At 33.0% G+C, this 137,960-nt stretch overlaps 17 protein-coding genes and 3 long non-coding RNA genes across 29 annotated transcripts; 13 read left to right on the top strand and 7 right to left on the bottom strand.

The window, feature by feature from the left end:
- Positions 1 to 1,106: 1,106 nt before the first annotated feature.
- LOC105647086 (putative protein phosphatase 2C 60) lies at positions 1,107 to 6,256 on the top strand. Its single transcript, XM_012233075.3, has 5 exons — positions 1,107 to 1,500; positions 1,945 to 2,354; positions 2,593 to 2,960; positions 4,552 to 4,788; positions 5,530 to 6,256. The coding sequence occupies exons 2-5, from the start codon at positions 2,036 to 2,038 to the stop codon at positions 5,788 to 5,790; spliced, it is 1,185 nt and encodes a 394-aa protein (XP_012088465.1). The 5' UTR covers positions 1,107 to 1,500; positions 1,945 to 2,035; the 3' UTR covers positions 5,791 to 6,256.
- Positions 6,257 to 11,673: 5,417 nt separating this feature from the next.
- Positions 11,674 to 17,295, top strand: LOC105647085 (protein ALTERED PHOSPHATE STARVATION RESPONSE 1). 3 transcript variants are annotated; one of them, XM_020684484.3, is made up of 5 exons: positions 11,674 to 13,203; positions 13,654 to 13,874; positions 14,017 to 14,240; positions 14,335 to 15,004; positions 16,613 to 17,295. In XM_020684484.3, exons 1-5 carry the CDS (start codon positions 12,276 to 12,278, stop codon positions 16,616 to 16,618), a joined length of 2,049 nt encoding a protein of 682 aa, XP_020540143.1. In that variant the 5' UTR covers positions 11,674 to 12,275; the 3' UTR covers positions 16,619 to 17,295. The 3 variants fall into 3 exon arrangements, with proteins under 3 accessions (XP_020540143.1, XP_012088463.1, XP_012088462.1); XM_012233073.4 differs by lacking the exon at positions 16,613 to 17,295 and having other exon boundaries at positions 14,335 to 14,353; positions 14,468 to 15,449; XM_012233072.4 differs by lacking the exon at positions 16,613 to 17,295 and having other exon boundaries at positions 11,675 to 13,203; positions 14,335 to 15,449.
- LOC105647130 (putative serine/threonine-protein kinase PBL7) lies at positions 15,807 to 18,324 on the bottom strand. Its single transcript, XM_020684485.3, has 7 exons — positions 17,809 to 18,324; positions 17,491 to 17,694; positions 17,321 to 17,389; positions 17,137 to 17,205; positions 16,975 to 17,037; positions 16,563 to 16,885; positions 15,807 to 16,328 (listed from the first exon to the last, which is right to left on the bottom strand). Exons 1-7 carry the CDS (start codon positions 18,035 to 18,037, stop codon positions 15,861 to 15,863), a joined length of 1,425 nt encoding a protein of 474 aa, XP_020540144.1. The 5' UTR covers positions 18,038 to 18,324; the 3' UTR covers positions 15,807 to 15,860.
- Positions 18,325 to 23,044: 4,720 nt separating this feature from the next.
- On the bottom strand, positions 23,045 to 25,609 carry LOC105647083 (NEP1-interacting protein-like 1). The gene is made up of 5 exons (XM_012233069.4): positions 25,035 to 25,609; positions 24,331 to 24,509; positions 23,948 to 24,031; positions 23,686 to 23,853; positions 23,045 to 23,405 (listed from the first exon to the last, which is right to left on the bottom strand). The coding sequence occupies exons 1-5, from the start codon at positions 25,186 to 25,188 to the stop codon at positions 23,283 to 23,285; spliced, it is 708 nt and encodes a 235-aa protein (XP_012088459.1). The 5' UTR covers positions 25,189 to 25,609; the 3' UTR covers positions 23,045 to 23,282.
- A 7,201-nt stretch (positions 25,610 to 32,810) lies between these two features.
- On the bottom strand, positions 32,811 to 35,067 carry LOC149496622 (uncharacterized). Its single transcript, XR_016320337.1, has 2 exons — positions 34,546 to 35,067; positions 32,811 to 34,039 (listed from the first exon to the last, which is right to left on the bottom strand). It is a non-coding gene; the product is annotated as an uncharacterized LOC149496622 (long non-coding RNA).
- A 2,971-nt stretch (positions 35,068 to 38,038) lies between these two features.
- ACO1 (aconitase 1) lies at positions 38,039 to 45,237 on the top strand. Its single transcript, XM_012233068.3, has 20 exons — positions 38,039 to 38,200; positions 38,332 to 38,436; positions 38,813 to 38,973; positions 39,123 to 39,215; positions 39,334 to 39,519; positions 39,687 to 39,848; positions 40,048 to 40,192; positions 40,308 to 40,450; positions 40,523 to 40,579; positions 40,704 to 40,783; positions 40,858 to 40,933; positions 41,591 to 41,776; positions 42,444 to 42,511; positions 42,591 to 42,709; positions 42,969 to 43,090; positions 43,260 to 43,358; positions 43,459 to 43,938; positions 44,246 to 44,344; positions 44,425 to 44,667; positions 44,780 to 45,237. Exons 1-20 carry the CDS (start codon positions 38,197 to 38,199, stop codon positions 44,852 to 44,854), a joined length of 2,703 nt encoding a protein of 900 aa, XP_012088458.1. The 5' UTR covers positions 38,039 to 38,196; the 3' UTR covers positions 44,855 to 45,237.
- Positions 45,238 to 45,763: 526 nt separating this feature from the next.
- Positions 45,764 to 49,345, bottom strand: LOC105647081 (putative prolyl 4-hydroxylase 10). The gene is made up of 7 exons (XM_012233067.4): positions 48,884 to 49,345; positions 48,702 to 48,786; positions 48,150 to 48,247; positions 47,929 to 48,026; positions 46,629 to 46,758; positions 46,351 to 46,538; positions 45,764 to 46,173 (listed from the first exon to the last, which is right to left on the bottom strand). The coding sequence occupies exons 1-7, from the start codon at positions 49,078 to 49,080 to the stop codon at positions 46,100 to 46,102; spliced, it is 870 nt and encodes a 289-aa protein (XP_012088457.1). The 5' UTR covers positions 49,081 to 49,345; the 3' UTR covers positions 45,764 to 46,099.
- Positions 49,346 to 59,507: 10,162 nt separating this feature from the next.
- Positions 59,508 to 61,975, bottom strand: LOC105647080 (Big1). The gene is made up of 3 exons (XM_012233066.4): positions 61,575 to 61,975; positions 60,742 to 60,881; positions 59,508 to 59,873 (listed from the first exon to the last, which is right to left on the bottom strand). The coding sequence occupies exons 1-3, from the start codon at positions 61,812 to 61,814 to the stop codon at positions 59,729 to 59,731; spliced, it is 525 nt and encodes a 174-aa protein (XP_012088456.1). The 5' UTR covers positions 61,815 to 61,975; the 3' UTR covers positions 59,508 to 59,728.
- LOC119369958 (uncharacterized) lies at positions 61,878 to 62,725 on the top strand. The gene is made up of 2 exons (XR_005177504.1): positions 61,878 to 62,011; positions 62,319 to 62,725. It is a non-coding gene; the product is annotated as an uncharacterized LOC119369958 (long non-coding RNA).
- Positions 62,726 to 63,372: 647 nt separating this feature from the next.
- On the bottom strand, positions 63,373 to 64,150 carry LOC105647079 (methionine-S-oxide reductase). Its single transcript, XM_012233065.4, has one exon. It carries the CDS (start codon positions 63,890 to 63,892, stop codon positions 63,512 to 63,514), a length of 381 nt encoding a protein of 126 aa, XP_012088455.1. The 5' UTR covers positions 63,893 to 64,150; the 3' UTR covers positions 63,373 to 63,511.
- Positions 64,151 to 67,347: 3,197 nt separating this feature from the next.
- On the top strand, positions 67,348 to 73,870 carry LOC149496621 (DNA-directed RNA polymerase II subunit RPB1). Of its 2 annotated transcripts, XM_089720542.1 has the most exons (11): positions 67,348 to 67,664; positions 67,864 to 68,127; positions 68,440 to 68,739; positions 68,819 to 68,977; positions 69,143 to 69,304; positions 69,416 to 69,636; positions 69,720 to 69,861; positions 69,949 to 70,284; positions 70,381 to 70,667; positions 70,896 to 71,154; positions 71,235 to 73,870. In XM_089720542.1, exons 1-11 carry the CDS (start codon positions 67,581 to 67,583, stop codon positions 73,803 to 73,805), a joined length of 4,785 nt encoding a protein of 1,594 aa, XP_089576668.1. In that variant the 5' UTR covers positions 67,348 to 67,580; the 3' UTR covers positions 73,806 to 73,870. The 2 variants fall into 2 exon arrangements, with proteins under 2 accessions (XP_089576668.1, XP_089576669.1); XM_089720543.1 differs by lacking the exon at positions 67,348 to 67,664 and having other exon boundaries at positions 67,996 to 68,127; positions 68,444 to 68,739.
- Positions 73,871 to 76,655: 2,785 nt separating this feature from the next.
- Positions 76,656 to 84,377, top strand: LOC105647129 (DNA-directed RNA polymerase II subunit RPB1). The gene is made up of 14 exons (XM_089720335.1): positions 76,656 to 76,955; positions 77,155 to 77,418; positions 77,747 to 78,046; positions 78,126 to 78,284; positions 78,451 to 78,612; positions 78,724 to 78,944; positions 79,028 to 79,169; positions 79,257 to 79,592; positions 79,689 to 79,975; positions 80,204 to 80,462; positions 80,543 to 83,604; positions 83,759 to 83,830; positions 83,928 to 83,978; positions 84,077 to 84,377. Exons 1-14 carry the CDS (start codon positions 76,872 to 76,874, stop codon positions 84,219 to 84,221), a joined length of 5,544 nt encoding a protein of 1,847 aa, XP_089576461.1. The 5' UTR covers positions 76,656 to 76,871; the 3' UTR covers positions 84,222 to 84,377.
- A 390-nt stretch (positions 84,378 to 84,767) lies between these two features.
- LOC105628596 (uncharacterized) lies at positions 84,768 to 86,026 on the top strand. The gene has a single exon (XM_012210045.4). It carries the CDS (start codon positions 85,230 to 85,232, stop codon positions 85,785 to 85,787), a length of 558 nt encoding a protein of 185 aa, XP_012065435.1. The 5' UTR covers positions 84,768 to 85,229; the 3' UTR covers positions 85,788 to 86,026.
- A 2,703-nt stretch (positions 86,027 to 88,729) lies between these two features.
- On the top strand, positions 88,730 to 94,184 carry LOC105628511 (phospholipase D delta). Its single transcript, XM_012209930.4, has 10 exons — positions 88,730 to 90,075; positions 90,956 to 91,072; positions 91,571 to 91,768; positions 92,005 to 92,304; positions 92,394 to 92,462; positions 92,548 to 92,695; positions 92,802 to 92,950; positions 93,029 to 93,181; positions 93,339 to 93,539; positions 93,820 to 94,184. The coding sequence occupies exons 1-10, from the start codon at positions 89,128 to 89,130 to the stop codon at positions 94,114 to 94,116; spliced, it is 2,580 nt and encodes an 859-aa protein (XP_012065320.2). The 5' UTR covers positions 88,730 to 89,127; the 3' UTR covers positions 94,117 to 94,184.
- Positions 94,185 to 96,997: 2,813 nt separating this feature from the next.
- LOC105628512 (phospholipase D delta) lies at positions 96,998 to 103,106 on the top strand. The gene is made up of 10 exons (XM_012209931.4): positions 96,998 to 98,389; positions 98,734 to 98,850; positions 99,123 to 99,317; positions 99,715 to 100,017; positions 100,123 to 100,191; positions 100,333 to 100,480; positions 100,696 to 100,844; positions 101,081 to 101,233; positions 102,208 to 102,408; positions 102,513 to 103,106. The coding sequence occupies exons 1-10, from the start codon at positions 97,430 to 97,432 to the stop codon at positions 102,807 to 102,809; spliced, it is 2,592 nt and encodes an 863-aa protein (XP_012065321.1). The 5' UTR covers positions 96,998 to 97,429; the 3' UTR covers positions 102,810 to 103,106.
- Positions 103,107 to 107,368: 4,262 nt separating this feature from the next.
- On the top strand, positions 107,369 to 110,332 carry LOC105628513 (RNA-binding (RRM/RBD/RNP motifs) family protein). Its single transcript, XM_012209932.4, has 8 exons — positions 107,369 to 107,500; positions 107,602 to 107,621; positions 108,364 to 108,498; positions 108,628 to 108,651; positions 108,804 to 108,903; positions 109,010 to 109,159; positions 109,802 to 109,871; positions 109,975 to 110,332. Exons 1-8 carry the CDS (start codon positions 107,498 to 107,500, stop codon positions 110,154 to 110,156), a joined length of 684 nt encoding a protein of 227 aa, XP_012065322.1. The 5' UTR covers positions 107,369 to 107,497; the 3' UTR covers positions 110,157 to 110,332.
- A 1,486-nt stretch (positions 110,333 to 111,818) lies between these two features.
- Positions 111,819 to 115,829, top strand: AKRP (ankyrin repeat protein). The gene is made up of 7 exons (XM_012209933.4): positions 111,819 to 112,615; positions 112,711 to 112,787; positions 113,088 to 113,186; positions 113,328 to 113,426; positions 114,009 to 114,107; positions 114,197 to 114,295; positions 115,321 to 115,829. The coding sequence occupies exons 1-7, from the start codon at positions 111,895 to 111,897 to the stop codon at positions 115,438 to 115,440; spliced, it is 1,314 nt and encodes a 437-aa protein (XP_012065323.1). The 5' UTR covers positions 111,819 to 111,894; the 3' UTR covers positions 115,441 to 115,829.
- Positions 115,830 to 116,818: 989 nt separating this feature from the next.
- LOC105628516 (Wound-responsive family protein) lies at positions 116,819 to 120,515 on the top strand. Of its 5 annotated transcripts, XR_002283686.3 has the most exons (11): positions 116,820 to 117,282; positions 117,583 to 117,783; positions 117,861 to 117,916; positions 117,993 to 118,049; positions 118,316 to 118,381; positions 118,479 to 118,550; positions 119,172 to 119,278; positions 119,364 to 119,455; positions 119,596 to 119,654; positions 119,814 to 119,918; positions 120,156 to 120,515. XR_002283686.3 is itself a non-coding variant. In XM_012209936.4 (10 exons), the coding sequence occupies exons 1-9, from the start codon at positions 116,970 to 116,972 to the stop codon at positions 119,652 to 119,654; spliced, it is 1,023 nt and encodes a 340-aa protein (XP_012065326.1). In that variant the 5' UTR covers positions 116,819 to 116,969; the 3' UTR covers positions 119,761 to 120,515. The 5 variants fall into 5 exon arrangements, 3 of the variants coding, with proteins under 3 accessions (XP_012065326.1, XP_012065324.1, XP_012065325.1); XR_001046567.4 differs by having other exon boundaries at positions 116,819 to 117,282; positions 119,596 to 119,918; XM_012209936.4 differs by having other exon boundaries at positions 116,819 to 117,282; positions 119,761 to 120,515.
- Positions 120,516 to 120,725: 210 nt separating this feature from the next.
- On the bottom strand, positions 120,726 to 122,968 carry LOC105628517 (ammonium transporter 2 member 3). Its single transcript, XM_012209939.4, has 3 exons — positions 122,348 to 122,968; positions 121,728 to 122,013; positions 120,726 to 121,579 (listed from the first exon to the last, which is right to left on the bottom strand). Exons 1-3 carry the CDS (start codon positions 122,951 to 122,953, stop codon positions 121,053 to 121,055), a joined length of 1,419 nt encoding a protein of 472 aa, XP_012065329.1. The 5' UTR covers positions 122,954 to 122,968; the 3' UTR covers positions 120,726 to 121,052.
- Positions 122,969 to 130,079: 7,111 nt separating this feature from the next.
- LOC110008880 (uncharacterized) lies at positions 130,080 to 136,671 on the top strand. Of its 3 annotated transcripts, none has more exons than XR_016320662.1 (7): positions 130,080 to 130,960; positions 131,136 to 131,252; positions 133,034 to 133,096; positions 134,723 to 135,005; positions 135,165 to 135,439; positions 135,830 to 136,227; positions 136,331 to 136,671. It is a non-coding gene; the product is annotated as an uncharacterized LOC110008880 (long non-coding RNA). The 3 variants fall into 3 exon arrangements; XR_005177400.2 differs by having other exon boundaries at positions 130,081 to 130,960; positions 131,136 to 131,228; XR_016320663.1 differs by lacking the exon at positions 133,034 to 133,096 and having other exon boundaries at positions 130,082 to 130,960; positions 131,136 to 131,228.
- Positions 136,672 to 137,960: the final 1,289 nt, after the last annotated feature.

The following is a 137,960-nucleotide window of genomic DNA, read 5'->3' as shown; positions in this document are numbered from 1 at the left end:
AGAGAGAGAGAGAGAGAGTATCCACCACAAGCTTTGTGTTAGAATAAATAAAATTTTCTTTTCAAGTCTCAATTTGTTGTCCCCATGCAAAAGAAATGAGCAATGGCAATCTCCACTTTACCTAACATTTCACATTTTCCTACTAGCCAATCAATATAGAAGGTGAAGGACAAGTGTTGGTCAATGGGATTTTGATTATAACAATCCACAAAATGCTTGCCACTTGCTATGTGAAAAGATTGACACGTGTCTTTATCTTGCTTTTCATTGACACTTATGCACACATGTCTTGTTGTAGGAGAAATATCTTTAGAAAATTTAAGAAAAAGAAAAATTAAGATTGGCAAATAGAATTTGCTTCTCATAGACCAAAACCCTAACAACATAACAAACCAACATGTCCTTATTCTAAAAAGTGGAGTTCACTAACTTAAACTATTTTTTCTTTTCTTTTTTTTTTTTTTTTATCAAGTAATGATTAACCTTGTACATTATCTATTTAAAATGCTATTGCCATAATAAAAAAAATGTTTTAAAAATAGTCTTTATTATTATATTTTTATTTATAATTATTGAAAGCTTTTATAATTAATTAAAAAACTATTATATGTGAAATTAAAAATTAGCACTTTATATTTTTTATTAGAAATTAGAATTATTGTTGGTGATATTAATATTTTATCTTAAAAAATAATTATATATAATACATAGTAACACATGTAATTTTTGCTAAATCATTTTCGTATATTAAATAATATGATAATATGTAATAATGTGATAATTGCATTCAAAACTTATCATATTATTAATAATATTTTATAAAAAGAAAATATAAAATTAGAGAATTATTTGAATATTAACTACAAAAAATATAAAGAATTAATTAATATAAGAACTATTATAATTATGTTATTTTTCAAATGAAATACTACTATTTATCAAAATCAAGAATTATGGATTTTGGTGTTTGTATTGTATTGTATTTATTTATTTTCTTTATGTATTTGGTTTATGTGTGAGTATGTGGAGCCCATCACTACCCATATGCATTGCTGGCTTTCAGCCGTCGATTTGTTGGTTTTCTTTTATAGGGACTTTTGTCTGCTCACAAACACCCAAAACGCCCAGTTCTTTTCTGTTTTTTTTTCCCGGTTTTCACTTCTCTCAATCCCAACTTATCGACTCAAATCTCCTCTACTCTTTCTTCCCAATTATCACTTTCTTTCTTCTTCTTCTTCTTCTCTCCGTGTTATTCTTAAACTCAACAAAGAAAATAAAGAAAAGAAACCCACTTTTTAAATAAAGTTTAAAGCAAGAGACCAAGTGAAACATAATTTCTCTTTATATGTTTTACAGTTTTGATATGATGGATCTATAGATCTAACCCCTTTGTAGCCACATGTATTTATCTGTTTCCTTTAGATCTCCATCCTTTTCATCTGCTGTAATTCAGTAGCTGACCAGAAACTGCAGACAAGCCTTAAACTTTTTTTCTGTATTGTGAGTTTCTTTTTCTTTTCTTTTCTTTTTTTCTTTTTTCCTGCGGATATGATTGATGATTTGGTCTAAACCCATTAGGCACCAAAAAAACTTAGGATTTTTGTCTATGTTGGACTAGATTTATGTAGTTTACAGCTTTTTGAGGTGTGTAATATGGGCTTGGATTAGAGTCTCTTTGATTCTGTTGTTTAATCTCTTTACTAGTCATATTAATATATTGGTATTGGCTATTTTGCTGTTTCAAAATGGAAATGAATATGGATTTATGATGTCAGGCATAGATTTTCTTGTTCAATTTGTTGACTGAAATTTGGATCAGATTTGAACCCTTATGTTAATGCTTTTCTTCAGTTTGAGAAATTGCCAATGAGTTATAGCATATTTTTACTTCAAAGTTTTGTTCTTTTTATAGCATGTGTTCAATTTTTTTTTTTTCATGTGCAGAGGGAGACTGGTAGGGTTTATCTGAAGGAGTTGTATTGCATCCAATTTTTGGATGTGGAGGAATTGGAGGCTGGTCCCGGTGAGATGAGGGATGTTATCAAGGTTGATAAACTTTTTGAGGGCCTGCTGGCTGCCGTCCTCGGAGCAGTATGCCCACACTGGTGCAGATGCAGCTGGCCGGCAAGATGGGCTCCTTTGGTACAAAGACACTGGACAGCATGTAAATGGTGAATTCTCTATGGCCGTTGTGCAGGCCAATAATTTACTTGAGGATCAGAGCCAGCTTGAGTCTGGCTCCTTGAGCACTCTCGAGTCTGGTCCATATGGAACCTTTGTTGGAGTATATGATGGTCATGGAGGGCCGGAGACATCACGTTATATTAATGATCATCTGTTTCAGCATCTCAAGAGTAAGAAACCAAAAACCTTGCAGTGCTTCCTCATTAGAGTTAATTTCAGTACATGAATTGGTTTTTAATTACATTTTGCTATTTTAGAATTTTGATTGATGTATTGGTAGAATAATCAAAAGCTTCTTCTTCCTTCCTGTAATCTAGTGGCATTTATTTTTCGTGTTTCAGTGGATTGGTTCATCGTTGAGCATCACATTTTGTTTCAAATGAGTGACCTAATGTTGGTATTTTGCAGGGTTCACCTCAGAACATCAATCTATGTCTGTGGATGTGATTAAAAAAGCATTTCAAGCAACTGAAGAGGGATTTCTTTCTCTTGTCACTAAACAATGGGCTATGAAGCCTCAAATTGCAGCAGTTGGATCTTGCTGTCTGGTGGGTGTCATTTGTGGGGGTAACCTCTACATAGCTAACCTTGGTGATTCACGTGCAGTCCTTGGTAGGCTTGTCAAAGCAACTGGAGAGGTTCTTGCCATCCAGTTGTCATCGGAGCATAATGTAGGGATAGAGTCTGTCAGACAAGAGATGCATTCTCTGCATCCAGATGATTCACATATTGTGGTTTTGAAACATAATGTATGGCGTGTGAAGGGCCTGATACAGGTAAAATCTTTGCTTGGACAATTGCAGTAGATGTTTTATCTGACTGGCTCTTTGTATTCATTTTTGCTTGCTATTACGTCGTTTCCATTATCAAATGGAAAACTTATTCATTTGAATGCTGTGAAAGTATTTTGAAGTGTTGTAACTGGATTTTTTTAAACTATCCAGTGGTGCAGTACCTATATTGATGGTAGTTTTCTCAAAGAGCACATGGGGTTAAGCATTTTGTTTTTCTGTTGCTTGTTGCTCATTGGGCCTAATGACAGTTATCCTACAATTGACACAGCAAAGCCCCATTTTGAGTGAGTGAGTTTTTGGCTGTTTGAATTTGCTTGATAAGTAATTACCTGGACACTGAATAGTTCTTTCTGATGTTTATGTTTCATTTAAAAATTTTTGGATATCATATTTTCCTTTTTTATATTATAGGAATGCATCTGGCTTTAACAGTTGATCTGGTGTGATGGATGTATCTATATGTTCACCAGTTACCATTAAACCTCATGATAGTGGAAGGACTTTAAGCTATATTCCTCTGGATTTTAGGGTCTGAGTAATTGGAGAGTGTGTATCTATGTGTTTACACAAAAGAGAGAGGGGGACAGATAGTGTGCGCATAAATATGCGCATGAGAGTGTGCCTCCATGAGAGGGAGAGAGAGATACTTTGGTTTTGTTGCTATATGCATACACCATCATCACTAACAAGGGGATGAGATAAGTAATATGGATATAACCTAGAAATGGGTGATTGAGTAATTTGAAGGACAAGAAGCTAGTTGTCATGATGGCAACCTTAATCAGGAAAACTGTTTGTTGTTTGGTTTTTCAGGGGAAAAAAATCATTATATCATTGTCATGACCAAGGAGGAAGAAGTAGTACTAGTTTCAGAAATGTACTAAAAAGGAAAATCCAGCTGCATTATGCTTTTTTTTTTTGTCATATTTGTCGTTTTGCTAGATGAACTCAAATCACTTCTTTTGGATTCCCATGAGGCATCAGATTCTGCATAAAGGATTGGTGAAGATGTTGCATTCTAAATGTATACTGGAAGAGTATGTAGAGATAACTGAAGACTACTTTGATGCTAGAGTAGCTACCATGTGATGATGCTTTATATACAGAATAAACTGTAACCATCAATCATACTACGCAACTGCAACATGGATATAGTGTTGTAAATCCATGTCCTTTGGTTTCGTAGTGCATTATTTCTGGTATCTTGGGTCTTAGGAGTATTTGGACCTATATGAAGTAAGATATACCATGTTTGATGTGGGAAGTAATGATAAAATGTTGAAGCCATTTTAGTCATGCTTATTACACATTTTTGCTATAGTGATGTTATTAACATTTGCTTGAAGGTTGTATCATAATCATTATTGTGCAACGTGTACATAAATACATGATTGTTATTCAGTTTTGTTATTTCAATGAATTAAGAGTTAATTATAATATTGACTTTAAATTCATAAAGATATTTATTGTATAATATAGGTCTTTCTGCAGACAGCTTATTGTTCACATGCTCATGCACATGCTCATGGACGTGTGATGAGTTTTAATATGTTCAGAAATTTTTGCATCACAGGTTTCCAGATCCATAGGTGATGTATATCTAAAGAAGGCTGAATTTAATAGAGAGCCCTTGTATGCAAAGTTTCGTCTTCGTGAACCTTTTAAGAAGCCAATTTTAAGCTCAGAACCATCAATTTCTATGCTTGAACTACAACCTCATGATCAATTTCTCATTTTTGCTTCTGATGGGCTGTGGGAACACCTTAGCAATCAGGATGCCGTTGATATAGTTCAAAATCACCCACGTAATGTAAGTGCTCAATTACAAGTTTTTTTTTTTAATTCAGATAATATGGATTTGCCCGTGAATTTTTTAGGGTACATATTACTAATGGTGCTTGCCAAATTAATCTCACCCTTTTGTTCAAAGAAATAAAAGGAAAAAAAAAAAAAGAAAGTTACTGTTGAAGATTTCAACATTTGGAACTTTATTTTTTGAACTATGAACACCATTTGCTATTGTGGATCGATATGCATGCCTTTTACAGCCCTCTGATTTCATGGTCAATCTTCAGTTTATTTAGTGTGATTATCAAAGAAAATCTTTTGGTTCTTCAGTTTCACATATCTGTATTCTATTTGTTTGGCCACCATTTTTTATTTGTTTTATCCACTCGTTTTCAGGCAAAATTCTGTTGGTATTTTCTATTGTTTTGATTGCTAGTTTCCCTCTGTTTCTAGAGATTCCAATTTCTGTAAGTTGCTGCATTCAATAAACAATATTATTCTTGACTAAATAGATTGGTTGTGAGCCTGAGGAGGCACAAAAGCATGTGCTTGCTGTTGCAGGCCATGTGCCCTCCTTTATTGTGCTATTATAAACTGGACATTGAGTTCAGAGGGATGCTATTATGGTGGACTATATAATATAAACAACTGCTATTCAGATGCATGGCATTGCTGATCTATTCTACGACTCATATTAAGCTTGTATAAGAGATCATGAGAAAGAAATCCATCTGCCAATAATTTCATATTTCTTTGAATGCAGGGAATTGCTAGGAGGCTTGTGAAAGTTGCCTTGCAAGAAGCTGCTAAAAAGAGAGAAATGAGATACTCAGATTTGAAGAAAATAGATCGTGGTGTCCGCCGTCATTTCCATGATGACATCACGGTCATTGTTGTATTTCTTGACTCGAATCTCGTGAGTAGAGCCAGCTCAGTCAAAGGGCCTTCCACATCTGTGAGAGGGGGTGGAATTAGCCTACCTGCAAAAACCCTAGCTCCCTGTGCCACGCCAACAGAAACTTAGTACAGCTAATGTAGCTGGTATTTGATAATGTTTTCCCATGTGCAGGATCCTTCTTAGAACTCCATGTACAAGCTGGTGGCTACTGCTAAGAGAAGAGCAAGAGAAGAAAAGGTGCCTGCCCTTTGATTAATTTTCTAATGTACAATGTAAAATTTTAACTTGAAATATGTATTTTATTTAGTTCCTGAGTTTAAAGGAAAAGGAAGGGATCAAGGGAAAAAGAGAGCTATAATGCAAAGAAGACATTTAGGTTCTTTCTTTAGGAAAATTTTCTTGATGCATTCATTTAACTCTCTTTCCTGACCTCTCTTGGATTCTCTCTCTCTTTTTTTTTTTCCTTTTTCTTTTTCTTTTCCTGTAAATTATGTGAAACAGATGCCACTTAGAGTCAAAGTTTTTATGTACCTGTTTGCACTTCGTGCTACACATTGTAGAGTGCAGTGGTTATAAAACCTTTCCTTTTCCATTTCTAGAGCCATGGTGTGGTTCAGTGGTTGTGTTCACTTGCTTTCTTTTGTCGGTACATTTACTGTGCAGAAAAGGTGGAATTTTGCATAGAATGTAAAAAATTTGACATGTCATTGTCTACAAAAATTAGGGAAGCATCTAGCTTTTTGACCGTGGTTAAAAAACTCTGTGTTATTAGTTTACAGTTACTGTAATAAGACAGTTAATATTGTCGAATAGGGTGTTAGATTATGTGATGTTGGTTTTGGTTGGAATGCTAGTGAATTCATTGTTATAAGGACAAATGCTTAATAATAAAATTCAGTTCAGTATATGAATTTTTGACTTACCTTTCAATTTTTTTTTTTTTTTCATATTTATGAATAGCAAAATTATGACTGTAACTATACTCTTACTCCTTTTTTTTTCTTTGAAGGAAAAAATATCATGTAAGGGTAAAATATAATTTCAATAATCTTTTTCCATTTTCTTTTCAAATTAAATATAAAATGACTTGAGGGTCTTATAATTTAATGCTTCTCATACTTATTCTCTTCCATTTTTTTTCCAAGAAATGAAGGGAAATAAGTGGATATTCCAGCCTTGTTGATGGCAAATATTTCTTATTCAGGGAGAGAAAATTAGCATGAAACAACAGAATGCTTACTTAAAATCTTGATATGCTAGCCTGCATTAATTGTTTTACAATTGGTATGATTTTCTGCGTATTAAAGCATAAATTTGACCATGTACTTTTAGTGATTGTCTTTGAGCTCCTATTGAGCTTTACAGGGGATTTATTATGATTTTGCACTTTTATATTTTAGTAGTAACTATGTCATTCGCTAAAATAAAATGTGAAAGTACATGATCATGATTGAACTCTCACAGAGTTATTTCATTTGGCGAGGAATATAGTTATTACTGAAATGCGAAAGTATATAGTCGTAATTTAATCATGCAAAGGTCATGATTAAAAGCTAAGGTCATGATTAAAAGCTGCGACTATAAGTAAAATCAGCTGAAATTTAAGGTTAAATTTACACGTTAGGTCGATATTTTCTGCTCCTATCTTTTGTTCAAAGTTGCTCTCTAGTGGGTCAAGAGAACAAAACAAAAAGAAAAAGGGGAAGTTTTCTTCAAGTAATTTTATTGATTCACTCTTTACAATAACCTCATATATTCAAAAATATTATTCCTCAAATGCTCCTAACAAGTGAAAAAAACATGATTAACGAGAATTTCTTGTCTTGCACTTATTAATCAGATGGATATAATATATCTGTTACATAATTATTTTTTTAGTAATTTTTCTTGACATTATATATTAATGTTATGTTGTGTGATAATTCTTTCCTCATTGCATGAATTATATAATTAATATGGGATAATGTGTTTTTTTTTTTTTTTTGTTTCCAAAATTTCAAATTTTACTTCCTAATAGTTGTTCACTACTTTTTTTTTTAGCATGGCAGCTTTTTGTCTTCTTTAATCCTTCAAATGGCATATGTAAAGTTAGCAGCTACTATCAAAAATTAAAAATATGAGAATTATAACTATTTTTAATAATTTTATGCCAATTGTTACCCTTTTCAAGTCTGAGCATAATGCTTAGATTGGGCAAAAGAATTTGTAATTTACTGTACAAATGAGAACAAAGATATATAATTTCTGTCTCATGGCATTTATTTACCCAAATAAAAATAGGCATTTCTGTATTTTATGGTGGAGGAGAGATTTCCAAGACAGCATTTGGCTGCTTTGCTTTTCTTTTCTGAAGTGGCATAGCATTTTCACATTAACCCATGAGAGGCTCAATTCTCCCTTTTCTCATTCTTCTTTATTGGCACAATTCTCAACATAATAATACTACCATCATTTTTCAGTTCCTTCATGTCTGCCATGGCCTAAATTTCAACAAATTATTTCTGCATTCAGGCAGAAGTGGCCACGGTTTCAGAATCCCTTGCTCCGGCTTTAAAACCGATAGTTTTGATTTTAAATAATATAAAATTAAAATTAAATTAAAAATTGACAGTTTCGGCGTCGATTTAGTGCTAGCCGATTACGGTTTTGATTTCAGTTTTTTAACGGTTTTAAAACTGACGCTTCTACGAGGTTTTTTGATCAATTTGCCGGGCAGTTCTCATGATTTTAAAACCAAAAAACTAATTTGCACAAATGCCCTTAACATAACTAGACATTATATAGTGATTTGTAATTATAACGAGGGTTAATTTGGAGATTTTGATGAAAATTTTTGAAAAGATAAAAAAATATGTTGGAATCGGTTCGAACTGCTGGTTCTAACCGGTTGTCAAAATCTTCGCTTCTGGTCAGTTCTCGGAACCGCCATTTCATGGTTCCAAAAAACTTAAAACCAGAACCGAACCGCAACCTCCCAGTTTCGATTTCAGTTTTGGCCAATTCTGGTTCCATATGGTTTTGGTTCCGGTTCCAAATCAGCAAATTTAGTTCCAAAAATTGAAATTTGGCCACTCCTACGTTTAGGTTCATAAATATTACTCTCTTTCTTTGAAAATATAAGTCGTTTAATATTTTTACACTCAGTTGTTAGAATCATGGTTGTTATTTTAATTTTTTTATATCAAGATTTTAGTTAATGATAATATAGTAGTTTAACTATTACAATTTATTGACGAAGAAGCATTTAATAGTAAGGATAAAATAGTAAACTGTAAATGTTATTAACTTCTAAATAAGAAAACAAGACAAGAAAATTTGAGATAAATGAAAAAGAAAAATATGATAAGAATTATGAGACTAAGGGAGTACTTTTTATCTAAAAAAAATGTAAATGAGAAGGTAATTCTAGGAATATAATTTTAGAATTGAAGAAGCATTGTTTAGGAGAATTTATTATTTTCTTGATAACTATAGAAAAATTTTAAACATTACTTCCTCCGTCCCAAAATATAAGTCATTTTGGAGTGATTATTTTGTCTCAAAATATAAGTCATTTTGGGTATTTCAACTAGTAATAAATGATGTTTTTCAATATTACTTTTTTTTTTACACCAGATATAATAAGTACTTTTACAAGATACTCTTAGATTTGAAATAAATGAAATTTAATTCAATTGCTCTTGATTTCGTTGTAATTTAGGAAAATTAACTATTTTCTTAATTTTCGTGTAATATACTCAAGTGATAGATGAGAGTTATTTTAAATTAGATTTTTTTTTCCCTCTTCAACCGTGCTGTTTTGAGTTTGAGTTGAGTTCTAGTTAAATTAACCTAAGCTCAGTTATGGACCCATGAAAATATATTTTTTTATTGCAAATTAACCCTTAATTTAATTTTTGGGTGTAAATACTCTTAACCTTTCATTTTAGAGTGTGGTTGTCACAAAGTTCAAATTAGAGTATAAGTGCAACAAACTCCAAAATTCGGGGTATAAATGTATATTAAGTCAAAAAAAAAGCAAAAATTTTAACTATATTAACTAAATTTTCTCAATCTGTATATAAATCAAATCAGGACAAAAATTATGAGGCGTAGAGAGCAATATTATGGAATGTTAAGGATCATAATCTTAGAGTATAAGATGGTCATATTCTTGACTGCCTTGGCCAACCTATTGAATTATCATTTTGTAAGAGAGTGTAGTTTCTTTCTTCAACTAATTTAAGCTACCGCTCAAGGCTTGATTCAAAAAACAGTTGTTTAATAAATTTAATAAGCTAAATTAATTTATCGAGTTCGTTTGATAAATGAGTTGAGCTCAAGTTCAATTTTAAGCTTGTAAAGAAGAATATAAATTATAAAAGAATTATATAAGCTCGAGTTTACCGATATATTTATCGAATTGAGCTTATTTGAGCTCACACTCAATAATATTTACTCAACTAAACTCGTTTATAATGCTAAATGATAATTTGAAGATATCTATTCAAACAATCTTTGAAGATTATATGTACTTCTAAAATTTAAGGGACAAGCTTTAATCAATCGTCCCTTAAATCATCATTGCTTTGAAAAGGGTGTGAGGATTTTAAACTTTTTTTTTTTTTAATAAAAGTATTTGTGCGAGAGAAAGAAATAATCCTTGACATTTCAAAAAGAAAAAAAAAAATCTTTAATTTATATTTTATGTGGTGTGAGATTATCACCGTGCAAAGTGGTTAAAGTGGACATTCCGTGATTGAGCTATAGCCTCATGATAAGGTTTGATTTTGCATAGGTCATAGAAGGAGTTACAACCTTTTGTCAATTCATGGACCAATGTTGTCTCCTGTACAGTGCTGAAGGTGGGGTCCTCAGCACTACAATTGGCCATGGCTACTCTTCTTTCTTTCTTTCTATATATATATCTTTTTGATCCATTGAAATATTTCGCAAAACAACAATGAATTTATGAATTATGATTACATATTAATTGACCTCTGCCCCACTCAATCTCTAATTAGGTTCATGACAGGCCAGTAATTATGTATCTGCATTATTAGATTATCATATGTAATAAAGAAAAACTCCTAACTCACCGACAAAATTTTATTCCAAAAACCGCGTTTTGCTCAAAGGACATTGTAATTTTTAATTGTATACAAATGCTTTATAAATTTAATTTTTTATTTAATTTTTTATACATCTTATAAAATATTTAGACAATTCTTTATAAATTTCTGTATGCTTGAATTTGTTTAAATTTTATTTTATTATCAAAATTGAATTGAATTTCAAAATAAAAAAATAAAAGCCATTGAGTTTTAACAAAGTTTTGAGTTTTCCAATTGCATAATATATTCTATGGAGTCCACTTTTCTCTGAAACACTCGTGAGATAGACCTTAATTTCATATTTTGGCCTCGTAAAGATATATTTTTATTACTATAAAGTTTTTATATTATAATAATAACAATTGTTTTTTTGCTTTTGAGATATGGTTGGATCTCGAAAAAATGACCTACTCTACCTGTTCATCTTTCGAGAGTATATTTATATATTTGTTCCTGATCATAATTTAAATAGATCGATTTTACTAAAAAATGTAAATTATGTCAATAAATCTAATTTTTTAATTATAAAACGTTTAGTAACTCGAACCTATCAATAAAATCGTTTTTTATTTCTTCTTTCTATTAATATTCTAACCAAAATTCATTTTTTAAATACAATAATAATTTGTATTATCAAATGATATTGGAGAGGTTTGTAGTTGTTATGGAAATTCCATTTTCTATATATTGATTTCATTTTCAGTTTAAGCTGATTAAGAATTTTTTCCAAAATCTTTTAGTTTTAGTTTATCAAATAAAAAATTAATTTTTAATGCCATAAGTAAAAATTGACGCAGTAATAATACTTTGATGGGAAAATCAAGAAATGTTACTGCTAGCTAGGCAATAGCATCTATGACCTAGGTTGAAGTTACTAATATTTTAGTTTCATGGCAACTGTATATAAACAGAACAACAAAGCAAGAAATCCCAATCCTCTCTCCTTCTCTTTCTTTGACATGTTTTGAGCTGATGGTGAATTTCTTGAACCTTTCTTTTTGTTCTTCAACTACTCACTGTCTATAGTCTACTGTAAAGAAAAATCTACAAAAATCTCTCTCCATATAGTAATGAAATAAATGGGATATCCTTTTATAGACGACTAGCTTTTCAACACTGTTACAAACAAGATTCCATTTGAAGAACAGCAATGCTCCTAAATGACCCATGAACAAGCAAAGCACTGGTTTTTGGTACCCAAATTTTGGTTGGTTGTTTGTCTCTTTCTTTCATCTTCTCTGACAATTACCCAGCTGTTCTTTTTCAACCTTACCTGAAACTCAATCGCCCTTCAAGCTAAAATCCAAATGATCAATTACCTCTTCCAGTCCACCACTACTATTCTGTTTGTATCTGTTACTACTATATACTAATAATTGTTATAGTTCTCCCCAGCTTTTTCATGTACTTCACAAGTTTGTGCTATGACTGTCAAAACCCTCCTCCATTTTAGCAAAAACCCCATTAAAGTTTTACCCATAAGACAATAAAAAAAGACACTTTTTTTAGAGAGAGGAAATGGGGTGTGGTTTATCAAAGCAAGATGAAGAAGATGATGTTGTTTCATTGTGTCGAGAAAGAAAAAGGTTGCTTAAGTTAGCTTTACAGAAAAGGTATGCTTTTGCTGATGCTCAGTTTAAGTATAATCAGTCTCTTTATGCAGTAGCAATGGCTTTGAGGTTGTTTGTGGCAAGACATTCTTCTCTTTCTTCTCCTTTTTTAATTACTTTTCCTTCTAATACTGATTCTACTAATCTTGTTGTTGATTCCAACGAGACATTAAACAATAATCCATGTTTTCTTCAACAAAGACCAACTGAGCCTATCCATGAAACTATTGCACGTTCCACTAATTTAGAGACTAAAGTAGAAGGAACCCATGAAGATAAGAATAATGCTAATGGTGATTGTGAGGAACAGGAGGAGGAATCTGAGGAAAGTGAAGATGGAGAAGAGTTCTGTCAGCATTTTTATGGCCAGGAGAATGTGGACCCAGTAGTGTCGTCACTACAGAGGCAATTTGGGTGGGATTTCTTTTACCCATTTGATGAAATGAGATCAGAGGTTTTAAATGAGCTTAGTCAAAGTTCTTATGAAGATTTGAAGGCTGTAAGAGAGAAAGAAGGGATTCCAGATTTAGAAGAGGATGGGGAGAAATTAATAATGAATAAGATTGAAGTTGTGAATGAGAAAAAAAATGGTGATGTTGGTAATAATAAGGAGAATGGAATTGAAGATTTTAAAACTGGAGATAATGCAAGTGTGAGTCAAGAAGAGAGTAAGGGATTGAAAGTGATTGATACGCCCACAAATGGGAGAGAATTGTTGGAAGCATTGAAAGATATTGAAGACCATTTTCTTAGGGCTTATGAATCTGGTTTGGATATTTCAAGGATGCTAGAGGCCAACAGAATTCATTTGCAGTCTGGCTTAGAAGAAATCAAAGGTGAGTTCTTCTTTTATCCTCATTTTCTGCTCTTTGCAATTGGTTGCAAAATTCATTATATATATATATATATATATATATATATATATATGGTTGGGTGAGAAATTGTAACATTGTTTCTATGAATTAAAAATTGACTAATACAGTGAGTCTATGGCATGATTTACTGTAACATTGTAGGCTGTGTAACTGATTGTTGAGTTCTCCATCTCCTGAATTGAGATGAACAGTGATTATCTGTCTAGCCCATTTCATTGAAATAGCATCTTCTTCTATGTAAAAACTGGAAGGAAATGGATAAATGTATAGTTTTCCCTTTTGGCAATTTTTATAATCAGGACTTTTTTTCTCAGGTACTTGAAACTGTTAAAAATTGAAATCCTCATTGTCTTTTGTACAGGGCAAATATAATGAATAACTTAACAGTTCATCCTTGATTTTTGGATGCAGAGAGCTCAACTAAGCTTATCAGATCAATTACATGGAACCGATCCAATTTATCTCGGTCTTCTTCCAGTAGAAGTCTCCTTACATCTAGTTCTGCGAATTCTTCAATGTGGACAGAACTCAAGACTGATCTGTTTGATGACTTTGGAATGGAAGCAGGAAGCCATTCGCTGACTCTTTCGAGGTTATATGCTTGGGAGAAGAAACTCTACCAGGAGGTGAAGGTAAAATATGAATCAATTATGCTGTTACTCTCTCCCTCTCTATGCTGTTCCTTATGCTAGTCATGTTTGATATTAAAAATTTTCTTTTAGTGCTTAAACATATTCACAGTTCCTTTAAACATGTTATAGTCCTTGTCCTCAGGCTGGAGATCAGACTAGGAAAATGTATCAGAGAAAATGCTCTCATTTGAGAGGCCTGAATGGTAAAGGAGAAGACTTTTGTTCCATGGATAAATCTACAGCACAAATAAAAGAATTACACTCCAGGATCTCCGTTACAATAAGAAGTGTGGAATCAATCTCCAACAGAATAGAGAAATTGAGAGATGAAGAGCTGCAGCCGCAACTTCTTGAGCTGCTTCATGGGTAAGAAAAAAGTGTTAGAAATGTATTGCAAGGATTTATGCGTCTGAAGTTAAGATTTAGTTGTTTGATGACTTTGATTCATCCACTTCTGCAGACTAATGAGAAACTGGAAGGTAATGTTGGAATCACATGAAACTCAAAACCGGCTAATGCTTGAAGTGAAAATTTTCAATTGTCCAGCTTATGGGAAGTTCTGTAATGACTCTCACCGTCTTGCCACTCTTCAGCTTGAGGCAGAACTTGACAATTGGCGTGTCTGCTTTGCTATGTATCTATCTTCACAGAAGGCCTATGTTGAATCTCTTAGTGGTTGGCTGTCCAAGTTCGTCGCTCCTGAAGTTGAATTCTACTCCAGGGGAAAGACTTCAATCCCGCCATTTAGAATTAGTGGGCCGCCATTGCTACTAACCTGTCATGGTTGGTTAGCTTGGCTGGACAAACTGCCAGATAATTCTGTGACATATGCAATGAAGAACTTTGAGCGGGATATACATTCCCTATGGAATCAACAAGGCAAAGAGCAAAAGCAGAAGAGGAAAGTTGAGGGCATAGCCAAAGAACTCGACAGGAGGGCTCTGGCATTCCAAAGTGCTGAGAGGAGGATTCTTGGATCCAAGATTTCTGAACAGGAATCAGAGGCTAGTGTGCGTAATCGTATTGAGTACTTGGCAGAAGGGAAAAAGCTATTGGATATGTTCAGGAACCGCCTCAATGAAGAGAAGGGAAAGCACCTTAATACCGTGCAGGAGACTCAACAAATCACTGTAAGTGGATTTCAGACAGGATTTTCTTCGGTTTTTGAGTCGTTGGTCGAGTTTTCTAATGCATCTGTTAAAATGTATGCTGATCTAGTAACATATAGTGCAAATGCCAAGGAAGCAGAGAAAGTTGACGACAATCTATCCTATATGGATGGGATGTTCTCTTAGGTTCTAAGTTTAAGGAAACAAGTGAAAATGGAAAGTAGGTTAAGATTTGAGGATCTTAAGTTTTTCAATCCTTTGGCTTCCCAGATATAAATAGTGTGTACAGAGATTGTCAAAACATTTATAGCATGCTCTTGCTTATATATGCAGCTCTCTGGGGCAGCTATTTGTGTTATAGTGCCAAATTTTTTTGCTTGCCAATGGATTTTCTCCTTGCAAAACAAGAAGGAATTCTTTGTTCAAGTATATTTTTCCTTTATGTGAAAAGTTGAAGTTACAATTTCTTCCTGCTTTATTATGTTTTCTATATCTCACATTATTGATTAATATAGACTATAGAGTTCTTTGTACAGTAAATAATGCTTTGAGCTCTCTCCTCTAGTGGCTAGTTAAATGCGTCTTAAAAGCTTGTCATTATAGCACTTGAAAACTCATATGCAGATTTGGGTTTTTGAGATTGCCTGGAAATAATGTGCTAAGTTTAATGCAGGTATTTGAAACCCACATTTGTTGTAGACTGTAGTTTTTCTTGTCTATAACATGACTTCTTTGTGAGTTTTAAAACCATGATTTTCCATACCTGATTGAGATTAACCAAAATAAAAATTTCTTTTTCCAATTTTAAATGAGCAATGCACCACAAAATCTCATAAAAAATATATAAATATAAAGATATAGAAATAATCACAGGTCTTCATCTGATATCTTTTTTACTTGTTTCCTCGCTGATTCCTGTCAAATTGTTATCAATATCAATGCTGAAACTAGTAGCCTCAAAACACCTCAAGCTTGCACTTTGAAAAGAAAGGTTATCCATCTCTATATGAAATCTTTGCAATCCAACACCATCAATGCTCACAAAGCTCTGAGAATCAGAGTCTGTTGATCTTTGTGGTCTGTGATCTGTCAACCGATAAGATCTGGCAGATGATGCCTTAGAACTCCTTGAAGGTTCTTTTTGATTGAATCTATCAGCTGCATATAAAGTCTCTTCTAGCTCTTGCCACACCTGAGTCATTGTAGGTCTATCTTTGGGATTTTGCACTACACATCTTAGACCAAGTTGCCCCATCTTTAGCATTACTTCCATATTGCATGGCTCTACTAAAAGGTTTGCATCTAATATTTCTGCAACATTGCTCCTCTCCAAGCTAGGCCTTGCCTGCATTTTTACCAACATATATATTATCTCCTACATCCTCTGTCATTGTTGTCAAAACAATTTAGGTTATGTTAAAAAATTTTAATTTAAAAAAAAACCTTCAAATTCATGGATTAATCTCTGTCGATCAAACATAAACCTCCACAACAAGAAAAATCTTGAGCTTGTATTCTTTAACACGGTGATAATACTAGTTTATTAAGGGTTTGTTCGACAATATTAGCTGTAACTTACCCATTCAATTATATGATAGTTGGCTTCATTCCTACTTGAGTCAACTGCAGGCCTAGCAGAAACAAGTTGCAGAAGGATAACTCCGAAGCTGTACACATCACTAAAGGGACTCAAATGAAAGCTGGAACAGTAAGCAGGATCAAGGTATCCTGGTGTCCCTTTAATCTGACTGCTAACATGAGATTGATCTCCAATAGGTCCTAGTTTAACCAGTCCAAAATCTGAAACTTTAGCTTCAAAATCATCTCCTACTAAGATGTTACTCGGCTTTATATCACGATGGATTATGCTAGGCTTGATACCATCATGCAAGTGTGCTATTCCTGAAAATATTTTGCAGAAAATACATCAATTAGTCATTTGCATCAATTGATTTCTGAGAGATTATTACTGCATATGAAAAAGTTCATGCCTTTGGCTGCTCCAATGGCTATGTTTACTCTTTGCCTCCAAGTTAGGCTTCTCCCTCTTCTTCCTACATAGTAATCATCCAAAATGAGAATCAAACATTGCATATCTGCTTCTCTTTCTTATTTTATGAGTTCAACCCATTGAGCTACAGGCAAGAGCTTACCGATAATGTACTCGAGAAGAGAGCCATTTGGAACATACTCATAGACCAGTAGTTTTGACCTTCTGCCTCCTGTTTGAATCACCATTGAACATTGAATCAATTTTCTGTAATTTTATCAGTCACTGAATTCTTTAATTTATGAAATGTTCTCTTGGGTAATGAGTATTAGTAATGTACTATTTACCAGTCTCTTCACAATATCCCACCAAACTTACAAGGTTCTTGTGCTTGACTTCGGAAAGTAACTTCACTTCTGTTTCAAGAAAACACCAAAAAATGGATTACTAAAAACAGTAACTTAAATGTGATTTCTAAAAATAATCACTAATCACTAAAACAGTAACTTTTATCTACCATTTCTAAATTCTTCAACACTTTGGAATGAATCAGCATGTGCTTTCTTTATTGCTAGAGTACCTTCTACTTCAAAGTTCCCTTTGTAGACATTACCAAATGCACCAGAACCCACCAAGCATTCTTCACTGAAACTATTGGTAGCCCTTTCTAACTCCTCTAATTGGAAATTTCTTAATGACAATACTTCATCTTTCAAACTTCCTAATTATAACAAACAAGTTTATTAATGCACATGATTAAGAAAATTAAATGATACCAAATCCTAATCTTTATTATTTCATTTATTATTATTGAATAAGAGCAGTAATAGCTAACCTTTTCGGTTCCGGTAGCTCCTGCGGCTTTGCCGAAAATGTGGAAAGAGCTTTCTCCTAAAAAATAAACATAATGAAGAAGCTACAGAGAATACTACAATGGCAATTATAAGAGCTCCCCATACATGTTTATGCTTTGGAGGAGGAAGAGTGGAACTTGTGGGTGGTAATTGCGATTTTGCCACCATTAATGCTGGTGGATCCGCCGCCAAGTGGTGTAGTTTTCTCATCTTAGCAAAACAAGCATAAATTTGCTTCTCACTAAAAGAAAAAAGATGTCAAACTACTACCTTACTTCCCTATTCTTGCATTTCGTTTATCCATATTCTTGAAAAGAAGAGTGAGAGAATCAAAAAGGGAATGTTAGCAGGAAGAAGATAAGTTTGTGAACAATAAAGATTGAAGTTGAACCATTTGCCGGCAGAGCATTTGTCATAAAATAGTCAAATATATTCTATAGAGTCGCTCTTTTTTGTCATGGAATTGACTCTGTCTTCTCTTTGGACGGCACATATGCCATGGAAGCTTGCATGTATATCTAATATATTAATAATTTTCTATTTTTGTAAGATGATGAGCCAACATATTCATCTCTCTAAAAATATATTATTCTTTTTTTTTTTTGAAAATTCAAATTATTATCTTTAAAATGTAAAGCAAGTGTAATATGATTAGTCTTCTTACTAGTGTGAGGAGTGAGAAGTCTCGATTTTGAACCTTCTCGACTATAAAAATTTTCACCAATTTAATATTTTGTAGCACATCATATTATTTCGACGCGTTTAAACATTCTAACGAATCAAAACAATTTATTATCTTTAGAATAAAGATACAGTTTCTATTTGTTTATATAATATAATATTTTCTCCTTATCAACTATAGAATTTCATTATAGTTGTCTAATTACAACTATTAAAATTCAATTCATCAAGAAAAATTATTATTTATATATTTATATATCATTTAAAGCCAAAACTCTATTGTGAGTCCGTGACTAGATAAACATCATTGTTTTACTATTTTCATGAATGGAAAATAATTATTATTACTATTTTTATGAATGGGGCCACCAGATGATGAAAATATTCTTATTTTATATAATATATACTTCCAAAAGTTTGAATTAATTAATTGTAATTATTTAGAAAATTGACAGTAAATGTATAATAAGAACCCACAATCTATTTAATCATATTCTAATACCTATTGGACCAAGTAAATAGGAAGGATTACATATTAATTTATGATTATGATGTCCATTAGCAGTTGTTCTATCTCTATTAATTAACTTAATCATAAATATTAATTAATGCAATTATCATAATTGTGTATGTAATTTAATTAATGGTCTAACCTCAGTTGTTGTATGAGAGATTCCCATAGAAATAATATATGTATGGTGAAATTTTGCCTTATTGGCAAACTCCAGAAGATAAAATGTAGCCGTTTAATTGAATGTGCAGTGTAATTTAGGCCAAATGACAAAAATAAAATAAAATTTCAACTTTAATATTTTTTTTATTCATTTGAGATGTCCTATAGGTCGAAATACTATGATACGCTATAGAATAGGAATAATACTCCTCTTAGCTCACCGAACACTTTTGTAATCGGAAGTAGTAGAACTCGAGACCTCCCACGTAAACGAACCAGACTAAGGGTGAGCAAACTTTGGAAAGAACCGAAAATAAAATGAAACCAAATTATTTTTGGTTATTTAATTTTCAGTTTTGGTTTCGATTTCCAATCTTCTATTTTCAACCTATATTTTTAGAAATACTAATTTTGTCTTTATATTTTGTGTTATTTATATTGTTATATCCTTCTATCAATTTTTTATATTCTTTTCATCAAATAAAAGGATAAATTAGTTAATATTGCAAGATACGTGGATAAAGTATTAATATATCAATAAAATGTACAGAAAAGCAATGAACATAAAAGAAAAAAATAAAATTTTGTATTTCTAAAAATACAGGGATAATATTATATATTATAGTAAAATACAGTGATAAAATTGTAGATTTTACCTTTTATTAACTCAGAAAGGCCTAAAGTTTGGATTTTTCTTTTCTTTTCTTTTCTGTTCCTCCCTGTCCTTGAAAGTTCTTAATGAAGAATGGAAAATGTTAGGTCATACACACATGTAATGTCATTTTCTAATTTTTTTTTTTCTTTTCCAAGTTAATTAATTAATTAATTAATTAAAGATCATTTGACTTGAACTTTTCATTACTGTTCAACATTGTTGCCCTAAAGGCAAAGGCAAATATATCAAATCATTGAATGGGATGCAACATGTGATGTTTATCACATGAATGTGCTTCTTTTTAGAGAAAGAGAAGCTACAAGGTAGACCTCTAATTATTTTTAAACTTGAAAATATTCTTCAAATTCAAGTTCAAGAACATTTCCCCTCAAAAAAAAAAAAAAAAAAAAAAAAAAAAAGAAAAAAGAAAGTTCAAGAAGCATGAGATTGTGATGCAAATTTAATCCTTGTAGCATTAAATTTTGTATGAATAACAATTTTATAATCTTAATTTTTTAATTTATAAAATTATATTTATTGGATATTTTAATTTACAAACATGTATTTATTAAATATTTAATTTATAAGATTATATTTTATTATATAACAAATAACTTATGTCAAAAGATATATGAAATACCTTACATAAGTGTCTCATATATATAACTAACCTTAAGAGCTTTGTACGATTTTAGATTTTGAAATTTAATACTCAAACGGTATATCTCATCTACCTAAATAATTTTGATTGTACAATTCGTACCCAAAATTTATTTATTTATTTATTTTTTGTACCTGGGTTATTTGTTTGGTCTAAGGTAGTTGAACTTTTGGTTAAATTCAAATTGTAAATGGGCATGTTGAGGCAAATACATTATAATAATAATAAAGTAACTAAATTATTAAATACTAATATATGATAAAACTGAAAATTAAATGCTAAAAATTCAGGATTTTGACAAAAATAATGCTCTTCAAAAAACTATTTTCCAATATAATTTTATTTCAAAACTATTTACCAATCTAATGTTTGTCCTGCTATGGAGAGAGAATGTTACACTAAAATTATCAACTCAATTTGTAGTTTCAGTGCAATTAAAAAAAAATAATTTATACTGACAAACAGTCAGCAAAAAGTAATTATATGAATAAAAAATAAAATTTATTTTGTATTGAGACAATCAAAAGTAAATTAATTATATGACAAGCAATCACCAATTGAATAAAGTTTCTTAAAAAATTAAAAATATTTTAGTATTCTTATATTTCATAATGAATATAACAATTTAAACTTTAATATCAAATTAGTGATCGATTGTATGAATTTTTTATTTTCATTTCGTGTGTTCGATAACTAATTTCACACTCACATCAAAAAGTAATAAAGTATAAGAAATGAAAAAATAAATACTATACACTACATTTTTAACACAAAAAGTCAATAACAAATAATTTTTGTGGCTAAAAATTTTGGACTTTGACTTGATTACTTTCGGTGAGGGCAATTAAGAAGATTGTAGAAAAAAGGGAAATACATAACACATAATACCCTCAAATCACATTTTCCAAGTTGATCACCGACCACGTGTGTCATAATTGAAAATTTTGTCTTTTTTTTTCTGTTTTAGTATAAATAAGAGTATAATTTTCGAGGGTAAAATTTTTTTTATCCTTCTAATAAAGTGCACTTTCCAAGAATGAAAATTTATAATATATCCATTTATTTGCTTTTTTTTTTTTTTGTGCGAGTAGAAATTTTAAGAATAAAGAATCGAATACAAGAGTATTAAACATCAGGGTTTAACAACTAGTTACTCCATCCGTTTCATTTTAATAGTAATATTTGCTCTTTTCACAAAGATTAAGAAAATGATTGGAATTTATTTATTTTTTAAAAATACATAGTAAAATATTTAAATTTTCCTTCTTAAATGTAAATTAAAAATAAATTACATCTAATAAATATAGATAAAATTAAAAAAATTAGTAATCTAAAAATCCTAAATAAACATTTAAAGCATAACAAGATAAAATTTCTTTTTATTGTTATTAAAATAGAATAGAGGAAGTAGGTAAAAATGGATATTAAGTTCTATTTTCATATATGAAAATCTTTTTTGTGAATAATAATAATAAAATAATAGCATTTTGTTCTTATCTTGTTGTGAATATCCCTAGTTTGGGAAATTCAAGAACTAAAATATCTAACCAAATATCTAACCCACCCCATCTGTTCGCGCCAGGTGTACTTATTGCAAGAAACCAAAAATAACAGAAATAGTATCATACTTGCAATATGCTTGTCTTTGCGGTTTCATAAATGAGAGTAATAAATTCAAATGGTTTCATTCAACTAATGGTTTCATTCAACTCTGCCTCACAACCTTAAATGGTTTCAATTACCATTGACTTATTGTTTCATAAATTTAAGCCAACAACTACCGTCCATAAATCATTCACAATTGCTATTATAAAATTAGGGTCCCGACTGCGACTGCTGATTGCCCCTAATTCCGCCGTTGCTTTTAATTAATGTTAAAATTATTATTATTATAAAATAGAAGAAGAAGGTATTTTTTCGTGACAGAAAAATTATTCAACTTGTAATCCGGAGATTATGGTTGATTATAGTGATTATCTAATTTTGAAGAGAAAAAAGTCATATGTGAAAAACTAATTTAACGTTAACCGTGAAATCATTTTCCATTAATTAATTTTCTTAAAAATTTCGAGGTCCTGTCCGTGGATAGTTTTTGAAGTAGTGTTTACTGTTTTGAGTGATCCTTACTAAGTTTTATAAATTTTTTATGGCTTCTATAAAATACTATACACATCATCAATGTCTGCCTTATTTCCCTATGCAGCAATATTTGTTTATACCTTTTTTTATCGTTTTACATTAATCAAATAATTATTTTTGACTTTTAAGCTTTATCTTGACATTATTTTTCTTGACGTTGTAAAAGATGGAGGGTAGTAATTAAGGTGTCATGTGTCTTACAATTCAGAAAGGCAGATGATTCAAATTCTAAAAATATCCCATGGACCAAAAAAGAAACAGAGCCAAAAAGAAAAACAGTGTATGATGCTCTCTTCATTATCCCCAATGGCATGAACTAATCAATCTTGGCATCTCATTCTGCTTGATCTATTCCTTGATTAGTTCTCATTCTTTAAATCTTGAAAAAAAATTTGGAAAGCAAAAAGATTGATGAAAAAGAAAGCAATTAAAAGCTATCATAACTCAAAATTTTTATACATATCACTACTCTATAGTAAAATGTCATGGCAAATACCCAAGCTACCAGGGCAACAGGGTAACTACTCATCTAGTCATCAGAATGAACAAAACAAAGAAAGCCCTGGAAGGTAATGCCAATATACATGACAAAATATAGCCATTTCTCTTCTTGTAATTTACAGGAGAAAGAAAATAACAAAGAAAATCACAGATCCCTTCTGCATAATGGGCAAGATGCATGCCTGAGAAGCCACTTATCTATGCAAGGTAGGTGAAACATGTGATGGCAATGAGGCAAGCTTCTAACTGTCTCTCCAAGCTGAAAGTCCTGTATATATGCAAGAAATGGCAAAATGTCAATTACAGATGTGTCTTTCCTGGTTACAAATCGCACCACCAGAAACCTATGAGGCATGGACTTGGACATGGACATGCTAACATTGTTACTTTGAGAACATGACACACAGGTTGGGCGAGTCTTATCATGCCAGAAAACTGTCTAAAATGAATATACATCTAGAACTAAAGTGCTGGAGCTTCATAACAACTCACTAATTTGAATAAAGCTGTGTATTGTAATTGACAGAAATAATGTTAAGGAATCACACCTGAAGGCAGACGGAACAACCGACTTTCTCCCCTGAAGCGTCTATATTGTTATTGCTACTGATTTTGACTTTAGGGATCTTTTCAACAGAATCTCCAGGCAATCCCTTGGCACCACCAGTGTCAAAGATGTTCTGGACATCTTCAAAGGTTGTTTCAACAGCACCCATCTAATTAAGGACATTGAACATGTAAAGAATTAACACATTTGGATACTGATATTAATCCAGCAATAAAGTTAGCTTGGATAGCAAATTATTTTACCTGGCTCTGTACTGCACTTAACATAGCTGGGCCAATTCGCTCGCGAACAAGTCTCCCACTTAGGAGGCTTGCAATAACATCAATCTGCCACATTAAGGAAGTTTCATTACTTTCATTGCAGAAGTACTAAATTTGATAGTTCATATTGGATCAACATATTTTAAGGTTGAACAGTCAAATTCATAAAATTATCGTCATTATTAATGATAGTGATGCAGCAATTTTTATTTCCCATGACTTGTAGCGGACACCTAACTATATTATTATCACTTTTTGGTTAACTAGGCTCCAAAGGGGCCTCAGACTCTCTAGTACAACCCTGCCAAACCTCACCGGTACATTTAATGGCATTGTAAGTACATAGAAGTTGCTAAATTGCTCACCAAGTAAAGAAGACACCCGATTCCAGATTCATCTGATTGCCAAAGAAGAAGAGAAGATTCAAAGACTTCAATTGAGAAAACAGCTCCTGATATGGCTCCTACTGCAGCCCCTCTAACAAACCCACTTTCAGTTTCTTGGCCTATCAAAGCTCCTGTCATGGCTCCTAGCAAGGTGCCCACTACAAAACAATAATGCAATTCTTTAGCACATGCTCTCAAACATAGCAAAAGCTTAATACTTAGACAAAAGTTATATATATATATGCAGCAAAATGGCTTTTAGAAATGTAAGGCTTTGAAATCTTTAATTCTAAGGAACCAAACAAGATCACTTGTGAAATAATACATGATCCTAAAATCCCTTTTATAGCTTATATGGAAAGCTTTTCTCGTATATTTTGCAACCCTACAAAACAATTTTATCCATATCATTATCACCATAAAGTCCATTTGCCTCCTTAAATAAGCTTGTCAAGATCCTCCATCTAGAATTAATGGTAATTAATGGAACATAATGATACATCAAATCCAAAAACAAAGATCAGGAATTAAAGATTAATCTCAAAGCCAAAGCCCACATAACATACTACAAAACAGATCCGAGCATCAAATTCCATTCAATCAAGAAATGCATAAAATTTTTATTAAAAAGAAGAATTCCAAAGAAATGTAAAGAATACAAGAAAGAGACAAAAAGAACAAACCTAAAGCAAAGAAGAAGGTGAAGATCGCAGAGAATATATTCCCAATAATGGCAGATACTGCAAAATTACAAACTTGTTTAACTTTCTCAACAAAATCTCCACAGAAAGACAATGAAGACATAGAAAACCGAGACGGGTATGGATAAAACTCCATTTTTTTAGCCTTTAGCTTCCAATTGTACAAAACAGAAGATTATGTTTAAGGATACCTTTGATCTACAAAAGTTGGGTTTAAACAAAGACTAATTATATGTATATATATCTCTCGAGGAGAGAAGAGGTGGTGATGGGTTTATTGGTTTTGGGTATGCTTAGGCGTTAAGAGAAAAGAAATGAGAAGAGAGAAGCAAATCTATATTGATTCATCAACTACCTCGCATTTAAAGCTACTTATATTTTCTTGGAGACAACTTTCTCTATCCACCTGTTTGCTTTGAAACAAAAGCTCTTTCCTTTCTTTTTCTTTATTTTATTTTATTTTATTATTTTCCTATCTATTTCTCTTTCTTTGAAAACCAAGAAGATCTTTTTATTTTCTGAGGGAAAGAACGAAGAAAATCTTGAAACTTATATATACAGTATGAAAATCTTGAAACTTAATATAAATAAAAAATTTTTTGCTTTCAAAGACAAAGAACCTTCATTTTTGACTAATAAAGATGAGTGATTGATATATATAATTTACCCAAAATAAATATTATCATAATTCATAATAAAAAAAAAGAAGAAAAGAAGAGAAACATTTGTAAAATTCTTGCATCACTCGTTGTTTTCCACAGCTGGATAAAGAGAGAGTTGGCTGACAATAGTGATAGGCCAAATATGGTACAAGGTGTACGGATTTAGCCTATACAGCCAATTTGCTTTTAGATCCTTTTCCTTTTTTGCCATGTCCTATTCATAGAACCAAAGCACTTCATTTATTTTTTTTCTTTTTCTTTTTTTTCTTTTTTTGTGAGAGCATCATCACTTAATTTGGAAAAGTAAAGTACTTCACATTACACTTTTATTTAATATATATATATATTATATAATTTGTTCATTATTATTGAACTCAAATTCTTCATTTCATTTAATTAGTTCAATTGATTTGATCTATTGATTATTTATAAAATGGTATCATTATATTTTCGTAGTTATAATTGTATTTTTAAATTTATAAATGAGAAATTTGGTAAGAATTATTAAAATAATATAAATTATATAAGAATTTAGAAATATTTGTAAATAGATTCATTTCAATTTTCAATATTTCTAAATTCAAGTATTATGATCCACAAGTCATTACTAAAGGAAGAAAAGAAAAAACAGAAAGTTTCATTTTTTTTTTTAAACATATAAAATTAGTCATAGGACAATTCGTAGCTAAAGGATCCAATTTTAGTAAATTATGACTTTTTCCTTTCTTAAATTTTTTTTTACTTTTGAAACAAAATGGTTTTTTACATTTAAGTTTAACCAATTCTTTCCAAATTTTGGGTAATTTTTTTTTTTTTAACTAATGAATCCAATGAGTATCTTTGATCTCTATTTTTCTAAATGTAATTCTTTTACTTTCTTTATATTTATCTGAATCGAATCGAAATGAAGTCAAATAATTCAATTAGAAAATTACGTACCTAGATTTTTTAAGAAGTGTTCTGATTTTATCTTTTTCTTTTCAAATGTATGGTCAGAAATACCATCGTTTCAATAAGAATTCTTAATTTTATTGGTTTGTCCATCAGTAGAGCTACGGACTCATTTAGATAAGTTGTTCTCATTGGACTAACCTATTTTCTTTTTTTAACACAAGCAAAACATAACCTTACATCAAGAACAATAAAAGGGTAAAAGACGAAGAGAGACCGAGTCCCATACAAAAACACGAGCATAGTTATAGGAAGCTCGAGCTGAGATATGAGGTAACCTTGTAAAGCTTTGAATTATGGTAACATGATTGATGATAGTAATGAGATGGTGCCTGCCTTTATTAACTTTATAAGGACATCAAAATATCTCTAATTGATGAAACCATGAAAAAGAAAATATCAGTTGGGTTATTTATGAGACTGTGAGTCATGAAACCAATTAAATCCTTACCATATAGACCATTATTAAATAAGTTAATGACACTAACACTTCAAGTCTTATTTTCTGTATCTTAATCTTAATGGTTAAGTAATCACAATTATTTATTTATTACTTCCATCATTCTATTTGCACAGAAAAATTTTCTTTTTTAGATGTTTTTTTATATCGAGAAATTTATTTAATTTGGTAATTTTGGAAATGGAAAGCATGCCAAAGCAAATAATTCATATTACCCTCGTGTAATTTATGAGTAAAACTTTCACCGTAGAAAAATATCAAGATAGCGGCGGATAAAAAATTGGATACTCGTTTCATGCACTTATACTATCGTAGAGTATTTGTTAATAATTTCAATCTCTTCTCGATTAGTTAACGTGCATTATTTGGCAATACGTGCACTGATTTGATTAGGATAGCAATTTCAAATGGCTGCAGAAATTTGAATTTAGCAATTTGTCAATCATACCTTTCTTTTCTCCTGTCTGTATCTTGATACTCATATGAGTATACACGTACTGTACTGGATATTGAAAAGATGGAAAATATTCAAATTGTTGCTGCTAACGTGACAAAATGAGATTATCAAAGTGACAAAAATTCAAACAATTAAGCTTTTTTCAATAGACAAATTTCTAATCAACGAAGGAAGAAAATCCAATCCTCAATTCAAATATATCTAAAAGAATTGATTTTTAAGTTGGTACATCAGAGAATTTTGATTCTCTTCTTATTCATGAAGATTTATTTTTTTAAAAAAACGTAAATTAAATATTAAATAAGTCAAAATGCACAAGTCGAGTAGATTACGTATATATATATGCATTCAACAGCTAAAATTGGAGAATTTATTATTAATTTAAAAGTTCCGTAATAACAAAGTTTTTTCTTTAAATAAAATAAAACATATATATTTTCTTCAAAATATAAAAACTATCCACAACTCAAGCAAAATAATCTTTTTTTTCTTAAAAAAAAAATTTGGAGGTAGTCTTTCTGTTGAATTTTCTACTGAGAGATAAGCATAACGTGATTGTCGAAAAATTCAACTCGTGCAAATTCTTTAATGTATGTTTAGGAAAGGTTCAACACAAACGCGTATCAAATGCCTTCAACACGCCATTTCTGGCCAAAGAATGTTAAGTTAGGCACAGAATACTTCAAAGATACACACTCTTTCTTCGACCTCAGTTGCTGCTTCTTCTCTCCTTTTTCAAAGCAAATGACAATTTTCCTTTTAGATATTTTGACATTTCTATTCTCTTTCTGAAATTGATTTCAACACTACTTAGGCTTTTTTTGGGAGGTAGGTATTGGTTACTTGATACCCCATCAAAAATAAATTTTAGGTTAGTTAGCTCAATTCGGTCAAATGATTTAAGTTACTTTGTAAATAATCAAAATTTTTACTAAAACGTAATTTAGCCAAATTAATGAATATTTTTATTACAATTTAAGAGAATTAATTGTTTCTTTAATCATAATGCAACAATTTTAAACGACTTATATTTATGGACGAATGAAGTGTTATTTAATTCTGGTTTGAATAATATCGATGAATTTAGTTATTTGATATATAACTTTACCTTATAGTTAAAATTCACCTATAAATACAATCTATTTTCATGAATTTTCATTGCATCAATTATGTTTTTAATTTTAATCAAAACGTTCCCTCCCGAGTGTTTTAAAGAATTTCATACTTAAGGTTAGAATTCGAGTCATCTGATTAAGAAAGAATGGATCTCTGTCATCTCAGCTCACTTTTTAGGATATTGCATCAATTATATTAGGTTGAAGAGCGGGAGTTAAACACATGATCACATATTAATCTTTATCAATGTTTGTTATTCTAATCTAAAAAGTATATTAAATGTTAGCATATAGCCAATGACATTGCAAATAGGCCAAATGCATACATTAATTCATTTACTTTAAATAAAAAAAAATTATTCTACCATCAACGCTTTGACCAATTGAACATCTCAACTTATAAAAATTTTCACCTATTGAACATTTTAACTTATAAAATTATTTTATTTATCTATTAAATATTTATTAGACAGTTGAAAATTTTGAAAATCATTATTGTAAAATTGTACTAACCGCACATCAAATTAATAATTTACATATAAACATCAAAAATACTAAAAATTTATTACTGGTAGTATTGGGAGGTGCAAAATGTTATTAAAATTTATAATTTCTAGGGCATAATTCATCTTCTTCAAAATGCCATACAATTTTTTTTATGAAGTATACCGATGAATTTATATATTTATCCATAACAATTATTAAGTTAGGTTCATAACATAATTTAACTAAAAATTAAAATTGAAATTCATCTCAATTTTAGCATAGATAGAGAGGTTGAGAAGGCAAATTAATTATTTTTTCTTTTTTTGAATATTGGGAAAGGAGGGATTTGAACTTGAATGTACTATTAAATCGTAGAACATTTACCGTTAAGCTATGTTTTAGTGTCTAACAAAAAAGGCTACGTTAAGTTATTAATACATACAAAAGAAACGTCCACATAATCATAAAAGTATGTATATATAATAATTAATTAATTATTTGCCAATGAAAAATTAAGTATAAGGTCACAATCAATTAGGATTGCTATATTTTTCATAGAAATTGAAGTTGTAACTAAATAGTATTAAAAACTATACCATAAAAGCTTAGGTATAGGTTAATTAATTCTAAACGTAGAAACGATTTGACAATAAATCTACCTCTAATACTAATTAAATTATTAATAAATACAAACGAAACTTGTACATAATAATCATTCTCTCTACGGTCCATAAAGGAAACATGTGAAGAGTAACTAAACTAATAATCATTCTCTCTACCTAATTAAATTATTAGGGTTGCCATATCTTATTTGGAAGTTGAAGTTGTAACTAAACTAATTAAGTTTTCAAAAAATATACATGATAAATGCTCTTAAAGGAGAAATGTATGAAGCTTTTAAGGGAAAAACATTTTTAGTGGAGATTTTATCCATCCACAGAAATGGAACGTTCGGCATCTTATTTAAATGACTTAAGTTAATCTCCATCAATGTCTGATTTATTCATAGTTCCATACACCAAATTAATCAAGAACATGTGTATATATAGTAATTAATTAATTTTGTTCCATGGAAATCAATTATTTTCCACAGAAGTTGAAGTTCTAACTAAGGAGTCTCGAGAACTTCGGTGTACATGCATACTTAAAACATAGGTTAACGGTAAATGCATATATGATTTTATTTTTTTGAGTAACAGGTTTCGAAAAAATCAATTTACAATAAGATAATTGACCTTAAAATAATTTTAATAATTTTTAATCAATATATTATTTGCGTGTTAATCCTACAAATTTTAAAATAATTGACTAACAATTTGAAGTTGTTTCTAATGAATCCTTGTCTGAAGAAGATAAATTTTAAATTCAATATTCTTTTAAATCAGAATTAAGATAAACTAAATAAATTTCTCATTCCACTCAAAATTCAAACTTCATGTTAAATTAGATTTCATGATCTCTTTTTCACTACTTCAGGAAAATAGTATTTGATTTTTTTTTTAATTTTCTATAAATATTCCTATATTTTAAATGATATAATGCTCATTTTATTTCAGATTTTACGATTTTTCTTATCTAAAATTACATTTTCTACGAAAAGAACTATTAATCTTACATAGAAATCTTCCATTGAACTCAAACATACTTTATTACTTAAGCCACACTTTATATATGAATAAATGACTAATATTTATAAGTAACAAAGTAACTTTTCCCCCTAACATGAAATTAAAATCTTGAAATTCAATCTCCTTGTGGTTGCTCCAAAGGATTGAAAAAGAAAAAGAAAAGGTAAAATCCAAATTTACCAACTAAAGATTTTGTGATTTCATAACCAAATTATCCAAAATCCTCTAAGCTAGGCCACTTTTGACATGGTAAAAAAAAAGAAGCAAAGGTGGAGAGTGAAGACACTTACGGTATTTTTACCCTATGACCTTGAAATTGGTGGGTCAGCTAAATAAGGACCCACTATGTCATGATCCACAAGTCTTGTAATATAATTGCAACTTGGTTTCACCTTTTTGGTCAAATCCATGAATCTAAGAGAGACAAAAGTAAACAAATGAAAACACAACAAGATTTTGTAATTCTATGTGCCTCAAACCTGGGATTCATCAGGATTATCATTTGGAAATTTACATTTCTTTATCTTTAAGAATACAATTAAAATATATGATTTTTATTCACATATATTTTTATGTTCGGAATAAAAAAAAAATTAAATAAAATCCTTTCAACGATGTAATATATTATATTACAGAATATTTTGAGATTAAGATATATTACATTAATATTAAGTTTTCTCTTTGAATATATCTCAAAGATATTTTCTTTTATATTGGTTTTATATACACGAGTTCTTAGGGTGCTCTTTAACGATATCGAATTTTGATTAATTATAATGCAAAATTCATATCAACCGAGAGTTGGTTTAAGTGGAAAAGATTTGGAAACTTATAGTATAAACAAAAAAAGCAAACTTCATATATATATCTTTACCAATTGGATTAAATCCTCTTGCTATTTCTCTATTTTAGTACATTTACTCTGTTAATTTCATATTTTATCTATCTCACTTTGAAATTCTTTTTACTATGACTCCCATTTATTTCAAATAAAAATAATAGACAAGGTATTGGTAGGATGGTAAGTGACCTCAACCTTCGTAAGGATAAGAACACAAGTTTGCTTCGTAGCCCAGAATGATTATTTTTTAATTTGTGCATATTAAATCAAAATATCTTTTATTTAAAAAATCAAAGTATTTATTTGTTATTTTTTGGGATAAAAAAAAAAAAAAAGCCATAGAAACAAAAATGAAGATGGAGAGAGAACAGTCATCTAGTTTGATGGTTTTATGAGCTACAAAACAACTGTTAGGAGAGTTACATATTGGTATTTTATCATGATTCACGATGTTCAGGTGTGCCGTGCTATTGTCACATACCTTTTACTTTAGCCACATAACAGCCAAACCAGATTCCTAAATTCTGAATGAAGGCAGGGACCAAGAACAGGACACCTGCCTTAAGTACCACTATTATAATGGGTAAATTACCGTAAATTTAACTGTCTGGAGAAATTATTTCAAAGCCCTCCTATCCAAAAATTAGCTTTTTTTTTTTTTTGCATTTAAATACTCTGTAATTTTTTTTTTTTGAGTGGAAAATACTCTGTAAAATTTAATATTTAGTTTTTCATGTTTAATATAATGCTATTATTTAATCTCTTGGTTAATATAAAGTTACTCTTTAATCTTTTATTTAAAAGTAAAAATGATATTTTTTGAACGGACGGATTAATTAAATAATGTAAGCAACTAAGTCTAAAAATAAAAAAAAAATGATATACTAATAATTAGGATCAAAGCTCACACACTAGGTAATCATTTATTAAAATATAACTTTTGGTATATATATTGGATGCTAATTAAAAAGAAAAAAGACAATTTTTTTGGTAGAGAAATAGCACAAATTGCATTAAGCTAAATCAAATAACACAAAATCAATAATGAAACTGTCACGACCCGTTTCCGTGGGCCGGACCGGCACTAGGACCCAGGTAAGCTTAAGGCCCATTTACGTTAGGATATAAATAATTTCATGCAATCCAGCCCAATCTCAATTATCGAATAAAATTTAATCTGGGCCTAATCATAATAAATCACATTCCCAATATGGGCATACTGATTCAATTGTGTCTAATTATACAATAAATCATTTATAGAGAGACGCATACGGTAAGTTCTAATTTAAAATACACAATCCTATAACTGCGGAGTTCAACAATAATTTAGAAGTAGAGTAGTATATACAACACAGCTTAAATAGCAAAATTATGACTTTACTTTTGTAGCTCTGCAGGAAAGATTGCAGAGTTTCAGTTGAATCAGACGCTTTTCTACTACTTGAGGGGTTGGATAAGGAGGGGGCGTGAGTTTTGCAACTCAGTGAAAAATAATAAATAATACACACTACATACAGTCACGCAAAATGCACCCTAGTATACTGAATGAACACACAACAGTCAATCATATGGCATCATATTAGCACCCACAATTAATATCACCTTCAAATAATCATATCATGTGGAAATTAGTCAGTGGCGTCACCGAACTCCCGATGAGCTGTCCTCCCACATGGCTCATCCACTCACATGTGCACCAGGGAGCCAATCCCTCATTCTGGCAGACCGATCTAATCCTCACATGACCAGTCCTCTCATTGTTTTTCCATTCTCTCTTTTATTTTCCATACGAACAGGAGGCAACCCAGTGGTCTCCATCCAATCTAGATCATCAGATGCTTACAACAGGAGGCCACCCTGCGGGCTACAATCAAATCTAGATTATCAGGTGCGCAACAATAAGAGGTCAACCTGTGGTTTTCCATATCATCCAGATCATAACGGTAGGTGCACACAGGGGCGCCGATCTCCCATTTACCCGGCTAATGGTAAAATTTCAGGATCCATATAATGGTAACGGTCTCACAAACCCATTGTGACCTACTTCATCCCAATTCCACACAAACAAATCACAGCATTATCATAACACAAGTAATCAAATAATTCATTCAACGTAATACATCAAATCCTTCCAATTGTACCATCATGACAATATACTTATATAGTAATAATGACATAATAGATGCATAAAATGCATAATAATATGCCGATGATAAATAAGCATAAAATAATATTAGAGTTTAATATATATATATATACACACGGTATATATAAATATTGTGCAAATGCAATGCTGATATATATTATTTATTATTACTCACTGTGATGGAGAACGAAGCTCTAGCTTTGATTCTATTCGGGAGGAGCACTAGACGGACCCGGGCGATCTAAGAAATTTAAGAATGACACCGAAAAATAATTATATCAGATAAAATATTTATTTATTACTCTAATAGTCTTAATCTATATATTTAATTTCTATTAACAACTTAATTTCTATGAATAATTTAATTTCTATAAATAATTTTATTTTCTACCGAAATTTCGGCAACACTTCCCCTAAAATTTAACTATCCACCAATCAACTCATTCAATTATTTTTCGGGTTCTCACAGCCCATCCGTCGGGCAATCAATCCAATCAATTATTCCCATCCTCCGTATTCTCCATATCAACATTAATTTATAAATTTTTCTTTAATTCCATAAATCATAATTTCCTAATAATTTATTTATTACTAGAATTTAATTTTTTTAATTAACCAAGTAATTTTAATTGATCAATAGATCAACACTAAATTAATTTAACTAATCACAATTGCTAAAATTAAATTAACTAATTAAGATTACTCAAATTAAATCAATTAACTAAAATTACTAAAATTAATTTATACCCCAAAATTTATTAATTTTTGTCGCAGATCGCTAGATCGGGATTTACGCGTGCCGAATCGAACCTACGCGCACTGGGACTGGAAACAGATGACTGGAGTGGGGCTGGAGCAGCTGGACCACCTGAGACCGACGCAGGAGGAGGAGCTGAGCTGCAGCAGTGGCGCTACTGGCGGCTGTGTAGCGGTGGCGTGATCAGCTGGAGGTGGCGCTACGCGATCTGGTCGAGGATGAAGCGATGCTGCTGGCGTGACGCGGTGGCGTGGTGGCGCGACGCAGGCTCACCGGCGCGACGAGGATCCGCTCGATTTGTAGAGGCGCGATCTGCTTCTGCTCCTTCGCCAGCAATGGAGTTGCAGGCGCAGCACAGGCGCAGGGAAGAAAGGAAAAGAAAAAGGAAAGAAGAATAGAGGAGGTGGAGATGATGGTGCTGCGTGTGGTGTGGTGCCGCCTGTGGACTGGAGGCGCAGAAAATGGGTGAGGGAAAATGTGAAGCATGCGCTGGAGATAGAGGGGAGAGGCTTCTAGAAGTGGTTTGGGCTGATTCGGTTCGATTCCGCCCAAATCTTGATTTTAGTTTGATTTTTGATTTTTCAGTTGGTTTTCGATTCGGTTTATCACTGTATGAATTATTAATTTGCATTTAAATAATTAACTGCATTTCCAAGCTGTCAATTTATTAAATTTAATTGGTAAATTTTTGAAAATAAAAATTCGGGTTATTTCAAAAACTGAGAGGGACAGAATCTCACTTTTTAAGCCTAAGCGTAGAATAAACATATATTACAAGTAGATGAACAATCTCGTGCGTTGATTGCTTAATAAAAGTATAGAAAGTTCATTTAACAAAAATTTATGATAAAAAACAACACTATGTTGTGTTCAACAACAGCTTTTTAAAATGCTAAACACTAATTTTTATAGTGTTCGATGACATAACATTTGAATTAACTTTTAAATATTAAGATAATGTTTTATAAAAAGTTAACACATATAATGTTTAGCTTTTAGTATTTTATAAAAAGCTACTCAAACAACTAACAGCTAAACGCTACTAAAACAGTTGTCAGCTATGAAAAAAATAATAATTTTGTCGATTAGACCCTAACTCAATTTGGTGTGCTGACTAGGCACGGCCGGTTCAAAATTTTTAAAATGTTGAACCCAAACCAGCCCTTGAACCACCAGTTCCGGAGAGATTCTGGTTCCGATGCAGTTTCGATGAACCAATGGTTTCGATCACGATTTACGGCGATATATGTTTTTTTTTTTTAAATCAATTTTAGTGTTACATCTTTCTTTCAAAAATATTAATATAAGTTTAAAAAATATTGGTAAATTTTATTTTAAATAAATTTTAGAATGCTCATATTCATATAAGAATAAAATTAATTAATTTTATAAAATAACCAAATAAATTATCACTTTATTTTGTTTAAATATTATTAATTAAACAAATTATAAGAAAATTTTGAAAAATACTTCAAAAGAATGTAATTTTAAACTTAGTAAACAATTTAAAAGGGTAAAGCAAAATATAAGTTTAGACCAAATATTTCTCTTTTTTTTTATCATTTATTTTTTAGATTTTTAACTTTTAAAGTAAAATGTATTTAAAAAAAAAAGAATTTTAAGTAAAGTATATCATGGAGTAAAATATTATTAAGACTTTTAAAGATGTATAGAATAGGCTAAGTGATTATCATTTAAGAAAAAAATAGAAAACTTTTTATTTGAACCGAATTGGAATCTCCGGTTACGGACTGATTCAGATTCAGATTTTAACATCCATACGAATTTTAACCGGTCCTTAAATCACCGGTTCCGATTCAAAATAAACCGGTGGCCATAACTGGTGCTGACTGCCTAAAGCTTGGACTTACATCTATGAATCTGTCTCAATTAACACATTATGGGGAGAGTTGGCTTTGATCCAACTGAGAGCCTCAGCCACCTACTGGTCCTGGGCTCCTCGGTTTTTTGTTTCGCAAGAGTACAAAACATGTCCAAGCTTTGAAAAATTGGTACATGTGTAACATGGTCTACAATTTGGAGAATCTCTCTACATATGTACATAATTTTTTAATCCTTTATATGGCATTTTTTTTTTATTATTTGGTCTTTTTGGATGTACTAAAACGGTAAAACCCCACTGGCGAAGTCAGTATAAATATTTAATTTCTTTTCATCAAAATTTTATATTAGATATACAAATATGAGTGTATCAATTTTGTAATTTCTATTTTTAGTAGACATCCATGGTGTAATTCCTTTTAAGTTTTTTTTTTTTTTTTGCTTTATCAGCGAGTGTATTTTCCAGAAATTGAACTTATTTTCTTACTTTTATAAGAATTAAAATCATTTACCACCCAAAATCAACGCTTTATTGGTAATTTTGTAAATCAATCGTTATTTCATATTTCTTCAAAATCTGATTTTTGGTATCAATATACTAATTGGAATTAAAGCTTTTCCTAATTTTTAACATTATTATTAGAAACAGTTTAAAAAATGCATTATTTGAGTAAATAATTTTTAGAACCCTATTATTTTTACCGTAATCTCCTCTTTGTGTCCTCCAGTTCCATATGAGACATCACATTTCCATGCTCGTTTCCAATTTATTCATAACCTGTGAAATTAGCTATAATAAATGGCAAAATAATTCAACATTTCATATCAGTTATGCACAGTCGTGATATCGTGAAAAAAAAAGAAAAGAAAAAATAGAAAAATATATATACAAGTATATTCCTCTTCAAGAATATTAGATTCTTTAAAGTGAAAAGGAAGATTCAATTCTCAAATAGAATTAAAATAATTCTTCAAAAGAAAAATACATAGCTAATATATATATAATATTAATACAAAATATAAATATATAAATATACCTATAAATGTAAATTTTAATAATTAAGATTAGAAATGGTAAGTAATACGTTGACTAGTATAATAAAATACGTGCTTTTATAACTCAAAAATTATTGGGTTTATAAGAGTTGAAGTTTACTAACTTTATGCAATTAATTACAACCGAATTGAATCAAATCAAATTTATTGAATAATCGATTATTTTAAGGTTGAATTGAATCGAAATTTTATAAATATAAAATTGAATCGAATCAAGGTGATTTTTTCTAAAGGATAAAAATAATAGAAATAGAAAAAAAATAAAAATATAACAAATTAATTAACATAAAATAATATAGTTTTACAATTTCCATTAAGTCAAACTTTTTTCATGCTAAAAATCAAAATGACAAAAATTCCTAAATTTAAAAATTAAATTGCATTGAACAAACTGAAAACCAAGATAAAAAATTAAACTGATCAAGTCCATTTAATTTTTCAATTATTATTAAATTAATAAAGAGAGAAGTTTGGACACAGTGCCACGTGACTATTGCTTATCACAAAATCATAAATGGTGGAACAACTTCGAATATACTGACAAACGACCTCGTCGTTCAATGAACCTTTCCGAAATAAGATAAATATCAATTCTTCAATTTCTCAGAACTCTCCTACCTCTGCTTGATCAAAAATTTAACCTACCTCTCTCTCTCTCTCTCGCTCTCTTTGGATCTCTCTCATTCCAAGCAGTCGATTCGGCTCGTCCTTTTATTATCAATTCTAAATCTCAGATCGTAGCTATGGGTTAGTTAGTTAGTTAGTAGTTCTGTTATACAGTTCCATTTTGATTTTTGATTATAAACTAACTAAATGTGATATTGATATTGATTTTGGTTTTATTCGCGTTTTCTTTTTTGGGTTTTGATTTGTTTCAGTTAATGAAAACCCTTTTACTAGCATATTAAAGACACTTGAGAAACCTGATGGTGGTGAATTTGGCAAGTACTATAGCTTGCCTGCTCTCAATGATCCGAGAATCGGTTAGTGGATTCTTATTCTTAACCCATGTTTTAATTTCTGTTTATTTGCTGAAAAAAGTTAAAGAAAATGGGAAAAAATGGAAATGAAAGTGATAGTGATCGTAAAGTTCGAATCTTCTCGATTACGGTATCGTTGACCTTTAACAAAATATGAAAATATTACAATCTTTATTTTAATTTATCTGATTTTTTTTTTTTAATTTATCGGGTACGTCAAGGATTTGAAAGTTTTAATTTATAGAATAAATTTCACGTTTATAAGCAGAAATGGATCGTTAGGTTGGTTAATGCCGTTAGTTCTTTATTTTTGTCACTATTATAAATATAGTTGATTTTGATTGGGAGATTTGTATGTGTGTATGTCTTTGTGTTGCAGATAAGCTGCCATATTCTATTAAGATCCTTTTAGAGTCTGCTATCCGAAACTGTGATGAGTTTCAGGTTAAGAGCAAGGACGTCGAGAAGATCATTGACTGGGAGAATACTTCTCCTAAACAAGTTGAAATCCCATTCAAGCCTGCCAGAGTCCTCCTTCAGGTCAACGATATTGCTCATTCTATCAGTGAACATTTTTATTATACATAAAATATTGTTATTGTTATTTAAATTGGCTCGTGTTGATTATTCCTGTTGTAATTGTAACTGTTATTATTGAAAGTTGAATAGTTAGCTGATAATGTTCTCAGGATTTTACTGGTGTTCCTGCTGTTGTTGATCTTGCTTGCATGCGAGATGCAATGAACAGTCTTGGAGGTGATTCTAATAAAATTAATCCACTGGTGAGCCAATGAAATATGTTTATTTTCATTTCTTGGAATATTGCTATCTTGTACTTAGGGATGGGTATATCAGTATGCTTTTGTTTGTGGGATTAACATGTCAGATTTGTATATTCAGGTTCCGGTTGATCTCGTTATTGATCACTCAGTTCAGGTTGATGTGGCAAGATCAGAAAATGCAGTGCAGGCTAATATGGAACTTGAGTTTCAAAGAAACAAAGAAAGATTTGCTTTTCTAAAATGGGGTTCAAATGCGTTTCATAACATGCTCGTTGTTCCTCCTGGATCTGGGATAGTCCATCAGGTGAGGAAAGTTGTTGCATCATATTGGTGATGAATAACTTATACTTGGCCTTTGATTTTGTTAAAAAATTGTTGTGTCATTTTCAAAAATAGTATACGCTTTTCTGTTTTCTTATAATGCTATGTTTTCGTCTAAGATGTTTACACTTTTAATATTATGATTTCCAGGTCAATTTAGAGTACCTTGGGAGAGTTGTATTCAACACAAATGGCATCCTTTACCCTGATAGTGTTGTTGGAACAGATTCACACACAACTATGATAGATGGATTAGGTGTTGCTGGCTGGGGAGTTGGTGGGATAGAAGCAGAAGCTGCGATGCTTGGCCAGGTAAAACTATCGGATATTGTATCTGATCTCTATGTTATAGGAAGGTAGATGAAGTGTCAAATTAGTTCATTATTAAGTATTTATTTTTGTTGCTTGCATTGAATTACTCCATTAATGCAAGCATGTTTAGCAAGTCTCATGCTGTACTTGCCATTTATTATTGATAATCTGATTAAATTTAATTTTTTCATGCATGCAGCCCATGAGCATGGTCCTTCCTGGTGTGGTTGGTTTCAAGTTATCAGGAAAACTGAGGGATGGTGTTACAGCTACTGATTTGGTTTTGACTGTAACACAAATGCTAAGGAAGCACGGTGTTGTTGGCAAGTTTGTGGAGTTCTACGGTACATCAATTTCATACCATCATATTCATCTTTTCTTGTCATCATCTTTTATTATGCTCTTTGCATTCTGCAACTTTATCTCATAATGGTTGTTGGTTCCCACTTTTCTGTGCAGGAGAAGGCATGAGTGAACTTTCATTAGCAGATCGCGCTACTATTGCAAACATGTCTCCTGAGTATGGTGCAACCATGGGCTTTTTCCCTGTGGATCATGTTACACTGCAGTATCTCAAACTAACTGGCAGAACTGATGAAACTGTAAGTGATTAAATGAAATTGTCTTTGATTTCTTGTGGCCATTTCATTTGCTCACTAGGACAAATAATGCAGGTCTGTCTGATAGAATCCTATTTAAGAGCTAACAAGATGTTTGTCGACTACAGCGAGGTAAATAACACACATCATGTTGAATTCTTTTTTTCAAAAATATATTTCATGTAATTCTTTTATTTGCACTTGTTTGCTCAATTTATTTAACACATTTTTCTGTGAATTTGTTGCTTGAACTCAGCCCCAAATAGAGAGAGTGTACACCTCATATCTAGAATTGAATCTCGAGGATGTGGAACCTTGTGTATCAGGGCCCAAGAGGTAAAAGTTCAATTTAAAGTCTATTATATTTTAATAGTTACTGTCAACCCGTAAAAAATGATTGGATTTTGCAGGCCTCATGATCGAGTTCCTTTGAAGGAAATGAAAGCAGATTGGCATTCATGCTTGGACAGTAGAGTTGGCTTTAAGGTGAGAATTTTCATCAATCTTGACAAGGCTAGGCAGAACTGCCATTAGTGTCACAGTCTATCTAGATTTTGTTTTATAACTTTGTACATTTACCAAATATTAATAGGCTTGCTTAGAAGTTCTGTTGCTTGGACATTGTTGAACCATAGATTTACTATTTTAATGGAGTCCTTTTTTAAATTATTTCTTTATTTCAGAATAGAAAGTATTGCCTGACTCCGATAGATGATATATAATAGCAGAAAATTATTGAAGCTTGGCGCTTATGATTCTCCATTAGGAATCCCTTGCTTCATATTATACATATATAAATATATGTATAAAAATTACTTCTGATGATATGACTTGTAACGAAAACTAATTTAACAGCTGTGGGACTGGAGGATGGTGCATTGAATGTAATAACCAAGAGAAAAATAAAATAATGGAACTGTTTTTGTTTAAGAGTGCTATAACAGCTAGGCATTTATTTATATTTTAATTCAAGTGCAAAATTGCAAATGAACTTAGAACTGGACAATTAATAGAAGTGACAAGAAAATTAATTCTCATTGTGCTTGTCAAATAGATTAATGTTATTTCATATCATGGTCTCTGTGGCTCCTTTTTACCACAACAAAATGCTTTCTCTCATTACTTTTCTTGTACGGCTTTTAGGGATTCGCTATACCAAAGGAATCTCAAAGTAAGGTTGTAGAGTTCAATTTTCACGGGACTCCAGCACAACTCAAGCATGGTGATGTGGTTATAGCTGCTATTACTAGTTGCACAAATACCTCAAACCCTAGTGTAATGCTGGGAGCTGCTTTGGTCGCAAAGAAAGCTTTTGAACTAGGACTGGAGGTTAGATGTCTCTTCTTTTACATATTGTGCATCTGTCAGTGTACATTGACTTTCTCAATTTTTAATACATGTAAAAGAAGACCTCAATTACAGGATAAGAAAAGGCACAATGGTTATCAGAGGTGTAACATTGTTGCGGTTGATGAGATGGGAATATAAATGCTCTAATATTACCTTCTTGAGAGCTACTTCTTAGGAAGACATCTGATATGTACTAACATGCAGATCTAACCAATAATGTTGATTTAAAGACTGGCTTCTCTCTTCGTTGTTTTCTTTTGAACGATAAACTGTGGATATGAAAAAAAAAAAAAAAATGGAAGACCTAAGAAAACTTTCCAACAACTTGAGAACATGGTATTCTTTTTTCTTTTTTTTTTTTTTTTTTTTTTTTTAATCTTTTCAGAATGTAGGAATTTATTTTGTTGGCTTGATTCTCGAAAAGAGATTATATCTGCAGGTTCTATGACTGGATTCTTATCTTGTCCTGAATAATTTTAAACTTGCTAAAGCTTTGAACCCTCCTCTATTTGGCATCCTATGGAAATTGTTGTCCAGTTTTCAAAGCATTTGGTTTTGACCGAGGAGTAGTGTGCTTGTCTATATGAATTGATTAACTTGTAAAAAGAATTGTATTTTTTAATGTTGTATTCTACATTTTTATCAGGTAAAACCATGGGTCAAAACAAGTCTTGCACCAGGTTCTGGGGTTGTCACCAAATACTTGGAAAAGAGGTATATTCTTAATTTCATATCTAAAAATTTGTGTAATGCTGATAATATATTACTACTAAATTGTGCACAACCCTTTCAGTGGCCTGCAGAAGTATTTGAATCATTTAGGGTTCCACATAGTTGGTTATGGATGCACCACTTGCATTGGCAATTCAGGTGACATTGATGAAGCAGTGGCATCAGCTATTACTGAAAATGGTAAACCTATTTTTTTTTTGTGTAATGCTTCTTGTTTCTGCCTGGGTCGGATCTTCATTGTTTACATCAAGCTTAGTTTGTCCAAAGCACTGATAGACAGATCGGCCAGCACGGAATTGTTCAACATTTCTCAATTTGGATCCTAAGTAAAATAGTGTTTGGGCTTTAGTTTAGCTGTAAAGAGAGTTGAATGGAGAAAAGGAAAATAGTGTTTAGAATATCTTGAACTGATAATCTTGTTGATTTTTTGTCTTTCCAGATTTAGTTGCAGCAGCTGTATTGTCTGGGAATAGGAATTTTGAGGGTCGTGTGCATCCTTTAACAAGAGCTAATTATCTTGCCTCACCTCCGCTTGTGGTTGCCTATGCACTTGCTGGAACGGTATACAGCAAATTAGTTTTTGAGCATACTTGCTCTTGTTTTTTACTGTAGCATTTAATTTTGTGTGTGATGATATGCATGGTAGATGCTGTCTGACTATCTTCACCAAATGAAGTTGCTGATTTACTTGGGAAATCAAATATTTATGTCATAAATTGGCAATGTGCAGGTGGATATTGATTTTGAAACAGAACCAATTGGGGTAGGAAAAGATGGAAAGCAGATATTTTTCAGGGATATTTGGCCATCCAATGAAGAAGTCGCACAAGTGAGCTATTCAATATTCTATTATATTTTTTCTACCCAGACAATTAGGCTAAAATATTAGGTTTCTTATGGTTTGTTCTCTATTCATCCATGGGCTGCAGGTTGTACAATCAAGTGTGCTGCCTGATATGTTCAAAGCTACTTATGAGGCAATCACTAAAGGAAATCCCATGTGGAACGACTTATCTGTACCTTCTGGCACACTCTACTCTTGGGATCCAGCGTCAACATACATACACGAGCCTCCCTATTTCAAAAGCATGACCATGTCACCTCCTGGACCACACGGTGTGAAGGATGCTTACTGCTTGCTCAATTTTGGGGATAGTATCACAACTGATCACATTTCACCTGCTGGTAGCATACACAAAGACAGTCCTGCTGCCAGATACCTCATTGAACGTGGTGTCAACAGAAGGGACTTTAACTCGTATGGAAGTCGTCGTGGTAATGATGAGGTGATGGCAAGAGGCACATTTGCCAACATTCGTATTGTCAACAAACTATTGGGAGGGGAAGTTGGACCTAAGACAATTCATATTCCTAGTGGAGAGAAACTATCGGTTTTCGATGTGGCCATGGTAATTTCTTCTGACCTAGCTGTCATCTTTGTTGTTATTAGCAATTAGAAGACAAGCTATGTCCGTACAAATCAGAAAACAAATGTTAGTAAAAGGTAGAAATTGAAACCAAGAAGAATAATATGAGGGAGAAGCTATGGTGCATCATGTGTTCTCCTGCATCTTGGTTAGCTTTAGATGCCATGCAGGCTTAGCGTAATTTCCTTAAGAATTCAATCTAATGGTACCCAAAGTATAGTCTCTTTGTTGAGGCCCTTATGATCTCATATTAGTTGCAATTTTTGTTTTTGTTGCTTTCTCTTAACAGAAGTACAAGAGTGAGGGACATGATACAATCATCTTGGCTGGTGCCGAGTATGGGAGTGGAAGTTCTCGTGATTGGGCTGCCAAGGGTCCAATGCTATTGGTACATCTTCTATCAGCATCATTATTAATCCAATTTCCAGTTAAGCTTTAGTGGTAACCTTTAGTTTGTTCTTGAAACAGGGTGTAAAAGCAGTGATAGCAAAGAGCTTTGAGAGAATTCATCGTAGTAATTTGGTCGGCATGGGTATTATTCCATTATGTTTCAAGACTGGTGAGGATGCTGATACACTTGGATTGACTGGCCATGAACGCTATAGCATTGATCTCCCGAATAGCGTAAGTGAAATTAGACCGGGTCAAGATGTCAAAGTGTTGACAGATAATGGCAAGTCATTTACATGCACCTTACGTTTTGATACAGAGGTATGGAGTTCGACCATGATCAAGTTTTGACCTTAAGGCATAATAATGTTGTGATTCCTTGATAATTCATAATTGTTTTTACCAAGGCCTATTTTTCTTTTCTTCATTGTAGGTGGAACTGGCATATTTTGATCATGGAGGTATCTTGCAATATGTCATCAGGAACCTGATTCATGCAAAACATTGATATCTTATAGTTGAATTATCAATAAGGTGGGTTTGCAGCTTTTAAGCAAACGGGTAACAAAAGATTGGACAACGTGGAATGTTGCCTCTTTCTTGAGGAGACGGTCATTTTCTGAATAAATCAAGAAGCGAGATGAGAATACTGGAGCAATTGATATATCAAATGCTGTATTTTGGTTGAAGGCGAAATGCTATCCAGTGCTGATTATTTGGGAAGAAACGTGTAATTGAATTGATGATGATTTGTACCTGAATATTCTTTTTGAATCTTGCAACTGTATTTCAATGCTAGTTGGTTGCAATTTGATATTTCTGAGATGGGAATCAAGATGTTCTTATGAGTTATATTTTAGATTCCTGGTCCAGATGGGCTATTGGACGTTATATTTTGGTAGGTGTTTAATTTTTGCAAAGTTGGTCTATTCTATCAATTTTAGGGCTTTGAAGTGTTTTAAAATAATAAAAAATTATGAAAAATCAGAAATTAAAAAAAAAAATAGTGAAATTGTAAACAGCCGATTTTAATTACTGAAAAACAAGGTAGATTTATTGTCTATTAGTTAACTTAGCTAAATTAGACATTTAATAAAAATTTAAGAACTAAATTAGCGTTTAACTTTTGTTTTCCTTTTCTTGCTGTGCTAAGAAGTGCACAAAAAAGGTTGTATTATTCTTTTTAAATATTAAAAAAGAGATTTAATTCTAGATCTATCGCAAAGTCGTATATATATTTATTATATATATTACTGTGATAAAGTATACTTTTGCGTGGCTGCAGTAGAGACTAGAGACTGCCTTTGTGTTGCCTGTTTTTAATTTTTTTTTTTTTTAATCTGTATTGAGTTCTCTTTTGATGGCAAAAAAAATTTGCAGGTTAGAAACAAACAAATGATCAAGACAAAAACAAAAATAACAAAGGCACAGACATTTTATTACTGAATAAAACAAATATCATCTCAATTACAAAATCAGGACATGGGTGTGCTTCTATAAACTCAAAGATTGATCTATTTCTGCTGTGGCCTTGAAAAAACTATTTCATCTTCAAAGTCCAAACAAAAAAGCTCCAAACTCCAATGTCCCAAAAATTTTAGCAGGAATATGAGCTGTATACAAGAAAATTACGGATCGACTCAAAGCCCGTTAATCAAGGAGCTCTCTTTCAGGAGGGGCAAATTACAGTTGAGATATTTTGTCTTGTTAATCCTACATTTTGGGAACCGAGAATCACCTTTAGGGCTCTACTTCAGGCTTGATACTCATTCACACGCATCCACTTGGTAGCTGACCACTTATTCCCTTTAATCACAGCGCAACCACCTGGAATTGAAGAAAATTTGAACTTATCAAACATTTAAAGATCAGCACTAAATCCAGCAAGAAAGTGAACTAGATGCACAGAGCATGTATTCCCCTTTTAATAATGCTTAGGGACATAAGCAAGCATATAATTGAAAAGCTAATCATACATATATATAGCTGATAACAATCACTAACCATGTAAACTTGAAGGATCCAGAGAGGCGTCAGGTTTCATACTCCAGAAAAGCAATGCATCGCCCCTCTTCGGTTTAACAGAAAGCCCTCCTTTTCCACATTCAGACAGCTCATTCCACCAAGGCACATCACTAACATTCCCTTCAGCAGCAGGAAACACTGTCTCACCACCTTCTTCAACATCAGAGCTGCATACAATGATGAAAAGGAAAATATTACAGAAAGGACAAATGAGAACCTGTCATAAATCCATTGGAATCATAAAAGTTCTTACTCACAGGTACATAAGAAGAGTAGCTATACGCTGGCCACCATTCCTGGTATTGAACTCATCATTGAAATAGTCAAAATGAGGCTCATACTTTTGCCCAACTTCATAGTGGAGAACTTGGAGTCCTTCCCCATGCTCTGCACATTGCATTGGCTTAAGTAAAAACTAATGAATTGCATAACCAAAACAAGATGAACATCAAAGTCCCGTATATCATAAGGAAATTGGAAATTACAAGAGAATGTAGAATTTGAAAGGACCCATAATTTCTGAACTTACATAATCTTCTCTTTCTTAAACAAAATGTCATGGTTAAGTCAAGCATAGTACACCCACTTCTTTTTCTTTTTCCTTGTTTCTTTCTTTATTATTTTTTTAGATTACCATTTTATTTTGGTCACAGTGGCACCAAATATCAATGTGGGAGCAGAAGGACCTCGCTTCTATTGTTCATTGGCATATTGGTAGCACCAAAGACGTGATGCCATTAGTTTGAGACTCACAACAGCAGCAACATTTCTGCTGATTATGTTGATTCTAGCAAACTCATGGACAACAAAGAGGGCAATTGTGGCAGATCTGCTTTAGAAAAGGGGGATAAATTGACCCCTCTTTTTTTTTTAATTCTCTTTAGATACATATATATTTTCCCAAATTGACCCGTCTTAAAATTAGGATTAAACCCTTTTTATTATATTTTATAATATATTGACCCCAGAAAATTTTTTTTCTAGATCCGCCTTTGCAGACAATGATTGTGGTGGTGGTATTGGTGCATGTCTGGCAGAAGTAGAAGTGACAAGGATATTTCATGATAAATGAAAGTAAAAATAAGTGATTTAGGGGTTATCAAGGTATCAACCTTGCCTTCCAAGTAAAATTCAAATTCCTTGCAGTCGATTCCAAATAAGGGGAAAAGGAAATAGGAAAGATTTTTCAATGCTGAGAAGAGCCATATGAAGGCAAATAGTTAGTTTTGCAATTATTTACCATATTCAGTTCCAAATTCTGTTGGAAGAGCACATGCATCTTTTCAAATTTGTCAATTTACACAAATGCAACCATGTACTTCAACAAATCTTATGTTTCTTACCATACAAAAGCACCATCATGCACGTGTATCAATACGAACAGCACAATGATATAGTATAGAGAAGTTGTCCATGTTGACAGAAGTTGACACAAACAAGAGCGTGATGCGACCAAGAAGAGGTGGGGATTTGAGGGAGATAGGAGACAAGCAGGATAGGAAACCAATTGAAACTGAAACTAAAAAAGCAGATAGAAATGGAGCTCAAACTGCATACCTACAGGGATGAAGGTGAAATCAGCAATCCTTTTCTCAATTTCTCTGATCTTTTTATCACGACCTCTAGCAAGGAATGTGCCAGAGCTTGTTCGTACTCTGCATATCGATAATTTAGAAAGTAGAATATAAGCCAAGATAAAGCACAAGAAGAAAATCAGAGTAACAAAAACTTCCACCTACGTATTGAAATGACAGGAGAAAAGACATGAAAACTCTCACCTGCTATCTTTACTCTTTCCAGTTTCACTATCAACAACTGTAGACTTTTGCATATGAGGCTTCGCAAGATTGATCAAATAGTCGCACTCCTCCTTTGTCTAACCAAAAAACCAAAAAAACACACGCATTTAGTAGTCATTACACTTGCTTGAGGTTTATGTATAAACAATAAAGTTTACTAGAAAAAACAGATGCTAACAAACATCTCAATCCCAAAACAAACGGGAGCTTAAACAAAAGCTTAAACCTGTAAACTTTCATCATAAGTTAGACTTTTAAGGATCCAAATAAACAAAATTTTAGCCAGTTAGCTACAGATTAAACTAAAGGATTTAACAAAAAAAAAAAAAATTCTCTCTTCCAAGTCAACTAAATAAGAAATCCCAGTAAACTACATCGAATATACAATGTCTTTGCCAACCCAGAAAACATACAAGAATACAAACCACCATAAAAAATAAAAAATTCTAAGCAAACTTGAATTCAATTCACTGGCCAAAAAGCACTTCAATCTGAAGGGGGGGGAAAAAAAAAAGCAAAATTAGAACTCACCAAGAAATTATGATAGATAAAAGCTCGAGGCGCCCACGAGATCACCTCAGCCCAGCGCTCTCTATTACCATCATCCCTTTCGCTCCTGAAAATTACACACAATTAAAAAAAAAAAAATACAAAACAATCACAACAACGACGAGATCGCCATTCCAATCAATACAAAACCGCAAAGACCTTACCTATCGAGTTTATTATGGACGATAGTGCTGAGATCATGAGCTTTGTGAGAGGAATCGCCAGAATTGCTAGGAATAGAGAGAATTCCAAGAGCTAGAAGAATCAAAATCACAAATGTGAACATAAGGAGCACAGTTAGAATCAGTGTTGAAGAAGATGATTTTCGAACTGGAAGCCGAGAGTATCTTGCTTTCGCCATTTCTTTAGTTAAAAACTGGCCTTCACCTTCGAAGATTCGGAATTGAAACCCTAAAAAATGGATCGAACTGGAGGAAATGAAGATTGAATTTTGTTTAGCAAAGCAAGATCTAGGAGACTCTGTACGTCTTTAAATCTTTTATTAACAGACGCGCTTTTTAGGTAATAAATCAATTATTAATTAATTAATTTTTAATGTTTGTGAATACGAAGCTGATTTGTATACAACGTGTTGGAGAGAAGAAGACTTCTCTTTAGTAAGAAAACGGAATAATCCTCATTTCCACCTGAATTTCATCACCATATACAATTTGTCCGAAATGGAGGTTGCGGATTAATTAATTTTTGGATTTTTTTTCTTTTTTATATTAATATATATATATATATATTCCATTTTTGTAATAAGTAGAAAATATATCTAATCAAACAAAAATACGATTATTTAATATTTAAAGAAATAAATTAGACATTATACTCTGATTTCTCACACACAATAATAATTATTCATTAAGTGAGTAAAGTGAAACAAATTTCTATGAAATAGATTTAGCTATTTATTATAGTTTTACAATGTTATTATAAATTTTTTGTAGGGCTTTAATTTTCAAAACTTAGCATTTTTTTTTTCTTTTAGGTTAATTAAGATTGCTTGAATTGAAAACGATCAGATTTTGATCATTAATTGAACCAAACGAATTACATAAAATCCTGAATAAAATTAATTGATTGAATCAAAACAATCAAATTTAATTAAAAAAAACGAACCGAATGCTTATCTCTAATCTCCACTATACATTGAGTAAAAATAGATATAAAGGGTAAATTATAACTTGAGTTCCTAAATTATGTTTGAACTAATAATTGAGTGTCTCTATATTTAAAAAATAAATATAACGTCTCTAATTTACATTTTTATCTTATATTAAATCATTTTGTGACATCCTACCGAGTCGAGTCTTTGCATAGCCGAGTCTTTGCATAGAGTCGAGTCGAGTTGAGTCGAGTTGAACCAAACCCGGTTGGGGTAGAATGGGATTATTAGTGGACTTACTTGATTGAGAGAAAAAGAGCAAAGTGTAAGGATTAGGATTTAATGGCATTAAAAGAACAAGCTTGGGTATTAAGTTATAGCCTTTTGACAATTGAGGTATCATTTAGTAAGTTTCCATCATTTATCTTGATTTTGTGATGACTTACCCGTAATCATCATTTTACTTTCCCATTGTTCATCTTTATCTTCATCTTCTTCATCTCCTTCATTTCCTTTACTTCTCCATCCAATTAGGCAACCTCAATTCTCTCCAAGTAAGTAGAATTACTTGCAGCTTATTGTTATTCAGTCTCTACTTGAGTGATATTGTAGATAAGTTGTAAGAATTTTGATGTGTATAGGAGAAGAGAGTTCAAAGAGTGTAGAGAAGAGAAGCTAGAACAGAGCTCAAGCTTTTTGGAGTAAAGGTTTGATATCTCTTGATTTTTATTATTGTCTTTGCATGAGAATTTGTGTGGTGTGTTGCTATTGAGACAATATATTGCTTCATGTTGGAGAATGGTAGTGGTGAGAAAACAGGGGAGGACTTCATCTTGATTTTGACCCCATTTAATGAGGGAATTAGGAAGTGTCATAGAAGAGTTATTTGTTCCTCTATGTGTTAGCTTTGCATGGGTTTTTGAATCACCCAAATTGGATTTGTATATTGAGAGATATGACCAAAAGAGTGCAGACTGCGCAGGCTGGAAACGCGTCGCGACCTGGCACTGCGTAGGCTGGAAGCACGTCGCGCGCTCGCGACTTTGCACTGCGCGCTCGCGACTTCCACTTCAAACTCTCTGACTCTCAATTGGCACATTACGCGCTCGCGACCTTGCAAGATGCGCTCGCGAAGTTGGCCCTTGGCCTGGAAGCGCTCGCGACTTGCATTGCGCGCTCGCGTAGTTGGCATGAAAACTCACTGTCTCTCATTTGGCACACTACGCGCTCGCGACTCTCAAGTACGCGATCGCGACTTGTGCCTGATAACACACTGTCTCTTATTTTCTGCATCTCGCGCTCGCGACTTCCACAGGCGCGCTCGCGACTTGGCTTTTCCTGCATTTTTGGACTTTCTTTTTCTATGTAATTGGGTTCTTTGCTCAACTTGTATGCATCCAATCATTTCAAAACAAAAAGACAACATTAGAACATGTATCAAAACAACATCCAAGCATGCAAATGATGTGAAATCATATGAACATTATAATTTATGAAGTGATGAACTATTACTATGATGTTGTGTTATACATTTGACATACCAACATTATGCTCCATTGAGGTTAGGTAGAAACCATGTCGATAAGGCCATGTCGCGACATAGGATAGCAGATCTGCGCCTCATACAGTTTGTTACTCCGGCTACAGGCCGTTGAGTGGATATGATTATATGGGCCATAGCAGCCAAGTATACAGTATTCATCCAGTTTATACAGTTTTTCTTATCACCTCGGTTTCGCTATAACCTTATGGAGCCATACAGATATCTGGACATAACATTGCATAAATCATACAGATAAATGAAAGATATCATGATACGTGTGCTTATACGTGCCTTGTGTGCCTACATGATTCTTTATATACAAGTATGTGCTTTATTGTTTCTTTCCTTGTTGAGATATCCACTGAGCTTTATTTGCTCAGCGAGTTACCTGTTTAACTCGCAGGTTTTGAGACTGGTCCGTAGAGGGTCCGTTTACAACTGCTGCCGTTCATCTGTAGAAGACTCGGTCTTCAGGGTAGAAACTCATTTTGTTATTCTTTTTATGGCATTACAGGGCACACAGTTGGGCCCAATCCATTTTGTAACTAGTATCATGTCTTGTAAAGATTATAGACAGTATTAATATAACAGCATCAGCATGCTAGTATGTTCATATACAGGATGATGTCAGCATGACAGGACATACAGTCAACCAGTTTGTAGCGTCTCGTCTCGGTTTATTCGGGTTTACGGGTGGACCGAGAAGGGATGTTACAAATTTTGGTATCAGAGCCCTAGGTTCAGTTTCCCTGGGCTTGCATTCATAAGTCAGTATAGTGTACATGCCATGTCTACCCTGATGAACTAAGCAGTTGTTGTTCTTTTAGGAGGATGTCACAAGAAGGTCAGAGCGAGTCACATGCCTCCAGGGCAGTGGAGGGTGAGGCTCCAGTAGCACCAGGTCAGGAGGTGCTGTTAAAGCAACTTGCAGATACTTTTCGACAGATTGCAGGGGTGATGCCGCAAGCACCAGTCGTAATAGAAAGAGAAAGAAAGCTCCCATTGGAGAAGCTTCGAAAATATGGTGCGAAGGAATTCAGTGCCAGTAAGGATGATAGTCCAGAAATAGCTGAGTATTGGTTAGATGGGACATCGAGAGTTCTGGAACAATTGCAGTGTACACTAGAGGACAAGTTGATTTGTGCCACATCATTGCTAATAGATGAAGCATATACATGGTGGACTACTGTTCAGCAGCGAGTATCAACAGAACAGCGTACTTGGCAATTCTTCTTGGACGAATTCAAGAAGAAGTTCATCACAGAGGCATACCTAGATGCGAGAAGGAAGGACTTCTTATACCTTCGACAGAACAGAATGTCAGTGTCAGAATATGAACGAGAATTTACTAGGCTTAGCCGGTATGGTGAGCGGATAGTGGCGACAAAAGCCGAAAGGTGTAAAAAGTTTCAGGAAGGCCTGAATGATGAGATTCAGATGGGAGTGGTAGCTTCCAGATTCAGAGAGTTCTCAGCTTTGGTAGAGGCAGCTCAGGAGATAGAGCGAATTCAGGCCAGTCAGCGTACCAGATGCCAGCGGACTCAGCAGAGGAGAGACCAAACTCAGAGTGCACCCAGTAGCTATCAGTCAGAAAGTAAGAGATTCAGAGGTGCTAGTAGTTCAGCTGGTTCTAGACCTTCCTTTAGCCAAGGCGCAGCTAGGGATGCTAATATGCCAGCGGTATCAGTTGTGGCTAGTTCCGCCGGTGGTAGCCGAGGTTCAGGCAGAGGAACTGGTAGAGGCACCAGTAGAGGTGCAGAGTCAGCCGATTATCCTTTTCCACCTTGTGAGCATTGTGGCAGACGACATGGTGGAGAGTGTTGGTTGGTGACTGGTAAATGTTGGATATGCGGAGCATCAGACCATCAGAAGAAAGACTGTCCTAAGAGGGCAAGAGTTCCTACACAGTTCTTAACAGGCAGAGGTAGAGGTGAGAGCTCCGGAGGGCAGAGACAGCAATCAGAGACTGTTGACAGACCCGATACTAGAGGTCCAGCCAGGGTTTATGCTATGCGAACCAGGGAAGAGGAGGAAGCTCCAGATGTAATAGTTGGTGAGTTTTCTCTATGTGGTCATACAGTTTATGCTTTAATTGATCCTGGATCATCTCATTCATACATTAGTGTACCTAAACCTTGGGTTAAAGGGTTAGAAGTTGCATATGTGAGTCAGGGTATGGTAGTTACTAATCCACTAGGTGATGTAGTAAAAACCCATACAGTAATCGAAGGATGCCCAATTGTTATACATGGAAAAGAGTTTCCAGGAGATCTTATGGAGTTGCCATTTAGAGAATTTGATGTTATTCTGGGTATGGATTGGCTATCCAGACATCAGGCTATAGTTGATTGTGCAAAGAAAAGGGTGACATTATATACTACAGCAGGGGAAGAGATAATAGTAGTCGGGAAGCGGCGAGATTTTCTGGGTAATGTGATATCAGCCATGGCAACAAAGAGATTAATTCAGAAGGGTTGTGAAGCATACTTGGTATGTGCATTACACGCAGAGCAAGAACAGTCAAAAGTGCAAGACATACCAACAGTGTGTGATTATCCAGATGTATTTCCAGAAGAGTTACCAGGGTTACCGCCAAGGAGGGAAGTGGAGTTTACCATAGATGTCTATCCTGGAGCAGCACCAGTATCAATTGCACCTTACAGAATGGCACCAGCCGAGCTAAAAGAGTTAAAGATTCAGCTACAGGAGTTATTGGATAAAGGCTTTATCAGACCCAGTGTATCACCTTGGGGAGCACTGGTATTATTTGTAAAGAAGAAAGATGGATCATTCAGATTGTGCATTGACTACAGACAACTGAACAAACTGACAATCAAGAATAAGTATCCATTTCCTCGAATCGATGATTTGTTTGATCAACTAAAGGGTGCAGGTATGTTTTCTAAAATCGACCTTAGGTCGGGATACCATCAGTTACGGATAAAGGAAGAAGATATCGCTAAGACTACATTCAGGACCCGATATGGTCACTATGAATTTTTAGTCATGCCATTCGGGCTCACAAATGCACCAGCGGTTTTCATGGATCTCATGAACCGCGTGTTTCATTCATATTTAGATCAGTTTGTGGTGGTGTTCATAGATGACATTTTGGTCTACTCCAGAGACAGGGTTGAACATGATAAACATTTGCGGATTGTACTTCAGACATTGAGGGATAAACAGCTGTATGCCAAGCTCAGTAAGTGTGAGTTTTGGCTGGAAGAAGTTTCGTTCTTAGGACATGTGGTATCATCTGAGGGTATCAGAGTGGATCCTAAAAAGATTGAAGCTATTGTTAATTGGAGACCACCCAGAAATGTTACAGAAGTTCGCAGTTTTCTGGGTTTAGCCGGTTATTACAGAAGGTTCGTAAAGGGATTCTCTATCATTTCATCACCTTTAACAAAATTATTGAAGAAAGCAGTTGTATTCCAATGGGATGATAGATGTCAGCAGAGTTTTGACACTTTGAAGAAAAAGTTGACTGAAGCACCAGTGTTGACCCAGCCAGTGTCAGGTAAAGACTTTGAGATTTACAGTGATGCCTCTCATATTGGGTTAGGATGTGTACTTATGCAAGACAGGAAGGTGGTAGCTTATGTCTCCAGACAGTTAAAGCCACATGAATTGAATTATCCAACCCATGATTTAGAACTGGCAGCTATTGTTCTAGCATTCAAAGTATGGCGACATTATCTGTATGGTGAAAAGTGTCACATTTACACAGATCATCAAAGTTTAAAGTATTTACCAACACAGAAAGATTTGAATTCAAGACAACGGAAGTGGATGCAGATTCTGGCTAATTATGATTATGTCATTAATTACCATCCGGGCAAAGCTAATGTGGTAGCTGATGCCTTTAGCCGGAAATCATTGTTTGCTTTGAAAGCAATGAGAATTCGCATGGAGTTGCAACAGTAGGGAGTGATTCTAGCACAGATGCAAATACAGCCATCTTGGGTTCAGGAAGTTGCAGAAGCACAGAAGAAAGATGCACAAACAGCACTATGGGTGAAACAAGTACAGGAAGATCATGGTGGGAAATTCAGATTGGATAACAGTGGAGTCTTATTTTATGAAGACAGAGTTGTTGTACCACAGATAGGGGAGCTTAGACAAAAGATTCTGCATGAAGCTCATAACAGTCTATATACAATGCATCCCGGTAGTACCAAGATGTATCAAGATATGAAGAAAGGCTATTGGTGGCCGGGCATGAAGAAAGATATCGGAAATGTTGTAACAAGATGTTTAACATGTCAACAAGTAAAAGCAGAACATCAACTGCCATCTGGGTTGCTTCATCCAATAACAGTGCCAACATGGAAGTGGGATTAGATCACGATGGATTTTGTTACTGGATTACCTCAGACGCAGCGGAAGCATGATGCAGTATGGGTGATTGTGGACAGATTAATCGAAGTTTTGGGGTAAACTGCAGGAAGCATTAGGAACGAAATTGCATTTCAGCACTGCATTTCATCCTCAAACAGATGGCCAATCAGAGAGAGTCATTCAGATCCTGGAGGACCTGATGAGAGCATGTGTCATAGAATTTGAAGGCAGTTGGGACAGATATGTACCTCTCATGGAATTTGCCTACAACAACAGCTATCAATCGAGCATTAAAATGGCACCATATGAAGCATTGTATGGTAGACAATGCAGGACACCTGTGTGTTGGACAGAACTTAGTGAGAAGAAGATTTTGGGTCCAGATTTGGTTAGAGAAACGGAAGAGAAAGTGGAGATCATCAGAAAACGGCTGAAAGAAGCAAGTGATCGACAAAAGTCTTATGCTGATTTAAAGAGAAAGGATATTGAGTATTCGGTCGGTGATAAAGTATTTCTGAAAGTTTCACCATGGAAGAAGATCCTAAGGTTTGGACGAAAGGGCAAGCTTAGCCCTAGGTTCATTGGTCCATACGAGATTGTTGAACGTGTCAGACCATTAGCCTATCGCCTAGCATTACCTTCAACCTTAGATCGAATTCATAATGTTTTTCACGTCTCCATGTTAAGGAGATACAGATCAGACCCATCACATGTGTTATCAGCAGAAGAGATTGAAATTCAGCCGGATCTCACTTATGAAGAAGAACCAGTTCAGATCTTAGCCAGAGAAGTTAAAGAATTGCGGAACAAGAAAATAGCATTGGTAAAAGTTCTTTGGAGGAATCATAAGACAGAAGAAGCAACTTGGGAATCTGAAGAAACCATGCGACAACAGTATCCGCAGTTGTTCACAACAGGTAAACTTCGGGACGAAGTTTTTATTTAGGAGGGGAGAATTGTGACATCCTACCGAGTCGAGTCTTTGCATAGTCGAGTCTTTGCATAGAGTCGAGTCGAGTTGAGTCGAGTTGAACCAAACCCGGTTGGGGTAGAATGGGATTATTAGTGGACTTACTTGATTGAGAGAAAAAGAGCAAAGTGTAAGGATTAGGATTTAATGGCATTAAAAGAACAAGCTTGGGTATTAAGTTATAGCCTTTTGACAATTGAGGTATCATTTAGTAAGTTTCCATCATTTATCTTGATTTTGTGATGACTTACCCGTAATCATCATTTTACTTTCCCATTGTTCATCTTTATCTTCATCTTCTTCATCTCCTTCATTTCCTTTACTTCTCCATCCAATTAGGCAACCTCAATTCTCTCCAAGTAAGTAGAATTACTTGCAGCTTATTGTTATTCAGTCTCTACTTGAGTGATATTGTAGATAAGTTGTAAGAATTTTGATGTGTATAGGAGAAGGGAGTTCAAAGAGTGTAGAGAAGAGAAGCTAGAACAGAGCTCAAGCTTTTTGGAGTAAAGGTTTGATATCTCTTGATTTTTATTATTGTCTTTGCATGAGAATTTGTGTGGTGTGTTGCTATTGAGACAATATATTGCTTCATGTTGGAGAATGGTAGTGGTGAGAAAACAGGGGAGGTATTGAGTTTATGTTGAAAACAGGGGAGGACTTCATCTTGATTTTGACCCCATTTAATGAGGGAATTAGGAAGTGTCATAGAAGAGTTATTTGTTCCTCTATGTGTTAGCTTTGCATGGGTTTTTGAATCACCCAAATTGGATTTGTATATTGAGAGATATGACCAAAAGAGTGCAGACTGCGCAGGCTAGAAACGCGTCGCGACCTGGCACTGCGTAGGCTGAAAGCACGTCGCGCGCTCGCGACTTTGCACTGCGCGCTCGCGACTTCCACTTCAAACTCTCTGACTCTCAATTGGCACATTACATGCTCGCGACCTTGCAAGATGCGCTCGCGAAGTTGGCCCTTGGCCTGGAAGCGCTCGCGACTTGCATTGCGCGCTCGCGTAGTTGGCATGAAAACTCACTGTCTCTCATTTGGCACACTACGTGCTCGCGACTCTCAAGTACGCGATCGCGACTTGTGCCTGATAACACACTGTCTCTTATTTTCTGCATCTCGCGCTCGCGACTTCCACAGGCGCGCTCGCGACTTGGCTTTTCCTGCATTTTTGGACTTTCTTTTTCTATGTAATTGGGTTCTTTGCTCAACTTGTATGCATCCAATCATTTCAAAACAAAAAGACAACATTAGAACATGTATCAAAACAACATCCAAGCATGCAAATGATGTGAAATCATATGAACATTATAATTTATGAAGTGATGAACTATTACTATGATGTTGTGTTATACATTTGACATACCAACATTATGCTCCATTGAGGTTAGGTAGAAACCATGTCGATAAGGCCATGTCGCGACATAGGATAGCAGATCTGCGCCACATACAGTTTGTTACTCCGGCTACAGGCCGTTGAGTGGATATGATTATATGGGCCATAGCAGCCAAGTATACAGTATTCATCCAGTTTATACAGTTTTTCTTATCACCTCGGTTTCGCTATAACCTTATGGAGCCATACAGATATCTGGACATAACATTGCATAAATCATACAGATAAATGAAAGATATCATGATATGTGTGCTTATACGTGCCTTGTGTGCCTACATGATTCTTTATATACAAGTATGTGCTTTATTGTTTCTTTCCTTGTTGAGATATCCACTGAGCTTTATTTGCTCAGCGAGTTACCTGTTTAACTCGCAGGTTTTGAGACTGGTCCGTAGAGGGTCCGTTTACAACTGCTGCCGTTCATCTGTAGAAGACTCGGTCTTCAGGGTAGAAACTCATTTTGTTATTCTTTTTATGGCATGTACAGGGCACACAGTTGGGCCCAATCCATTTTGTAACTAGTATCATGTCTTGTAAAGATTATAGACAGTATTAATATAACAGCATCAGCATGCTAGTATGTTCATATACAGGATGATGTCAGCATGACAGGACATACAGTCAACCAGTTTGTAGCGTCTCGTCTCGGTTTATTCGGATTTACGGGTGGACCGAGAAGGGATGTTACACATTTTGTCTATAAAATGAGTTCTTTATTGCTAATTAAATACAATTTTTGAACAAAATATGTTCACTTTTTGAACGAAATGATCCGATAATGAATAAGGACATTATAATTATTAATACAGAGGAATTTCAAGTTTTAATTTAAATATAACTTAAGACTCAATTATGTTTTGTCCTACATATAGATTAAACCAATCTTTTATTTCTCAAACTCAATAGATATAAATTGATAATCTCGTAACTATATATATATATATATTTCTTGTATTGAATTTTGGAGTAAAGCATAACAAAATGAATAAATGAAAATAAAGAAAAGGCCATGCTTCACCTACTTTGCAAGTGAATATTTAATTACTATAATGTTTTTTTTTTAAAAAAAAAAGAGAGAGATAAAAAGATTTAAAATTTGTATTAATTAAAAAAATGTCCAAATTCGCATATTTACCTTTTTATATTAGAAAATAATTATTAAATTATTAATGGAATTTTAAATATGATTTATTCTATTTGCTATTTATTTTTCCTCAATTTGTATATCTTCTACCAATAAAAACAAAATAGCAGTTGTTGACTTTTAAAACAAAAGTTAGGCAAATTAGAATACAAAGCCTTCTTTCCTTAGAGACTTCCTTCTATGCCCCTTATTATGTTTGGATGAGTTCCTAGAACCTTCCACTTCATTTCTTGCACTCCAACCTTCAGAAGACAAAAATGGATAAACAGGAAAAAAAAAAAAAACAATCCATATTTATATATGCATGTTTTAGATATTACAAAGAATCTCTCTTTCCTTGTTTTTTTTTCTGGAAGTTCTAAGAAAAACAAGGAAAGACTTCATAAATAAATAACATGTAGAAGCACACTTATTTAAAACGTAGAAGCCATAAATCTCCCAGAAAAGAGATCATCATGTATATAAACCAACTTTTTCTGTATAAATGAATTGAAGCTAGAAGACTCCAAGAGAAGTAGGATATAGAGGAGTGGGCTTAAATGAGAAACAATTTGGAATGTAATTAGAACTTCTTCTCTTTTGAGGATCCATTGATTCAATGGCTGGCTGATTTAGATAAGCATACTTGCTCTTGGTCCACCTGCACATGATGATAATTAAAAGATCTCGATCAGAGGGGGGGAATAAAAATTAACATCAAATTTTCATAGGTATGTATCATTGGTAGATTCAGTCCTGAAACCATCAAACTGAAAACCGAAACTATGCTATTGTTAAACGGAAACGGAAATGTGGAAGTGTGGAAATGCAGAAACGGATACGGAAAAATGGTATTTTTAAAAATACAGAAAACGTGGGGACACGCATAAATATGAAAAATATAATGTTATATTTATAAATATAAAAAAATAAATTATTATAAACTATTAAATATATTCAACAATAAGTCAAATCCAATTAACATTTAGTCATATCTAAAAGGAAAAAAAAAATTTGTTTGCAAGTTCCATACTCGAAAAAGATACATGTTTTTGAATTCGTATTCTTTTATGTATTTATTTTAACTGGAGAAATGAATTTTCCAGAGTTTTCAATTTACGAAAATGTATTTCTGAAATGGAAAACGTGTTTCCAAATTATCCAATTTACGAAAATGACCCCAAAATGTTTTTGAAGAGTTTCCAAACATTTCTTTGCAGGAAAAGTTTATGAGACGCGGAAACAGCAAACTGAACTGAAATAATAGTTTGTAGGAAAGTGAATCAAATCATTTCAGTTCATTTAACCAGTAAACCAAAGTTCAGAAAATTCAATTAATTAATCTAGTAATGATTATATAATAAAGTTTTCTTTGTGATTCATTTTATTAAACATAATTCTTTGTTTATAATTTTTTTTTTTTAAAAAAACTCAAAGAGTTTAAAAAAGATTATTCAATTTCATTCAGCCAAGTCTATGATTGCTAAAGCTTATCCAAAACAATAAGTAACTGTAGAAAGTCAACTAACCAGTCTTTTATGCCAACTCGCACTTCCTTGTTCAGATCATCTTTTGTAGTATTGAAGGAAACAGTGGTATTCTCCTCCTTACCATCATTGGTGCCATTGTTATCCTTCAATGACTCTTCAAATTGTTTGTAGTCATCTTCCTACAAAATAAAAAATTCCAGCCAATCAAGTTTAGTCAAGGAAGTTCTGATGTCATGTCACCATTATAATATATGAGCTAACCATGTATTAAAAGAGAAACCAAGTCCTAGAGAAGAAAATGTGGTTCAAAATCTTACTTCCCCAAATAATACTAATACTAGGGAAAAAATCGGGGGGAAGGACAAAGGACAGAGTGATGCCCGAAAAAGACATTATATGAACTGGATTAAATGGTTCCGTCATCCTAAAATTAAGATTCATTTCATGTGGCAAATATTCACTTAATAATAAATCCTTTGAGGTTTAGCAGCCTCCTCATATTGTTGATCTCTAAAATTCCACATAACAAGCCACAGAAATGCCTTGCCTTAGACCTTAATTAGACATTCAAATTTCAAAATTCTGAAAATATTACTGAAAAAAGGCATTACAAGTTATGAGATCATTTTCTCCTTAAATTGCTTCCCTACAGATTGGTGGTTGAAACACTGTCAAACATATGGTGGTCATAGATGCTACCAGCATGAATTAGAAGGCTGCCTAAAGGCTCAGGCATACCTCCTCTTATAGGGCCAAAACCATTTACTTAATACCCAATTTAACATCAGGCTCAAAACAACAAAGAGTAGAGTTTATATGTTTGTTCGTTGAGTGATTAATCACAAGATTCAAATGTGACTCTGAGATCTTACCGTAAGATTGCGAGCTCTGGCACGTGCTGCTGCCTTGATAGCAGCAAGAAGGTGATCCTCTTCCTCGAAACGCTTTTGCCTCCAGAACTTAGCAATCTCTCGATTAGTCACACTTTCAGCGGCACTTTTGCGGACCCAGTATCTTGGAAGTGGCAGAGGGGGAGGTGGAGGTGGAGGTGGCGGAATTGATTTTTTGGTATTTGTGCTGCAATTTTCTTTTTCGAGTTTTGTTTGCTTCATCTTTTGGCTAATTCAATCTCCACTTGTCTTACTACCAGCAGTATGAGATTAAAAAAAGAGAGACATCAATCAAAGCCATGAAGCGCAAACACCATGGCTAACCCTCCAGAGCCGCTAATCCAACCTAACTTTCAACTGACTGGTGGATTAGCTTGTTGGTCTTATCACCTGCAAAATCTGCCTCATCATATAGGAAGGTTAGTTGTTTATGTGTGTGCATTGATATACAAAGGCTCTTATAAACAACTTGAGGCAGATGAAGAATTGACTGGCCTCACGCAAATAAAACTTGACTTACCTCAAAAAAAATAAAATCCACTTGCCCAAGGAAAATAAAAATTGACTGGTAGGTATAATATAAAAATTGCAGAAACTGACAAACTGATAACAAGTATATGGATAACCCCTGAACTCCAGTGAATTGTCAATTAATAAAGACTAAGCAGGAGATTTTCCTAGAAATCAATAGTTGCTAAGAATATTTGAATATCCATTTCTGGGCAGGTTTAGGCAGGTTTACTCTCATGAATAGAACCAAGTAGCATCCACGGGCAGGGTGAAACCCCAAAGCTGAAAGTCGATGCAGACGCTGAATTAATTTTTACTCTCCAAATACTGCATAAAACATCAGAAGAACACTGCAGACATGCCAAAAATACTTCAATCATCATAATGGTAGCCTCCAAAATTTAATTTCAACAGAAGGTACAAACATCGATTAATGGTATTATGCAGATCAACAACTGCATATTCTATCAACAACTGCATATTCTACAGATACAGAAAGCGCAGACCTTCAGATTTCTATTTCTTTTACTCCCTCAAAGAACTAGTTTGTATTTCATGAACCATAGAGCAAGCTCTTGTGGCAGCAGAACACAGAAAACTATCAACCTGTTCCATTAAAAGCATTTCCAGTGTTCTAATTTTGCTGATGACCTCCGCATAAACATCCTAAGCAAAACTAGATAAGAAACCAAAAAAATTCATCTTGACAATGCAAGAGCTACTAAACTAAATTACAGCAACTGGGACAATTAATTTCACCCCCGAAAGAATAAATGAGTAAATGAGACTCATAAAGCAATGAACAAGACTACATGTTCTCTTCTTCTTCTTCTTCCGGCTTAGATATAAGGTGGTAATATGGGCCAACTTCACTGCACCAACCATAGGCTTCTCTAGTCATGTAGCTTTCAAATTTCAAGCCGTCCTGAAGCATAAGGCAAAAACGCTTAGGATACCAATCTTTCATGTCTAAAAATTCAAGTTTAATCCCAGTTATGATTCATGAAAATATCAAGTGCATTCGCGAAGGAGGTTGAAGGAAGTTCAGGCAGATTCATAAATCCAAATATCCCCCATATTAGCTCCATCCGTAAAGGTAGTTCGGCTGCTTAATCAAAATTAACCACAATAATTCTTCTAAGTTTGATTTGTTTCTTTAGATCTTAGATTGAAGAAACAAACCAATCAAAGAATCATCGGACATATACATAAAAAATAACCAATAATCAAGCACAACAATCAAATTAACCAAAGGAAAAAGTATAACGTCTTAAAAAAACGATCTTTGAATTTATTCTTTTTTCTATCACAAACATATTCATACAAAACTAAAACATAAAACAGAAGTTATACAGCTATTGAGCTCATCAAATATACAATACCCATTAAACCCAGAACCCATTCTCGACTCAAGTCTCTGACGTGATCCTAAGAGCTTTGGTTTTGAACCGAAACCTGGGTGCCCGAGGGATGACCTGGCTAGGACCCATATGAAACTGACCAGTACTGTTTGTAAGAGGAGGCCCATCATCGTAGACATAACCCACAAGTCTACCGCAGCTATTACAAATAATCTTGGTTCTTTTTCTTTGAATTCCCCAGTAATTAAGCGTTTCAAAGAAAGGTCTGATCTTATCTTCCTTTTCGAACTTGAATTTTGTAGAGTCGATCGAGGAGAAAGAGAGTGTCCCTTTGTTCCCAGCCTCGAAGTAGAAGTCTGGTGGGTAGAGACAAGCGGTGCTCAGGTTGAGATTGGTACCGCATTCGATGCAGGTATAGATGGAAGCCATTGTTATAGATTTGATATTGGGAATTGAGAAGGGTAAGAGGTTATATATGGGTTTTGACGGTATCGCCGAAGCGAAGAAGACAGAGCATCAACTTCTTTGAAATTTCAAAAGCGTGTCGTAGAAGACAGAGCATCAGCTTCTTTGAAATTTCAAAAGGTTCTATTTGCGATGGGAGATGTGGTGTCGCCGGCGACGAATATCTACCAGTTTTTTATTTTATTTGTTTGAACTGAAATTTGTGGAAACTGAATTGAGTAAACCGAAACTTTGCTGAGAATGGAAATTAACATATAAACTAATAATGATAATAAGAGTAATAGTGTTTTTTATTTTCTTTTCATTTTATTTTAAATTGAACATCCATCCAATTTCAAAATATATGAAATTTAAACAAACAAATTATCAAATTTTATTTTCTTGAATTTTATTAGTAAAAGAAATATATAAAATAATTTGAATCTTATACAATATTATATTAAAAAAATTTGTACATAATTAGTAAGATTTTCAAATATTACATCATAAAATTAGTAAGATTTTACTATCCAAAATTCAATAAAAATTGAACTTATAATGCAAACTTAATCATTTTGGTGATAATTTTATGTGAAATAAAGGACGAGCTTCACCCTATTTTTATTATTTATAGTTTTCGGCAGCGATTTGAGTTAATACTAATGCTTAGCTATAGGTAGTACTGTTTAGCATAGCTACAAAGACAACTAATAATTATAGAAATAACTAATTTTGTTAAATATACTTTAGACTATATTTGATGAATCATACTAAAATATAGTTTAACGTTAGAAATGCTTCATATCACATAGCATTATGTTACATTATGGATAACAAAAATATTATGAAGAATTTTCTAAAATTCTAGAAAGATAAACTATTGATAATTATCCAAAAAAAGCTATCTCATTTTTCATAACAAATTATAGAGTTAAATATTTTCGGATTCCTAAATTATAGTAAAATTACATTTAGATCTCTTAACATTTAAAAAATTATTTTGAAAGACCTAAATTATGCTATCGTTCAACTTCGAAGTCCTTCCATCCAAAAATTACCTATTTTCTATTAATGTGGCATAAAAATAGAAAATAGATAAGAGAGAAAATTTTTAAATGACAAACCACACTCTCGTGGAATTCTTTTTTTCTAATAATTTTGCTTCTGTGTCACCTGATTTACAAACTTAAATATATTAGTACCATATTTTAAAATTAGAATTAGAGTTTAAAATAAAATAATATAGATGTAGGACCCATAATATAACCTTGGTTAACTTAACCCAACCATCAAAACTCCCCGTTTTGATTAAGCAAACAACCCTGCTGCTTTCTCTTTTCTAACTTCCATCGTCATCTCCTCCGGCGTCCTTCGTTGAAATTGCATCGTCTTTCTCTTGTTATTATCTAGAATCTACTTCTCTAGCTCCTACAGTACATTCATCATATTATTTTTATATTCTTGTCTTGCAATAAAACCTCCTCCTTTGTTTTGATTTTGTAGTGTGTTCATCCATGAGAAGCAACCTCGGCTAAATAAATGGTGGATTTTACTATTTAGTGCTGGGTTTAATTAGGTTTGGCTATTGTAATTGCTGTTGATGTTATTGTGCTTGGAAATTTCAGAGACAAAAAAAAAATTAGCGGAAAAATGATTTAAGATCTGCTAGATCATTCTACAACGGAGGATGCTGGAGAGAGATGGAATTTGGGAGAGAGAAACTGGCAGAATTGTTGGCTAAACGGGGAGTTTTGGCTTTGGATTAAGTTAACCAGAGGTTCTCATATGAGTCCCACATTTATATTATTTTATTTTAAACCCTAACTCTTAATTTTAAAATAAGATGGTAATATATCTAAATCTATAAATGGCGTGTCCCAATTACAAAAGTTAAAATAGAATGATTTTATAATAAGTGGTTAAATTGAAGATATTTTTTAAGATTTAGCCTCCCACAAATGGACAAAGCTATAAAAGAATTAATGTCCGGCACCATTTCACATTCAGAACCGAATTCAAACATGATTTTAGGTTGTCTTCGAGTCAAACACACTAAATGCTATTTTTTATAGTGTTCGATAATATAGTGTTTAAACTAGATTTTAGAGATTAATATATCGTTTTATAAAAAATTAATTCATATAACATTTAATTTCTAGCATTTTATGAAAAACTACTCAAACAACTAAAAACTAAACGCTACTAAAACAATTAGCAGCTAAAAAATAATTAATTTTGTCGAACAGATCCTTAAGAAAATTAATTTTTTATTTCTTAAGACCTATGTTGCACGTATTGTTATAATTTAATTTTTTTATACATAAATTTTATTAATATTTTGTCTATGATAGTATATTATAAGCAATTTATTTTACTAAACCTCAAAGTACAGTAATACTTTAAATTGGATGGGTAATTTTAAGTCAAGTTATATTGATTTAAACTGAAAATTTTCAATTATTTTTTCATTTTTATAATTATTTTTAATGTTGTTAGTTTGTTGCAGAAGTTAATAATGCTGCTGTTATTATAAAAAGCATACCTATAAAGTAATGCAAAATAACCAAAAATTATAATATAATTATCATGAACAAAATACTCCTAAATGTTTTAATATTAATCTGAAACACTATAGATTACATGTGCTATTATATTTTATTACTTATTAGCAATCAAATAAATAATTTAAAAATATTAGAAAAATAATAATAATAATTTTCTTTACTTTTAACCCAAGTTTCCTCGTTTAAATAAATTTATTATGTGAATCAAGTTTATAGTTAGAAGCGAACTTCCTAGTAACTATTTTTATTTGCAATTTAACTCCTAACTATATTCAGGGTGCTATTGCAATAAAAGGATCAAAGTTCAAATTGAGATAAAAATCAAATAGGAGTGAAAAAAAAAGTTGAGGCTGACGTGTCCAAAACAGATACAACTCTTTGACAACAATTGTCAAAAACAGTTTTGTCCAAAAACCATTTTCTTTTTAAATTTAAATTTAAAAATTGAAAATAAAATGATAAAATAATTTTTAGAAAAAAAAAACAGTGAAATAAAAGCAAAAGATAGAAACTATAGCAATAAAAGAAATCTATACAATCAAGAAAGTGAACTAACAGATAAGCAGTCACAACCTGTTTTTGGCGCTCGATTTCAGTTGACAAAGCAATCATTTCATTTTTAACAGCCTCAAAACATCTAGAAAAGGCGCGAATCGCCGTTAGAATGTTTATTCGCCTGTAAAGAGGAAATTGGGTTCAAGTTGTAAAACCCACCGACTCTAGTCAGATTAATATAAATTCGGGTCGGATCCGTTTCTTGACCCTTCTAAGTTCGCTCAACGCGGTCTGCAACCCCCGTCAAACCCGAAAGAGACCGACTTTGACCGCCACTACCTAGGGCTAATTTGTCTATAAATACCCTTTTTGGGTCATTGTTTACCTTGTTTAGAGAGTTCTCGATTGAGAGAATTTCTCGGAGAGTGTTTTGGCTCCTTCACAGCCAATCTCCCTCCATACTTGCTTAAACGAACATAATTCAAAATAATAGCAAAAAAGTTCAAAATTTTAAACGTAACCATTTTTACAGAATCAGTTTGAATCAACTTTGAATTTCAGTTCTCATTTTCTTTGAAGAATCTAGGGTTAGGGTGGTGTATAGTAAGCTCGCAATGGATACAAGGTTTCCTTATTCGCCGGCGGAAGTTGCCATAGTCCGTATGGTCCAGTTCGGGATACTTAGCCCCGATGAGATTGTAAATTCTCATATTTCCACCGTTTCTTTTAGTTTCTTGCTCTTTCAGCCGCTTAAAGATTATAGAATGAGACTTCTAGTTCCTTTGCTATTGTTACTGTTCTATCCTTGTTCTTTTGGTGGTGTGTATGCGTTGGAGTTGGGACTTGCTATGGAGTTAGTGTTCTTGATTTTTGATTTATGTTGTTCTTCGGTGGCAGAGGCAAATGTCTGTGGTGCAAGTTGAGTACAGTGAAACGACAGAGAGGGGCAAGCCTAAGCCAGGTGGCTTGAGTGATCCGAGACTGGGTACGATTGACAGGAAGATGAAATGTGAGACTTGTAATGCAAATATGGCTGAATGCCCAGGTCATTTTGGTCACCTGGAGTTGGCGAAGCCAATGTTTCATATTGGTTTCATGAAAACTGTATTGAGCATCATGCGATGCGTATGTTTCAACTGTTCCAAGATTTTGGCTGATGAGGTACTTCTTTTGAATAGAATTACTATTAGCTTTATTGCTTGTAGTTTAGTTGTGTAAGCATGTCACGAAGAAAGTTTCGGTTCCTTACATAATATGAGGAGCCAATCTGGTACTAAGTTATGTTTAGAACTTATTCTTGCTGTAATAAATGAAATGCCATGAACAAATTGGCCTGTAGGAGTTTACATCAGTATGTAAATTGTTACGTTTATCACCAGTTAATAGGACAATCTACTAGTTTTGCATTCTTGATTATCATGATATTGGGAGCTTTTCCATATATTTATTTATTTATTTATTTCCTTCATACAGGAAGATCACAAGTTTAAGCAAGCTTTGAAAATAAGGAATCCCAAAAACAGGCTGAAAAGGATTCTTGATGCCTGCAAAAATAAGACTAAATGTGAAGGTGGTGATGATATTGATGTTCAAGGTCAAGATACTGAAGAGCCAGTGAAAAAGAGTCGAGGTGGATGTGGTGCTCAGCAGCCAAAACTTTCTATTGAAGGTATGAAGATGATTGCAGAGTACAAGTCTCAAAGGAAGAAAAATGATGACCAGGAACAGCTTCCTGAACCAGTGGAAAGAAAGCAGACACTTACAGCCGAAAGGGTAATCTTAGCCAAACTTAGAAATCTTTAGTCTTATGTCCAAATCATACAGGATGCTAATTTCTCTATTGGTACTGCAGGTTCTTAGTGTTTTGAAAAGGATAAGTGATGAGGACTGCCAATTGCTGGGATTTAACCCAAAGTATGCACGTCCAGATTGGATGATTCTACAAGTTCTTCCAATTCCACCACCTCCAGTGAGGCCCTCTGTGATGATGGATACATCCTCTAGGAGCGAGGCAAGCTTCTTTTTTTTTTTTGGTTTATTACAAGGAACCCTTATTTCTAAATACTTATTTTTCTGTATTCGGATATATGCTGTTTTGCATTTGAGCTTTCATAACGATTAAGCAAATTTTAACTTGTCTAAAATCATCATAGTTTCTTGTCTTTGCTGAATCCAGGATGATTTGACACATCAGTTGGCGATGATTATTAGGCACAATGAAAATCTGAAGAAACAAGAGAGGGGTGGGGCACCTGCACACATCATATCAGAGTTTGCACAGTTGTTGCAGTTTCACATAGCCACATATTTTGACAATGAATTGCCCGGACAGCCAAGAGTATGGGTTCTTGGACAATCATTTATGTGGAGTTTTAACTGTATAAACTTAATATAATGTATGTATCTGGCTGTAAGAAGCTTATACTAGATGATCTGCCTTACTATGCAGGCTACACAAAGATCTGGGAGACCTATTAAATCAATTTGTAGTAGGCTTAAGGCCAAGGAAGGCCGAATTAGGGGTAACCTGATGGGGAAACGTGTAGATTTTTCTGCCCGTACAGTCATAACACCAGATCCCAATATCAATATTGATCAACTAGGTGTGCCTTGGAGTATTGCCTTGAACCTTACCTATCCGGAAACTGTGACTCCATATAACATTGAAAGGTCAATATCTGCTCAAAGCATTTACTTTTTTTTGTTCTTCTAATTCTTTTTATCTTTCTTAAGCATGGATTACCTTAAATCAGGTTGAAGGAGCTTGTTGAGTATGGGCCGCATCCTCCACCTGGTAAAACTGGTGCAAAATATATCATAAGAGATGATGGTCAAAGACTTGATCTTCGTTATTTGAAGAAAAGCAGTGATCATCATTTGGAGCTTGGTTACAAGGCATTGTTGACATATTTTAACCTTTTTTTTTTCACCTCAGTTACTTTTGCGTATTGCTTTTCCTGAATTCTTGAAATGCGGTTTCAGGTGGAGAGGCATTTGAATGATGGTGACTTTGTGCTCTTCAATCGACAACCCAGTCTCCATAAAATGTCAATTATGGGACATAGAATCAAGATTATGCCATACTCTACTTTCCGTTTGAACCTGTCTGTTACTTCACCATATAATGCTGATTTTGATGGTGATGAAATGAACATGCATGTTCCTCAATCATTTGAAGCTAGAGCAGAGGTATTGGAGCTGATGATGGTGCCTAAGTGCATTGTGTCGCCTCAATCAAACCGGCCAGTGATGGGAATTGTTCAGGATACACTTTTAGGATGCCGGAAGATCACTAAGAGGGACACTTTCATAGAGAAGGTGATAGTTGGAGAGCATCATTTGGTTTTATTGGCTATTTAGCTGTATTCTACTGTCTTGATGGCATAAAGGTGATTTTTGTGCCTCATTTGGCAGGATGTCTTCATGAATATACTGATGTGGTGGGAGGATTTTGATGGGAAAGTTCCTGCTCCTGCAATTCTGAAGCCACGACCTCTTTGGACAGGAAAACAAGTTTTTAATCTTATAATTCCAAAGCAGATAAATCTTATTAGAACTGCTGCATGGCACACGGATACAGATAGAGGTATCATTACTCCAGGAGATACTCTAGTTCGAATAGAAAAAGGAGAGCTACTATCTGGAACTCTTTGCAAGAAAACTCTTGGGACCTCTACTGGAAGTCTTATTCATGTCATTTGGTATGCATTTTGTAATCTGTATTTTTGGACAGTGGAAAACATACTTCTTCTGTAGATACTTCTTAAGTTTATTGGCAGATAGTTGCAGAAATCTGCTAATTGTAGTCTTAAGAACTCTTAGTTTTCTGCCTTCAAGTCATGTTTCATTACTGGATGGATTTTGAGCATCTGCTTTAAATGGAACTTAGCCTGCTATGGTGTTTAATTTAATGTGTTTTTTGCATGCAGGGAAGAGGTTGGTCCAGATGCAGCTCGCAAATTTTTGGGCCATACTCAATGGCTTGTGAACTATTGGCTTTTGCAAAATGGTTTTACCATTGGCATTGGAGATACAATTGCTGATGCAGCTACGATGGAGAAAATCAATGAAACTATTTCAAAAGCAAAAAATGATGTGAAGGAACTTATTAGGAAGGCTCAAAACAAGGAACTAGAACCTGAACCTGGACGGACTATGATGGAATCATTTGAAAACAAAGTGAATCAGGTGCTTAGGAAATGGTTCCTACTCATTCTCCTTTGTCTGGCTATTTTTTATTGCTTCCTAACGCATTTGCCATCTTTTAGACTTTGAATACAGCTCGTGATGATGCTGGAAGCAGTGCCCAAAAGAGTTTGTCTGAGAGTAACAACCTCAAGGCCATGGTTACTGCAGGATCTAAAGGGAGTTTCATTAATATATCGCAGATGACTGCTTGTGTGGGGCAGCAAAATGTTGAAGGTAAGCGTATACCGTATGGTTTTATAGATCGGACATTGCCTCACTTTACCAAGGATGACTATGGGCCGGAAAGTCGTGGGTTTGTGGAGAATTCATATTTGCGTGGGTTGACCCCCCAGGAGTTCTTTTTTCATGCTATGGGTGGTAGGGAAGGTCTTATCGATACTGCAGTGAAGACTTCTGAGACTGGGTATATTCAGAGGCGGCTGGTGAAGGCCATGGAGGATATTATGGTTAAATATGATGGCACTGTTAGGAATTCACTGGGAGATGTTATTCAGTTTCTCTATGGGGAAGATGGTATGGATGCCGTCTGGATAGAATCTCAGAAGCTGGATTCATTAAAAATGAAGAAATCAGAATTTGACAGGGTCTTCAGATATGAACTCGATGATGAAAATTGGAACCCTTCTTACATGATGCCGGATCACATTGAGGATTTGAAAAATATCCGAGAATTGCGTGATGTATTTGATGCTGAAGTTCAAAAACTTGAAGCGGATAGATGCCAACTAGGAACAGAGATTGCAACTACAGGTGATAATTCTTGGCCATTGCCTGTTAACCTCATGAGGCTTATTTGGAATGCACAGAAGACTTTCAAGGTTGATACGAGAAGGCCCTCAGACATTCATCCAATGGAAGCTGTAGAAGCTGTTGATAAGCTACAGGAGAGATTAAAAGTTGTTCCTGGGGATGATCCACTGAGCATCGAAGCCCAAAAGAATGCCACTCTTTTCTTTGGAATTTTGCTTCGTAGCACTCTTGCCAGTAAAAGGGTGTTGGAGGAATACAGGCTTACTCGAGAAGCATTTGATTGGGTTATTGGTGAGATAGAATCCCGGTTCTTGCAGTCATTGGTAGCGCCTGGGGAAATGATAGGTTGTGTTGCTGCACAGTCCATTGGAGAGCCTGCTACACAAATGACTCTCAATACTTTCCACTATGCTGGTGTTAGTGCAAAGAATGTCACTCTTGGTGTTCCCAGGCTAAGGGAAATTATTAATGTAGCTAAAAAGATCAAAACACCTTCTCTTTCTGTCTACCTGACACCAGAATGTAATGGCACAAAGGAGAAGGCTAAGACTGTTCAATGTGCTCTGGAATACACTACTCTCAGGAGTGTTACTCAAGCTACAGAAGTATGGTATGATCCAGATCCTATGAGTACCATAATTGAAGAGGATGCTGAATTTGTGAAGTCATATTATGAAATGCCGGATGAAGAGGTTGCACCGGAAAAAATCTCTCCTTGGTTGCTACGTATAGAGTTGAACCGTGAAATGATGGTTGATAAGAAGCTTAACATGGCTGACATTGCTGAGAAAATCAATCTTGAATTTGATGATGATTTGACATGTATATTTAATGATGACAATGCTGAAAAACTGATCCTCCGGATACGTATCATGAATGATGAGGCTCCGAAGGGCGACTTGAATGATGAGTCTGCTGAGGATGATGTTTTCCTGAAAAAGATTGAGAGTAACATGCTGACAGAAATGGCTCTCCGTGGTATCCCAGATATAAACAAGGTCTTTATTAAACATGGTAAAGTTAGCAAATTTGATGAGAATGATGGATTTAAGACAGTAGAGGAATGGAAGCTTGATACAGAGGGTGTCAATCTCCTGGCTGTTATGTGTAATGAAAATGTTGATGCAAGGAGGACAACAAGCAATCACTTGATTGAAGTTATTGAAGTTCTTGGTATTGAGGCTGTTCGACGCTCCTTGCTAGATGAGTTGAGGGTCGTTATATCTTTCGATGGATCTTATGTGAATTACCGACATCTGGCTATACTGTGTGATACCATGACATATCGTGGCCATTTGATGGCCATCACCCGCCATGGTATCAATCGGAATGACACCGGGCCATTGATGAGGTGCTCGTTTGAAGAGACTGTGGACATTCTTCTTGATGCTGCTGTGTATGCTGAATCAGATTACTTGAGGGGTGTCACTGAAAAAATAATGCTCGGTCAGCTTGCACCAATTGGAACAGGAAGCTGTTCCTTATATCTCAATGATGAAATGTTGAAGAATGCTATAGAACTTCAGCTTCCTAGTTATATGGATGGCCTGGACTTTGGCATGACTCCAGCTCGTTCTCCAGTATCAGGAACTCCTTACCATGAGGGAATGATGTCTCCGAGTTACTTGCTGAGCCCAAATCTCCGCCTCTCACCCATTACTGATGCTCAGTTCTCACCATATGTTGGTGGAATCGCTTTCTCTCCTGCGTCATCTCCTGGCTACAGCCCATCATCTCCGGGCTACAGTCCATCTTCCCCTGGATACAGTCCTACATCTCCTGGATACAGTCCTACCTCACCTGGTTACAGCCCTACCTCTCCCGGATATAGCCCAACTTCACCAACCTACAGCCCCAGTTCTCCTGGCTATAGCATATAAAATATGTGAAATTTCATCATTGGTTGTTTCGTACTATTTCCAAACAAAAAACGTTTTTTGCATTACATCTTCTAACTAAAAAAAAGTGAATGCAAAAAAGAAAGAAACAATGTATGATTTAAATTTTTATTGGTTAAAGAAATAATGAACTACAACTCTATTTTTATTAAAAAAAAAAATATCCGAACCAGAATGAAAAAATATGACGTCGTGTCTTGATCCTAAATTCTATGTCGACTTACTTGGTTAGAATTTAGGTTAATTATGTAATATCCTTTATATATTGTTCTAAAATCAATATTTTAATGCATATGATACCACTATTAAAAATAAAAAAAATTTATTAAGTACAATTTATTATTATATAAAAAATAAAAAATTCTTACTATATTTTTTAAAAAATAAAAAATATAAATTTTCTATTAAGTACAATTATAGGAGTCGCTATTATTATATCTTCAATCAAATTTTAGTTCTAAAGTTAAAAGTTCGAGATCTGAAATTACCACTGTAAGACATTTGATATATGATCATGTACACGAAATTGCAAAATCCTCTAGTATTTGTTTCGAAGAGTTTCACCAATTTGCATATCTCTACCTCATTTGAGTGAACAACATATTAATGCTCTCTTGTCTTTGTTTGACTTGGAATGTCTATATCTATAGTTCAACCGCTATAAGAATTATGTTGCACCAAACAAAAAAAAAATAAATAAATAAAAGTGGAAATATTGAAACTAATAATAGCCTCCACTTGACTGACTATATATATATATATAGAGAGAGAGAGAGAGAGAGTCTTGGCTTTCAAATTAGAGAAGATGGGGTTTTAGGTCAACCAACTTTGTTTTTTTTTTTTTTTTTTTTTTTTTTTTTTTTTTTTTTAAACATATAATTCATTAATTTTTTTTAGTATTGGGAAAAGATTCGAACATGGATATATTAAATATTAAGTATTTAATATTAGTTATAATATTAAATGTTATAAATACTAGTATAAATGGGACATGGAACTTTATTATCAAAACTAATAGAGTTAGCTGATGTTTTAACAAATAAAAAAATTATACATATTTTTTATTCCTATATTTATATGCTAGATCATTCTACAATGGAGGATACTGGAGAGAGATGGAATTTGGTAGAGAGAAACAGGAAGAATTGTTGGTTAAACCGGAAGTTTTGGCTTTCGATCAAGTTAACCCAGGAGACTTCCTTGAGTCCTATATTTATATTATTTTATTTTAAACCCTAATTGCTAATTTTAAAATAGGGTGTTAATATATCTAAATTTGTAAATGAGATGCTCGGATTATAAAAAATTAAATTAAAGTGATTTTGCAACAAGTCATTAAATTGAAAATATTTTTTTAAATTTAGCCTCCCACAAATGGACAAAGCTATAAAAGAATTGATGTCCGGCACCATTTCACGTTCAAAACCGAATTCAAACATAATTTTAGGTTGTCTTCAAGTCAAACATACTAAATGCTAGTGTTCGATAATATAATGTTTGAACTAGATTTTAGATATTAATATATCGTTTTATAAAAAGTTAATTCATATAATATTTTATTTCTAGCATTTTATGAAAAACTAATCAAACAGCTATGAACTAAACGCTACTAAAACAATTAGCAGCCAAAAAATAATTAATTTTACCGAACAGATCCTTAAGACAATTAGTTTTTTATTTCTGAAGACCCGTGTTGCATGTATTTTTATAATTTAATTTTTTATACATAAATTTTATTAATATTTTGTCCATGATAGTATATTATAAGCAATTTATTTTACTAAACCTCAAAGTACAGTGATACTTTAAATTGGATGGGTAATTTAATTCAAGTTATATTGATTTAAACTGAAAGTTTTCAACTATTTTTTTTATTTTTATAATTATTTTTAATGTTGTTAGTTTGTTGCAGAAGTTAATAATGCTGCTGTTATTATAAAAAGCATACCTATAATAAAATTACCATGAACAAAATACTCCTAAATGTTTTAATATTAATCTGAAACAGTATAGATTACATGTGCTGTTATATTTTATTACTTATTAGAAATTAAATAAATAATTTTAAAATATTAGAAAAATAATAATAATAATTTTCTTTACTTTTAACCCAAGTTTTCTCGCTAAAATAAATGTATTATGTTAATCAAGTTTATAGTTAGAAGCGAACTTCCTAGTAACGTATTTTTATTTGCAATTTAACTCTTAACTATATTTAAGGTGCTATTCCAACAGAAAATCAAAGTTCAAAGTGAGACCGAAAAAAAAAAATCAAATTGGAATAAAAAAAAAAAAGTTGAGGCTGACGTGTCTTAAACAGATGCAACTCTTGGACAACAATTGTCAAAAACAGTTTTGTCTAAAAACCATTTTATTTTCTTTTTAAATTTAAATTTAAATTTAAAAATTGAAAATAAAATGATAACATAATTTTTAGAAAAAAAAAAAAAAAAACAGTGAAATAAAAGCAAAAGATAGAAACTATAGCAATAAAAGAAATCTATACAATGAAGAAAGTGAACTAACAGATAAGCAGTCACAACCTGTTTTTGGCGCTCGATTTCAGTTGACAAAGCAATCATTTCATTTTTAACAGCCTCAAAACATCTAGAAAAGGCGCGAATCGCCGTTAGAATGTTTATTCGCCTGTAAAGAGGAAATTGGGTTCAAGTTGTAAAACCGACCGACTCTAGTCAGATTAATATATATTCGGGTCGGATCCGTTTCTTGACCCCCATCAAACCCGAAAGAGACCGACTTTGACCGTCACTACCTAGGGGTAATTTGTCTATAAATACCCTTTTTGGGTCAATGTTTCCTTTGTTTAGAGAGTTCTCGATTGAGAGAATTTCTCGGAGAGGTTTTTGGCTCCTTCACAGCCAATCTACCTCCATACTTGCTTAAACGAACAAAATTCAAAATAATAGCAAAAAAGTTCAAAATTTTAAACGTAACTATTTTTACAGAATCAGTTTGAATCAACTTTCAATTTCAGTTCTCATTTTCTTCGAAGAATCTAGGGTTAGTGTGGTGTATAGTAAGCTCGCAATGGATACAAGGTTCCCTTATTCGCCGGCGGAAGTTGCCAATGTCCGTATGGTCCAGTTCGGGATACTTAGCCCCGATGAGATTGTAAATTCTCATATTTCCACCGTTTCTTTTAGTTTCTTGCTCTTTCAGCTGCTTAAAGATTATAGAATGAGACTTCTAGTTCCTTTGCTACTGTTACTGTTCTATCCTTGTTCTTTTGGTGGTGTGTATGCGTTGGAGTTGGGAATTGCTATGGAGTTAGTGTTCTTGATTTTTGATTTATGTTGTTCTTTGGTGGCAGAGGCAAATGTCTGTGGTACAAGTTGAGTACAGTGAAACTACAGAGAGGGGCAAGCCTAAGCCAGGTGGCTTGAGTGATCCGAGACTGGGTACGATTGACAGGAAGATGAAATGTGAGACTTGTAATGCGAATATGGCTGAATGCCCAGGTCATTTTGGTCACCTGGAGTTGGCGAAGCCAATGTTTCATATTGGTTTCATGAAAACTGTATTGAGCATCATGCGATGCGTATGTTTCAACTGTTCCAAGATTTTGGCTGATGAGGTACTTCTTTTGAATAGAATTACTATTAGCTTTATTGCTTGTAGTTTAGTTGTGTAAGCATGTCATGAAGAAAGTTTCGGTTCCTTACATAATATGAGGAGCCAATCTGGTACTAAGTTATGTTTAGAACTTATTCTTGCTGTAATAAATGAAATGCCATGAACAAATTGGCCTGTAGGAGCTTACATCATTATGTAAATTGTTACGTTTATCACCAGTTAATAGGACAATCTACTAGTTTTGCATTCTTGATTATCATGATATCGGGAGCTTTTCTATATATTTATTTATTTATTTATTTATTTATTTATTTATTTCCTTCATACAGGAAGATCACAAGTTTAAGCAAGCTTTGAAAATAAGGAATCCCAAAAACAGGCTGAAAAAGATTCTTGATGCTTGCAAAAATAAGACTAAATGTGAAGGTGGTGATGATATTGATGTTCAAGGTCAAGATACTGAAGAGCCAGTGAAAAAGAGTCGAGGTGGATGTGGTGCTCAGCAGCCAAAACTTTCTATTGAAGGTATGGAGATGATTGCAGAGTACAAGTCTCAAAGGAAGAAAAATGATGACCAGGAACACCTTCCTGAACCAGTGGAAAGAAAGCAGACACTTACAGCCGAAAGGGTAATCTTACCCAAACTTAGAAATCTTTAGTCTTATGTCCAAATCATACAGGATGCTAATTTCTCTATTGGTACTGCAGGTTCTTAGTGTTTTGAAAAGGATAAGTGATGAGGACTGCCAATTGCTGGGATTTAACCCAAAGTATGCACGTCCAGATTGGATGATTCTACAAGTTCTTCCAATTCCACCACCTCCAGTGAGGCCCTCTGTGATGATGGATACATCCTCTAGGAGCGAGGCAAGCTTCTTTTTTTTTTTTTGGTTTATTACAAGGAACCCTTATTTCTAAATACTTATTTTTCTGTATTCGGATATATGCTGTTTTGCATTTGAGCTTTCATCACGATTAAGCAAATTTTAACTTGTCTAAAATCATCATAGTTTCTTGTCTTTGCTGAATCCAGGATGATTTGACACATCAGTTGGCAATGATTATTAGGCACAATGAAAATCTGAAGAAACAAGAGAGGGGTGGGGCACCTGCACACATCATATCAGAGTTTGCACAGTTGTTGCAGTTTCACATAGCCACATATTTTGACAATGAATTGCCCGGACAGCCAAGAGTATGGGTTCTTGGACAATCATTTATCTGGAGTTTAAACTGTATAAACTTAATATAATGTATGTATCTGGCTGTAAGAAGCTTATACTAGATGATCTGCCTTACTATGCAGGCTACACAAAGATCTGGGAGACCTATTAAATCAATTTGTAGTAGGCTTAAGGCCAAGGAAGGCCGAATTAGGGGTAACCTGATGGGGAAACGTGTAGATTTTTCTGCCCGTACAGTCATAACACCAGATCCCAATATCAATATTGATCAACTAGGTGTGCCTTGGAGTATTGCCTTGAATCTTACCTATCCGGAAACTGTGACTCCATATAACATTGAAAGGTCAATATCTGCTCAAAGCATTTACTTTTTTTTGTTCTTCTAATTCTTTTTATCTTTCTTAAGCATGGATTACCTTAAATCAGGTTGAAGGAGCTTGTTGAGTATGGGCCGCATCCTCCACCTGGTAAAACTGGTGCAAAATATATCATAAGAGATGATGGTCAAAGACTTGATCTTCGTTATTTGAAGAAAAGCAGTGATCATCATTTGGAGCTTGGTTACAAGGCATTGTTGACATATTTTAACCTTTTTTTTTTCACCTCAGTTACTTTTGCGTATTGCTTTTCCTGAATTCTTGAAATGCGGTTTCAGGTGGAGAGGCATTTGAATGATGGTGACTTTGTGCTCTTCAATCGACAACCCAGTCTCCATAAAATGTCAATTATGGGACATAGAATCAAGATTATGCCATACTCTACTTTCCGTTTAAACCTGTCTGTTACTTCACCATATAATGCTGATTTTGATGGTGATGAAATGAACATGCATGTTCCTCAATCATTTGAGGCTAGAGCAGAGGTATTGGAGCTGATGATGGTGCCTAAGTGCATTGTGTCGCCTCAATCAAACCGGCCAGTGATGGGAATTGTTCAGGATACACTTTTAGGATGCCGGAAGATCACTAAGAGGGACACTTTCATAGAGAAGGTGATAGTTGGAGAGCATCATTTGGTTTTATTGGCTATTTAGCTGTATTCTACTGTCTTGATGGCATAAAGGTGATTTTTGTGCCTCATTTGGCAGGATGTCTTCATGAATATACTGATGTGGTGGGAGGATTTTGATGGGAAAGTTCCTGCTCCTGCAATCCTGAAGCCACGACCTCTTTGGACAGGAAAACAAGTTTTTAATCTTATCATTCCAAAGCAGATAAATCTTATTAGAACTGCTGCATGGCACACGGATACAGATAGAGGTATCATTACTCCAGGAGATACTCTAGTTCGAATAGAAAAAGGAGAGCTACTATCTGGAACTCTTTGCAAGAAAACTCTTGGGACCTCTACTGGAAGTCTTATTCATGTCATTTGGTATGCATTTTCTAATCTGTATTTTTGGACAGTGGCAAACATACGTCTTCTGCAGATACTTCTTAAGTTTATAGGCAGATAGTTGCAGAAATCTGCTAATTGTAGTCTTAAGAACTCTTAGTTTTCTGCCTTCAAGTCATGTTTCATTACTGGATGGATTTTGAGCATCTGCTTTAAATGGAACTTAGCCTGCTATGGTGTTTAATTGAATGTGTTTTTTGCATGCAGGGAAGAGGTTGGTCCAGATGCAGCTCGCAAATTTTTGGGCCATACTCAATGGCTTGTGAACTATTGGCTTTTGCAAAATGGTTTTACCATTGGCATTGGAGATACAATTGCTGATGCAGCTACGATGGAGAAAATCAATGAAACTATTTCAAAAGCAAAAAATGATGTGAAGGAACTTATTAGGAAGGCTCAAAACAAGGAACTAGAACCTGAACCTGGACGGACTATGATGGAATCATTTGAAAACAAAGTGAATCAGGTGCTTAGGAAATGGTTCCTACTCATTCTCCTTTGTCTGGCTATTTTTTATTGCTTCCTAACGCATTTGCCATCTTTTAGACTTTGAATACAGCTCGTGATGATGCTGGAAGCAGTGCCCAAAAGAGTTTGTCTGAGAGTAACAACCTCAAGGCCATGGTTACTGCAGGATCTAAAGGGAGTTTCATTAATATATCTCAGATGACTGCTTGTGTGGGGCAGCAAAATGTTGAAGGTAAGCGTATACCGTATGGTTTTATAGATCGGACGTTGCCTCACTTTACCAAGGATGACTATGGGCCGGAAAGTCGTGGGTTTGTGGAGAATTCATATTTGCGTGGGTTGACCCCCCAGGAGTTCTTTTTTCATGCTATGGGTGGTAGGGAAGGTCTTATCGATACTGCAGTGAAGACTTCTGAGACTGGGTATATTCAGAGGCGGCTGGTGAAGGCCATGGAGGATATTATGGTTAAATATGATGGCACTGTTAGGAATTCACTGGGAGATGTTATTCAGTTTCTCTATGGGGAAGATGGTATGGATGCTGTCTGGATAGAATCTCAGAAGCTGGATTCATTAAAAATGAAGAAATCAGAATTTGACAGGGTCTTCAGATATGAACTCGATGATGAAAATTGGAACCCTTCTTACATGATGCCGGATCACATTGAGGATTTGAAAAATATCCGAGAATTGCGCGATGTATTTGATGCTGAATTTCAAAAACTTGAAGCGGATAGATGCCAACTAGGAACAGAGATTGCAACTACAGGTGATAATTCTTGGCCATTGCCTGTTAACCTCATGAGGCTTATTTGGAATGCACAGAAGACTTTCAAGGTTGATACGAGAAGGCCCTCAGACATTCATCCAATGGAAGCTGTAGAAGCTGTTGATAAGCTACAGGAGAGATTAAAAGTTGTTCCTGGGGATGATCCACTGAGTATCGAAGCCCAAAAGAATGCCACTCTTTTCTTTGGAATTTTGCTTCGTAGCACTCTTGCCAGTAAAAGGGTGTTGGAGGAATACAGGCTTACTCGAGAAGCATTTGATTGGGTTATTGGTGAGATAGAATCCCGGTTCTTGCAGTCATTGGTAGCGCCTGGGGAAATGATAGGTTGTGTTGCTGCACAGTCCATTGGAGAGCCTGCTACACAAATGACTCTCAATACTTTCCACTATGCTGGTGTTAGTGCAAAGAATGTCACTCTTGGTGTTCCCAGGCTAAGGGAAATTATTAATGTAGCTAAAAAGATCAAAACACCTTCTCTTTCTGTCTACCTGACACCAGAATGTAATGGCACAAAGGAGAAGGCTAAGACTGTTCAATGTGCTCTGGAATACACTACTCTCAGGAGTGTTACTCAAGCTACAGAAGTATGGTATGATCCAGATCCTATGAGTACCATAATTGAAGAGGATGCTGAATTTGTGAAGTCATATTATGAAATGCCGGATGAAGAGGTTGCACCGGAAAAAATCTCTCCTTGGTTGCTACGTATAGAGTTGAACCGTGAAATGATGGTTGATAAGAAGCTTAACATGGCTGACATTGCTGAGAAAATCAATCTTGAATTTGATGATGATTTGACATGTATATTTAATGATGACAATGCTGAAAAACTGATCCTCCGGATACGTATCATGAATGATGAGGCTCCGAAGGGCGAATTGAATGATGAGTCTGCTGAGGATGATGTTTTCCTGAAAAAGATTGAGAGTAACATGCTGACAGAAATGGCTCTCCGTGGTATCCCAGATATAAACAAGGTCTTTATTAAACATGGTAAAGTTAGCAAATTTGATGAGAATGATGGATTTAAGACAGTAGAGGAATGGATGCTTGATACAGAGGGTGTCAATCTCCTGGCTGTTATGTGTAATGAAAATGTTGATGCAAGGAGGACAACAAGCAATCACTTGATTGAAGTTATTGAAGTTCTTGGTATTGAGGCTGTTCGACGCTCCTTGCTAGATGAGTTGAGGGTCGTTATATCTTTCGATGGATCTTATGTGAATTACCGACATCTGGCTATACTGTGTGATACCATGACATATCGTGGCCATTTGATGGCCATCACCCGCCATGGTATCAATCGGAATGACACCGGGCCATTGATGAGGTGCTCGTTTGAAGAGACTGTGGACATTCTTCTTGATGCTGCTGTGTATGCTGAATCAGATTACTTGAGGGGTGTCACTGAAAAAATAATGCTCGGTCAGCTTGCACCAATTGGAACAGGAAGCTGTTCCTTATATCTCAATGATGAAATGTTGAAGAATGCTATAGAACTTCAGCTTCCTAGTTATATGGATGGCCTGGACTTTGGCATGACTCCAGCTCGTTCTCCAGTATCAGGAACTCCTTACCATGAGGGAATGATGTCTCTGAGTTACTTGCTGAGCCCAAATCTCCGCCTCTCACCCATTACTGATGCTCAGTTCTCACCATATGTTGGTGGAATCGCTTTCTCTCCTGCGTCATCTCCTGGCTACAGCCCATCATCTCCGGGCTACAGTCCATCTTCCCCTGGATATAGTCCTACATCTCCTGGATACAGTCCTACCTCACCTGGTTACAGCCCTACCTCTCCTGGATATAGCCCAACTTCACCGACCTACAGCCCCAGTTCTCCTGGCTATAGTCCAACCAGTCCTGCCTATTCTCCTACAAGTCCATCATATTCCCCAACTTCCCCAAGTTATAGCCCCACATCTCCCAGCTACAGCCCCACATCTCCCAGTTACAGTCCCACATCTCCCAGTTACAGTCCTACATCTCCAAGCTACAGCCCTACTTCTCCAGTTTATAGTCCTACCTCACCAGCATATAGTCCCTCTTCTCCTGCATACAGTCCCACCTCACCGTCATACAGCCTGACTTCTCCTTCCTATAGCCGCACATCACCTTCTTATAGTCCGACTTCTCCATCTTATAGTCCTACATCTCCATCATATAGCCCAACTTCACCTGCATATAGCCCCACATCCCCTGGGTACAGCCCCACCTCTCCGAGCTATAGCCCTACTTCACCAAGCTATAATCCTCAGTCAGCTAAATACAGTCTTTCAATGGCATACTCACCAAGCAGTCCTAGATTATCACCATCCAGTCCTTACAGTCCTACATCTCCAAATTATAGGTAAGCTAACACTTCAACGGATAGTTGGTTCTTTGCTTGTTATTTTATTCTAGTTTTGGACTCCATGAGCTCCCCTTCAATAGTTATGATGATGAACTCTTGCTCTGTTCTCTTACTGCTTATTTATTATGTATTTTTAAATGTTGTCCTGCAGCCCGACATCACCATCGTATTCCCCAACCTCCCCATCATATTCCCCTTCAAGTCCAACATATAGTCCTAGCAGGTGAGTCTTATTGTGCTGCTCGGCTGCTGCTACATCTAAAATTTTTAAGCTTTTGGCATTGTGCATTCTTATCATGCTTTATCTTGTTTTTCCTCAGCCCATATAATTCTGGAGCACCAGATTATAGCCCAAGTTCTCCACAATATAGGTAAGCCCAAAATCAATTCTAAATTCCCTAAACAATACATTGATCTAAATGGATCAAAATGATTACAGTTGTTTCGCATTCTGTTTTATTCTGTGCAGTCCTAGTGCTGGGTACTCGCCAAGTGCACCTGGGTACTCACCATCATCAACCAGCCAATACACTCCTCAAACGAGTACTGAGGATGACAGGAATAACAAAGGGGACAGGAATGCAAGGGATAACGATGACAGGAGCAGTCGATGAGGCAAAATTGATCACATGAAAAGCTTGTTAGGAAGAAAAGGTCAAGTTGTTCTTTTGTACTTCTATTGTGTTCATGATCTTTGGATAAAAATTGTTGTATGTTGACAAAACTTCTTGTAAGACCTATCTTTGTAGGGAGGTATAGCGTAGTTACAACTGGCTTTTTTTTTTTTTTTTTTTTTTTTTTTTTTAAAAAAAAGGTTCAGGTTGTTTTTACTGTGACATAAGTTTATTTGATGATGTTGTTGTATAAACAAGTGGAACTAAACTTTTCACTTGTTTGTTGGCATCTGTATACTTGTATTTTAGACTTACAGTTTGTATGGTCACCCTTAACCTTAAATAGTGGTTGTAACAGTATTCAGTTCATCAGTATATATTGTAACCGTGAAAGGAAATAGAGTACAATATTTAACTCATTTTTGTGATATTTGCAGTAATTCTGGGGCCCAATTGTTGATTCAGAGTCATTACCTTGTGTTTTACTGGTGTTTCATCAAACATCGATCAACTCTTTGAAACTTTAGACATCAACATAGAAGCTACATCGAGGAATATTATAAATAATAGGAGATAATGTTTTAACTTGAATATTATAAATAATAGGAACAATGTTTTGTTGAAGTCAAAACATTGATCGATACATGAAAATTTGTTGCCGAACATAGTTTTAATATAATACGGTTTCGGAGAAGTTGGAATCAAACCGATTTTAAATACTTTATGCCAGTGATTAGTTATGGTTATGCAAAGAAGCTATTAGTAGAAAAGAAAAGGAAACGTGCATAAGTGTCAAAAATGCCTTCTTCCTTCCTCCTACAAAGTCAAAAAGTAAAGAATTGCCACGCAGAGCATGTGTGTCTGACTGGATAAACTATTTAACTATATTTGACTGCAGAAATTATTTAACTATTCTACTACATTAAGGAGGCCGGCAATGAAAGTCAACTAACACCCTTCTCTTCAAATACTTCTTTCTCAAACCTGAAATTTAGGTGTTCTGTCTTAATGGGGAAACAACAGAAAAGAAAGAGTAATGTTTCAAATTTTCTTCCAAAAACATCAAACTTTCTTAGTCCACCTCCTAGTCCAGTTCGACCCAATACTCCAAAAAGATTGTCTTCTCCAAGTCCAAGAATATCACTTATTCCTAAAGAGATTCGTAGAAGAGCAAGAAGTTTAAGCTTTGACGCAAGAGAGCCTACCTCTCCTAAAGTTTCATGCATGGGCCAAGTCAAGAACAAGAACAAGAAGAAAACAAAGGATTCTGCAAAAATACCAGAAAATATGTTGTTTCTATGTTCTTGTCGTGGAGCAATAGTTAAGATTTTCAAGGGAAAGCAACAAAATGAGGAATCTAATAATGTATTTGATAAGGGACCTCCTGTGTTGGACACTTTTGAGATGAAGGCTCATGAGGGTGCAAGTACGGTGGGAAGTAACTGTTTAAAGGATGAGAAGAGTGGGGATGAAGAAAGGGATGGAGAGGTTTCTGTAGAACCAAGAAAACAAGTTAATTTGTGGAGGAAACGTGCCTTGTCTCCTCCTAGACCTCTTCGAGTGTAAACAAAAAACAATAACTCAGAAAGAATTTGGTTTAAACATATTTTCTATTACTTGTATATCTTTTGCCTTTGAAATATGAAAATCAGAATAACTGAAGTATTTGTTTCAAGAATGGTAGTTATTTGTATACTGGTTCAACGGTTGAGTACCTATTTGTAATATTGTTAAAAATTGGGAGCATTAAGAGAACTATCCTTTCTTTTTTTCCTTGGAACTAAAGAATTTCTGTTGCAATACAATTGTTCATAAATAATTTTGCTGCTCTCTGTTTCTTGCCAGTTGAAATTTGGTGAATTTACAGTTAAAAATATAAACTTTAAGGATGCATAATATTATTATAAAAGAAATCATTAAATCTCATCTACAAATGGGAAAAAAAAATCTTAGAAAAATAAAATTAATTCTCCAAAGTGCAAGACTATCCCAAATGGAATTGATGAGAGCAAGGCCCCATAAGAAAGGTGGACAAGATATTATCATTTTGGATAAGTTTGAGACTTTCACAGACACAGGATAAGAAAGGTGAGAAAGGCTAAGATATTTATTGCTTTTATTTTTATTTTTGTTTTTTGTAATATGCCATTAATTGTAAACATTTGTGTGACTTGTTGGAATTAATGATTAGAAGTTTGAGAGTGGCTGCCCACTCAATTGGGAATTTTTGGCCCCTCTTTACTCCTATTTTGATCAATTGAATCCTTAATGAGTTAATGTTTACGTAGCATTTTATCATATGTTAAAAAAATTAAAAGCTACATAAAAAATTATTATCGGCTAGATGCAAAATAATAAATTTATAAAGGAAAAAGCATGAGTCTCACCTATAGACATTAGATTAGATAAGTAATCTTACCCTGTAGTGTAGTTTAAGCTATTGATCTACGTAATTGGAAGTAACTAATTTAATTTACGATGAAATCTAGAAATCGATCACTGATCCAATTTAAGTATCTCTACAAGATAAATGTCAATAGAAAACTAAAAAATCGAATTTAAACCCTCAAAATTTTATTTATTTGAGTATAATCTCCACGCTTCATTAGCTCACACCTTGTTGGCAATAAAATAGTACTTATAGTTAGTAATATTTTTCTAATAGCATCAAAAATTGTTTAATGATTTTTTGAATTTGTGAAATTTGGAATTGTGTCAAATTTTAATGGGAAAAAATTAAGTAAATTTTACTTAATTATTTTCTTAATATAAGTTTAACTTATTATAAAATAAAATTAACAACAGAATTTTTCATTCACTTTCATTAATACTGAAAAAAGGATTTATTTTTATAAGTAGATGAAGGGGAGACCAAGAATTTAATTAATTTGTCAAGAAGGGTGACCGTGGAGCTATACACACAAATTTAGAGCCATGGATCCAAATTTTTTTAAAATTTAATTTATTTTTATTTTTATTTTCAAAAATATATCCAATATTTAAATTCCCATAATTTAAAATCTAATTGCACTCATGCCTTTGATTTTTTTTTTCCCCATAAAAATATCATTTGTGCTTGTAAACTGTAGCAACAGTAATTCAAACATCATTGGGATTCCTTTATGAGCTTGTTTTCTTGGATTTTTCATATATAAAAAAGCAATTCTTTTATAGATTTTTGTTTGCCTGGGTTTTGACTTTTTACTTCATTAAAAATAATAAAATATCTGAAATTGAATTCCCAATTTGAAAGCTAACATAATTGTACGATGTCGTTTAAAAATGATTTTATATGCAATATGGGTACTTATTGGTGAATTAGAATTATTTATACTTGGTAGATAAACTTGTCCATACGTCAATCTAATTTAATATTGATATATTTTGTGCAATGAAGAAGATATCAGTTTTTTTTTTTTTATTATAGATATAATAAGGAATGTAATTTTCCTTCGTACAGTGAAATATAAAAGTTTTTAGCTCTTTCAGTCAGTGCACTTTATTCTTATTCTTACGGAAATTGAGTTCCACTCCAAATATTAGCGTCTTGTTATTGGCGGAAAAAAAGATAAGCAAATTAATAATAAATTATATTCTTTCATCCCATAATTATTGTTTTGCTTTTTTTTTTTTAATTGTTGTCCAATTTATTTTTTGAAAAATGAATAATATTGAAAGTTTATTATTTTAAACCGTTCGATATGATTCTCAGTCAACAAATTAATAATCAAACTACTACATTAAAATATTAACATTTTAATCATTTAAGAAAATTCTATTTAATCAAATATTTGACTATAATTTAATGAATTTTCAAGAATAATTTAAACATAAAAGGTATATCAAGAGAAAACGAAGAAAATTTTAATTATATTAAATAAATTTTCTTAATGTGTATGCAAGTTAAATAAGTATAATTATTATGTAACAGAAGAAGTAATAATTAGGGTGAGCAAATGGTAGATTTGATTCAAACTGAGCCAAATCGAAATTTTTGAACGACAGAGAAAATTGAATTAATATTGCACATTAATTGAATACATTTGAAATTATCTGTTGATTTGGCCAATTTTGATCGATTTTTACCATATTGCATCAGATGGATATCTATGAAATTGACTCGAACTAAATAATAAATTCGATTCAAACCGAATAATCAACAAACTGAACCTCTGTTGAATACCGATTAGAGGAGAGGGGCAATTGCTCCCCTCTTAATTTCCTATTTTGAAAAAAAAAAATTTTCCCTTAACGACACTGAGTTTTGAATCTTGGTGTAAGAGAATTTTTAAGACACTCTAGCCATTTTTCTTCCCTCCATTTTTTATAATATTCTTTTAATAAATTTTTATAATAGTTTACCCCTCTTTTGTAAATCTTAACTTTGTCCCTCCTTGAATAACTTATCCAACCGCACCGAAATGGGTTGATTCTGTTTTTGGTAGGTGGTTTTACCCACCCCTGGCTCTGGTTATAATGTTTTCAAATCGCAATTAACTACAAGTTAGTGTCAGTGTAAGATGTGCAAACACATCTCGAGTGGGTTTGACAATGCCAAGAATTGAGATTAGAGACAATATTCCTTCCACTTAAACCTCCACTCCCTCTCTCTCTCCCCCCACCTCTTGTCTCGTCCCTGTCCTGCAACTTTTTTTCTACTCAAGACATGAAATTCATGTCATCTCATTTCACACGTTCCATATGGTCTCAAATCTTCATCTCTCTTCTTCTAAACTAAGCTAACAATATCCAGAATCACTAAGCCAATCCCGTCATCTTTCTTCATCCCTTTCTCTCCTCTTCTCTACATCACCCACTTGACCCATCTTCTTGTCTTCGATCAATTTTGTTAATTGCTTTTTTTTTCACAGTTTCTGTTTATTTCTTTGGCTTCAAAGTTGCTTTCATGGCTTCTGAGATCTCTGGAAGTAATCAGCAACCCATTTATCTTCATGGTGACTTAGATTTGTATATCATTCAAGCTCGAACCTTGCCTAACATGGACATATTTCGTAGTTGCTATGCTGCTTGTACACCCGAGTCCACCACCTCCGCGGCTGCTACAGCCACTACTGACAAAACGACCGGCAATGATCAGGACGAGAAAATTCATCACCGCCGGAGGATAGTCAATAGTGACCCTTATGTCACTGTCGTTGTTCCTCAAGCTACTGTTGCACGAACTCGTGTCGTTAAGAACGCAAGAAACCCCAAGTGGAAAGAGCGGTTTTATATTGCTCTAGCACATCCCGTAATTGACCTTGAATTTCACGTTAAGGATAATGCTCTTCTTAGATCGGAGAATGTGGGAGTTGTTAAAATTCCGGCAAGAAGAATAGCCACTGGGGAAGTCATCAGTGATTGGTTTCCTATAATTGGTTATTCCGGTAAGCCACCAAAGCCAGACACTGCACTCCATCTAGAAATGAAATTTACGCCTTGTGAGAAGAATCCATTGTACAAGCATGGCATCGCCGGCGATCCTGAACAACGGGGAGTGAGGAATACTTACTTTCCTTTGAGAAAAGGAAGTAAATTGACTATGTATCAAGATGCCCATGTGCTTGATGATGAGTTACCTGAGATTAAAATTGATGATGGGAAGGTTTTTAAGCAACAGAAATGTTGGGAAGATATTTGTTATGCTATTTCAGAAGCTCACCATTTGATTTACGTTGTGGGTTGGTCTGTGTTTTATAAGATCAAGTTGGTTAGAGAACCCACTAGGCCATTGCCTCGAGGTGGGGATTTAACACTTGGTGAATTGCTTAAATATAAATCTGCAGAAGGAGTTAGGGTGTTGTTGCTTGTCTGGGATGATGTAACCTCACGTTCTATATTTGGTATTACTACGGTGAGAATTCTAGCTCATGATGTTCTGAATCTCTATTCTTTTCCTTTTCTTTTTCTTCATTTTCCAACGGTATTGGATGCTCTTTTGGATACGTAATATTTACTTAAACCGATCCATAGATAGAGCCATGGACCCGATCCTGATAGTTTTTTTACTCTTGGATACGGGACTAATTTCACTTTGAAATCTATAATATTGTTGTGATTTTGAAGTGCTTTTTTTCATATACCTAACCTTAAATTACTTGCCGTGTTTGGATCGTCTCATATACCAAGTCAATAAAAAAAAATTATTAATGTTTTGTCATTTTTTTGGAAAATATCATTGTTTCAATGAAAATTATTTGTATTTTTGCTCACCTATAAAGCGGATGTAAATAAATTTTTCCTTTACAAATTTAGAGCCAGGTTTTGCTCCTGTATAAAAATAATGAGATTAATTTGCTTAGATCATGTCTATGATTTCATCCGTTGATCAAACTAATAAAAATATAATTTTTTTAAAATGATTCTATTTTTGTCAATATACGAAGAAAAAGATTATGAAGTAGAAACAATTTTTTAAAATTTTTTATTTTTATTGGTTTGATCTACAAGTGAAATCATAAGTAAACATTTTTCGAACATTTATTGAAGATTACCTTGGTGTTTTAAATTTAGAAAATGACTTCTGTATATGAACCAAATGATAAAAGTATATATATATATATATATATATATATATATATATATATTCTTTTTCAAAACAAAGTGTCTTTCAATGAAAATAATTTTTAAAAAGTCACTTTATAATTAATTTGATTTATAGGTGGATCTAAGGCAAATTCCGAGCTTGTTGCAGTGGTGATAGCTAGTAATATAGTTTTGTATGTGTAATACAGCCAGGATTGATGAAGACGCATGATGAAGATACCAGGAAGTTTTTCAAACATTCATCGGTGATTTGTGTGTTGGCGCCTCGCTATCCCAGCAGTAATATTAGCTTTTTGAAACAAAAGGCAAGTTTTATTATTACTCCTACTGTTACTTATTTGTCTGTTTCCTGGAATTTTGGAAGAAAATGACAGAGAAGCGGAGCGGATATTACTATTCAGTACAAAATTACATCAGCTACTTATCAATTGCCACATCATAATAAGCACACCCAATCAATGAAATTTCAATTACGTACGATTAAACTATTTGAATTTAAAATTGGGTCCTAACAGTAGCCTACTAGATATTTATTTATTTTATAGTCCAATAATTAAATTACACGTAAAAGTCATTGATGTTACACTAGTTGGAAAATCAATTGAATTGACTGAATTCGAAACTGTTAGGTCTGGTTTCAGTTCCTTAATAAAAAAAATTATTAGAATAATAAAATAATTTTGTTTCTTTTCTAAAAAACTTAGGAAAAATATAAATAATTTTCATGGCCATGCATCTTTACTTAGCTTTGGGACTGTCTTCATACAACATCAAAAATGTGACTGTGAAGTAAACTTATACAGATTGTTGGGACTGTCTTCACACACCATCAAAAATGTGTTCTTGTGGACACACAGGCTGCTGGTAATAATAGGAAGATAACTGCATTTTTAGGCGGTCTTGATCTCTGTGATGGACGGTATGATACTCCTGAGCATCGACTGTTTCGTGACCTTGACACTGTATTCCATGGGGATTTCCATAATATAACATTTACTGATGTAAGTGATTGATCAGCAAGTACATTTGATCCATTCATGGCTTCCTTCTAGCTCTCTTCTTCTAGTATGGAATATGTAGAACTGCAACTTTACTGTATCTTGATTTTTAGTTGTAATTAGAATTTATCTGTTTCTTGCTAATGATCTTTTTTTTTTCAACCGAAGTTCAAGAACAAGTTTTTCTTCTGTTTTGATTGTTTTATCTCAATAATTTTTTGTGTTTTTGTGTTTACAAGCCTCTGATCAAAACACCGAGACAACCATGGCACGACTTGCATTGCAGAATTGATGGTCCTGCAGCATATGATGTTCTTATAAACTTTGAGCAGCGATGGAAGAAAGAAACAAAGTGGACAAAGTTTGGACTTTTATTCAGAAAGGTTTTTTGGGATGATGATTCCCTGTTAAAGATAGAACGTATGTCATGGATATTAAGTCCTCCCTTCACTATAAAGGATGATATGACAGTAGTTCCACCTGATGATCCCACAGTACATGTTTCCAGTGAAGAAGATCCTGAAAACTGGCATGTACAGGTCTGGTTTCTTTATAATTTTCTTTATTTTTTTTTTCAAAATCAAGTTGGAATTAACGCTCGTTCACATTATTTCTTTTCCTTTTGTAGGTTTTTCGCTCTATTGATAACGGATCGGTAAAAGGGTTTCCCAAAACTGTTCATCAATGTCGGGCTCAGGTTTATGCCATTTGTGCTTTTAATATAAGCTATGGCGTATCCAACATTTAGATTATCATTTCTGAAAGAAAGTTTTCTATTGCAGAACCTCATGACAGCGAAAAATCAGGTAATAGAAAGGAGCATTCAAGCTGCTTACATCCAGGCAATAAGATCTGCTCAGCATTTCATATACATTGAAAATCAGTATTTTCTTGGATCATCCTATGGATGGCCATCATATGAAAATGCAGGTTAAGATTCTAACAAGCAGGTTCCTTCTGCTATAGTGGTATTCTTTATATCCCTGGCTTCTGGGCAAGGACAAAAATTGTGGACTGAAAACTATGTTATGTGCAGGAGTTGATAATCTGATCCCAATGGAGTTGGCACTAAAGGTTGCCAGTAAAATTAGAGCCAATGAGAGATTTGCAGTGTATATTGTGGTCCCAATGTGGCCTGAGGGTGTCCCAACATCTGGCCCCATGCAAGAAATTCTATATTGGCAGGTAATCTTCTACCTAAACTGTAATAATTTGTGTGAAACATCTGTACATTTCTTACTCTCACAAGGTCAAATTTTGCAGAGCCAGACAATGCAAATGATGTACAATATCGTAGCACAGGAAATTAAATCAATGCAACTTGTTGATTCACATCCCAAAGATTACCTCAATTTCTATTGCCTTGGAAAACGAGAAGAAAATACCCAGCAGACTGTGATAACTGATGATGAAATGGTAATTGTTTAACATAGTCTCTTATTACCCTGTTTTGTCAGGTAATACTCTAGTTCCATTTGTAGCAGCAGAGTGCTTTTTTCTTCAAAGTTTTGCTTTGATTTATTCTTTGCAAGAATCTCATAAAATTTGTAACATTTACTATTTTCCTTTTCAGGTATCCGATTCTCAAAAATTTCAGCGGTTCACGATTTATGTCCATGCAAAGGGAATAATTGTGGATGATGAGTATGCCATTATTGGATCTGCCAATATCAACCAGAGATCCATGGCTGGTACAAAAGACACTGAGATAGCAATGGGTGCATATCAACCCCATCAAACTTGGGCTGCAAAGAAGAAACATCCACGTGGGCAGGTTGGTTTGAATAAGACTTGTTTATATTCTGTGTATGACATATGACATGGCATGCCGGAACTAATAAGGGATTACATCATAAAGTGAGAGACACCGAGTGAAATTGAGCCCATGAAAAACTATATTTATACATTTATCTTGTGGTTATTTTTTAAAATGGGTTCTACAGTTACATATCTATTATTGGCTTCTCATTCCATGTAACATCCTACATGGAATTGCGGTTTTATTATATTACGGCTGTTGATGGCGAGGTTGTCAACATGAATGAATTTTGCAGATATATGGATTTAGAATGTCACTGTGGGCTGAGCATTTTGGCGAGGTTCAAGGATTGTTCATGGAGCCTCAGAGTTTGGACTGTGTGAAGACAGTAAATAAAATTGCTGAAGAAAACTGGAAGAGATACACTGACCCTGATTTCAAAGTATTGCAAGGCCAACTTCTCAATTACCCAGTGCAGGTAGATGCTGATGGGAAGGTAGGCGCTTTATCTGGATTTGAGAATTTCCCAGATGTTGGTGGTAAGGTACTTGGAACTCATACCATAAAAGTTCCTGATATTTTAACAACATGATTTCCTTTCTCATTGTCTTCATAAAACATAAAAGAAAATTATTATTACCTTTCTATATTATGTCAAAAGCAATCGCTTCGCCTTTTTTAAAATATATTATTTCATCCCTAATATTTAATTTCATCGACTATTTAGTCTTTCCATCTACTTTTGAAGTTTTTGCCGTTAAATGTCTTTGCAAAAGAGGAAAATATTATTATCTTTTCACAAGGCAAAAGAAGATATTTTCATCTTTTTAAGACATATGATAGAAAAATTTTAAAAAAATGAATGGAATGACTGTTTGGCTCACGGAATAAAACATTGAGATTGAAGTAGTATATTTCTAGCAAAAGCAAAGGCGGAGTGATTAATTTTCGCAGAATATAAGGATATAATAGTAATTTTCTAAAAAAAAAATGAGAAGGAGAGATGCACATGTATTGTTGGATTTTATGGTGTGACAGATGTAAAGAGCTGCACGTAGTATTTCGTTTTGTATGCCTATTAAGTTTCCAAGTCTAGTGTGTGGGTAGAATTCATAAACCCATCTCCGAACTTTCTTATTTTAATTTTATGTCACCTTCAATTTTTACTTTGATCCATTAAATATTTCAATTTATAAAACTACATTTATTAAACATTTTAATGTCCAAAATTATCTTATTGACCACTTCAATTTACAAAATTAGATCAATTAAGCATTTATTAAAAATTTAAAATTTAGAAAAATTATTGTTCCAAAAGTCATGCTAACTATATATCAAATCGATATTTTATAGTTAAAAGTAAAAAAATTGATATTAGTATCAAAAGGTGTGTAATATTATCAAAATTTATAAATTTAAAAAATACACAATAAGTTATCCGCAAAATTAAAAGTATCAAAAAATTAAAATTATAAAATTTAAGGATGAATTTATATATTCAACCCTAGGGTGTGCTCGTAACTTTGTGATGTACAGTTATTGTAGAAAGTGCAATAGGTATTAAATGTGAAAATTAGTTTTGTATTGTTGTGTAAGGTGTCAAAAGGATGGAATGTGCACATTGCCTCATTGTTAATGAATAATTTTAAAATGTGTCGACATTAATTTGTCTAGACTGATTTATGGCACATATCCCCATCCATTGTGAAATCAGGATTCCAACCAACAAAAAAAATAAAAATGGCAAAGCTACGATTTATACATGTCATAGATTTTTTTTTTTTTTTATTTTTCATCGTGATCCTGACCAACTCAAGCAAAATAACAATTGCACACTAATACATTTAACTTTACTCCTGACTCATTCTTACTCGACTCAGTTCCAAATTGGTTGGATTGAGCACACAATGAATAACGCAGGCTGACGTGATAGAATTTATGTTACAGATGATTGAATTCATGACCTAAACTATTGAGTTTAACCTCGTAAATATTCTTTGCGGCAATGTCCATTGTAAATCTTTATATATTTTGGTGTTTTGAAATAATCCAACAACTTTAATGGCAAAAATGTAAAATACATGCATTATTGATTGATCTATGGGTGATGTGACGTAGTCTATCCCCACTAACAATTTCTCATCATGGAGATGGCGATGTGTTAAATTAGTCTATCTGGCGTACGTTATCTTTTTAGAAACAAGATTGAAAAATAAGATACCAAAAATGAAGAACATTGATGAGCCTTTCTTTGGTATTTGAAATTTAGCTAAATTTTGCTTTGGATTTCTTTCTTCTTTCGACACTTTCCTCTCTATAATCCTCTTTTAGTAGCAATAGCAAAATGAAATGAAAATAGCCAAAAAAAAAAAAAAAACATTCCAAATGAATTTCATAAAATTAAATATTTCAATTTTTTATGACAAAATTACTGATCTCTTATTACTATAGAGTCAATTTTTCAAAATTTTTTTATTTAACTTATTTATTTTATCAAATTAGACTAAAACTATCTAAAAATTTTATTTTTGTAGAAAAATATTTTCTTATATTTATTTATATTTGTTTCATTTTAATATTTTTTAGCATTTTTTTTACTATTCAATAAAGAAATTTAAGTTAAATATATATTTATCACTAAATTAAAATGCAATAATTTTATTAATATTGTTTTTATTTTATATATTTATTTTAATAAAAACATAAAAAATTATATAGCATAATATAAATACAATTAGTTTTCTATTATTTATTTTTGTGAAATTATTATTTTAAAGATATTTTAGAAAACAAAAGCACATGAATTTTTTAATTATCAATTTATTTTACATATAATCATGAAATTCAATTAAATTATATATTTTAAATTAATCATATCGAATATAAAAAATCATTTACAAATAAATTTTACTGAATTCATATATAAATAATTTCATATTTTAAATTTATTAACACTGATCGGAGTTTACGTGAATTAATATGAAATCAAAATTTCTATTCTATATTTTAGAACTACTACTAAATATAGCCTAATTGTGTGGAGCCGCCTTGACGATTGATATATTTCAACTGTCAACTGGTGACATGAAACCTCCCTTATCCACTCCAACTGAGTTTTTCAGCACACAGTCAATCTATGATAGGGCAGAGCATTAGGTGGTTTTGGTTTAAACCAAACCGAATTAGGGGAGAGTAATTTGAATTCTTTTCAATAAAAATCAAATTAAATTTTATTTTTTTATTGAATTGATTTGATTTTATTCGGTTTTAGATTTCTTTCTTGTGTTAATAAAAATTGAACCAAATAGAATTAAAAAAAAAATCAAAATTCAAACCAAATGATAACGAATAGGTTCAATTTGATCGGTTAAACCAAAACTCTGCCTCAACCCTTCTCCAATGTCAAACCATTACACCTAAATCTCCTCTCTCTGCCACCCCACCGCTTGTCTCTATCCGCCAACCACTTCCTGGACATGAAATCCATTTCATTATGGTCTAATCTCTCTCTTCAATTTCTCTTCCTCTACAAAGAGAACTGAAACATCTAAAAATCCCGTTTTCAAAACTATATTGATTTATGCTTATTTTGTTTAAAATATTTAATAAATTAATCACTTAATTAATCCCTTCAAATCTTCCGGCCCGCCACCACCTCACGAGGTCTAAATTCTCTGTTACAAGCAATCTCTTACTCTTTCTCTCTCTTTTGCGCTGTGTACACGAAGAAACCATTCTTTGTCCCTATTTACAACAAATCTCACGTGAAATTCCTTTCTTCGTCCTTATCTCCCCTCTTCTCTACATCACCCTCTTGACCCTCTTCTTGTTTTCGATCAATTTCGTCAATTTCATTTTCTTTTTCTACAGTTTCTATTTCTTTCTTTAGCTTCAAAGTTGCTTCAATGGCGGCTGAGATCTCTACTAATGGACAGCAACCCATTTATCTCCATGGCGACTTGGACTTGTACATTATTCAAGCTCGAAGTTTGCCTAACATGGATATAGTCTCTACACGGATTCGTAGTTGTTTTACTGCTTGTACTCCCCAGTCAAACACCTCCGCCGCTGCTACCACCACTACCGACGACGAAGAGACTGGCAATGAAGACGATAAAATTCATCATCACCGTAATATAGTCACTAGTGACCCTTATGTCACTGTCGTTGTTCCTCAAGCTACTGTTGCGCGAAGTCGTGTAATTAAGAACGCAAAAAACCCTAAGTGGAAACAGCGGTTTTATATTCCTCTAGCTCATCCTCTAATTGACCTTGAATTTCATGTTAAAGATAATGATCTTTTTGGAGCAGAGCTTATAGGAATTGTGAAGATCCCGGCGAGAAGAATCGTCACCGGGGAGTTCATTGACGAGTGGTTTCCTATAATTAGTTCTTCCGGTAAGCCGCCGAAGCCAGACACTGCACTTCATCTAGAAATGAAATTTACGCCGTGTGAGAAGAATCCGTTGTACTGGCATGGCATTGCCGGCGACCCTGAACACCGGGGAGTGACGAATACTTACTTTCCTTTGAGGAAAGGAAGTAAAGTGACGATGTATCAAGATGCCCATGTGCTTGATAATGAGTTACCTGAGATTAGAATTGATGATGGGAAGGTTTTCAAGCAACAGAAATGTTGGGAAGATATTTGTTATGCTATTTCAGAAGCTCACCATTTGATTTACATTGTGGGTTGGTCTGTTTTTTATAAGATTAAGTTGGTTAGAGAACCCACTAGGCCATTGCCTCGAGGTGGGGATCTAACACTTGGTGAATTGCTTAAATATAAGTCCGAGGAAGGAGTTAGGGTTTTGTTGCTGATTTGGGATGATAAGACCTCACATGATAAGTTTGGTATTAGTACGGTGAGAATTCTGATCATTATATTGCTGTTCTGTATCTCTATGATTTTGGTTGCTCTTGCTTGTTGTGTACCCGCACTGTGGAAAAAAAAAAAAAGACTAGTGTGATTATAGCTGGAGCTGTCTTTATCGAGAGCGTTTTCTTTAAGTTGAAGACTAAGATAAGGTTTTTTGAATCAAATTGGATGTCAGTTAAAGTGTGATAATGATAGCCACAGATATCCCTGTTAAGTTTTAATTGTGTTTGCAATAATTCTGATCTTATATTATTGGGGGCAGAAGTGGTGATAGCTACTAAAATAGTTTTGTATCTATAATATTATTATGCGGAATGTCATTGGGTGCAGGCAGGATTGATGCAGACGCATGACGAAGAAACCCGGAAGTTTTTCAAACATTCATCTGTCATTTGTGTGTTGGCGCCTCGCTATGGCAGCAGTAAACTTGGTTTTTTGAAACAACAGGCAAGATTTATTTCATTGCTCAATGCATTGTTTCATTGTTATTGCTGCAGTTATTTATTTAAGATTAAGATGTTTGCAGTGGTGATTATGTGATCAATGTACATGGTTGATTTCTAGAATGGATTTTGGTTTTATTTCTAAATCGTCCAAACAATATTGTTGGGATTAACATATCAATGGCCATGCACTTTGACTTGCTTTCACATTTCTTTTCATTTCAAAAGTCAATTGCTTTTGCCAACAATTCGTAATATTGTGGTGGTTTTATACAGATTGTTGGGACTGCCTTTACACATCACCAAAAATGTGTTCTTGTGGACACACAGGCTTTTGGTAATAATAGGAAGATAACTGCATTTTTAGGCGGTATTGATCTTTGCGATGGACGATATGATACTCCTGAGCATCGACTGTTTCGTGACCTTGACACTGTATTCAAAGAGGATTTCCATAATCCAACATTTCCTGTAAGTGATTGATCAGCAAATGATTCGTTTTAGTTTCTGCAGGCTTTTGGAATATGTTTTCATCTATATTTGAAGTGCTTTTGATCCCATTGCATCAATCCATTCATGGCAACATGCTCTCTTCTTCTAGTATGGAATGTAGAACTGTACCTTAGTTGTATCTTGATGTTTAGTTGTGATTAGGGTTTTGTTGTTCGCAAATGTCCTTTTCTCAACCAGGTGCAAGAACAAGTTTTTCTTTACAATTATTAATCTCATGTGCTAATCTTTAATGAGTAATATTGATATTTGTCACGTCCAAGTAGTTTTATTGCTGTAACACTTAATTCTTTTTTACTAATTTTTTGTTTTGATAATTTTTTTCACTATCTAACTTTTTTAATTGTTGTATTATAAGGCTGGGACCAAAGCACCAAGACAACCATGGCATGACTTGCACTGCAGAATTGATGGGCCGGCGGTGTACGATGTTCTTATAAACTTTGAACAGCGATGGAGAAAAGCAACAAAGTGGACCGAGTTTGGACTGCGTTTCAAAAGGGTATCCCATTGGCATGATGATGCACTGTTAAAGATAGAAAGGATTTCATGGATATTAAGTCCTCCCTTTACTGTAAAGGACGGTATGACTGTAGTTCCACCAGATGACCCTATAGTACATGTTTCCAATGAAGAAGATCCTGAAAACTGGCATGTCCAGGTCTGGCTTCTTTTTAATATTGTTACTAATATATATATATTTTTTTTTTGGGAAAACAGTAAGCGGAAATGCTTACTTTATTTGCTATTTCTTTTCCCTTTGCAGATTTTTCGCTCTATTGATAGCGGGTCATTAAAAGGATTTCCTAAAAGTGTTCATCAATGTCAGGCTCAGGTTTGTACAATGAGTTTGTGATTTTTTTCTCCTTCTGCTTCTGATATAAGCTAAAGTTGATGACATCTCCAGCTTGTGTAATGTTAATTAACATTTAAATCCTAGGGTATCTTATTTCTCAATGAAGCTTTTCTATTGCAGAACCTCATCACAGCTAAAGATCAGGTAATAGAAAGGAGCATTCAAACTGCATACATCCAGGCAATCAGATCTGCTCAGCATTACATATACATTGAAAATCAGTATTTTCTTGGATCATCATATGCATGGCCATCATATAAAAATGCAGGTTAAGATTCTAACAAACAAGTTCTATCTACTGTTGTTAGTTTATTTATTACTGCTAAATTGGCTACTATTGCCTTTTGGCATAATTTGTGCTCTTCACTTTTGTATAACATTATTATGTAGTCTGGTTTATGACTATTTTGTTATTATATCTCTGGCCTCTGGGTAAGGACAAAAATTGTGGACTGCAACTATTTGAGCTCATATAATGTGCAGGAGTTGATAATCTGATCCCAATGGAGTTGGCATTAAAGGTTGCCAGTAAAATTAGAGCTAATGAAAGATTTGCAGTGTATATTGTGCTGCCAATGTGGCCTGAGGGTGATCCAAAGTCTGAGACAATGCAAGAAATTCTCTATTGGCAGGTAATGTTCTTCCCAAACTGTAATGATCTTTGTGAAACATCTATACATTTTAAGAAACAGAAAGAATTACGTCCTCATTTTTCATTCGCCATAATGTTTATTGTGCCTCATTTCTAGGGAAAAGTTTTATGTGTGTCATCAGCATAGTGTCATAAGGTGTCATGAAATTTCTTTTGACAAAGTGGAATAATATAGCAAATTTATGTTTCTCACTTTTGCAAGGTCAAATTTTGCAGAGCCAGACAATGCAAATGATGTACAGTATAGTAGCAAATGAAATTGAATCAATGCAACTTGTAGATTCACATCCTAGAGATTACCTTAATTTCTATTGCCTTGGTAAACGGGAAGAAAATGCCCAGCAGACAGGGAGCACCAATGGTGAAGTGGTAATTGTTTTACGTAGTCTCTTTTTTGTGCTTTCTGAAGTTTGTCATTAATACTTTAATAGTATCACCTGTTTTTGTCTCTGAGGATAGATAAAATAGTTAACTGTCCATTGCAAGAATTAATAATTTCATGGTTCTTGACTTCGGTTATGACTAGAGTTCTATGTACCATTACGGTGGTTTCTTTTGTAGTTCATAATGTAATAATTGCTTTTAACATACAGAATTGTTATATCTGGAGCTTCAACTGTATATTTAATGAAGGCATGTTCAAGGTCCCAATTTCAGTCTTCCACTTGATGATTATCTTTGTTATGAAATTTTAATGAATAATTGTCTTTTAGCTTATAACCTATCCCATGGTCTGATAGTGCTCATGGTTAAGCTCCAAGTAGTAATTAGCTTGCTACATGCAACTTACAATTGGCAGGAATAATTCTCTGAACAGCGAAGAATGAGGATTCAAACCCTGGATGTTTATAACACCAGGTCGTTAGAACCACAGCTAGTCCCATTAGGCCAAAGGGCTGTTAATAGGACTTTCTATTTTTTAATGTAGGTTTTACCAGGAAATTGTCACTTTCATGTTTCTTTGTATTCTGATGGGTCTTCCTCATTTTTCTGGATATTGTTTGAATGGCCAAGGCCCAGTTATTCAATTTTCTAAAAATGGATATGCAGACATTCTATCTTTTCTAATTCCTGATTCTCTGAGTTGTAAAGGTTCATCTCTTATGAACTGTGATTTTCACTTGGTTTGTAGCTTAAATGACCTCAAGGATTTTCAAGTTTGAACTTGTTTTACCAAATGCTTTATTCTAGATATTTTGTCTTTCTTTTTTGACTTGTATGGAGACTTTGAAAGATATTCTCCGAGTAGCAGCAGAGTGCTCTTTTCTTTAAAGCTTTGCTTTGATTTGCTATTTGCAAGAAACTCTGTAAAATTTTTTCATGGTCACAATTTTCCTTTTCAGGTATCCGATTCCCAAAAATTTCAGCGGTTCATGATTTATGTCCATGCAAAGGGAATGATTGTGGATGACGAGTATGCCATTATCGGATCTGCCAATATTAACCAGAGATCCATGGCTGGTTCAAAAGACACGGAGATAGCTATGGGTGCATATCAACCCCATTACACATGGGCTGCGAAGAAAAAGCATCCACATGGGCAGGTTGGTTTTTCATTTTCCTGTGCTATAGCAAACTTTTGTTTTTTGAGTCTCTTTCGCAGTTATAATCGATGAGGTTGTCAGTATAATGATTGCGCATCTTGCAGGTATATGGACATAGAATGTCACTGTGGGCTGAGCATCTTGGCGGGGTCCAGGAATTGTTCATGGAACCTGAGAGTTTGGAATGTGTGAGGACAGTAAATAAAATTGCTGAAGACAACTGGAAGAAATTCACAGATCCCGATTTCAAAGTATTGCAGGGCCATCTTCTCAGGTATCCTCTGGAAGTCGATGCTCGTGGGAAAGTAGGTGCTTTACCTGGATTCGAGAACTTCCCAGATGTTGGGGGTAAGGTAATTGGAGCTCATTCCCTGAAAGTTCCTGATATTTTAACGACATGATTTCCTCTCCCCTTGCATTCATGTGTGTGTGTTTGTGTGTGTGTGTCTGTATAAATATATATATATATATATATATATATATATGGAGGAGTACAGTATATTGCTGGATTTTGTTCTGGCAGATACGAAGAACTGTATGTAATAGTTTGATGTTTTTGTTTGTTCAATTTCCAAGAGTAATATGTGCTTGTAACTTTGTGATGTCTTTTTATTGTACAAAGTGCAAGAAGGATGACGTAAAAATTGGTCTATTGTAGTTGTGCAAACTGTAAAGTGTTACAAGGATGTTTTTTCTCAGGACTATTTACTTTTCCTTTATTATTTCTTCCATCACATTTGAACATCAAATGACAACCTGACATCCCTGCTATGGATGTGCAAGGAAGGTGGAACCATAAAACTCTATGAAACTGAACCATGATATTCGGTTTTGGTATTTTAAGAATGGTATAAACTGCAGTCGACGGTATGTACGTATAATGTACGTTTGAGTTTAGTTTGAAAAATCAATGAACTCGTCCAATTGGTTCGATTTGAGAAATTGGTGCATGGTTCAGTTAACTGAATTGTGCACACCCACTAATTAAGGCAATTGACAATTACATATCATCCATTACCTTATCCAGCCTTTTCCTCTGCTTTGAAAATTTGCTCTATGCCAGTGCATGATTGAGATTTATCATCAGTGTCGGCATTTGGAGTTCCTCATCTGCAGAACCATGCATTATCATAACATCTTCATCATCGCAAGTCCACAGTGCAATGTTCTTATCAGAGACTCCATTGGAAACATCACTAGTAATGTTGACGCAACAAAAAATTGAACAGTTCACATACATGGCTACAATTCCTCTCCTATTAATGTGGGGATGAATTGAAAAAACCACTTGGCCGATTAATGAGTGCTGCAGAAAGAATGATAATTAGGGTTCGCATTCAGTCCGGCTAATTCGATTCTATGAAAAAATAATCGGTTAATAGTTCAGTTAAAGAAAATATATAGTTCAGTTAAAGAAAATATAACTTTCAATGATCAATTAAAGGATCAGTTAAAAATTAACTTAATTGAATTATTCAAAGTAACGAATTTTCAAAACTACGTCACTTTGATTAAGCATGATAATAGAAATATCTGTCAAAGTCAATTAATTAGGTTTTCAATTTGTTTAACTTTGGTGCAATTAATAATTAAAATTAATTTAGTTAAGCTCGATTAAATCGAAAAGAATTTCCATTAATTTAGTTCAGTTAAAAATATTAATCAAATTAGCTGAATACTCACTCTTAATACATCATGTTAAATCTTAATTTCAAAAATTTATCATAGTTGGTATATAAGTTCAAAAACTATAAGTAGTCAATTTTTTTATTTCAAAATGTATTTCATTTTAGTATACATTAGTTTGGAAAAACACTCACTTCCATGTTTAAAATAAAAAATTTTCAAGCATCTATATAATTTTTATTTCTTAAAAAATAAAAGCTATACTGAAACTAAAATACTAAGATATCTTGCTAATAAGAAAATATTTTAATTTAATTTTGATTCTCCATTAGGTATAAATGAATTCTAAATATATTTATAAATGATTTTTCATGTTTGCCGTAAATTCAAATTAAAACTTTCTTTGTTTTTATTTCTTAAAATATTGTTGGCATAATAGTTTTTTTAGAAAGCTAAAAGGATAGATAATTTTATTATAAAACTTTGAATTGTTTAATTTGAAATTCATTTAGAAATTTCACAATTTTTTATGAAATTTAATTTAATTATATTTATTTTTTTTATGAAATTTAATTTAATTATATTTAAATTTCTATAATTGAATTTATAGAATTTAAATTTTATTTATTTTTTTCGTACTAAACACAAAAGTTTGAATTTGTAAATGAATTGTAGAAAATTTTTTGGAATTTATTTATTCGATACAGGGGTGAATGTTAAAGTTTTGTAGATAAAAAAAATTATAGGTACTGAACTAAATTTCTACTTTTAATTATACTAGTCTTTTTTATAACGTGCGTTACACGTTGACTGTACTCGTTATAGTCTCATTTTTTTATATTCTTTTAACTTTTTATTTATATAATATTAAAGCATAAGTTTTATCTTGGATTAAAATAAATACAATTGGTTAATTTGTATTAAACTTTTCCGTACAAACCACTTGTAATGCTACATTTTATGCACTTAATTCTATTTTTATCTAATAAAGTGGTCTCAAAATAAAGTCCAACTCAATCCCTAGACCAAATCCTTCAATTCCTATTAAATTCTTAAAACCCTAATAAATACTTAAAAGAAAATCAAATCATCATTAAATCCCAAACTCTCTACCCTTAACCCCAAATCAATATTTATATATAGTTATAATGAAAAATAATAATAAATTATTTTTACTGCTAGGTAAAAGAAAAGAAATAGAGAGATTATCTCAATTGATAATAACAATCACTTTGGTTATTGTGACAGTATTACACAATTCTTGAAATCCAAAAAAATGACCTAAAACAGAAACATATAGTTCCAGTTTTTTTTTTCGAATTTTATAAGCATTATTTTCTTTCAAGTCAATCAAGAAAATTAAAAATGTTTAATCATAAGAGGTCATTTATTTATTGCAATAAATATATAAATCTCTTACTAAATTAAAGTGATAGTAATTAATGAATTACTTACAAAGTAATTCAGCAATATATTGTTAAAAAATAAAACTCTTTTAAGAGCTCAAACCCTTCTTCAATCGAAAAGACTATAATTTAATAAAATTTGATATTGATGAAAAAAAAAAAAAAAAAAAACTAAAGCCCAAGTCATCAAATGCAAATTATAAAGCAAGTCATGTTAGTATTCAATATTGATCGGTTAATGAATTTATTCAAATATTTTATTTCTTTATTATTCTAAGTTGTAAATTTAAAATAAATAAAAAATTTGATTAATTAATAAAAAATTAAATAAAAGAAACATTATATCCTCTTCAAAAAAACCCTCAATCTTCCCGATAATCATACAAAAAAATAATGTATTTTTTTCTTTTTTTATTTCTCTCATAAATAGATATCATATATGTTCTATTTAAAATTTTATGTTTAAAAAGACATCCAATCAAATCATATAAATATAAAGAAAAAATATTAATAAAAAAAACACATTTTTCTTTATAACTGTATATGTATAATTCTACAATATCATCTAATAAATATGTTTCAATATATATAGATATATCGATATAATAATAAAATATTATATATTTTTAATATATTTTTAAATTAAAATTATAAAAGTAAAAAATTATAAATTTTTAAAGATTAGTTATGTATATTCTATTTGAAAATTTATTTTTTAAAAAATACATCCAATCAAAAATAAAAAATTATAAAAAATACTTTTTTCTTTTTTTATCTCTCTCCTAAATAAAAAATTTTAAATTATAATAAAAATAGAATCAAATATTTTAAATAAATTTAAAAAATAAAATATAAATAGTTTCAAATCTCTCATTATATATATTTATTAAAAAATAAATTTATAAAAAGATAAAACTTAAAATTTTAACTATCTACGTGTGTTTATTTAAAAATAATTTTAATAAATTATATTTAATCAACTAATAAAATATAATTTTCTAATGTCATGAGTAATGTTATTTTAAGATATTCAAAATTTCATTAAGAGCACTATTGAAAATTCTATTATTCATCTCTATTCCCACATTTATATACGTGTAGATTTTTAAATTAGGATAATAATATTTAAAAAAAAATTAACATCCTAATTAATCAAACATTAAAAATTAAGTTAGGATAATATATTAAAATAATAATATTAAAATAATATAGTAATAAAATTTTTAAATCAATTTATAAAAAACTTAATTGAAAAACTCAATTCATCAATAATTTAATTTCTTAATTTATCAATTATTAAAAACTCAAATTATTTAGTAAACTCAAATTATTACTATCAATTTTGTGCAATGTAGTGGAGTTGCCAATATATTATCACATAATAGATTTACATATATGAAATAATATAAAATAGTATAAATAATTTAATTGATATTTGGATAAATTGATAAATTAATTTTAAAAGACTAAAAAGTCGAGCTCTGTGAACTATCAACTTTCACCTTATAGTTGATGATTCAAAGGAAAAAAACCTTATTCGTCGAGAAATAAATTTTTTATTAATTTAATCAGATTAAACTTTCCAATACAATTTAGATTCAAACAGAAAATTAATATAATCAATTAAAATTAAATTATCTTTATTTTTAACTAATGAAATTCAAGTCCTCAAAATATTTAAAATGCTTAATTATTTATATTTATTTATTTTAAAAAATTATTTTTATAAATATATCTAATTAACTAATGAAATATAATATTCTAATTGACTATAATTAAAACTATTTTTATTAAGGATGATATCGAAAATTCTATTATTTTCTTTGCTCACGCGGAATAAAAATTTATTAATTATTGAAGTTACACTTTTGCATTTCATTGTGTCAAAAACAAACGAGACGGTGTCGTTTAGTTGCCATGTGAAATGTGAAATATATTCGCTCAAACACGAAACAATTCATTTTTATATAAAGACAAAAAATCTCGACCTGCAGCCTCCGTCTTGTTCAAATCCCTAATTAAGCTTTGCTTTTCCGATTCCTTCTGTTAGCGTCAAAATGGTGAGTTCTCTCTCTGTCTCTGTTATTTTTAATGGTTATTACCTGTTGCGTCTCAGTTGCGTCTCAGTATCTAAGCGACAGTGTATTTGATTATTTGGCAGGCGGATTCTCCTGGCAAAAGGTTAGAGCTCGGTCTCGGATTCAATTCTCTCTTTATTGAAGCTCAATCTTTTCTTTTCTTTTCTTTTCTTTTCTTATTATCATTGTTTTTCTCTATTGTGATTGGAAAGAAATTTAGATATCTCGTTTGCTTTGAGCATTTTTCTCGATAAATTAGGGTTTTATATTTTGGAGAATTGATTATCGACGGAATGAAATTTTTTTAGATTCTGAATTGAATGTTAATCTAACTTGCGAGAGACAGAAATTTTTGGGTTTTAGCTGTGGTTATGCCATTGAAGTTATTTTTGTTTGGTTTCATAGATCTACTGTAGATTTGAGCTGTAGGGGGGTGACTACGACTTTTGGCTGCAAATCATTCTTTTGCAATGTTGCTGTATTTATGTGCAACTTCGGTTTTAGAGGAATTGATTTTAAATTTTAAGTCTATTATCTGTTCAGAAGGTTCTGGGTGCTGAACACTTGTTCCCATTCGGATGGAGCAAACCTTTATTAGGTTTTCTTAGCTTTTAGGTTATTTTATGTCTCTTATTCTTTGGGGTTCTGGACCACCATTTTTTGTGGAGATTGAAAATATATGGGAACTCCAAATGTTGTAGAGGTGTAAAGGGTGTTTGGAATAAATGTTTATTGTGTAAATTTCAGTATTTAGAGCCCTTATCATGTTACTTTTAACTTTAAACAACAATTTATTTTATGTAGCCTTCACTACAGTGTTTTTTTTCCCTCTACGGATATATCAGGAATTCACGATCTCTTTCCCCTTGGAGAGAACAATCAAGGTCTAGGTCAAGATCCAGGTCAAGGGCAAGGTCCAGGTCCAGATCTAGATCTTTATCCCGGCCAAGGCATAGATCACGGTCCCGAAGTCGTGGAAGGTATTGTAACTTTAACATTCTATTTTTTTTGTTCGTACAAGTAGCGTTGCTTCTCTTTATTTTAGTACTTTTGTTGTATTCAACATATTTTTTTTGGTTCTGTACATGGATGGTGATGCTCCTCTTCAGATCAAGATCCAGAAGTCGTGGCAGGTTAGTTGCGAGCATAGTTTTTGTAATCATCAGTTTCTCACTCTTGTAACAGTGACTTGTAGTATTTTTGGGTTGCTACATGTGCCTTTATGGTGTTTGGTTCTGTGTTGGATTTCTCATTAACTCTCTTCACTTTGGAAATTATATCGCAGACCTGATGCCATAAATCCTGGAAACACACTGTATGTCACTGGTCTATCTACAAGGGTCACAGAAAGGGACTTAGAAGAACATTTCTCTAAGGAGGGAAAGGTTGGGTTTTCTAGTATAATATTCAAAACTATGTATGATGTGATTATTCTTCTTCAGGATTGCTATAATCAATCTTGTATCAATAATAAGTTTTTTTATTTGTTAGGTTGCTTCATGCTTTCTTGTTGTGGAGCCCCGCACACGCATTTCTCGTGGTTTTGCTTTTGTTACGATGGACAACGTTGAGGCTGCAAACCGTTGTGTTAAGCATCTCAACCAATCAGTTCTAGAGGGCAGATATATAACAGTAGAGAAGGTAAGTGATAATACCTTGGTGTTAAGCACAAGTCAGTTTTGATTGAATCTTTCTTCTTAACTTGAAGGTTTTCTGGTTATATTCAGAAGATATTGCGTCAGCTATGTTGGCAGCAATCAAAGATGATCAGTTCATCCATGTCAACTGTCAACTTAGTGAAACAGCTTGATCAATCGCCAGCTTAAACAGCTTTCAAATGTTTGTGATCAACTAAACATATCAACTATTTTGTTCAACAACTATACTACCTCAGCATTCAATTTCAACTCTCAACTAATCAACGGATATTACCAACAGCATTCAATTTCTACTCTCAACTAATCAAGGACATTACCAACAACTTTCTAATCAGGCTTATGGTATTTCATAATACCTGGCACTTAGTTAATGAACACTGGTCACCTATGCCCGGTTGTTTTCTTCATTTTCTTTGGTAGCTTGTTTACCTCCTTTCTCTTGGACATTCCCTAGTAAAGATATCACTTAATATGATTTGTGGACAAATGGACATTTGTATGTGTGCGGAGATGTTTGACCATGAATTATTTGTTCTATGCATAACTAGAATAATTGCTTGCTTTGTTCAATCCAAATATTTATCATTGTGATTTGAAGAATTAAGATGATTTATTTTCCTTTCAGTCACGGAGAAAGCGGGCAAGAACTCCAACACCTGGACACTATCTGGGACTGAAAAGTAATAGAGATTATGGTAAGTTTGGATTCTCCATGTTCCACCAGAAGAAACTTCTCTATCAGTACATAACTTAAAAGTGAGCATTCTAATTCCCTTCCCCCCTTCTGCATTTGTGCAGGTTACCGAGGCGATCGTGGGAGGTACCGTGATCGTGGCCGTGATGAGTATCGTAGGTCTCCAAGGCGCTCTCCTTATCGTGGGGGTCATGATTATTCTCCTAGGCACTCACCCTATGCTGGAAGATCAAGGAGGGATAGGTCTAGATCTCCCTACTCTCCACCTTATCATGGCTCTAGGTGAGGCTATGGTGTAATCATGTAATGCTTATGGACTTGAGCAGATGATTTTGTTTGTTTGTAAGGCTAGGTAATTACTAATTGTTTGTGTCGTGTGTTGCTACTGAACTGTGGTTTAACAGTTTATGAAACCGTGACAAACTTGCTTTGAGTGAATGGGTTATTTGTGTTTTCCTTGCATTTTTATTGTTGTTGCAAATGCTGATTCGACTGTATGATAAAAGATAGCGAATTTGTCTAGCCACTAGTATATTACTTGTTTTGAACATATTTATATTTACAGTTAATTTAGCTTTTGATGATTGCTTAGATTAAACACTTGGCTGTGTTCGGCAATAGTTTTGTCTAGATGCTCAACGCTATTTTTTTTATAATATTTGAATACATAGTGTTTGAATTAGTTTTTAGCGTTTTATGAGTATTCGGTAGCATAGCGTTTGAATTAGTTTTTAGAGGTTAAAGTAATATTTTATGAACTCGTATAAAGTTTAGCTTTTAGTACTCAAATAAATGCTACTAAAATAGATAATAATTATCAAAACAACTAATTTTGCTGAATATATCTTTAATTTCGAGGTTACTTTTTTTATAATTTTAAGTTTTGGTTAATTGCTAACAAGCCTAACTTCCAATTATCCCTTAATTTTAAGTTTTGGTTAATCGCTAACAAGCCTATCTTCCAACTATCCCTTAATTTGGAGGTTGTTTTTCTATAAAGTTTTGGCTAGTCTCTAACAAGCCTATCTTCCAACTATCCAACTGATATAAAATTGTATTGGCTGTGAATCTGCCATAGCCCTCTTCTTTCTTGAGGCATGGGACAGATGATATTTAGCTAAGCTCGCATAGACAAAGTTAAGACTGTAGTTTTTAAAAAGGAATTACAATTGACTTCCATTTATTTTGTGGAAAATTATAATTAGAAAACGTTTTTCAAATGGCTTAGTTTTTGTTATTTGATTATAATATTGAAATTTATTGCAAAATATGAATATTATACTTTATAAATTACAAAAATGTGCAAGTCGAGGATGATTTATAGTTGTTTTGACATCTAAAAAAAAATACTTTTTCTGTCTAAAAAATATAGTTTATCTTTTTTTTTTTTAGTTTGTTTTTAAATATAGTCTACATTCTCTTTTTACATTATAGTTAATTCTTAGAATGTTTGTTATATCATTATTAAATTTTATCTTCCTCGTCAATTCTTACTTATTATTTTAATATAATAATTGCTCATGTGATAATAAAAAAGTTATATGAATAAAATTGTCTTGTAATCATAATAATTACTATTTAATCTGTGTGAAAATAAAAAGTAAAATATTATTTGGGATGAATGAAGTAGTTGTTTTGACATTGGACATTAGTAATAATAGCAATAATATCAATAATTGGTGGATTAAAACACGTGGGCACTTTTCTATTAACGAAAGTTTTGTCAATGTTTAAAAATAACTTTTATTTGGAAGAAATGAAAAACTATTTGTCTTAAAAATAGTATACTTTTTTAATTAAAAAATACTAAAAATTGCGAAAAATTTTTTAAAAAAATGTTTTCCACTAATAAACGAAGCCTCAAAATAAAACAAAAATATTACTCCTATATTGATTATCAATTTTTGGTTTTGGGCTGTATTTGATAAATTGTTTGGGTTAATCCAGCCCTCACAAGTCACAAGTAGCTATATAAACGACAATCAAAATCTCCATGTCCATGTTAGAGAAGTTGCAGAGAGAAAATGTCTCTTCCTTCTCTGCTAAACCCACAAAACCCCAAAGTACTGTTCCCTCTCTATCTCTCTTCATCTTGTAAGCTCTTATCAATTCACACCTTAAAATGCCCACAAAAATTCTACTCCTTTTCACCTTCTCTTCAATCCTCATCTTTTCCTCTCCAAAACGGTGACTTTGAAGACGACAGTGACATTGGAGACTGTCTGGTCTTCGAAGAAGGCATATTTGAAGACCCATATCTAGAAACTAACTTCAACGCTTACGTTAATAACGATTTTGATTCAAGAAAACGTAATCCCAAAAGCAAGAAGAACAAAAAGAATGAAGTTGAAATTGAAACAGAGAATTTGGTTCCTGATAAATGGAGAGAAGTGCAAGCGGAAATTAACATTACAAAGAAAGAGAGGCGGAAGATTGCCCAAGAAATGGAATTCAATAGTCGGGTTGAAAAGAAGAAGAAAGGGTTACTTCCTATAAGGAAAGTTAATTTGGAGGAGTATCAGGCTTATAAAGAAGCTAAATTGGCTCAATTGAAACCACTTGTTCTTGATAATCCTTCGAATTTAATTGTAAAGGAGGAAGAAGAGAAGATTGAAATGGAAAAGAGTAGCATTGAACGAGTGGCGCCTAAGAATCCGAGATGGGCAGTTTATGGGAAAGGTTTCGATGATGTTACTGAGTTCTTTAATAGTGGGAATTATGAGCCTGGTGCAAAGAAATCTGAAGGTATTATTGCTTTCTTTTCTTTTTAATTCAACTTTTGCTGTTTTGGTTTTTAAGCTTTCAAATGAATCGTCTGTTGCCCTTCGTTGAATAAATAGGGCCTCGCAAGTTGTTCACTAAAGAAGAAAAGGTTTTGCTAAATAAGAAGATACCTGATTTAGCAGCTGCTACCTCTGTGAGTTCACTTTTGTTTTCCCCCCAATTTTTATCTTTACTTTTGTGTACTTTTGTTGTTAATATTATATGGGTAATGAATTTAATAGTTAACTATAGCTGATGCAATTTGTACTACCATTTCCTTTCTCCCTTTTTGCTATTGTTGTATATACTTTTGAAGTGTTTGCAGTTGGTCATACATTATGTGAGCTTATATTTGTTGCAAAACTAGTACTTGGTAGAACTAGCCTTCAAAGGATGTGCTTTTAAATGAGGTTAAAACTTCATTTATTCCTGATTTTAGTGAAATTCTTTGTAGAGCAAATGGTTACCGTTGCATACACTTGCGGCATCAGGAGAATTCTACCTTATGGATGCTTTGTTGAAACATAATGTTGATATCAATGCTGTGAATTTGGTACGTAGAATATCACTTGCTGATTAATGGAATTCCACCATCATTTAGTTTGTCTTTCATTATGTCATTTTAGGAAATTATTTGCACAAGAGTTTTATGTTTGCTCTTGTTTTGAGCTTTGCATGACTAAATTCTCTTCAGGATGGTTTGACTGCACTTCACAAAGCAATAATTTGCAAAAAGCAAGCAATTACCAGCTATCTTTTGAGAGAATCGGCAAATCCTTTTGTTCTAGATTCAGTAAGTAGACAAGTTTTTGCTATTTTAAAATTTTAAGTTCATGTATTATCAGTTAAAGATATGCAATTGTTTCATGTTCTGATCTGAACATTTTGAATCTGTTCTTGTATTTTGTTGTCAACTTTATCTGTGTACTAGGTACCTGACTTAAAATTTGGAAATGTACATTGTCTTATTTTATTTCATTCGTAGTTTGTTAATGAGGCTTGTTTGTTAAATATGCTGCAGAAACATGTTGCTTTATTAGTTATTATTATCATGGTGATCTAATTTTATCTATTATATTTTCTTTAATCTGGGGTACATTACCAAGTTCCTTCCCATCTTCATTGTGGATGTTTCTTTTGTTGGTTTAGCTGGTGCCTCTTTTTCTATGATATGATTTATTTAGTGTTGGCTACTGATTCACAGTAGTTATATTTGTACTCTGTCTGCATTACAGCATTGTTGTTGATGTCAGACAACATTGTTGGTTGTAAATTTTTGCAGCCCTGATATTGACATCAATATCGCTCATCTTATTTACGAGTTCAGTTTTATTAAATATTAATTTTACCTTTCTTTCTTCCTTACTGATAACAGGATGGAGCTTCCTTGATGCATCATGCTGTCCAGACAGCATCTATTCCTGCTATTAAACTTCTTCTGTTATATAATGTTGATATAAATCTTCAGGACAAAGTATGGTTGGTTCTACATTTTGCATTTTCTCTTTAGATTTTGATGTTTCATCAGTCAATAACTCAACACTCTTGTTTCGATCTTTTTAGGATGGATGGACACCATTACATGTTGCTGTTCAAGGCCAGAGAACTGATATAGTAAAGCTTTTATTAATAAAAGGAGCTGATAAGACATTAAAAAACCAGGTTAATATATACTGATTCCAGGGCAAGGGGCTTGTTTTCAATGGAATTTTTTTTACTGTCTCTGTTTTATAACTTGGCTCTGATGCTTAAGTTCTAGTTTTTTTGTGGTTTCAGTCTTCATATATTTTAAAATCAGCCATTGCCAGTTGCCCAATACTCAGATTGTAGTTCTCCCATAAAATAGGCATTCAAGTTTTCAAAACTTGGCCTTCATGGTTTTAAATGACGACCATCCACAATTTTTCAGCCATTTTGCAATGGAATTTTAGCTCATCTTTGCATTATTTTCAGTTTCCCTATGGATGATTAGCCAGTCACCCAGATACCATAAACGGGACTATTTCTCATGTTTCCTCCAATTATTAACTAACTTAATCTTCCGCATACTTTTATCAATTCTATTTTCTAATTTATATTTTATTGAATTTTCGTTTTTTGTTGATTTATGTTATTTTGCAAATGGCTTGGAGATTTATGGTAGTGGCAACCAATTTGGAACGGTTCAATTCTATTTAGACTGATTGTACAGCATTTTGCTTTTCTGTTACTTTCTCTGATTCTGTGTTCTGTTATTTAAACACCCTGCCCAATTTGCTCTGCATGTCTTTTGAACACCTCCCTGATTCACTCCAACACCCGGAAAAGGGGAAGGGGGGGGGGGGGGGTTGATAGCAAGTACAGGGCTGTGTGGTGAGCTGAACTTGATCCCCTCCAGTCTCAAGCCATCGAAACCTATGAAGAGGCTAAAAGATCATTATGAAATTAGTTGAATTGATTTAGTTGAATGTTTCTTGATTATCATACAAACATGCTGTGGAAGCAGAAATTTGTAGTGCTTTTGATGCTTTATATGATAGAAGGGCAATTTTTTGTTGCTCATAATTAAGCATGACATTTTTTTGTTTCTAAATTGATGCACCTGTAATGTATGTGATGAATGATTGATTTTAATTATATTAATTATACGTTGCAAGTTACTAATGCATGACAAATCTTTTTTATTTTGTATTTTTTTTGGGTCCTAGGATGGTTTAACCCCGCTCGATCTTTGCCTCTACTCGGGGAGACGCACAAGGACTTATGAACTTATCAAGCTGCTGAAGCAATTCCCTAAGAAACCAACTGCTTTGCCAGCGGTGAGATAGATTTTGCCTTGATCTAGATTTGGAGGAGCATCTGCCCAAATGAAGTTGGTGAAAGTTGTAAGTTCAGTCATGCCATAGGCAGGTTGATGTTAAAGAAAGCAAAGCATAGTGAGAAAGGAGGAGACTGCTTTTCAAACCTGCTTGTTATTGTAAAATGGGTAGGTTTTAGGATGTAATTTTGTAATTATGATATGTGAACATTTAGTTAATGGTCAAATATTATTTCCATTTTTGGCTTGATTAACCGAAATTTGTAAGGAAAATTGATGCGGATAGTAACTATGATATAATTTATGATGGTCTAAATTGATTTTTTCGTGTTTTGTAAAAGATAACAGGAGTGAGAGGTCTCGCTTCAAATTCTTTTCATTATAAAAGTTAAATCTTCACCGAAAGTTTCAATTTAAATTTCCTCTTATCACAAAAGCTATTATTAATATTATGTAACTCATGACATTTTTTCGATTTATTTTACTTTTTATGAATGAGAAACCATATATTGCAAATGGAGATAATCCATTTTGATAGATTAAATGATACATCTTGAGGACCAAACAAACACAAATTTTTTTTTTTTTTTTTGAAGTTAAAATGGGAAATATTTTATTATGAAATCAAGAAATCAAGTAGAAAAGGAGGTGGTATAGAATCCCAAACTCCCGGGCCAGCTTCAGAATGTGTTCCAAACAAACACAAATTAAACATCTAACTTATCCAGTTAAACATAATCATGAAATCAAACACTTTCGTTTCAAAATCAAACTACATGCACTAAAATTGAGATTGATGATAAAATATAATGTAACATAATCAAATCTATTTTTAATATAATTACTATTTTCATCCATCAATCCTACGAATATACTCCCTAATTTAAAATTATTTTTATTTCAAATAATTTAAAGCATTTTGCAGCCAACTGTGATTAACCAGAAAAGGAAGAATCTATGCTTATTACCAGACTATTGTTAATCAAAATATTAATTAATTGTATTAAAAAGATAAAAAAACTTATCCGACACGTCAAATCAGTCAATTAATTACTGAATATATTGAGACAAAACACAAAGAACATACCCATAGGATATTTCACTAATCCAGCAATATGAACAAATTTGGATAAAGTAAGAATATTTTATATTTTATATTATCAACCAATTAATTTCTCAATCCGATACAAGTTAAGCATATCTCCTTGGTAATCAACCATAATCAAGAAACCCAATATCACTATATTAGTATTTAATTTAATTTAATCCCTTTATTAATATTTATTTATAAAAAACCAAAATTGGAAATACAGAAATGGTTTTAGCCTCTCTCATTAACACATCAATTTTTTTTTTTTTTTTTTTTTTGTTTTTGCCATTATTAAGTCATCAATTGACAATACAATTTGTCTTAAATTCAATTACTTCTCTCCCTGTTTCTGTTCTGTTTCTTTGTAGCTCAAGCTTAGGTGACCCATTTGCTTTAGTACCGCTTATTTCTTTCCTTTTGTTGTTTTAATCCTTAAAGACGAAATCACGATGCTCGGAGCTCAATTCCATGTCCGTTCAGTGACTGGTTTCTGGGTTTTAAGAGATCAGATGAATGCCATTGGTGGTGGGGTTGGTGGTGGTAATGGTGGTGGTTTGATTCAGAATCCAAGTGGGTACTTGTCAGTTCAATTTGGTTTCAAACGAAGCTTAAGGTTACATTGTCGCGGCAGCGGTTGTAGTCGTAAATCAATCCTTATTTCTTGTAAATCATCTCGTGGAAGCTCCTCCGATGGTGACCGATCCACCAATGCCTTTGATGCCAACGATCATGACTTTCTCCAAGCTTCCCTTCTCATTTCAGGTCTCTCTCTTAGTCTATTGTGTTCTCTATATATGTAACTTTATTTAATATATCAATGGGTGAGTTTCAGATTAATTAAATTATGCAAAGGAGGAGAATTTTAAGTTTATGAATGTTTCTTGCTATTTAAAAAATTAATTGCAAGAATTAAATTAACCCATTCTAGTGGAATGCAATGAAGAATCTAAAATATCTTATAGTTTAATCTTGTATTAATTTAGATATGAAACACTTGAATGGATCTTACGCTTTTTTTTTTTTTTTTTTGCTCCTCACTTTATATTGTTTCAACTTGTGCAGAAACTCTCTTGCATTATCGTATGCGTAGGCAAGGATTTCAAGAAGATATGAGATGGCAGTTTCCTGGTAAATGGAACCCGTTCAAGGAATCAAGACCTGATCTGAGTTTTAGAGGACATGAGTTTCTTCGTCGCTTTCAAAGCCCAACTATGTTTCTTAAAGTTTCTTGTGATGGAGACTTCTTGCTACCTATTATTGTTGGTATGGTAATTAGTACCTGCACCATTTCTCTGTTGTCAAATCTGCAAGTAACTAACTTTAATTGGATTTTAATGCAGGAGAATTCGCCATTGAGAAACTTATAGATACCTTCAAGGGAGGAGATGATAATGGGGTAATTTATAATGGTTGTCATTAGTTTTGTTGTTTGTTTATTTATCATGACATCAAGACGTGTTGTTTTGCTGCAGGAATGTCCGGACCAGTTTCAGCTTCTGAGAAATTTGGTTCAAAAACTTGGCTATGAAGTATGGAACTATATTTTATTATTCATATAGGATATGTTTAGGGCTTATATTGTTGGTTCCTTTCTCTATTATTGCTACTCAGTCCCAGCTAGTAGTTGTTACCTTATAGAAAAAGAAAAAAAAAAGAATGAACTTTGAAAGTATTACTTTCAAAGATTTACTTTGCTGCGGAGAATTAAATGCAGTTTATTACATTCTTAAATGCAGTGAATTATGAACTCTAAAGTGCATCAGTTTTATAAAGTAATTATTTCTATTCATTTCAGGTTAAAATGGTGAGAATTACAGAGAGAGTGGTTAATACTTATTTTGCAAGAGTATATTTTAGTAAGGTGATTCTAAAAGTGTGGACTATATGCTTTAATTATCTTTGTACAACAAATTTATAAAATTCTTAGTCATGTAACATGGAACTTCTAAAATCTGCAGCCAGGGGAAGATGAAATTCTAAGTGTGGATGCTCGGCCCTCTGATGCCATAAATGTCGCGAACAGATGCCAGGTATTTGTTTACATGCCTTGGCCACGCAACTTCTATTAATTTTTTTTTTTTTTTTTTTTCCTTTTTGGCTTGGAGGCCTCTGGTGCCACGCTATGTAGTCTCCTTGGAATCTCACTCCACCAAGATCAACAGAATAACAAACCTCCTTATCCATAAGGAAGTTGTTGGTTTCTGTACTTTGCCATTGAGCACTAAAACTACTTAGCTTGACGAACATAACTTACTGTGGCAAGAGCTAGGTTTCAGCTTTTTGTAAAAATTAAATGAATATATGCTTTGTTATGTTGCCTGTTAACATGTATACTTTATTATATTTGCAAAGGCCATATATTTAATTGCTTTGCAAAGATGAATCAACAAAATTTAGCGTCCTTTTTGGATAATTCATAGCTTTAGTGGCACTCATTTATTATTAGTTGAATTATAATCATAAGTGCACTGGTCAGATAGTTATTCTTTCCTCGGAAATTTCTGGAAACCTGGCACCTCCCGCTTGAGCATTCTCTTTCTCCACCAATTGTCTCTCATGTATCTGATTTTCTAGACCTATTATCATGTGTCAGTTTGAATGTTAATATTTCTTAAATGGTGTTGATTTGGTTGTAAATTTGTCCTAAACAGGCTCCAATTCATGTAAATAAACAAATTGTCTTCAAAGATGCTATCAGAATTAGTTATGGTGGAAGGGTGCGTGGTAGGAAGCCTAATTATGATGTATCCCTTGACAGGTATTAAAATTGCTTTATGTTTTGAGGTCCTAATATTAGTGTCATCTGCTTTTCTTCTGTTAAGCATGGGTTATATTCTCTCCAGTCCTGCTGATGGTCCAGATTCACTGTCTGAGGAGCTTCATCTTTTGAGAAATATGAATTTAGCTGTTGAAGAGGAAAGATACAATGATGCAGGTACTTCAGAAGAGCACTGGTTTTTATTATCACATTAGTACTTATTTGATCATGTAAATATATACATATCTCTGCTTCACTTTTGTCACATAGTGAATGCTGCTGTTTCTCGGAATGATTTTAAACTGATTATTTTGTAGCCATGTGGAGAAACAAACTGATGGAGTTACGCCAGTCAAGACATGACCATAGTTTTTAGGTTTGTCAACTTTTCAATGTGTTGTTCATAGTATGAACATATAGCTCCTGCCTTTGTGTATTTACCTCTCTCAAAACTTGATTTATTTTGGGGTCCCACTTCCCAGCATGTGGTTTCTGGATGAGTTCATGCGAATCACGGCTGTCTTTTTGTGTCCAGTTCATATGTAATTTCCAATAAAACGTTGACACAAGCATTTCCATTGGCTAGAGGAAAAAGACTGTCTGAAGTACTCATGCATAGCTGAACAAACTTATAACAGTGGTATGTACAACTAACACCTTGCTTCAACAAATGAGATGCCCAATATGCAAGTGAAGATCTAGCATAATTGTTCAGAATCTCAAAGATGATCCGATCTTTTGTTAATGTGGATATTGTTGCTTTACTTACAATGTAATTATTAGTAAATGATATATGTAAAAATATAGAAATGATGCTCATCAAGAAAAGTTTATTCAAGTTCCCTGTTAATTCTAGTGATACAAACACTTTGTTCAGAATTCTTTCTGTGATGAAGGATGTGAAGACCTGCAAACTCTCCCATTAGGTTTCTTTTCTTACATGCCAAATGGAAAATGATGGGAGTTACCACTCACTTCATATGCTGATGGTTGCTGGTGCTAACTGACATTCTTCATTTGTTTGTGGAAAAGAGACAGTAGCCTCTATTGTTGGCAAAGTTGTGAATTGTTGTTTAGCTGAAGGCTCCATCATAATGGCCTCGAATGTTTTGTCAAGCTTTTGTATTTAGCATTATTAACCTACAATTATAATGTAAAATTTTTGTTAATGTAACTGAATATGCTTCTGTAGAATTTGGACAGTGAAATTAAATACTGAAAGTCTTGTTTCGAAGAATTTATTTAGTTATCCATATTCATCTGAGTCTCTTTTTTTGTTAATATAGCTTGTTGAGTATTGTTTGTTCATAGCTTATAGAACATTATTCAGTTCTATTTCATCTACTCTGCTTTTCAGGTAAATCATATCATATGTGGTTAATATGGATTAGGATACTCTCATGTTTGAGGTAATCCTGACAATTGATTTGAAGATACAGAGTCAGAATTACTTTAGTAGTTGTGAATGACAGTTCTTTCCTTAAAGATTGTGCTTCACATAAAACACCCTCATCCTCGATAAGACTACTTCTGAAATTGTGAAGTCGTACAGGATGATACACTGTGAATGATTATTCACTTAAGAATTTCTCTTTCTGGAAATTTTCTTACAGCTTTTTTCTCTTCCCACATGAAAATTGACATTTTGAATGCAGGCAGGTGCAACAGTCTGATAAAAACTGAACAAAAGCTTCTGTAATGAGTATTACCATATTCCTTAAGACTTCATAGCTTATTAGATGCTCGTAACAGATTTGAGTGCAGTCAGAGAGTATCAAAGCAGCCATTGGCAAAAAGCAGGTAGTCTCCGAAGTCGTGGATGACGACGAACTTTTGGCATTATCTCTCCATCACCCCAAAGTGCATAGGCTTCTTCGCCGTGTACAGCATCATCGCCTATTTCCAGGTCATCTTCTTCCATCCTAAGATTAACTATGCGGCTTATCAGAATACAAATTAAGCTTGTGACAACTGCATTCCAAGCAGTAATAAAAGCTGCTCCTTCAACCTGGGAAACCATTTGCTTAAAGCCATTTTTGAGTCTTCCATCAGTGAAGCTATACATTAACCCCGTTCCATATGTGGACTTCGGATACATTAGCCGTAGAAGGGCAGGTTTAGCAAAGATGCCGGACAGAATGCCTCCGAGAAGGCCAGCCACTGCGTGCGTGTGAAAGACGGCTAATGTATCATCGACACTTTGGAATAATGCTGATCTTCTGTGCAATACCATCATGGTGTACCATGTTACTGAACCAGACATTGCTCCCATCAACAATGCTGCCCATGGTTCTACTACTCCTGAACATGTAAAATATAAACGTCATTGAACACTATAAAATAAATAAAATAATAGAGGTAATGTGTAAAAACGCTAACCATCACATGAAAAGTTGTCGCAGTGGGCCACAGGCTAAATAAATAAATAAAAAATGAGAGAAAGGCTAACCTGCACCAGGGGTGATGCAGACAAGGCCAGTGATCATCCCTTGGACAGCACCAATGACAGAGCTTTTCTTGTAAATGATCATGTCAAAGGAAACCCATACCAAAAGACTTGTGGCAGTGCAAATATGTGTATTTAAAATTGCCAATGATGTAATAAGACCAGCAGCAAATGGAGATCCACCATTGAACCCCGTCCATCCCAACCACAGAAACCCTGCTCCTCCCAACATGTGAATTATGTTGTTTGGTGGGAAGTGCTGCCTATCATGTGAATGCCTGGGTCCTACCTAATTAAGTAGATTATCATAATCAATCACATACATGATTATCACTACATAATCATTCCAAATAAATAAATAAAACTCCTGAAAAAGCACTTGGTTGCAAAAAAAAAAACTAATAGGAACAAAATGCACAGAAAGACATAGTCTAATAATAAGTGCATATCCATCCCGATAATAGATTTTGATTCGAATTTTCCTGTCCAATGCTAAAAAAAAAAAACTAGTAGAAACAAAATTAAGTCATGTGGGTTATTGTTGGACTATAATCAATTTGAAAAAAAAAAAAGATACATAAAAAGAAAAAATAAAGGATGAGCAAAGTACATGTCAAAATTACCCAATAAGCAGCAGTGAAACCAGCCACACCAGAAGATAAATGAATAACATAGCCACCTGCATAATCAATTATATGGTCTTCAAGAAACCCTCCTCCCCAAATACTAAAAGCCCCAACTGTATAACTAAGTGTTAGCCATAAAGGAACAAAAAGCATCCAAGCATAAATATTCATTCTCCCAAGCAAAGACCCAGCTAATAAAATCACTGTAATAGCAGCAAAAGCAAACTGATAGAACACATAGTCAGCCATAGGAACCTGACCAGATCTTGATTGGCCCAAAAGGTACCTTTCAGAAAGGGCTGATTTGGGCTTTCCTAGTAATGGGATCATTTTGTCACCAAATGACATTTGATGGGCCCATAAGACCCAACAAACAAGAACTGCTGAAAATGCATATAAGGCCATAAAAGCAGAGTTCACAGCCCATTTCTTCTTTACCATGCTTCCATATAGTATTACAAGACCAGGAACACTTTGTAGACAAACCATAGTTGTTGCTGTAAGTTGCCATCCGTTGTCTGCTTTGCTGTGCCATTCTGGTGATGCCTCATCTAGTTCTAGCCCTGATGGCAAGGAAGTGTTTTCTTGAAAACTATAACTCATAGAGAGAAATAAAGAAAGCAATTCTTGGACAAAGAAAGATAATAACTTGGTTTCTTGAAATTATTGAAGTATAAAAGGAATGTAATGGTTTCTTGAAAGAGAGAAATAAAGGGAGGAAATGAATCTTGACAGAGAAATATAGTGCTTGGTTTCTTGAAATTATTGAAGGGTATAAAGAATGCAATGATTTCTTGGAAGAGAGATATAAAGAAAGAAAGGAAATGAATTTCTTGGACAAAGGCAGATAATAACTTGGTTTCTTGAAATTATTGAATAATAAAAAAAATGTAATGTTCTTGGAGTTTTGTATTGACAGATGGAACTTTGAAGTAATCTCCACATTGTAATTATCATTTAGAAGGCCGATACTCAAACATTCGTAGTTGTGTCCAAATAGATTCGCGTCTAATAGATTCATTCCTAGTTGTAGATTCCTTTTTAGTTTTTTCCGATTAAATTAAGAAGAGTTCTTAGTAATTTGTAGAGATTTTTTCTAGAATTATCTCGGTTTGACATAATAATTACACGAATGGCAAACTTATTACTACTATTTTTTTCCTTCTAAGAGCTAATCAAGTTTGGTTAGCTTTCTCAATTTTGTGAAGAGTGGGAGCTATTAGGTTTGAGTTATCTCGGTCATAAAGGAGGACTACCCTTGTTGTGTGGACCACAGTATAACCTCTTTATGAATTTTTTTTTTTTAAATCTTGCTTCCAGGAGGTGTTGTGATTGCAACCTAAAATATGAAATTCTAATACATACATAAAATGGAAAAAAGCTTTAATATGTAATGTTTCCTTTGATTCTTGGGCTTGTGTGAGACTGGCCTAGTATCAAAGTAAGAGGCCTCCTATTGGGTTCCTGACTTGGCAGCCTCCTATTGGGTTCCTGACTTGGCACCATGTGTGGAAAATTATTATTTCGTTGTCAGAGTTTTGCTATAATTATCTAAGTAGTTGTTATTGTTTATATAAATATTCAGAGATTACTTGAATAATCATAGTAAGTCTCAATGACGAAATAATAAATTTTCCTATATGTACTATCATAATGTGTTTGAAATTTTGGCAATTCAAACGTGTGTTGCTGTATTAAAATAAAATTTTTATTTTAAATGTTTAGAGTAAATCTATTTATCAAGAAATTTGTATGTTTAAATTATAATATAATTCAGTTTAAGTATATAATTTTATTGTTTTGTAATTTAGAATTAATTAGCTTTAATAGTTTGTATCATTTTTAAGTTTATAATTATCTAAGCTCTCCGGAAGGAAAGCTAAGCAGTTTGTTGAAATCAGTCATGTGTTCTCTTCTGACTGTATTCGGAGCTCCCTAGGAAGTAATTCAAAAGATTGAATATGTTCAAAGAAACTTTTCTAAGACATATATAAATGTCGGAATAAGAAAATAGGGAATAATCAGATTTTCTAAAATGTGATTAGTGAATTTTTATATAGCTTATAATATACATACTCATGACCAATTAAATTTTTCTAATTTAAAAAATATAAATAATATTTGATTTATTTTAGAAGATCATATTAACGTGGTTAGTTAGTTTTATAATTTAAAAAAATCAAATTAATATAAATAAATAGTGATCAAAGCACAGAGAATATTATAATTTGATCTATAGAATCAGAATGGAGAAAGAATTGGTGGAAAATTTTCACCATGCAAAGAAAGCTGCAGAGTCAGCTAATGAAGAAAGATGAATGGAAGCATCATCTCGCCTCAATGTTGATATGTTAAATCCACCAATGTCTCCAAGGCCATTCGTAATTCTTTAGCAACTCGTAATTCTAGCAAGAAAATTCAGATTCTTGCTCGTCAAGTCATTTTCACATGGAGGAAAACAATATTAGCTCGTAACCAAGCATAACTCAAGAAACCTGCAGGTGGTGATCTTCAGAAGAAAATCCTTACAGTTGTTGATTCTGTAAAAAGAAGCAGAATACGTCAACAAGTTTCTGAAGCTCCATGTTTGGTTTTTAATGAATCTCATGGTGATATAGTAATAAATGATCCTGTAGAAATAGCAGTTGCTGTTGAGTCTGCACTGTTTGCTGAATGGGGATCGACCTCGAACAATAGTAAATGTGGATCTTTTTTGTTCAATATTAAGGATCCTAAAAACCCAGATTTTCGCAGAAAGATTCTGACAGGAGTTATAAAGCCTGAGGGAGTGGCTAAACTGAGTGTACTAGATATGGCAAGTGATGAAGGAAACTGGAGAATGAGAAGATTGCTGAAAGATCTGCAAGGAAAAGATTTATCGAAAGAAAAGAAGAAGATGAGAAAGGAACAACAAAGGAGTTCAATTGTGGAAGGTGTGGAAAACGTGAGAATACTTACTATCAGCTGCAGACAAGAAGTGCTGATGAACCTATGTTACATGCAAGAATTGTGATAATCGTTGGAAATATTTGTTAGTTATTGATTGAGGAATTACTTCATTTGTAGACTGACAGCCATTTACTGCAGTTTCTTTGCTGGTTTTTGTGTTCTGTTAACTAATCCAAATTTGTGCCTGACAAACCTATAAAAGGAGCAAAATGTTTCTTCCCAAGTGTTTAATTAAAGGGACTCCACAAAAGTCGATGTCTGATAATTTCAAGCTTTTTTTTTTTAATTGTAAAATATTTTCTAAAATTATTAGAAAATTAAAAAAATGAAAACTCGATGTAGCTACATTTAATAGTCTCTTAATTCACAATTAAGGAGTTTTTTTCTTATTTACAAATTTCTGAATTGCATAAAACATTGATTTAATATGTTACATAAAAGTTGGTTTGGAACTCCACTTTACCACTAAATCACAAAGTAAATATTTTCGATTGGTGCCTATAAAAAAAAAAAAGAAAAAAAAAGAAAAAGGGAATTGATATTGGAGTTGTCTTAAAATAAAAGAATTTAAGAATTCACTTATTTTTTATTAAAAAATTATAATATAAAGTGAAAAAAGTGAGATAACAATGTCATTGTTTTGGTTAATTTACAGCAGAATTTTCAAAGGAGCATATGATTTTTGGGTTTTTTAGACCCATAATAAATGATTCCCTGCGGAAACTCTCGTAGAATTTATTATAATTTAATAGCAGTTCCTGTACTTTGCGGCTTGTATTAATTACACAGTACCCTAAATTTTGCAGATTATATTAATTATATCCTATTTTGACCTTATTCTGAATACTTCAATTTTAAAATTTTGTTTATTACTGTACTCTAATTTAAAATCAATGTCCCAAAAATTAATAAATAATATAGATATAGGCCTCACACGCTGACCCAAGGGTTAAACTAAACTAATCTAACCCCCTAACTCACACACCAAAACGCACCGTTTGGAATTAAAAAAATACAAAAATGCTAAACAAAAAAAACTCACGATTGCAACCATTGTCCCCAAAATCAGTTAGCAAAATCGGGTGTTTGGTTTCTGAAGAATTTTTGGTGGATTTAGTTGGGTTCTTGTCGCACGAAAATGGGTTTTTGGTAAGAGAGAAGTTTAGTAGAGTCAATGATTTAGGTAGGACTAATAGCAGATTCAACTTCAATGTGAAAGCTTTGAACTTTGAAGAACTCAAGAAAGATAAGATGGATCTTTTTTTCGTTTGATTTTGGATTGGAGGTAATTGAGAGACGTGATCAGCCATTGAAGCTTGTTTGCTGGTCACTGTTCTTGAAATATTCCTCAGCATAAAGTAATTCTCACCACCTCAAAGTCATTGCCCAAGAGAAAAAGATAATTAGGTTTAAAAGAGAAGAAATTAAAACCACTCCATTTCAAACAACATTGGTTCAAATAATTATTTTGATGGGTGTAGGAAATGACCATGGTTTCAGAGCTGTCGGTTTCCGTTTCAAAATCTCTAGTTCTAATTATAAGAAAGTTAAAACTGAAACCGAACTACTTTTATTATAAGAAAGTTGAAACTGAAACCGAACTACTTTTAGGCAATTTCTAATAAGGTTTTGAAACTGTAAATTCCGGTTTTATTCTGATTTAAAATTGAAATTAGATAATTTATTTCAAATTTAAAATTTTTTTATTTTAACTTGAATAAATAATAATAAATATTACTATTGAAAAACACTAAACCAATTTAATACAATTTCTTAAAATTTATTTTAAAAAATTATAATAAAATAAAAAAACAAGTTGGAAGTTTTTTTTTTTTTTTAAAAAATATTCTTTTCATGGTTTTAAATCGAAACTCCTGGGCTTAAATTAAAATTGTCAGCGAAACCGAACTAAGTGTAAAATTTTGGTTACGGTTTAAAATTAAAAACCATTGATCATAATTTAGTGTCAGTTTTGATCAATTTGATTTTAATTCAATTTCGGTTTGAAACGAAAAGCAGAACTTGTTAAATATAGTAGTTTTATATTTCATTTTCTGATATTAGTTGGATGAAATAAAAAAAGAGAAAGTAATAGCTTCATACTCCAGTATCTATCATGTTTATGTGTAGACAATGTTAGAGTTAGGCCACTCACAGAAAAGGGAAGTCTTTCAGTAGTCAAAAATATCAATCAATTGATGTTGAGAGCCTTAGACGCAACAAATCATATGTACTTGTTTTACCCCTTCAAATACTTATATGTGGAAGGGAAACTTCAAACCAGTCTTAGAGAAAATGGGATACTCGATCATAAAGTAACCTGCAAGAAGATGCAACGAAAGTGCATAAGAAAAGATATATATATATATATATATATATGGTTAAAGCATAGGCTCACCTCGAGTATTGATAAATGTTTTTATCTCATCTAGATGGAAATGGATTATCTGGATCTAATTGTTCATGTTAATCGGGCACAATGGATTAGAGCAGGTCCTTCAGTTTTGCTGCGTGTTGCTGACTTGTTGCATCTTCACTCTTCTTCCATTCATCACATATATCGTGACGGAAATCAAGCCGCACATCTTTTGACCACTCATCAAAGGCTCCACCATACTTCTTTTTCTTTTACCTCTTTTAATTTTTTGTCTCATTTGATTAAAGGTGTTGTATTATTGGAGGCTATGGGATTACACATTTGAGATATAAATAAAAGGATCATTTTCTTCCAATATATAATTAAAGCAAATATAGAGATACAACAACCGATATCATATTTCAAATTCCGACTTTAGAAATAAAATTTATGTAAAAATGCAATTCAAAATCGCGAATCTTACTATCTATTATCAAATTGCTTTATCAGACAAGATATTGCTTTCTTAAAAATGGTTATAATAATAATATATGACTATTAAATATATTCGTAATAATAAGTTTATAGTATAAAAGAATTTTAGTTATTAGAAATTAATAATTAATTACTTTATTCCAACTTTATTTTATCTAAATACCTCCGTTAAACTTTATCTCAATTAAATAAGTAGTAATTAAATAGTGATTTAGTCAATTATCTTTTAGATAGATATATAGATTGTTAGGATTGATGAAATTTAAATATTTAATGGATTTGTTAGATTTCTTTGTTTGGTTGAAAAAAAAAAGAGTATAATTAGTGAAATTGATAAATTAATTTCACCATTTTAAAAATAGAAAAAAATTGGTATATTCATTTTAAAAAATAAAAAACATATACTATGATATGAGATAATGTATTAAAATAATTATGTTCATTATATATTTAATAATAGCAACCACTATTATGATTTTATTAAATAATTACTATTCATCAATTAACCAAACTAGTCCTAAAATTACTACAATGACTATGAAATTGAAAATATAATTTTCGCAATTATTTACAAGCTTATGTCTAACTTTGTGAGAAATATAATTCATTAATAATAATAACAAACATAACATATACTCGTAGAGATCATACATAAAATTTTAGTATGGTAGGTAATAAAGTTTGTTAATCTTTCAATAAACCAAAATAAATATTTATTTTCTTTTAAATAATAAAACTAAATACAAAGATAATTTCGATGAAAGATATAAATCTCCATAATACCCACTACTATTCCTTTAATTGATTTGTACGATAAAATAATTTTTTTGGAAATCTTCTATATTTGGATTATTTTTGTAATAATTTATAGATATGAGGTACATAGATGGCCGCATTACCAAACTTCATTAATCGAAAATTCACATCACAAATCAACACCTAAATTCTCAAACTAAATAAAATCAAATATTATACCTTTATTAAGTAATAAATCCTCATAAAAAAGAGAACAAATCCTTAGGAAAAACCTTCACAAAAAGGTAAAAAAAAAACTCCAAATATAAAGAGAAAGTAACAATAAAAAATCTATTATGGAAAAAATATATATAAATTTATTAAAAGTGAATAAAAAATTAGAAATAAAGGGTAAAAGATAAGGACTACCCTTTCTAAAATTAGGGTTTCTACTATTATTACTAGTACAAGTTGAGCTTATGTCTAACTGGAATTCTCTAAATTCACAAATTCCTTCATTTAAAATTTCTAAAATGAAAGATTACAAAGGAATCTTTTATGTCCTTATCTTTGAATGAGAATTGCTATATTAACGAGGGGTATGTGTCGGCATTGTGAATAAACACAAGTAAAATTTTTCACTGTATAGCTAAAAAAAAGTGACCTACTTACCCACTTTTTTACCTTATTTGATAAGTAAACAAGATGAGAAGAGATCTCTATATCACTACGTCAAAATATTGCCCCCGGACCTGACAAATCCTGGGTCGCCTTCGGACACAAATTTAATCTCAAAACTTATAGTTACGTGAGCTAATTCTTTAAATAAGATCACAAATTATTAGAAAGTATGAAAGTGACGAAGCAAACTCTTTAAATAAGATTCCGATTTTTTTTTTTATATAAATGTAAGATCAGTATTAATGATAAAAGGTACTCTTAGACGTCTTAACGCGGTGTTCGCGCTGACTTATATAATGAATAGAATTTACTTAAGAATCAATTCAATTTCGCTGATTTAGTTCAGTCGCTTATTGGCAAGATAATATATATTGTAATAAAAACAAAGTGGATCAACTGACAATGTGTTGGTTAGAGTGGTAAGCGACTTCAACCTCCAATACTAAGGAGACAAGTCCAAACGTTTAAAAAAAGAAAAAAAAGAAAAGTGTATCAACCACTCAAGAAAGAGGAGTGATTGTGGGGAGGGTTAAAAGTTGTAAAAGAGAGTCTCACGGGTTCCTTATTGCCTATTAATGTTGCTTCCTATCCGTTACAGAGAGAGATTCCCTCATTAATATTTGTGGTCTTTCTGGTTCGGTAATACAGTGAGTATCACCATCATGGCCGATCCCTCTAATTTGCTATGCCTCTCCTTTCTCTTCTCTTTTCCTTTTATCTTTGGGCACCCTCCTCACCCTTTTGACAATCTTGCCCATATTAATAATTATATGTGTTCTATATTTTCCACCAAAAGGATCAATAAGGTTATTTTATTAGGTCATGCATTGGAATTAAAAGTGGGTGCCCCAAAGTGCAATGGAATTTATTCTAAGAAGAAAATAGATGGAGGGAGGAATAATGGATTTAAATGCAATGGCCCAGCTTTCTGCTTCGGTAGTCGCGGTTTTAAATGCTTATGAAGACCCTCTTCCCTTCTTAAATCCTACCCAGACATTCTCATCTCTCCTCACATCTCCTACCTCCTTAACTAGCTATATGCTCCTTCTCTTCCTTCAAGAAAACCAACCTTTCTTTCACTCTCTCTCTTATTTCTTTTTTGTTTGTTTCTTGATTTTGAATTACAGCTTGTATATTCTTCTTCTTCTTCTTCTTCTTCTTGTGGTTCTCAAAGAATTAGTATATATTGTTTTATGTATTCTAAATAATTATTATGTGAAATAGTGATTGTGATATTGGCCTGGTTCACTCAGAACATGTAAAAGAAACCCTAAGTTGAATTCTTTTTTTCATTTCTTGGTTGATTTTTTATGATTTGATTGAGCCGTGCCAATATCTCAGTGCTCTTTCATTTTCCCTCTTACAAGTCTCTCCCATCGATCAGAATTCAGAAGGTTTGCCTTTAACTCATGCATATATGTAATTTTTGCTCTTTTTTCTTTTAATTAATCTAACTTTAATTAGAATTCTGAAGGTTTCCCATTGATAACCTTTTTTCTTTTCTTTTTTGGTTCAAATCTATTCGTTTTATTCTTATATACATATATGTATATGTATATGTTCTTGCAGCTATTAATAAATGATATGAAGCAGGAACATATCCCAAGAAACAAACAGAAAATCAAATCATCATCTGTTAGGAACTGAGCAACTCTCCAGGAGGTTGTTACTAACCCAAAATAAAAGGCATGATAAAATGTTTTGCAAGAATTACTTTTTTTTTTTTTTTTTGTATTTTCTTGTTATGATATTTGAATTTCTAACTTTATACAGTATTTGACAGGCAGTATTGTTTAGAAAATAGATTTACTATATATATATATATAGTTTAATAAATATTATTTTTGTCTTATAAATTATGTTACTGTTTATATAATATATATCCATTTAAATGATTTGAAATAGGACTGTTAAGATAAGTGCCAGACCAGACTTTTTGTGGTGAGTAGGAGATAGTCACATTATGTACATTTAGACAGATAGATATCTTAATAGAAGTCTCTTAGAAACACCTGCAAAAGTCAAATCTCCCTTAAATAGCAACCTTTATTGCATGTATCCATAGAAAAGGAAGTTTCCTCATAACAATAAAAACTTAGATGTTATGCACAATATGTACAATACCCTTTTCTTTGAAACTTCCAAAGCTATATATAACAAACACATTATCCTTTTCTTTGAAAAGACTTGGAAAAAAAAGCTATATACACAAAAATAATGCCCATTAGCTACCGATAGAAATCGAACGCTCAAAACTTAATTGGTAATGTATCAGTGACTGAAAGCATAGTCGAGTCGATCGTCAGTATTTTAATTTAGAGAAAAATAGTTGCATATAGTAAATAGCGACCGATTAACGACCGAGAAAGGAATCAGATGCTCAAAACTTAGTCGCTAATATATATTAGTGACCGAAAGCAGAGTCGGTCGCAATACAAAATATTTCAGTTGCAACACACAAGGGACGAGTGATATTGTTATCTCACAATTTTTTAATATTGGCATATATGTCTCCATGTTCAAATCAGAGATATTATAACATTTTTCAAACTTTTTGTACGTGTTTCCGTTTTCAAATCAAAGATATTATCTAGATAAAACTCTTTCAACGGTATTGTAACTTTAAAGGTAAATTTTGCATGAAAATACTATTATAAAGCATTTTTAGTGCATAAAACGCTGGGTCGATTGGAGTAAATATAAAGGTATTGACTTGCAATTTTTAAAAAACTCCTGCTGTTGAGTGTTGATGTACTATATCTATTTATTGACAAAACTAACCTTAGAAAATGTATATATATATATATATATTGTTCCGATGCAAAAAGATGTGAGTTGACACTCTAATTTTTGAGAATTCTATTTTATCTTTTTTTAGAATTTTTTGGATTTTTTTTATTTTTCTATATTCTGATTGGATGGTTTTTTTTATTTTAAAATTAATATTTAGATAATAACAATATATTTTGAAATCTAATCTAATGTAATAATTGTTTTATTTTATTTTGGTATTTGATTTTCATTTTCTAAAATTTAAAATTTTTTAAAAATAATTAGGCTTTTGAAAATTTTTACTTGGAATTTTTGGATTTTTTTTTCTTTATTTTTCTATATTTTGATTGGATGATTATTTTTTTAATTTTAAAATTAATATTTACATAATAGCAATATATTTTGATATCTAATCTAATTTAAAAACTATTCTATTTTATTTGGTATTTGGTTTTCATTTTTCAAAATTTAAAATTTTTTAAAGATAATTTGGCTTTTGAAAATTTTTAATTTTGTATCTATATCTATATCTATATGTAATCATAGTTATTGGCTTAAACGAACAAGATGATTGTTTTTGCATAAAATATATAGTTAGTTTGTTTCTAATTGTATACATATATAGTTACTACTTTGATTTCTTTCTTTTGTTAGTTTGTTGTATGTTGAATTTTTTTTTTTTTTCTTTTGTATAGGGTATCTGTTAGTGTATTCCACACATTTTTGTTTACATTTACAATCCAACAATCTTCTCACGGGTAAGCATCAATCATCACACTCCTTATTGAATTCAATATCTCTTGGAATCATGCATTTCCAAGAAGATCTTTTTGTTTTCGTCATCATTTCTATCCGGCAATGATATCCAATCAAAATTATGTATGATTGAAGTTATATGCTTAAAATTGTTCCACCTGATTTTGAAGATGCGATTCTTATCTTTTTAAAATCTCAATATATATCGTTATTTGAGCATTAATTTGCCTTTATTAATTTATGTTAATACGAACTCTTTCCATTTTTCAATATAGCTTTAAGTAAACTAGAAATGTTCTGTATGTGTTAGGTTGATTCTAATATAAACTTTCGTATTTATAACATTATTTCCTTTTATTGTAGTGATGTTAAACGATTTAATTTTATTGGTGTATAAATCTGATCTTACGGAATTGGCTGAATTTCTCGAACCGTAGAATGAAGTGATTATTAAATTCAAAATATGGTCATTGTTTTATATATATATATATATATATATATATATATATATATATATTAGATTTTATATTTTTAAAAGAAACTATTAAACAAGACTCTTAAATTAGTTTTTCATTTTCAATTAAGAAAGTGTTGATGATTGCTTCCCAATTTTCATTTTCAAAACTTTATATATGACCATATTTATTGGTTCACACTTAATTTAAACGTTTGGAGTTTTATTTTTTAATTAAGAGATCTTTTTGTTTTTGTTAATTTATTTGTAAATGCAATTTATAAATTATAAATCTATATACATTAGTAAAATAATCTTTTTAAAAATAATAATAATAATAAAATAATCCGGAGAATGCGCGGGCCTTCACCCAATTTCACTGAATGCGTGACAAATTTAATAGCACGGGAAAGATTTAGGGTTAGAGCAATTGTGAAAACCCTTTTTTTTCAGCTCAGGGCTGCATGGCTCAGTGTGTGATACTTTGGGACCGGAACTATAATATACATCTACCTTGTCCAGGAAGATGGAACACTACTCTAAACTACTAGAATTCCTTTTTTATATTTGGGTTTTTTTTTTTTTTTAACCGGAATGTTTAATTCATCTTGAGCTGTAGAGCATAAAGGTTTTTAGCTCTCCTAGCAAAATACTATTTTCGGAGATCGAATTTGTATTCTCACCCTTATGGAAATTGAATTTATATTTAATTTTTCATAATTAGTAAATACTAAAATCGACTCAGTTCATGCATGAAAACACGCATATGGAAAAGGAAAATTTCATTATTCACTTAAATTTCGACTCATACAGTGCAAAATATAAGTCATTTTAAAATGATTATTTTGTCTTAAAGTCTCTTTATTATACTCGTAAAATTATGAATGTTAATAATATTACACACCTTTTCATATTAACAATAATAATTTTTTTGCTATTTTTGGTTTTTATAGGCAGAAAATTGTTTTGACGTGTGATTAACACAACTTTTATAACATTAATTTTCACGTATTTAATTAAATATTTAATTTATTCAAAATTAAAAGTTAGAGTATTTAACAGAAAAATATTTAGTAATTTTTCTAAATTAATTCATAAATTTCAATTTATTAATTAATTTGACTCCTTTTTTTTCAAAAAATTTATATATTAACTCAAATAAAATTATTTCTAGATCTGACACCGGCTTCGTTAGAAGTTGGACGTGCATGTGGAAGGCCAATAACTTGGCAAACAGCTGTGTGTTTCTAGTGCGTAACGTGTGGGGCTTGAAAGATGAAAGAGACCAAGCCCAAAGCTAAGAAAGATGAAAGAGACCAAGCCCAAAGCTAAGAAAGATGAAAGAGACCAAGCCCAAAGCTAAGAAAGATAAAAGAGACCAAGCCCAAAGCTAAGAAAGATGAAAGAGACCAAGCCCAAAGCTAAGAAAGATGAAAGAGACCAAGCCCAAAGCTAAGGTAGCATTTGTATCCCGAGTTATGGGTGTAACCAAATTTGCTTGTTTTTACTGAGTGGGAAAATAACAATGGCCCCTAAGTTTTGGCTCATGTAACACTTCAGGATTTCGGTTTCTGAAAATCAACTTAGACATTTCTAAATTTTAATTCTGTTAACAGAGTAGTCCTTCCGTTAGTAATCAAGCCCTTTATCTGTCAAATCGATATGAAAGGACATAGTTGCCCTTGCTTAAAAGAATATGTTGTCGTTGGAGGGAAAAAGAATATGGATGGCCTTTTTTCAGACCAGCGGGTTGTTGCAGAGCTCTGTTTGAGAGATTGAGCAAATCGTTCATGGGAGAGCTTCAAACCGTTGTTCATCATTGAAATCTTTGGAAGTTATATGATTTGGAAGATCGAAAGCACAAGACCAGTTGAAGTTTTTTCGCAAAAAGGTAAGATTTGGTCCTTGTTTCATTGAAGCGTGGAATAACTTGAAGTTTTGAACAAATTTTGCTTCTGAACTAGTAAAAATAGGTGATGAGTAGCATTATTTCAGTTTAGAAACACTTTTTTAAGCAAATATGTAAAAAAGTTAGGATTTTTTTTTATTCCGCAAAACCGATGCTCTGTTTCTCGAAGCCTGCTTGTTAATGAAGTGTTCATGGAAGATTTGTCTTCTAAATGGTAGAAATGGGTGATAAATAGCAAAGATTTTGATTTAGATACACTTTTGTATATAAATATGTTAAAATTTTAGGATTTTCTATGAATTTCGCAAAATCTTCAAACCTGAGATTGATGATGTACCTGAGATTGATAATGAATATATGATAAATTTGCAGGATGAGTTTACCAAAGTATTTTCATATACTATGCAAGTGTGGAGAAGAAGAGGGAAGTATTGGAAATGTGGACCCAGATAAGTACTCTTATCTGATTTTGCTTGAGAAAGTTTATAAGTTGTTTAGGCTAGAATGTGATTTTGTTGAAATTGTGTGTGGTGTAAATTTGAAAATTGAGAATAATGATGATCTTATGTTGATGTTTGAGATGCAGAAAGAGACTGGTGGAAAATGATGATCTTATGCTCTTCAAAGACTCATCAGGTATAGTAGATCATGCAGAATGTTACCTAGTTCAAATGAGGAGTTTGAAGTCACAGAAGGACCATTTAAGTTTTCTGTTAATTTGAGTTTGAGGAAATGTAGTTGTGGATGGTGGGAAATTTCTGGTTTGCCATGTAAGCATGCTTGTATGGGCATTGGTTTAATCATGTTTTTTTGCTTAAGTTTGTTGTCCGTGTCGTTTAACATTACTATTTTCAACTTTTTCTTACTTAATAGGCCAACAATAATAGGAACAGGAGAGGGCAAGTGAAAGGTAGTCAAGGAGCATCGAGCTCACAAGTGACTCAAGGAACAGATTGAAATGCATGTGTTTTGTGGGGTTTTTCACAGGAACATGTAATAGGAACCAGCTGTTATTTCATATAGTTTTTTTGTTAGGCTAAGCTCTTTAGATGCCATAAAGACTTATGGTGTACTTTTTATCTAAGATTTTGCTCCCAAATGAGAAGCTGATTAACTTATTTAGTTGTAATTTTGTGATCTTTGAGAATTTGAATGCTCAAACTCTTTAGTTCAAATGATGGATTTTAATATAGACCTTTGACAGGTTTTCTTTTGCTTGAGCTTCTTACCTATAGCCTGCTCATTTAGTTGTAATTTTGTGATCCTCGAGAATTTGAATGCTCAAATTCTTTAATTCAAATGTTGGATTTTTTAATATATGCTTTTGACAGATTTTCTTTTGCTTGAGCTTCTTACCTATAGCCTGTATCATTTTGTTCTTAACTATACAATTTTAATAGCAGGTTGTTAGCTTCATTTACAGCTCTCAACCACCATGAGTGCAATTTTCCAAACACAGAAGTAACTCCAATTAACATAACAAATTTTTTCATTACAGGTCACTTTTAAAGTTACTTATAGCATAGAAAGATACAAGATACCAACCCATCATATCTAACCCATGTTCCCAAAAATGTACTGGTAACCAGTATGACTCCCGACAAAATGCAAATCATACATGCAACAACAACCACTTTTAGGTACCCAACCATATTTTCGACACCCTCAACCTTCCCAATAAGCCTCCTGACTTCACTCTTCAAATGCAAGATTTCATCTATGAGGTCTACACCATCTTGCTCAAAGCTCTTTTGACGCCTTTCTGAGTCTATGAAATCAGATGAGTTGGCTGCCTGTACACAATCAACAGATTTGCACCAACCAAGGAATGACCCGCAGACATTATTTTGGCAAAAATAGTAGAGTCGATTTCTGTTCCTTACTGTCTCAGATATGCGGATTCCAACTTTCTTTCCCCAACTACAGTTCATGCTAACAAATCTTCCCTCGAACCCATTCTCAGCGGCACCACTCGAAGAAGATGACATTCTCGATATCACTGCAACGAAAACCCCAGCCTCTTTCTCTTAAACGAGTTTCTTCTCTTCTGTGTCCTTTTTTTTTTGCTTCAAGACATTGACCAACAGTATGAAGTAATTATATATATATTAATTGGCTTGAGGTGTTTCTCGGGTTTAATTTTATTTCTCTCTCCTTGGACTCAACTTAAAGGCAAAGACTGACAGAAAAAGGGCTTAATTACAGACGGTAGGACTACTCTATTGACAGGACTAAAATTTAAGAATGTCTAAGTTGGTTTTTTTATAGGATTCACCTATAAAAAAATTAACTTGTATAAGAAGAGATTTTTTTTTTTAATATATAAAACTACATTTATTCTAACATAAATATATTAATAGTAATTTAATATATTTATTTTCGATATATAATTTAAATTTATTGGTTAATAAAATCATAATAAATTTATTTTAAAAAATCTTTGTAATTTATTTAATGTATAGATAAGCACGTAAATTGAATCGAGAAAAATTTCAGGAGGATT

Source organism: Jatropha curcas, chromosome 4 (genome assembly GCF_041381405.1).
Source record: "Jatropha curcas cultivar XTBG-Jc1 chromosome 4, XTBG_Jcur_1.0, whole genome shotgun sequence".
Taxonomy (NCBI): domain Eukaryota; kingdom Viridiplantae; phylum Streptophyta; class Magnoliopsida; order Malpighiales; family Euphorbiaceae; genus Jatropha; species Jatropha curcas.
This window is presented reverse-complemented; position numbering and strand designations above follow the sequence as displayed.

What these genes read in the sequence shown, in the direction of transcription:
- LOC105647086 (XM_012233075.3), top strand. Translation starts at nt 2,036, where the DNA reads ATGTTATCAAGGTTGATAAACTTTTTGAGGGCCTGCTGGCTGCCGTCC. An exon ending in TCTGTTTCAGCATCTCAAGA is followed by an intron (nt 2,355 to 2,592) that starts GTAAGAAACCAA and finishes GGTATTTTGCAG; the next exon opens with GGTTCACCTCAGAACATCAA. An exon ending in GTGTGAAGGGCCTGATACAG is followed by an intron (nt 2,961 to 4,551) that starts GTAAAATCTTTG and finishes TTTGCATCACAG; the next exon opens with GTTTCCAGATCCATAGGTGA.
- LOC105647085 (XM_012233072.4), top strand. Translation starts at nt 12,276, where the DNA reads ATGGGGTGTGGTTTATCAAAGCAAGATGAAGAAGATGATGTTGTTTCA. An exon ending in TGGCTTAGAAGAAATCAAAG is followed by an intron (nt 13,204 to 13,653) that starts GTGAGTTCTTCT and finishes TTTTGGATGCAG; the next exon opens with AGAGCTCAACTAAGCTTATC. An exon ending in AACTCTACCAGGAGGTGAAG is followed by an intron (nt 13,875 to 14,016) that starts GTAAAATATGAA and finishes CCTTGTCCTCAG; the next exon opens with GCTGGAGATCAGACTAGGAA.
- LOC105647130 (XM_020684485.3), bottom strand. Translation starts at nt 18,037, where the DNA reads ATGAGAAAACTACACCACTTGGCGGCGGATCCACCAGCATTAATGGTG. An exon ending in GAGCTACCGGAACCGAAAAG is followed by an intron (nt 17,695 to 17,808) that starts GTTAGCTATTAC and finishes TGTTATAATTAG; the next exon opens with GAAGTTTGAAAGATGAAGTA. An exon ending in AGCCATTGGAGCAGCCAAAG is followed by an intron (nt 16,886 to 16,974) that starts GCATGAACTTTT and finishes AAATATTTTCAG; the next exon opens with GAATAGCACACTTGCATGAT.
- LOC105647083 (XM_012233069.4), bottom strand. Translation starts at nt 25,188, where the DNA reads ATGGAGTTTTATCCATACCCGTCTCGGTTTTCTATGTCTTCATTGTCT. An exon ending in CACCTTCTTCTTTGCTTTAG is followed by an intron (nt 24,510 to 25,034) that starts GTTTGTTCTTTT and finishes ATTGTTTTGTAG; the next exon opens with TGGGCACCTTGCTAGGAGCC. An exon ending in TCGGGTGTCTTCTTTACTTG is followed by an intron (nt 24,032 to 24,330) that starts GTGAGCAATTTA and finishes TTAATGTGGCAG; the next exon opens with ATTGATGTTATTGCAAGCCT.
- ACO1 (XM_012233068.3), top strand. An exon ending in CAAGTTTGTGGAGTTCTACG is followed by an intron (nt 40,193 to 40,307) that starts GTACATCAATTT and finishes TTTTCTGTGCAG; the next exon opens with GAGAAGGCATGAGTGAACTT. An exon ending in TGTGTATCAGGGCCCAAGAG is followed by an intron (nt 40,784 to 40,857) that starts GTAAAAGTTCAA and finishes TGGATTTTGCAG; the next exon opens with GCCTCATGATCGAGTTCCTT.
- LOC105647081 (XM_012233067.4), bottom strand. Translation starts at nt 49,080, where the DNA reads ATGGCGAAAGCAAGATACTCTCGGCTTCCAGTTCGAAAATCATCTTCT. An exon ending in TTATCTATCATAATTTCTTG is followed by an intron (nt 48,248 to 48,701) that starts GTGAGTTCTAAT and finishes TTTTTTGGTTAG; the next exon opens with ACAAAGGAGGAGTGCGACTA. An exon ending in TTTCACCTTCATCCCTGTAG is followed by an intron (nt 46,759 to 47,928) that starts GTATGCAGTTTG and finishes TGCAATGTGCAG; the next exon opens with AGCATGGGGAAGGACTCCAA.
- LOC105647080 (XM_012233066.4), bottom strand. Translation starts at nt 61,814, where the DNA reads ATGAAGCAAACAAAACTCGAAAAAGAAAATTGCAGCACAAATACCAAA. An exon ending in CCAGAGCTCGCAATCTTACG is followed by an intron (nt 60,882 to 61,574) that starts GTAAGATCTCAG and finishes TTTATTTTGTAG; the next exon opens with GAAGATGACTACAAACAATT. An exon ending in CGAGTTGGCATAAAAGACTG is followed by an intron (nt 59,874 to 60,741) that starts GTTAGTTGACTT and finishes CATCATGTGCAG; the next exon opens with GTGGACCAAGAGCAAGTATG.
- LOC105647079 (XM_012233065.4), bottom strand. Translation starts at nt 63,892, where the DNA reads ATGGCTTCCATCTATACCTGCATCGAATGCGGTACCAATCTCAACCTG.
- LOC149496621 (XM_089720542.1), top strand. Translation starts at nt 67,581, where the DNA reads ATGGATACAAGGTTTCCTTATTCGCCGGCGGAAGTTGCCATAGTCCGT. An exon ending in TACTTAGCCCCGATGAGATT is followed by an intron (nt 67,665 to 67,863) that starts GTAAATTCTCAT and finishes CTTCGGTGGCAG; the next exon opens with AGGCAAATGTCTGTGGTGCA. An exon ending in ATACATCCTCTAGGAGCGAG is followed by an intron (nt 68,978 to 69,142) that starts GCAAGCTTCTTT and finishes TGCTGAATCCAG; the next exon opens with GATGATTTGACACATCAGTT.
- LOC105647129 (XM_089720335.1), top strand. Translation starts at nt 76,872, where the DNA reads ATGGATACAAGGTTCCCTTATTCGCCGGCGGAAGTTGCCAATGTCCGT. An exon ending in TTGAAAACAAAGTGAATCAG is followed by an intron (nt 80,463 to 80,542) that starts GTGCTTAGGAAA and finishes GCCATCTTTTAG; the next exon opens with ACTTTGAATACAGCTCGTGA. An exon ending in CCAAGTTCTCCACAATATAG is followed by an intron (nt 83,979 to 84,076) that starts GTAAGCCCAAAA and finishes TATTCTGTGCAG; the next exon opens with TCCTAGTGCTGGGTACTCGC.
- LOC105628596 (XM_012210045.4), top strand. Translation starts at nt 85,230, where the DNA reads ATGGGGAAACAACAGAAAAGAAAGAGTAATGTTTCAAATTTTCTTCCA.
- LOC105628511 (XM_012209930.4), top strand. Translation starts at nt 89,128, where the DNA reads ATGGCTTCTGAGATCTCTGGAAGTAATCAGCAACCCATTTATCTTCAT. An exon ending in CTATATTTGGTATTACTACG is followed by an intron (nt 90,076 to 90,955) that starts GTGAGAATTCTA and finishes TGTGTAATACAG; the next exon opens with CCAGGATTGATGAAGACGCA. An exon ending in ATAATATAACATTTACTGAT is followed by an intron (nt 91,769 to 92,004) that starts GTAAGTGATTGA and finishes TGTGTTTACAAG; the next exon opens with CCTCTGATCAAAACACCGAG.
- LOC105628512 (XM_012209931.4), top strand. Translation starts at nt 97,430, where the DNA reads ATGGCGGCTGAGATCTCTACTAATGGACAGCAACCCATTTATCTCCAT. An exon ending in TTCATCAATGTCAGGCTCAG is followed by an intron (nt 100,192 to 100,332) that starts GTTTGTACAATG and finishes TTTCTATTGCAG; the next exon opens with AACCTCATCACAGCTAAAGA. An exon ending in GGAGCACCAATGGTGAAGTG is followed by an intron (nt 101,234 to 102,207) that starts GTAATTGTTTTA and finishes TTTCCTTTTCAG; the next exon opens with GTATCCGATTCCCAAAAATT.
- LOC105628513 (XM_012209932.4), top strand. An exon ending in ATTTCTCTAAGGAGGGAAAG is followed by an intron (nt 108,904 to 109,009) that starts GTTGGGTTTTCT and finishes TTTATTTGTTAG; the next exon opens with GTTGCTTCATGCTTTCTTGT. An exon ending in GAAAAGTAATAGAGATTATG is followed by an intron (nt 109,872 to 109,974) that starts GTAAGTTTGGAT and finishes GCATTTGTGCAG; the next exon opens with GTTACCGAGGCGATCGTGGG.
- AKRP (XM_012209933.4), top strand. Translation starts at nt 111,895, where the DNA reads ATGTCTCTTCCTTCTCTGCTAAACCCACAAAACCCCAAAGTACTGTTC. An exon ending in ATTTAGCAGCTGCTACCTCT is followed by an intron (nt 112,788 to 113,087) that starts GTGAGTTCACTT and finishes AATTCTTTGTAG; the next exon opens with AGCAAATGGTTACCGTTGCA. An exon ending in ATAAGACATTAAAAAACCAG is followed by an intron (nt 114,296 to 115,320) that starts GTTAATATATAC and finishes TTTGGGTCCTAG; the next exon opens with GATGGTTTAACCCCGCTCGA.
- LOC105628516 (XM_012209936.4), top strand. Translation starts at nt 116,970, where the DNA reads ATGCTCGGAGCTCAATTCCATGTCCGTTCAGTGACTGGTTTCTGGGTT. An exon ending in CTTGCTACCTATTATTGTTG is followed by an intron (nt 117,784 to 117,860) that starts GTATGGTAATTA and finishes ATTTTAATGCAG; the next exon opens with GAGAATTCGCCATTGAGAAA. An exon ending in AGGGAGGAGATGATAATGGG is followed by an intron (nt 117,917 to 117,992) that starts GTAATTTATAAT and finishes GTTTTGCTGCAG; the next exon opens with GAATGTCCGGACCAGTTTCA.
- LOC105628517 (XM_012209939.4), bottom strand. Translation starts at nt 122,953, where the DNA reads ATGAGTTATAGTTTTCAAGAAAACACTTCCTTGCCATCAGGGCTAGAA. An exon ending in GTTTCACTGCTGCTTATTGG is followed by an intron (nt 122,014 to 122,347) that starts GTAATTTTGACA and finishes CTACTTAATTAG; the next exon opens with GTAGGACCCAGGCATTCACA. An exon ending in CTGCATCACCCCTGGTGCAG is followed by an intron (nt 121,580 to 121,727) that starts GTTAGCCTTTCT and finishes TTACATGTTCAG; the next exon opens with GAGTAGTAGAACCATGGGCA.